This window comes from Falco rusticolus, chromosome 16 (assembly GCF_015220075.1).
Source record: "Falco rusticolus isolate bFalRus1 chromosome 16, bFalRus1.pri, whole genome shotgun sequence".
Taxonomy (NCBI): Eukaryota; Metazoa; Chordata; class Aves; order Falconiformes; family Falconidae; genus Falco; species Falco rusticolus.
In genome coordinates, this window is record NC_051202.1 from 5,901,825 (window position 1) to 6,044,691 (window position 142,867).

The 142,867-nt window shown below is 47.1% G+C and overlaps 2 protein-coding genes across 4 annotated transcripts; one reads left to right on the forward strand and one right to left on the reverse strand.

Moving 5' to 3' along the window:
* The first annotated feature begins 8,154 nt into the window (after nt 1–8,154).
* Nucleotides 8,155–97,250, forward strand: PKNOX2 (PBX/knotted 1 homeobox 2). Its single transcript, XM_037409983.1, has 13 exons — nt 8,155–8,232; nt 61,722–61,873; nt 62,197–62,281; nt 70,897–71,005; nt 76,530–76,669; nt 80,999–81,170; nt 84,438–84,626; nt 90,987–91,119; nt 91,211–91,308; nt 93,323–93,442; nt 95,216–95,292; nt 95,674–95,852; nt 96,611–97,250. The coding sequence occupies exons 4-13, from the start codon at nt 70,922–70,924 to the stop codon at nt 96,856–96,858; spliced, it is 1,440 nt and encodes a 479-aa protein (XP_037265880.1). The 5' UTR covers nt 8,155–8,232; nt 61,722–61,873; nt 62,197–62,281; nt 70,897–70,921; the 3' UTR covers nt 96,859–97,250.
* A 2,546-nt stretch (nt 97,251–99,796) lies between these two features.
* Nucleotides 99,797–114,009, reverse strand: FEZ1 (fasciculation and elongation protein zeta 1). 3 transcript variants are annotated; one of them, XM_037410061.1, is made up of 10 exons: nt 113,898–114,009; nt 110,571–110,870; nt 107,159–107,255; nt 105,679–105,768; nt 104,232–104,439; nt 102,365–102,636; nt 101,916–101,996; nt 101,429–101,504; nt 100,817–100,882; nt 99,797–99,873 (listed from the first exon to the last, which is right to left on the reverse strand). In XM_037410061.1, the coding sequence occupies exons 2-10, from the start codon at nt 110,843–110,845 to the stop codon at nt 99,857–99,859; spliced, it is 1,182 nt and encodes a 393-aa protein (XP_037265958.1). In that variant the 5' UTR covers nt 110,846–110,870; nt 113,898–114,009; the 3' UTR covers nt 99,797–99,856. The 3 variants fall into 3 exon arrangements, with proteins under 3 accessions (XP_037265958.1, XP_037265959.1, XP_037265961.1); XM_037410062.1 differs by having other exon boundaries at nt 110,571–110,902; nt 113,898–113,959; XM_037410064.1 differs by lacking the exon at nt 113,898–114,009 and adding an exon at nt 112,377–112,556.
* Nucleotides 114,010–142,867: the final 28,858 nt, after the last annotated feature.

Sequence of the window (142,867 nt, forward strand, 5' to 3'; positions counted from 1 at the left end):
GCCCTTTTCCAAAGAGAAATCCCTAAGAAAAGAAAGTTAAAATAATAGGAGAGCGTTTGTAATGGCTCCGGTGGGGATACAGCTCTCTCTCGCAGGAACCCACTTCAGATTATCTTTCTCTTGCTGATGGCGGAAATCAATTTTAATCGTCCTGACGGGAAATGAGGATGTAAGACTTCAAACAGAACAAATCCTGCAACATTCAAAAAATAATAAAATGGGATATGAAGTCACTTCTAAAATGAAAAAAAAAAAAAAAAAAATCCCATCTCAGCACGAGGAGATGCCTCTAAAAGCCCTGAATGGCTGTGGTTGGGAGAGCAAAAGCAATTCCCATGGTGGGACAAGTCCGACCCCAACCAAGAAGCACTTGGAGAAGGTGGATGGAGGAAGACGGGGTGTCTCCATCATCATATGTTACGGCTCAGAATGCTCCCAAGTGGGAGGAAGTTGGACGTCTTTTGGTTTTGGTGACTTTTTATACTAAATGCAATTTTAATTCAGTCCAATGAATTTGTACATCAGTACAAATAAGGCTTTTTGATACTTGGCGCTCTGAAGTTCAAGCAACTGCAAAGTGATTTCCCTAAAAGATCCTACAAAAAAGGGTCCTATAGTCATCTCCTGGAGATGCTTAAATGTCATCAGGCTCACATGGAGTGACATTTCCCCATGGGTCAACACCCCTGGGTGATGTTGTGACAAAATCGGATCCAACCAAGGAGAGGAAGGAGGAGAGAAACCACTTGAGGGAGTAAAATTGGGTTGTAGAACCTTCCCTGGGTGCTGCAAGTGATGGAGCAGAGGCAAAGCTAAAGGAAGGAGGCAAAGAACCGATGGAAAATTAATATAAGAAGGCTGAGGGGAAAAAGCAAGGCCAGAACAGGGTCTGGGGAGATGCTAAAAATTAAAATTTGCTTTTATAACGACATTCCCAAAGGTGCTAAAGCCCACGGTGAGATGCTTTTCCAAGAAACTTCTTTTTCCCATACGTTTCTCCAAGAAATGCTATTTCCCGTCAACCTTATTCTGAAGAAGTATCAATATGGGACCTCCTTGTGTCGGTGTTTCTGGAAACCTCTTGCCTTCACCTCAGTCAACTCTTCCTCCTTCCAACCCAAGAGTTTTTAGGCGAGAAACCAAGGAGTCATCAATAACGAAAGCCTCGACACTTCACTTTAAGTGGCTCATCATCATTAGTTCTTTTGGTATTCCTCGTAATGGCATTAATCACCGGCCGCTCATTAGACTTTAATGTGAGCGTAATATGTTCATCCGTAGTAATTCAATCGCAATTGAGTGGTCGATAATGTCTCCTTATTGGAAAGGGTGAGGCGACGGCAACATCCATCCATGGTGGGATGTCGGGTGACCATGAGCAACCAACGTCTGCTGAAACGGCCTGAATTTGTCACTGTGTTCCCCAAGACTTCCAGGGAGGTTGGTTTTTTTTTGGCAGCCAAGCCAGTTTGCAGTTTTAATTACGGTTTTATCCTTGGCTCCTTGCAACACCTTTGCTCTCACCCTGTTTCATTTGATGTATATTGATTTTTCTTCCCCCTGTTCCCCTGGCGGCAGCTTGGAGATGATGCGGCTGTTGTTTTTTGGTTTTGCTTGGTTTGTATTTTTTTTGTTTTTTTTTTTTTAAATGTAATTTCCTTCCTTATTTGTGTGTGGCAGTGGGGAAATTAGTCGTGGTGGGAACTGGCTGGGGCCTGGATATGCAAGGTCAAAGCGCTGTGTGGCTCCTGGGATCTTCCTTCAAAAGTCACAGTGTTGCCCTTCAGCTCTCCTCTCCGTAAGTCCTGAGCACGTGGGTTGTGGCTTTTATAGCCCAAAATTAAATTCTGGATTTTTACGTGCCTCAGGATCGTTGGTAACAGGGATGCTCTCATGTACCTGGCCATCACAGCACTCGATCGACTCATGGCTTCATCCTACCACCTGTGGACAACCCCAGGATGGAGATCCGCCACCCCTCAGGGACTTCCCTGGGCTGCACCAACCTCCCTGGCCAGGTGCTTCTCCTCACCTCCAACCTAATTTTTCAACTGCTGATGGATGGCAAAAAAAAATATGAGATGAGTCCTTTCTGCTGCGGTGTGACTTTGTGGTCCTTCCAAAGCCGTGCACTGGTTGCCCCGTGTTCTCTGAGGGCACCGTTTGATTTCAGCCCTGGGGTTTTGGTCTTGGACCTGGGGAGCTTTGCATCCTAAAGGATATACAACACTTATTTTGTTTTGTTTTAGATATTATGTAGTGCTTTAGATTTCTCAGGTCCAACAGCAAGTCTCTGAGATAACTCCAGCAGCCAAGGATATGAATAATTTAGACAGTATTTAAGACCCTTTTGGGTAACCTGTGAAAAAAAAATAAATTAAAAGGCGGCTAATCAAATGGCTTTGAAGGCTGTAAAAAAGCAGAAATCAATCCCTGCAAACCTTCCTAGATGTAATTTCAGGAGAGATCAAAGATGACACCAACCTAAGGAAGTAAAGCTACTCAAAATTCAAAGTTTATAGTCCATCTGTCTCTTTGCTTCAGGGAGCTGGTATTAAATTTATTGCTAAATAAAACAAATAAGCCCAGGAAAAGTCGGCGTCGAAATCTGCATACTCGTAAGAGAATTAACAGAGCTCTCTTGTTATGATGGCTGCTTCTCAATTTGCATCTTTAAAGAGTTGTGACCATCTCTCCGCTTCCCTCTCTGCTGGCTCCCCTGAAACCGGGCCGGTGCCGTCGCTTGGTGAAGGGATGCTGCGGTTGAAGGTTGAACTCCCAGCGTGGGCTGAACCGAAACGAGGATGGGGAAGGGATGCTGAAGCCCAGCCAAGGTGAAGAAACATCTCAGGTGAAGCCAAAATTTAAAAAGGCAGGATTCAGCATCTCCATGTTGCTTTTGCTGGCTGTCTGGTACCCAACTACTGCAGATATCCAAGTGAAAAATAACTTGGGGGGTTTTATTGCTTTACCTGGCTTATCCCATTAATAATGCCCCCCCCCCCCCTTTTTTTTTTTTATGGTATTTATACAAGCTGTACTTTTATGATTACGTAGATTTTTTATAAACACCACCCCCCCCCCCCATGCATACCCCTCCAGCCCATCCCTATCTCAACCGGCAGATACCGCCTCTGGAAAACAGATTCCAAAGCTTGTCCAAGTGCTGGAGGTAAGTTGCTTTAAACATCCAGATCCTCCTTTTTTTTTTTTTTTTTTTTTTTTCCTTTTTTTGGTGTCCCTGGAAATGCTTGGGAAAGGATCAGTGGATCGGATGCTCACAGTAACTTTGTATGGGAGAACCTGAAGGAGCAGCAAGAACCCTCCGCGGACTTACCTATGCTTTGTATGCTTTCAAATTAAACATTTAAAAGGAGTAAGCTGGCAGCAGGAATTTTCTAAACAAAATATATACAAACCTGCTGTTTATCCAGCATTTTTCCTCTGCGAGGACCCCAAAGTGCTTTCCCACCCCAATGAGCCATCATTAACCCCTGCTCCGCTGGTGCGGGGAGGGGAGAAATCCCATTTTTTTCACATATTTTCCCACTTGATCCCGGCTGCTTGGGAGAGGCAACAATGGAAAAAATCCTTTCTTTTGGTTTTAGCTTTCTTGATTATCGATCCATCAATCCCACACGAGAAATAAACTCTAATCTTATTTAATCTCGTGTGGGGAAACCTCCAGGAATATTGAGTTATCCTGGCATCTATCACTTATTCTTAATACATCCTCATGACTATGGATTATCGATAAGCCTTTAATTGTATTCTCCTGTGTATTTATCTATTAGGAGTTGTCAGATTGGTGTAGCGTTACTTGCTTTTATTTGTGTGTCTGAGACAATTTAAAACGCACGGTGGCTTCACAAATAACGCTGTTGTCTCCGTGCCGTAAATCTTTTGGGGTTTGCTCTCTTATTATTCCCAGGAAAATCACGTGCAGAGGTAAAAAATAAACATATTTAAGAAGAGGAGGTGTCCTGTGGGTATGTGAAGTACCACAAACCAAGGGAAACTGGCTTTAATAGAAATCCTCTGTGAGATAAATAGTTAAGATTTGGGGAATCCCTTAATTTCAGCCTGGATTTGGTACAAGCATCATTCAGATGGACAACGGTCCGTGTGTCCAGTCCCAGCTTAATTGTGTTGCCTTTAAGGTTGTGTTGGATGGCACTGATTTTTTCCCCTCTTTTCTTGAAAACTCCTAACTGGAGAGGTTCTGAAAGATGTGGGAGAATAGCTGTATCCTAAATGTCTTATAAAAAAACAACAAAAATTTTAATGGGTGATTTGTATTAACCATCGTCCCCCCGATTCCAACGCGGTGCCCAAGCTGGAGGGATGAAGGGCTGGTTGGGCACCACTAACATCTGAGCTGGGGCAGTTTGGGGCAGCACCTGATGTGAAACAAATCCTAAATTTTCTTTTAGGATCCCTTTTTAGCATCCTTTAACTCCTGATGGGGTCGGACATCCTCCCAGGGAGCCAGCTGGCAGTCTGGACGGGATATCTTACCCCTCCAACCCATCCCAGCACTTAAGCCAGGCTCAGCCCTGGCTGTGTCCTAAACCCCCTTCTCATTCCTACCATCCATCATTTAATAATTCACTCGGCTTCACTCTTATGTATGTTTCAGAGTATCCCATCACAGTTTTCTTAGAGAAATCTGACACGAGCAATAATGCAATCTTGGAAAGAGAATTGAATTATTTATGGAGGAGCAGTCAAACGACGGAGACTAAACCGCTATATTTTATGTAATTTGTTTTCCTCTGAAGCCCGTTATGTAAAAATGTAAATATTCCTAGTTATATATGTCGCCGCTCTTGCCAAATGTTTAATATTTTAGCAAACTCGCTCTGAGTACTCGTCACTTTTGAGAAGGAACCGTCCGTGTGCTCTTGAATAAGCGCCGATTAGTTTGAGGTAATTATATATTTATGACACTGATTTCAAGTGCACCACAAACCATCCCTCTGAGGTGCCCGCGCCCCAGCTTTAGGGTCCAGCCCTCAAAATCTGGGGCACTCCCGGGTAAAGGGGGTTTAATATCTAGGAGGTTTTCCAGCAGTCTGTGCTCTGGCTCGGGATAGGGATGTGGAACAGGGAGAGGGTTTTGTGGGTTTGTGGGTTTGGACATCTCTTCCAGCTGGGTGCCACCTGCATCCCGTATCCCTGGCTGCGGTCACCAGGTGGTCCAGGGTGGGGAGGAGCGGGTTGGTACCTGCTGGAGCTCCCGTGGGAGCTGGGCTCTGCATCCTAGTAAGGATGCTGCCTGAACATCCCCGGTCCTGCAGATCTGGGAGCTCAGGACTAGTGGGATGACATCGGACCAAAAAGTGATCATCCAGGGGTGAGCTGTTACAGCAGAAAGATGCTTTTCTAGGGGGAAAAAAACAACCCAGGATTTGAGTGCAGGAGACTTTTAATTTACCACCGGAAAAAAGATCAAGCAAGAGCCCATGGCTAGATGTCGGAGTGGAGCTGATTCAGCTGGGAAATCCAGCACCGTTTTTTTTTAACCAGTGGTGATAATTAACCTCTGGAAAAACTCTCCAGGGAAGAAGCGCCTTTTGCATTTGCAAATCCAGGCCTTTTCCAGAAGGATGAGCATGAGTTTCTGAAACCAGCAGAGGAATCGCTTTGGCATTTGGCAACAGAAACTGGGAAGAGGAATGAGGGATGCTCAAGGGCTGGATGTGGGATGGTCAAGGAGCAGACATGGGATGCTGGAGGAGTGAACTCGGGATGCTGAAGGAGCGGGTGTGGGATGCTGGAGGAATGGACTTGGGATGCTCGAGGAGTGAACCTGGGATGCTCGAGGAGTAGACGTGGGATGCTGGAGGAATGAACTTGGGATGCTCAAGGAGTGAACCTGGGATGCTGGAGATGCAGATGTAGGATTCTGGAGGAGTCAACTTGGAATGCTCAAAGAGCAGACATGGGATGCTCGAGGTGTGAACTCGGGATGCTCGAGGAGTGGACATGGGATGCTGGAGGAGTGAACGTGGGATGCTGGAGGAGCAGATGTGGAATGCTGGAGGAATGAACTTGGGATGCTGGAGGAGCGGGTGTGGGATGCTCGCTGGTGCTGGTGCCAGATGAAACAGCCCTGCATCAGGAGAACCCTAAAATATTGAGTACTCATATTTTCGGCAGTGATGGGGTTTAACACATGCCTGGAGCGCACCCGCCCTCTTTCCATCTTTGGTTTTCAAGATGTGATGACGAGCGTGGCCAATCCCTCCGTCCCTTGACACCAAAGCGATGGGGTTCCCATCCGCCTCCCCTCGTCTCTCCCATTCAAATTCTCCAGCTTCTGAAAAACCCCAAATATTTTTCACCCGGCTTCCCGGCTGGCTGAAACAATCGGCGGCAGCTTTATGGCTCCTCATCTTCCCTCGCTCAAGTGGAATAGCAATGATGGGGGGGGGGGGGGGCGACATGCACAGACCATCCCACCGGCTGATTTACAAGGCAAGAAATTCCTGCAAATCTTTGCCCCGCCATCTCCAAAGGATCAAGGGGATGCTCCGGATTCCCTCTGGTTATCCCACTGACCATGCAGTGGGTTGTTTTTTTTTGTTTTGTTTTGTTTTTTTTCAGGAGGGTGGGATGTGCATCCCAACCACCCGCTGCATCCTCTGTTACATTCCCAGTGGAGCCCAAGCATGATCCATTTATTTTTGGATGTTTTGGGCCAACCCAAAGGAGATCACAACATGTTTTAAGAGGCTGCTCTCAAGTAGGAGGTGCAAACGTCGGAGCACGTATTTTCCAGAGGGTATTTTTTGGGATAAGTGGGAAGGAGGGGTTGGAAATGGGGGTTTGCAAGCGGTTGCTTGTCCTGGGATACTCGAAAGGGAAAAACAGGATGATTTGGGTTCGTAGCCTTGAATTTAAGCTGATTTTCCCACCACTGACCCCACGGCCATCCCTCAGTCCTCACTGCCACTGGCTCATCCCACTCTTCAGAGCTGATTTTAACCCATCCTGAAAGAATTCCGGGGCTGTTTCAAGTGATTCCTTCAGATATCCAATATTCCTTAGGAGACTGGCAGAAATTTCAGCATTTTTTAACCAATCCTGCTTCTGATGGCTTTTTTTTTTAATTGGGGAAGTGGATGGAAAATCAGGAGAAATCAAATTGTGATCGAGCGGATCTAGAACAATCCGTCCCTCTGGCTTTTCCAGTAAAATGTGGGAAAAATGTGGTGGTAGTCCTGGGGGAATGACTCCAGGGAATCCCCCTGCCCAGGTCCCTGGGGGGAGGGGGGTAATAGCTCATGCACCCCAAAATTGGGTGTCTGATGGACACCCCCCCTAATTAATAATAATTATTAGATACTTCCAAAATTGGGGCATTTTACCTTGGGGATAATCCCGCAGGAAGGGCCTCATGTGGAAAGGGCCCTGGGACGGGTTTTTTGGGGGGCCCTGAATATAAAAGTCATACAGGATGAGGGGGTTGGGGACCCCTCCCAGGGGGCTGGTGACCATGATGGGGGTGGCACCCTGGGGGGAGCCTGGGGTTGGGGTTAGGTGTGTGGGGGTCATAGGCCGGCAGGGTTGGCTCTGAGTGTGGCCAGGGGGGCAAATGCAGCAGGGAAGGGGCAGGGGGGGGCAAGGGTGTTGTTGGGGGAGAAATATGGTTGGGGGGGCAGATGCTGCTGGGGGGGAAGGTGTTTGGGGGGTAGATGCTGCAGTGGGGCATAGCAATGCCACGGGGAGACCGAGATGGTGGGGGGAAAGGTGTTTGGGGGGGCAGATGCGGGGGGGGGGGCAGGTGTTTGGGGGACAGATGCTGGGGGGCGCAGCGATGCCGTGGGGAGACCCAGAGGCGGGGGTGGGCAGGTGTTTGGGGGGGCAGATGCTGCGGGGAGGGGCCAGCGATGCCGTGTGGAGACCCAGAGGCGGGGGGGGGTCCGTTTGCTGGGGGGGGGGGTGCGCAGCGCGGCGTTGAGGGGGGAGCGGGGCAGGAGCGGGGCGCGCACGCCCGCGGGGTCCGGCCAGCAGGGGGCGCTGTGCCAGGCGGTGCGGGGGGGCGTGGCCGGGGGCGTGTCCTCGGGGCCCGGCGGCGGCGGCGCGGGGGGGCGGGGGGCGTGTCGCGGCGGCGGGGCGGGGCCGGGAGGGGCGGGGCGGCGGCGGCGCGGCGGGGCCGGGCGGGCGGGCGGCGAGCGGCGGCCGCGCTGTCAGGCCGGTGTCGGTGTGATGAAGATTGGCGGGCAGGTAGGCTGTCACTCACCGGCGGGCTGCCGCGCGGGGGCGGGCGGAGCCGTGCCGAGCGCCGCGGACAAAGCGGCCCGGGCGGCGGGGCACGTGTGGCGGCGGCGGCGGTGGGGACACCCCCCTCCCCTATCCCCCCCCACCCCCCCCCCCCACCCCATCCCCTCCGGTGCGGGAAGTAACTTGCCGTTCCGCACCGCCTGCCCGCCCGGTGCGGGGTCGGGGGCAGCGCGGGCCGCGGCTGCAGCGTGTGTCCGTCCCCGGTGTCCGGTTCCCGCCCCCGCCCCCCCCGGGCTGACCTCCAGCCGGCTGCGGGTTGCCCCCGCCGTTGCGGTTCTCTGCGGTGACCTCCCCCACCCCGGGCCGGTTGCGATAGTCCCGGGGGTTGCAGCCCCCCCGCAACCCCCGGCCAGTTGCGGGGATCCCGGCGGGTTGCAGCCCCCGCCGGCCGGTTGCAGTAGCCCCCGGGGGGTTGCCCCCCCACACCGACCGGTTGCAGACCCGCTCCCCCCTCTACCGGTTGCAATGCCCCCCGGAGGGGTTGCAGCCCCCTCGGCCGGCTGCAGTGCCCTCGGACCGGCTGCAACCCCCCCAGCCGGTTGCAGACACCCCCCCCGGCCGGTTGCAATAACCTCTACAGACCCTTCGACCGGTTGCAGTGCCCCCCCCCCCCCCCCCGGGGGGTTGCAGCCCCCCCCCGGCAATTTGCAATCCCTTTAGACTTGCTGCACACCCCCCAACCGGTTGCAGTGCCCCCCGGAGTGTTGCAACCCCCCCTCCGCTTAACCGGCTGCAAGATGCTTTGCAGACCCCCGAGCGGTTGCAGCGCTCCCCAGGTGGTTGCAGTGCCCCCCGGTTGTTTGCAGCCCCCTCCCCCCCGCCCCCCCCGCCGACTGCAATGCCCCCCAGGGGTTGCAGCCCCCCCAGCTGGTTGCAATACCCTTTGCAGACCCCTGACCAGTTGCAGTGCTCCCTGGGCAGTTGCACACCCCCCCCCCCCCCCAACTCATTGCAGTGGCTTATGGGGGGTGGGGGTGGTGTTGCAGCCCCCCAGCCAGTTGCAATGGCCCTCCCACCCCCGGGGGGCTTGTAGTTTCCCCCCCCCCAGGTCATTGCATTTTACAGCTGGAAAGTTGCCCCCTATGCAAACGGGGCTGGGGGGGGACACTTGCAGCAGGGGGGACACTTTGTCCACAGCCCCCCAGCTGTGTAAGGCATCCCTGTATCTTGGGGTGCCCCCTGCCAGCACCCAGAGGGCACCCCCCGGGGGGGGGGGGGGAGGGCACTGTGCCGCCTTGCAGGGCCCCACGCGGGCTTGACGCCAGTGCTGGAACGGCGCTCAGCGGCGTGCTGCGTCTCCTGGGGGCACCCCCCCCCGTGCACCCCCTTCACCCCAGTGCACCCCTTCACCCCAGTGCACCCCACTCCCCTCGGTGCACCCCATTCCCCCCAGGGCAGCTCCACAGGAGCCCCCCCCCCAACATCCCTCCCGTCCATGCACTGGAGAAATACTAAAAAAATCCATTTTAGCAGCTTTGCAGCCATGGACGGGGGGGAGGCTGTTTCAATAATAATTATTATTTTTAATTTATTTTTGAATTTTTTTAGTGCATTTACATCCGCTGGAGGGGTGGCTCTGCCGGCGGCATCATGCAGCTTGGGAAGTTTTCCTAAAGGATCAGGGCAGGGTGGGTGTGTGTGTATCCCCCCCCCCCCACGTCATCCCGGTCCTCACCGGGCGTCGAAGCTCAACTTGGGCTCTGGCTCCGGCTCTTTGTTTGGGCTCTTCCCGGTTTTTCTGGCTCCCAAGGATCTTTTTTCCCACTATCTCGCTGCCCGCCGGGTAACGGGAAACCCTAAACCCGGCAGGATATTTTCAAACTCCCAGCCGGGGAGATTAGATTAAGGGAAAGGCGGGGGGGGGGGGGGATTATTTTTGGCCGGGATGCGGGGGCAGCTGTCTGCTGGGGAGCAGGAGAAGAGAGGAGGGGAAACGGCTTAATTTCGCTTTTTTAGACTTATTTTACCTTTAAATCCGACAAGGTTTTGGAAGCGGAGTGGGGGAAAAAACTGGCGCGCGGCTCAGCGGACCCGGCTTTGGCCAAACTTTTGGGCGTCGCGCCTCCAAAAGTGCTGACTCGGCGTATTTGGCATCTTCCCCTCGTGGAAAAAGGGGGTGCTCCCTGAAAAAAACCACCCCAAAACCTTTGGGGGCTGATGTTTGGAGGGCTGTTTTCAGCCTCAGGCAGACGGGGAGAAGGATTTCAGTCAATTAATTGGGTTTTGGGTGTTTTGGGTTAAAAAACAACACTTTTGGGGAGGTTCAAGCCGGATGGCACAGATGCATGATGGGATCGGGATTCCCCTTATTTTTTCCCCCCTCCTTCCTATTTTATTTAACTCTTCGTGCTGAGATTCCTTTATTAGGGGCAGAAGTTAATTGCTGGAGGCTAATTATGGGAGAGGTTAATGGGGGAGCTGGCGACATCAGGAAGCAATGGAGATGCTGCGCTCCCCATCATCCCCAAACTGGGATTCTAAGGGCACATTGCAGTCCCGGACCCCCAAAACCAGCATCGTGGCTGTCCTGTAACCCCCATATATATATGTAAAACGTGTTACATATATATATATATATATAACATTAAACACTGCCCTGATATCATGGGGTGGGGGGAAAAAAAGGAGAGAAGAGTGATGCTCCGCATCCCCACCAGGCTTGCAGGAACATTTTCCATTCTCCCACCATCATTTCTGGGAGGAGGAGGGAAAGGAAATATTTCTTTTTTTTTTTCAAGGAAATTCTCCTTTTTTTTCCCCAAGGAAATACCCTTTTTTTTTTTTCCAAGGAAATATCCTTTTTTTTCCCTGAAATCTCATTTTTTTACAGGAAATAACTTTTTTAAAGATAAATTTTCTTTTTTTTTTTAAAGGGAATATTTTCTTGAGGAATTCACTTTTTCTTAAGAAAGTTGCCCCCTTTTTTAAAGGAAATTGCCTTTTTCTAAGTAAATGGCAAAAGTTGTGTTGGGAGGAGAAGGTTTTATCCCACTGGAGCGTCAGGCAATAACCTTTTTTCCCCGATTTGTGGATAAAACATGTTCCCGTGCTGGGGCAGCTTTGGATTTTGGGCGATTTTTGCTTCTCCAGGGAACTTTTGAATGACTTCATGGGTTTTTTTTTCGAGTTGACTGACAGCATCCACAAGTCTCTGAGTGATAATAGGGTTTTTTTCTTTTATCTCCCAGGAAAGTTAAAATAGTGGCATGGTCCGTCCGGGAGGAGCATCCTTCACCCATCCATCCTCATCCCCAGGGATGCGGGGGCTGGACCGTGCCTCCGGGTACCATCCTTATCCAAGTCCCAGCACACTGTTGGGTTTGGGATGTGTGATGGATACCCAGGGATGTTTCCTGAGGACATGGAGAAAAATAAGCTGGGGTGCTGGTACACCCCTAGTTTTGCCTAATTAATTTTCCTGGGAGCTGCTTCAGCTTAAAATAATTAGTAAAATTAGTCCCAGCAATAGGATGGGGCAGCTGAGAGTTGATGGGCGGGGATGCCCATCACAAGCGTGGCACGAAAGCAGGCAGGGATAAAATGAGAGGATTTTAAACCCCTGATGAAATAGGAAATATTAATTTAAAATACTAAAATAAGCATTTCATGATGCTGAGCTCCCTTTCCCCTGGCTCTGGACAAAACTCCTTTTCACTGTCTTTCCTTTTTCCTCGCAGAAATACCAAATTTGAACAGCGAGCCGTGGTTTCCCAAAGTCAAGAGGAAACTTTTGCCATGATTAAGGATAAATTAGGGGAGGTTTGGCATCCCTGAGTCCGGTGGGAAACCCGGACCGAGCACCACTATCTTCTTTCTTTGAGGTCGCGGGTACCCCTAGCACATCTCAGCATCCCGGCCCCAGTTATCCTTCGTCCTTATTTTACTCCGAGCTGTGGAAATCCGCTTTTTTGGGGTCTTAGCAGGATAATTTGCTGGACCCAGACAATTCTCGGTCGAATTTAATATCCCACGCACTGCTGAATAACTCAATTCCCAAATAATTTTCGCCGCCACCAAAGAGGGTGTTAACAAATGCCCTCTAATTAGCAAAAAAATAAATTATTTCCTGGCGTCATTAGTCAGATCATTAAGATGCCGGCTCAAAATAATAATCCGGAGGGATGGGAATTAATCCTCGATTAAATTTAGACCTGGGTTTGTCCCCCCCTCCAGCCTTGCATGGACCGAGGTGATGCTCCAGGTAATCCCTATGGGAAAGCCAACCCCTCCGGGGCGGGATGGAGCCACGATCCTGGCGGGATGGAGCCATGATCCCAGCGGGATGAGGTCGCCTTTGCCCAGCTGTGATTTGCAGCTGTATAAATAAGATGAGAATTTGGCCTCGGCTCTTCCCCCCGCCTGATTATATCGTATTTTTTTGGCCTTCCCTCTTGTGAAAGGGAAAATAAACCCTCGTTAGTCAACACCTCAGTTGAAATTAGCTTTTGTTAAATATTTGTGAGCTTCTGCTCGTTTGTTTTCGGGGGTTTGTCTCTTTTCGAGAGGCCAAAAAGGGCTTTTTTTGGTTGTTGTTGTTTGGGGGTTTTTTCCCCCTGGGCAGCACTGCCCTGGTGGGATGCTTGTTGTGACTAACGAGATGCAGATGCTCCAAGGGACCGATGGCGGAGGAGCAAGGGGTGAGACCGGGAAGGAGGGCTTGGGGAGGGGGTGAGGTTTAGCTAAAACTCAGGTTTAAACTGTATTTAAAACTCTTAATTTCAATGAGAGATAATCTTCCGTGACCCTTGAAGTTTTATTTAATTTATTTATTTTTTATTTAATCTATTTATTTTTATTTTATTTTATTATTATTATTATTGGGTTTTATTTTCAGGCGTTTTTTAAATCTTACTTTATTTTTTATTTTTATATAACGTAGAATCATGTAGGTTGGAAGGACCTTTAGGACTGAGTTCAGCTGCCAAGTCAACCACTAAACCATGTGTCCGAGCACCACAGCTGCACGTTTACTTCCATTAATTTTTTATGTTATTTTTCATTCTATTTTTCATTTTTTATGTCATTTATCATTTTTTATGATTTTTTTACTCTCTTTTTATTTTTTTTATCTCAAGTTTCTTGTTCCGTTCCATGCTTCAGCCATCTTTCAGCATCCCGTGTCATGCTACCTGTCCCATCCCACACACACCCGATACAATCCAGGCAGGAAAATCCCAAATAACCAGCACAAGGCCATAAAAAATCAAGTTAGGGATGCAGTACTGCTGATGCTCCACCCCGAAAAACTAGATTATGTAGGTGCAGGTGGAGGAGACTTTTGCAAGCTGCCATGAAATCCTGCTTGGGTGGATGGGGGGAAAAAAAACAAAACCAAAAAAGCCCCAATAATGTTCTATATAAAGCTTTCAACTTTAATAAGGTGTTGCAAAAAAAAAAAGTTATAACCAAAACCACATTTATTTTTTTGCTTGATTCTCCCTTTCCCCGGCCGCGACGGCTGGCTTGCTCCTGTCCATAAATCCCTTAAAGCCAATTAAAAATAATCCCAATTTTGGACTGTTTGGAGAGGTTCCTATTTTATTTCGTCCCGATTTTATATTTTGTCAAGGATGTGTTTGCACGCAGGATGGGGGCTGTGGAAATCCCCTCGCCCCCCATCAGGAAGCCGATTGCGACGGCACCGGGGGGATGCTGGACGCTGCCCTCGCACCCCGGGCTGGGCTCAGGGCTTGAACCCCCCCGGCATTTCTCCTTGATGGGAAAAGCTGCTTTTTATTTTCCTTTTACCCACCTTTCCCCCCTTTTTTCCTTCTTTTTCTGGTTTTTTTTCCCCTTTTCCTTTTTTCCTTCCTTTTCTTCTTCCTATTCCCCTTTGCCCCCTTTTTCCCTTTCTTTTCCTTTTTCCCTTTCTTTTCCTTTTTCCCTTTCTTTTCCTTTTTCCCTTTCTTTTCCTTTTTCCCTTTCTTTTCCTTTTCCTTTTCTTTTCCTTTTTCCCCGTTCCAGTTTTCCTTTTTCCTTATTTCCCCTTCCCCCCTTTTTCTCCTTTTTCTCTTTCCCGCTTGTTTTTGCTTTTTTACCTTTTTTTTTGTTTTCATTCTTTTTTTTTCTTTTTCCTTTTTTGATCTTTTTTTCTTTTTTCGTTTCCATTCTTTTGATTTTCTTTTTTTCTTCTATTTTTTAGCTTTTTCCTTTTTATTCCTTTCTTGCCCTCCTTCCAGCAGCCTGGACCAGGCAGCAAAGCCAGCATGCCCACCAGACCAGGCTCCTCCATGTCCCTGGGGATTATTCCCGATGCTCATCCCCCTCCTGTGCCGCAAGCAATGCCAGAATACCACCACTGATCCAGCAGCGAGTCAAAACTTTTCCAAATAATTCACCAAAAAATTAGAATATTTAATTGTAGTGATTTCATTTCACATGAGCTGCTCAGCGGCGTGTTATTCCTCGGATTATTTGTCGGAGGCAGGACCAGTCTGGTACAGATATATCACTTCTAGGTATGTCGGAAGGCACTTTATAGCTTTATAAAGCCCTTAAAATGTTTTTCTAAACACCACTTGAAGCTTCTAAGGCAAGTTTTAGAATCGCAATTACCAGCTCCCTTATCCCTGAGCAAATTCCCACTGCGATGGTGGATGTAAACCACTTTAGACATTTTTAATGCTCCTGAGCAATAAATTTAAAAGGGAATTTATTGTTCCAAGCTGCTAATTTCTCCATCCAAATGCCGCTGCCTGTTGCCAGTGACAATGCTGGGGATGGCCGGGATGCGGTTTGGGGGTTTTGGTGCCTATCCCAGAAAAAATGACTTTTTACCTGCTTGATTTTTCTGATTCCCCCCCTATTTTCTGTTTCCCTCCATCTTTCCGCTGCCTCTTTCCAATGGGAAGACCCCAGGTGAGTGAGGTCGATGAGCTGAACCCTCTCCAAGTCTTACATTTTTTTGGCTCCTTGATCAGCTTGTAATAAATAATTATAAATAATTGGCTCAGAGGTGGCGGGTGGGGCTCCCCTCTGGAGCATCCTGCATCCCACCTCTCACATCTTGCATCCTCTCCCTGACCTTGCTCCTCTGTATGACTCACCCAATTTAGATAAAATTATTTTTTCTTAAAGAAAACCCAAATCTGGGTTCTAAGTACATTAACTTTGCTGGTGGAGTTAAAAAAAAAAAAAAAAATTATTATTATTTATTATCTCAATCTCAAGAAAATCCCATTTATACAAAGTGCCCGGAAAGGTCTTTTAATGCATTTACATGTAGAAATTGGTTTCTTTATATCTCGGTGCCAGATCCAACATCTCTTAACTCTGGCAATTAATTAATTGCCATAAAAAAAAATTAAGTGGGGTATTTTGTCAGGCGTTGATACACCGCAGCCACCCCTTTGTTTCTGGAGTGCATTTTAACCTTTAAAAATAGCATTTTAAATGCATCTTGAAGTCGTTCACTAAATGGAAATGGTCCTTTTGGCAAATATTTAGCCCTCGGACACTGCTTGGCTTGAAGCAAATCACTCTATAAATTGGGGTAGTTTGTCAGCGTGACAGCAAAGAACAAACGTTCTTCGTAATAATAAAGTGTAAATAATAATAAAAAACAGATAATAATAATTAAGTACACAAAAGGGAGTAAGACAAAATAAGTAATAAATGGTATCAGTGGGTTATTTTTCCTCTAAGGCTCTGGCACATAATAAGATGGGTGAAAAGAAGCCGGGGTGAAGAGACAGACTTCTTGTCAAAAGTCCTAATTGAATTTAATTTGGCTCAAATTTTAGTGCTGAATTTATTTCCTGGGGTCAGGCTGGAGCATCCCCCCTCGCTGGGTTTGAGTGCTGTTGGTGGTTTTTAAAAGCTGATGGTGAATAACGGGACAAGGAGACTGCTTTATTTGCCTTAATTTTAAGGAAAATACTTTTTTTTTTTTTTTTTTAATTTAATATTCCAGAAAATGTGGGACTTCCTTCCCGATCCATCGCTTTTCCTGGAATAGGGGCTAGAAAATCCTTGGATCGTGGATGCCTTCCCTTCTCCCTTCCGATAGTGGGGTTGTTTGCAGCCTGGTCCCACTGGATTTGGGGTTCTGCTTGCTCCCCGGGGCGCAGGAGGGATGCTTGGCTGGATGAAGCTTCATCTGATAACTGTGATGCTCGTAATGAGCCAATAATTAAAACCCCTATCAGCGCAGGCAAGCCGGCCCCACTGCGGCCCCCCTCAGCTTTCCGCCTTGCAGCAGAGATGCTGGTGCAGTTTTTAGGGATGCTGGTGCAGTTTTAGGGATGCTGGTGGAGTTTTTAGGGATGCTGGTGCAGAGTTTAGGGATACTGTTGCAGTTTTAGGGATGCTGGTGCAATTTTTAGGGATGCTGGTCCAGTTTTAGGGATGCTGGTGCCGTTTTAGGGATGCTGGTGGAGTTTTTAGGGATGCTGGTGCCATTTTTAGGGATGCTGGTGCAGTTTTAGGGGTGCTGATGGAGTTTTGTGGATGCTGGTGCAACTTTAGGGGTGCTGATCCAATTTTAGGGACACTCATGCAAATTTAGGGATGCTGGTGCGATTTTAGGGATGCTCATCAGCTTATAGTGATGCTGGTCCAATGTTAGTGATGCTGGTGTGATTGTAGCAATGCTCATCCAATTTTAGGGATGCTGGGGGAGTTTTTGGGGGTGTTCATTCAATTTTATGGATGCTGGTGTGACTTGAGGGATGCTGGTGTACTTTTAGGGGTGCTGGTGCAGGTCTAGGGATGCTTATCCACTTCTAGTGTTGCTCGTGCAATTTTGGGGATGCTGGTGCAACTTAAGGGATGCTGGTGTGATTTTAGGGATGCTGCTGGTGCAGTTTTAGGGATGTTCATGCAATACCACTGGAGGCTCCTGCAGTTCTCGTGATGCTCGTGCAGTTTGAACGGTGCTTGTACATTTTTTCTTACGTATTTTCAGCGGCGCTTCTCCTCACCCCGGACCAGTCCCTATCACAGGCATATTCCCCATTCCCGTTATTTTTCCCCATGCAAACCTGACCCCCCAAATCCTGCTGTTGCACCTGTTGCTTTTTATTGAGTGGCCTTTTGCTCTTTTTGAGCGGTTGAGCATTTTCTCCTCATCCTGGGAGCCACGTCTTACCATCGGGGAGCTTTTCCTTCTCTTGAACGTAACCTTTTCCATTTTAATCCCACCCTACGCTGCGCTAAATCATTCCTCCTTACTTAAACAACCTCCAAAAGCGTCGGGTTTTGGTGGGTTTTTTTCTCCTTCTTCCTCCCCTTTTAAAATTCACATACCAAACAGGGTAGCTGAAGGACCCGGCGAGAGTATTTACGCTAAAAACACCAAATAAAGTGATTTAGTAGCATCTTTAATAGCAGAGCACCTGGAAAGTGGCCAAGGTTATCTCGAGGCGTAGACATCGGGGGGGGGTGGGGGTGGTGGGTTTATTTTCCCTGCAACCGTTGACGTTGGGATTTGGCTCGACAGGGGGAAGCCAGAGAAATTCCCAGTGCTGTTATCCCTGCAGGAATTTCCGGGAGCTTTTTTACCCTGAATTAATTGCGCTCAGAGAGGGGCTCGGTGTGTAAGTGCTCTCGCACTCCTGTGATGAGCTGGGGAGAGCTCAGGGGGTTTAGTGTCGTCTGTTCCCCGCCCCCCCCCCCCAGCCCCCGGCTTCTTTTAACGATTAATTGCCTGGTGACGATGGAGGGCAGCACTGAAAGTACCTGAAACGCACCCGGACCGGCAGCCTGGTCTCCGGGTCGGACACGCTGAGCCTAAATCTGGGGAGCGGTGGGGATCTGCCCCCACGTGGGATCTGCACAGACCCCTTGGCAAAAGCCCCCTTAGCAAGACCCCCTTGGCAAAACCCACCTTGCAAAACCTGCTGTGCAAAACCCCTTTAGAAAGACCCTCTTAGTCGGTCCCCTTTGGAAAAACCCCCTTAGCAAAGCCTGCTTTGCAAAGCCCCCTTAGCAGAGACCCCTTAGCAAAGACCCCCTTAGCAGAGACCCCTTAGCCAGGCCCCTTAGCAAAGCCCCCTTTGCAAAACCCCATTTGCAAAGCCCCCTTAGCAAAACCCCATTATAAAAACCCCCTTTGCAAAGCCCCCTTGGCAGAACCCCCTTAGCAAAACCCCATTATTAAGACCCCCTTAGCAGAGCCCCCTTGGCAAAGCCCCTTTAGCAAAGCCCCCTTGGCAAAACCCCCTTAGCAGAGCCCCCTTGGCAAAGCCCCCTTAGTAAAACCCCATTATTAAAATCTCCTTAGCAAAGCCCCCTTGGCAAAGCCCCCTTAGAAAAACCTTCTTTGCAAAGTCCCCTTTGCAAAAAACCCTTTGCAAAGCCCCCTTAGCAAAACCCCGTTATTAAAACCCCCTAAGCAAAACCCCGTTATTAAAACCCCCTTAGCAAAGCCCCCCTAGTAAAACCCCCTTATCAAAGCCCCCTTTGCCCAACCACATCAGCCCAGTGCCCGGCTTGCCCCATCTACCCCACATCCCAGCATGGCACCGGGGGTGGGGGGGGCTCTTCTCCCATCTGATGGCATCGCTGTGGCCGTGCCAAGGGGGGACCCCTGGCCCCGCTCCAGCGCCCGGCCGGGACACACAGCACCCTTCAGCCAACCAGACAGAATTCAACCCTTTGTTTCCTGTTTGCCGGCTCGACTTCGGGAGGCCGGAGCCCTCAACAAGCCCCTCTTTGTGCTAATTTAATTAATCGCTGGGGCTGAGGGCAGCGCGGATGAGATGCACTGGCTATAAATACCTGCTTTTTTTTTTTGGGGGGGGTGTGCATGATGGTGTTCAGCCTGGTGGCGATTAAACCTAAATCTAATTAAATCCGATTTAATTCGAATTGAGTTACAAGAAAAAAACCCCTATTGATTGATTGATGTAGGATGGAAAACCATGGGTTGATTGATTTATAGGAGGAAATGATTGATTGATTGATTGAGAATAGGAAATTATCGAGCAGGGAAGTGGGGTGAGCGCTGGGCGTGCGTCGTCTCCCCCATCGCAGCTTTTGGGGAGGAAAATTGTTGTTGCCTCCCCCAAACGATGGCGATTTCCAGGGAAAAGCACCGCTTGGATGCACGCGTGCTCCCTGCGCACTTCCCACGAGCGTTCAAGCACGTGAGCTTCGTGGATGCTGGGATTCCTGGAAAAATCCTTGCCCGGGTGCTGCATCTTTTGGTTACAACATGGATTTCAAACTTTACGTCCCGTTTGCAAAGCGAGGAAGGTAAAGAACACGGAGGTGAGTTGCCTAAAGCTGCAGAAATAGAGGGGAAAAGAACTCTTGAGACTTGGTGCCAAACAAGTTTTAGCTGCAAGAAGAGATATTTATCTTCCTCAAGAGATGTAAATGATTTTTCCAGCTGATCAGTGATAGTTTTCACTTGAGAGATTGGGCTGTTTTAGTGTATTTCTTTAAATTTATAATATAATAACATATTATTTTAATGTACAATAATAAGCAGTGATACAGCTGCAAGGATGGGGATAATCTGAAATCGGAGTTTTTTGGCTCCAAACAGCAAAAATCCCCATTGGGCTTGTTACAGGTGGTAATAAGGGGAAAAAAAAAAGAATCGGTGGAACAATAATTTTCCCAAAGGTTTTTGCTATTTTAGCACAAGGAGCATCATGTCTTCACCACTGTTTTGGGTAAGAAAACCCTGAGCATGTGGCTGATGGGGACCAATCCTGCCTGGAGAGTGATGCCATTCATTTATTTTTTTTTATTTCCATGGGAAAACTCCCCCAAATAGGTGGTTAAAATTTCCAATATCCCTCCATGATCCCAGACTCTGTATCTCAGCAGCATCTTTGAGTCCGCTGTTCCTTTAAGTGATGTGATTTCCAAATATTTGCCAAAATCCAAAGCACTTTTCACCCTTGGCGTGCTTTTATTTTCCTTCCTATAAGTAACCTAGAATAAGAAGAACTATTAATATCAATTATTTGGGGGTCTGCATTATCACATTTAACATTTGTTTGTATTCTCTTTAAGACGGGGGAGTGGTCACCTGTTTATTTTAGGGATGCTGGGTTGATGTCACATGAAACCAAGGGAAATTGTTGGGAAAATGATAGCCCCATCTTAAAATAGCTGCTTTACAACAAGGCCCTGCAATCTCTCAGTGAGGCCGGATCCTGCAACACGAGCCTCAGCAGTCGTGTCGCACGGCCGGTCCAGTGCATCCCTTGGTGATATCCTGGGATTATTTAGATGAGTGGTTGCTTTTACATAGTTTTGCTTTGCTGGGGGATGAAAATGGCTTGTGCTTGCGATACTGGGTTGGTTTTCCTTATGAATAGCCTGAGTCCTTGTGGGAAAAATCTGGGGATTGAGTATATCCGCGCTTGGTGCTTATTTTTCCTTCAGTGCACAGGGAGCTGGAGCATCCCTGAACATCCTTGGTCCAGCCTGACATGATCCTTGCTTGGTGCCCTGTGCACAGGGAGCTGGAGCATCCCTGAGCATCCTTGGTCCAGCCTGGCATGATCCTTGCTTGGTGCCCTGTGCACAGGGAGCTGGAGCATCCTTGGTCCAGCCCAGGATGATCCCTATATCCTTGCTCGGTGCCCTGTACACAGGGAGCTGGAGCATCCCAGAGCATCATTGGTCCAGCCCAGGATGATCCATCATCCCTATCCTCTTCCAGCCCCAAGTGGCTTCTCAACAGCAGGAGCATTTGTTAATAATTATCTCTCCCCGGCATTTTTAGGGGAAAAACCATGGGAAAAACCTTTCGAGCCTCTGTGGGGTTTTTTTGGCATCATTGGAGGGGAGCCATCCCATAGCTGGCGATGGGGATCACAGCCTGGGTTGGGGATGCTGTCAGAGACGACGTGTTTGTGTTACCAGTATGATTCGGGGCATTAACAAAACCCACTGGTTTTTTTCTGTTTTTTTGGCTCTGGGGTGGTGTAGCTTGATTGGAAAACACAGATTTTTCCTGTCGCATATTTTAGATTTTTGAAAGTGCTGGTGACGTCCGCTGGGTTGTCGCGTCTGTATTTATACAACTTCATATAAATATTCCACAGCCGCTTTTAATCTTGGTTTTCCTGGAATTAAGGGCTTTGCTCACACTCAAACTTTCCCGGGCAAAAGTTTTTCGCATTGGGTTGTTGTTTTTTTTAATCCAAAGGGAAAATTCGGGATGTGCCCCCTCCCCATCCCTCTCTGCCAGGAACAGGGATAGCTGTACACTTGGGTTTTCATCCCAGAGTGAGCAAAAATGCTGAAATAATTACATTTTTACTGGGATGGAGCAAGGCTGGGGAAAGGATTGGATGGGATATACTGGAAACAGGGATTGGGAATTCCTGGGTGGTGTGGCCGCAGTGCTGCTGCCTTGCGGGGGATGCTGGTGTGGTAGAGGGTTGGGTGGGTTTTTTCCCCACCAGTGTGGCAGGGGAATTGTTTTCCTTTCTCAAAGGGAAAATAAAAAGAAAATAGGGGAAAAAAAGGGAAAAATGGTAAGGAATAAAAAAAAAACTGGGAAAAAGAAGAAAATAAAAATAATTAAAAAACCAAATAAAATTAAAAAAATGGAAAATAGAAAGGAAAAAAGAAAATAAAAAGACAATACCGCCAGTGTTGGGCACAGCCCCAGGCAGGTGTTTTCCAGGTGCTGCCCTCCAGCCCCCTCCGGCTGGGATGCCAGGAAGGTGCCCAGCTCCAGCAGGCGCTGGTAGCTCTTCCCCCCTCACCTCCTCCTGCTTGCCCACCCTTCCCAGGCGGTGGGAGGATGCTCCTGCGCTCTTCACTCCCCTCCCAAAATATTCCTGCTCTGGAGGGTGGTGGGGGCTTGGGCAGAGCGTGCCCTGCTCAGTGGGTGATGGACGGCACTGTAAGCGACCCCTGGATAGAGCACCCCCCCACCCCCCCCACCCCCTGGTATTACATTATTCTATTAGTTTCAAAGCCGGTATTAAGTGGACATGATTTCTTCCCACGGACCATTAATTTTGGTTTATTGCTGGCCTGATGACCATTACCCTTTTTTTTTTTCCCCCCCCGCCAATGCCTTCCCCCATTAGGTTTGTACAATTAGCAAAATACGAGCTGTTACAGCGGCGTGGGGGCTGTGTGGGGGATTTGGGGATGCTCCGATGCCAGCGAGGCATCCCGGGAGCTGCCTGGGTACCCCCGCGAGGATGCACATTGTGTGCTCCTCGCAGGATTTTGGGATGCAAAGCCACTGGCACCCCAAAATGCCTGTGGTCAAGAGATGGATGCAGACGGATGCATCCTGACCTGTGCTGAGCTCACCCGCGGAGGGTTTAGGACCGAGGCAGGAGTGGATGTTGCCTCCGTAGCATCTTTTTGTGTCACCCGCTGCCGAAGGTTTGCAGCACTGCTCGCGACCCAGATGAGCAACGATGCTGGCGGGGCACCCTCATTAGCAAAGAGCCCTGCAGGGCACCCAAATGAAGGACCTCAGCAGGGCGCCCAAATTAGCAAAGACCGCAGGGTGGTACCCAAATTAGCAAAAATCCCCTTGCAGGGCACCCTGATTAGCAAAGATGCTTGCAGGGCACCCAAAATAAAGACCCTGGCAAGGCATCCAAATCATGAAAGACCCTTGCAGGGCATCCTAATTAGCAAAGACCCTAGCATGATGCCCAAATTAGCAAGGATGGCGGGGTGGTACCCAGATCAGTGAAGATGCTCGCAGGGCACCTGATATAGCAAAGATCCTGGCATGGCATCTCAGCTGGCAAAGACCAGGGGATGGTACCCAGACTAGCAAAGCTGCTCACAGGGCACCCAAATTAGAGACCCCAGCCGGGCACCCTAGTTAGCAAAGGTGCTTGTAGGGCACCCAAATTAACAAAGATCCTTGCGGAGCACCCTAATTAGCAAAGACCATGGGATGCTACCCACATCACCAAAGATGCTTGCAGGGCACCCAAATTAGCAAAGAATCTGGCACGGCGCCTTAATTAGCAGACTGTGGGATGGTCCCTAAATCGGCAAAAGATCCTGATGGAGCACCCTAATTAGCAAAGATGCTTGCAGGGCACCCAAATTCAAGACCCGAGCAGCTGCAGTCTCACTTCTAGTGTTAAAATTCCCACGAGCCATCCAAAAGGCTCCTCTCTGCAAGCGAAAAACATCCTGTGCTGCCGAACTGGTCCCTCCCAGCTTCATCCCATAACGAATTTCTTGGCACGTTGGATGCCCAAGATCCATAATTCCCACCCACGCCTGATGCCCATCAATGGTGTTAATTAAAAACAGAGTTTTTCTGCAAAATCTGATTTTCTGATGAAACCGGGTTTTAAATAAAACCATGTTTCCCAATGTTTTTTGGTGTGTCAAGGGTGGGACCTTGCGAGCGTTGTTAAAGGGTAAAACCCTTTTGCCTGCAAAAAATTTTGCTGGAAAATCATAGCAAATTTGGGGCAGAAATTGGACAATAGCAAGTTGAACCCAAGAGGTGGAAAATGAATGGATACTGAAAAAAAAAAATCAAAATAATTGCATTAATTGCAATTACTTGTGGTTTCCACCAAGAGGTGGAAAATGAATGGGTATTGCAAAAATAATCAAATAATTGCATTAATTGCAGCCGCTGAGCTGCTTGTAGGTTAGGGGCAGGGCAAACTGGGGTGGTTGGGTGCCATTTAGTGGGGATGGGGGGGTTTAGCCGGGGGTTTGGGAACGATGGAGGCTGTGGGTGGGTGATGAAGCGTGGGAACCAAACCAAACCAGAAGGGAGAGGATGCTCTGAGCACCGCTGGGAGCATCTTGCTCCGTGGTGGGATGCGGAGCTGGAGCATCACCTCTGGTTCTGGGTACCACCTGGATTATTGCTCCCTCTCCATCATCCCCAGTGCTGCTGTAAAAAAAAAAAAATAATATATATATACCTACTGGGGATGCACCTATTGAGGAGCAAAACTGCTGGAATTCCTCTGGTCAGGTTATTTTTTTTTGCAGTGGGGGAATGGGGAGTCACGATGGGTCTGCCCAAGGCTGTGAATCAGCGAGGGTTAAAAACGAAAATGAAATTTAAAATAAAAGTTTAAAACTCAATTTAAAATATAAAAAAATTAATAAAGCGAAAAAAAAAGGGAATATATATTCCCTGTATATATTGGGCAATATGAAATATATTATATAGATACAAACCCCCAAATAATGTATAATATTGGGGAATATATTGGGCGATATTATATATTCCACTATATCTATAATGTGGAATATTGTATAATATTATATCCCATTACCCCTATATATGTGTGTGTATGTATATATATGGGAATATAATATATATTTTTAATATATTTAATATTGGGGAATATATTGAGGGAATGTATTAAGGATTATAGTATATTGGGGGATATATATCGTATCAGGTCATATATATTTTGAATAATATATAATATGAAAAATATAATAATATATAATAATACATATATGTCGGGGATTATTTTTTTTTATCTATGTGTACGTATATATGTGTATAGGTATGTAATATTGGGGAATATATATTCCCTGAGAGAGATACATATATAGGGGAATGTCACATATATTCCCTGTATATAATGATAATTTGTTCCGCGCTTCGGGGCTCAGCCATTCCCTATAATTCCATCTATTCTGCGATATCTCGGCAGGGTATTTTATCCTGACACTGGGGGCAGAGAGGGATCTCGCTGGGATTTTCAGGGATGCTGTGGGGGATGAGATGCCGTGCTGGGCATCCTGTCAGGGATGCTGCCACCTGCAGCAGCGGGAGGTGCAATCCTGCAGTCCCCGGGGGGGTGCACTGCATGGGTTTTCCCCCCAAAATACAATGTAGGAGGGGAAAAAAAATCCCACCTCCCTCGCCGGTGGAAAACTGGGATTTTTCCTCTTTGCCTTTTTAATCTGGACAGGAAAAGCTGTCAGCAGTGGTTTGTGGAGGAGCTGATGTGTGCCACCCCCTGCAAGGGCTTGCAAGGATTTTGGCCAAAATGGGCTCAGATTTGCCCCAAATTAGAGGATGCTATTGACGAGGTTGTTTGCAAACCCTTTCCTCCGGTTACAGGGCTCTGCCAACCTGGATTTAACTGGGATTTCATTGGGATTTCTCAACTACCTGCTGCTCCTGCCGGCATCAGGTGGGTCATCCATCATCACCCCGCTCCATCGCCTCGTGCCCCCTGGTACCTGACACAGCCCTGGGTTGCTTTCAGCGCGCGTGTCTTCACATCATGCCTGAAACCTCCCAAATTTCCCAAATTTTTGGGCTGGCAACAGCCATACTGTCACTTTCCCGCAGGCATTGCCTGCAAACTGATGGCAGGGCGGGGAAAGCATCGTTTCAGGGGTGCTCAAACTTGGAGACGGAGGATGCAGCTTGGGCGGTGGCAGGGGTGAGGTGCCCAGCGATTCCTCTTAAATAATACATATATATGTAAATAAATACTGATATGTATGTATATAAAATATAAACCCCGAGAGCTGGCTGGGTACCGATTTTCTGAGGTTTTTGCTTCCTCTCCCCGCCCCCCCCCCCCCAATTTTTTACCTCATCCTGGAAGTGGGAAAGCTTCTCTTGCCCTGGATTCATGCTTTTTATAGGTCGCTCCGTAATATACTAATAAAGCGAAAGGTTAAAAGAAGAGTGGCGTTTTCTCTTCTCTTCTCCAGCCGGTTGTTATAACCTCTGCTTTTAAATCACGGGGAATTATTAAGTACAGCAGCTTATGCTATCAGCTATTTTAGCTTTCCCTGTAGTGCTGTGCTGTCTAAACGGACGCTGTTAGCGTTACGACACGTGGATGCCAGGGCGCTCCCAGGCGTCATTAGGGACCAGTGTGAACACGCCTGCAGCCTTAGGGTAAAAAAAACCTCGCGTAAAAGCTAGAAACAATGCCAAAATATCTTAAAAGAACTTAAAAAAAACCCCACTTTTGCATCATTTAGTGCTTAGTGGTATGACGGGGGCGCGTGGTCCCGGTGGGTACCGGTCTGACCCTCCCACCCCGAAATTTAGGGTTTGTTGTGCCCGTGCCTCCAAAATCTGCATTTTTTTTCCTTACTTTGGGGGGAGAGGAAAGTAAAAAATAAGAGTGGGTCAGCATGCGCTGGCTTGCAATTTGCATGATGCAATCAAGGTGCGCTGATGAGACGCTCAAGGGCTTTTTGCCAGCGTGGAGGGGTCTTACAATTAACAGCGCCCCCCCCCTCCCCAAATAAACCCCCCCCCCCCCATCCTCGAGCCAAGATGACTGTTGGAGCGCCTTTCTCAATTAATGGCTTTGTTTAATCATACCCCCTGTCCAGAGGAGTATTGTCTTACGGATAATTTCGTTTGCCTAACGAGATTTTCGCTAATTAAATCTCCTTTTGGTCGGTGTGGTTCTCCCTGCAGGATAGGGGGAAATGTTTGTGAAGCCATCGCGGCTGCCGGCTAAATAAACCTTTCCACTTGGCTACCGAAAAAACCCCCAGGGGGATTGTGGGATGCAAACAGCGCCTTGGCAAATTAATTAATTTTTCCAACCCTAAAAAGGCTTTTCCATCCCCCCAAAATACCAGGGGGTTGCTCCCTGCATGCCCCTTTTCGCTCCGGTGCGTCTGCGCATCAGGATGCACGTGCGTCAAAAAATAGATGTATTTTTGGTTGCCAAGTACCAAATTTAGGAAAGCTTTGGCTTCTCCGGGCTGGATGGGTTGGGAAAAATCCCAGTGGGGTTTTGAGGCTCTAAAATAGGATCAAATTTGCCATTGGGGTGTAGGGGTGTTGGAGCAAAAGGTGGATTTATTTAAGAATAAATTGGATTTTCTCCAAAGCTCCAGGATAGCAAAGTCCTGCAAAATCGTGAAATTCAGGAAAATGAATTCAGTGAATTCAGGAGAACGAATTTGGGAAATCCAGGAGGGAAGTTCTTGAAAATTCAGGAAAGTCTCATTCCATCCGAAGTTGTGCATCTCTTATCACAGCGCTGTTTTTTCTCCTAAAAATCCCTATTTCTGCCAGCCCCCACGGGAATCTCCGAGCAAATTCGCTTTGGATTAAATAGAATAGACTGGAATAGAATAGATCCGTATGAATGAGATATTCTTAAATATCTCAAATATTATTATTTCTCCATATATCTCAATTGAGGTATGGAATTGAGATTATTCTTTCTCAAATATCTCAAATATTACAATAACGTATTTCAATCAAATAAGAAACTATCCCTATAAATGGGTCACATGCCTGATCCCGACCCTGGAAATAAATCTCAGCCCTATCATAAAATGAGTCTAAATAATGCAAATTCGGGGTGGGGTGGGGAATGCGCCGCCGCTCGTGGGTGTCCGGCTGCAGGTAGCAGAGATTTGGGGTCTTCTTGCAGCTTTTTGGGCATCTTCAGGAGCTGAGCCGTGGGTTTTGACTTAAAATTTATATAGTTTATATAAAATATTTGTGCTGAACCCTGTTTTTGCATGAAATATGTATCATGGATATAGTGTATCATAGATAATATATAACATAGGATACTTATAATAGATTTTTAGAATTACATTATATAATTATTGGTATAATTATTAATATCTCATTACATAATAGATAATATATTAGACATTAGATGCTAGATAATATATATATAATAATTAATATATAGAATATATACAATACCTGCAGTTCTGCCTGTATATAAGACATACTTTAATACACATTTGCATATATAGAATATATATCATACCTGCAGTTCTGCCTGTATATAAGACATATTTTAATATACATTTGCATATACAGAATATATATCATACCTGCAGTTCTGCCTGTATATAAGACATATTTTAATATACATTTGCATATACAGAATATATATCATACCTGCAGTTCTGCCTGTATATAAGACATATTTTAATATACATTTCAGTATGTGTGCGCATAGAAATACGTAAAAATGTATTTATGGAGGTTGCATGAAATAAGACCGCTCGCAGCCTTGGTGGCGAAGTGGAGTTGGTGGCGCGTTGCAGGGAGGATTTTGTCCATGAGTTGGGTTTTTTCCATGGGGAGAATAATCCGGAGGGGGATCATCCCACCCCGCCGTGGCCTCCCCCCCGAGCACCCTCCCCTCCCATCACTTCCCGTGGCTGGGCATCCCCCTGGGTACCAATTTTGGGAGCCCCTCGGCATCCCGGCGGATACCTGGCAGGACCCCCCCGGCAGCCCTGGCGCTGACACCCGTTTAGCCCCCGGTTAATCACCGCTCCCTCGCTGGCGTGGGCTGCAGCTATGCTAACAGGGACCCAATTAAGCACCAGTCGTTACGGTAAATCATCTTCTGGAGAAACAGCTCAAGAAAATCACTACCCCTGTAGTTGGAGCTCGGGTGGAAAACAATAAACTATATTATTGCTGTATATTTATTATATAGATTGTATAATTAGACATATAATAAATTATCTACATAGTCTATATCATCTACATAGTCTATATTATATAGTGTGTATATGTGGAATAAACTATATTAACTCTATTCATATGTAATACATAATATATAGATAATATACGTATATGGATACCATATAATCTATATGATCTATGTCTCTATATAATATGTAACATAGTGTATATATTATATAGAATGAACTATATTAACCCTGTGTATTTATTATGTATAGTAGATAGCATAGGTAACGTAATAGAGATAATAGATAATTAGATAGTGTGTATATGTATAAAATAAACTATTAACTCTTACATAATATAATTAACACATGTCATATAGGTAGTATATATAATAAATATACAGTTATGCATTATATATATAAACCATGTAGAACTCAGTATATATATTTTATATATATATATTATTGTATAGCCTTTTCACGTTACACAGGCTCACACGCACCTTGCCTGCAGCAGATAGCCCAGTGTGCCGACAGCAGCGGTGTTGATCAGCCCCACATTTTCACACCCCCATTTCTCCCACATCATGGAAATAACAACAACAACAATAATAATAATAATAATAATAAATAGTATTAGGGGGAGCTGCTCGCTGCCACAGCATTGCCACAGATGCAGAAGTGATGCCAAGCCCTCCGCAGAGCATCCCTGGCTGGTTGGTGGGTGCAGTGACACACTGAGCTCTCCCATGCACATTCCCCTGCACACTCCCGTGCGTGGTCCCTGCACGCTCCCATGCATGCTGTCTGCGCCTCCCTGCATGCTCGCATGCACGCTCCCATGCACACCTCAAGCTCCCACTCATCCTCCTATGCACATTCCCCTGCACGCTCCCTGCACGCTTCCATGCATGTCCCCCTGCACGCCCCCTGCATGCTCCCATGCATGTCCCCCTGCACACTCCCTGCATGCTCCCATGCATGCTCCCATGCACGTTCCTCTGCACGCTCCCTGCACACTCCCATGCACATTCCCCTGCATGCCCCCTGCATGCTTCTGTGCACGTTCCACTGCATGCCCCCTGCATGCTCCCATGCACGTCCCCCTGCACGCTCCCTGCACACTCCCATGCACATTCCCCTGCACACTCCCTGCATGTTCCCCTGCACGCTCCATGCACGCTCCATGCACACTCCCATGCACATTCCCATGCACGCTCCCTGCACACTGCCTGCATGCTCCCACACACATATTCCCACACATGCTCCCAGCAGGCACCACCGCTGCCTCCCTCTTCCCTCCTCCACCGCCAGGGAACTAAGAAGCTCCAGCACAGCCCAGTTTCCCCCAGTTTGCAAGAGCTTTGCCCAGCATCTCCCCCACAGGACCCCGCTGGCTGGTACCCAATGCAGCATCCCAGCCTGGTGGCGGAAGCATTTTGAAGCTCCTAAATATATGTGCATGCAGCTTTGTAGGGCAGTTAATAATATTCAGTCCTAACTAATAATATTTAATGTTAATTAATAAGATTTAATAAGATTTAATATCACTTAATTGCATTTAATAATATTTAGTATTATTTAAACCGGCGGTATTGTGGCGTGAGCATCACCTGTGGGTTACAGGAGGCAGTAAGTCTAAAAAAGTTACTGGGAGAATTGTGATAACCCCTTTGAGAGCACAATAATTGGTGACCAAGGAGAAATATATGGAAAATTAAAATAAAAAATATATTTATATTAACAACAACAAAAAAATTAACGAAACATTAACTCTCAACATGAGTTGACTTCCATGGGAGCTGGGAGGGGGGGATGCGCCACTAAAAAATCCCACCGTAAGGAAAAGAAAAGAGAATAAAAATGTTTTATCTCTGATCTCGTTCTGTGATAATGATCTTAACGGAGATCGGAAATGGCAAGGAAAAAAACGTGTGTGGTTTTTAAATGAAAGTCGCCTTCGCTCCAGAGGGCTGGAGCTGAGATGTGGGGTATTTCACTGTTTTTTGGAGGTGTTTTATTATTTATTTGGGATAATTTATTATTTGGGGGGTGATTTTATTATTGGGGGGGGGGGTATTTTATTATTTGGGGTGTGTGTTTTGTTATTTATTTGGGGTATTTTAGTATTTTTTGTGGATATTTTATTATTTATTTGGGTTACTTTATTACGTATTTGGTGTATTTATTATTGTGGGTGCATTTCATTAATTTTGGGGTTATTTTATTAATTTGGGCGGCTACTTTATTATTTTAGCTATTATTTCATAAATGTGGTGGGGTATTTTATTATGTTAGGGGGTATTTTATGTTGGGGAGCATCCTGGTCAGGGCTTGGGATGCTCCCAGCATCTTTGGCTTATCCCACCCCCCCCAGTGGGATTGCAGAGATTCCAAGTAGGAAAGAAATGATAAGGAATAGAATTCCTGTAGTGGTTTTCCACCTGTATTCGGGACAGTGCGGTGGCTGCGATGGGGCAGGGATTTAACCCAGCTGCCAAATTTAAGCCGAAACGTTGCCAGCGGGAGTTGAATTTTGGGGCAAGTATTGCATGTACAGGGAGTGGGAGTGGAGAGGGAAGGTGCTGGGGGGCTTTTTGCATGCAACCCCCTTTGGGAAGGACTTTTTTTTTTTCTGCAAAACCCTATTTAAAACACTTTTTTTTGGGTGCAAAACCCTGTTGGAAGGACTTTTTTTTGCTGCAGACCCTTTCTCGAAGGACATTGTTTCTGCCGACCCCTGCTTAAAGTGCCTTTTTTGGTGCAAACCCCTATTTGAAGGGCATTTTTTGGTGCAAACCCCTGTTTTGAAGACCTTTTTTTGCTACCAACCCCTGTGTAAAGGACTTTTTTTTTGCTGCAAGCCCCTGCTTGAAGGACTTTTCTGCGTGCAAACCCCTATTTTAAGATTTTTTTTGGGTGCAAGCCCCTGCTTGAATGGCTTTTTTGGCTGCAACCCCCCAATTTAAAGGACTTTTTTTTGCTGCAGACCACTTTGGAGGAGCTGCTAGGGCGACGTCAGGGCAGGGTGAGGATGAGGATGGAGCCTGCACAGGACACGGGGCTTATTTTGGGGTAAGAAGCTGGGATTCTAGGAGTAAGGAAGGAACCCGCCAACAGCCTCCCGAGTGGGGTTTAGAATGCGATTCAACTATTTTTTCCTTCCTTTGCCAAGCAAAATCCCCCCAAATCCCCATCCGTAATGCTTTTTTATTCTTAAGGATAATTAAAATAATACAGGTTTTGCAAAAAGAATTGCATTTTGCATGCAAAAACCCCCACTTCTGTTTCAGAGAAATTCATGTTACCCAGTGATGCTCCTCAGTGCCGTCCCGTGAGCAAAACCATCTCATTTTTAAGCTTTTTTTTTGCTTTAATTTCAGCTTGGAGCAGGTGATAGAGGAGCAAACCCATCCTCGGGCGGGTAGCAGAGGAGCATCACCTGCATCCCTGTGGGCAGCATCCCCCTTTCAGACCATTTTTTGCTCCTGATAGCTTCGTACAGGTGGGAAAATATTTTTTCCTGCTGGTTTTGGGGCAAAAAATGAAGTTTTCTCCACTTTTCCCCCTCTTCTTACTGCCGAGCGCTCGCCACCCTGCTGTCTGTTTTTCCTCACCGAGGTTCAGTTCTAATTATGTTGATTTTCTCCAGCCCACCCCCCTCCTGGCAAGCTTATTAGGGGGAATATTTTTATTTATTATCATTTCGCCCAACTCCCGCCAGCATTTCCAATTACTCTCGCCGCTTCCTTGTAATTGTCTTTCCGTAATGGCTGCGAAACAATTGCGCTAAATGAGGTGGCTCCAGCAAGATGAGGGTTTCACTTCATTAAAGGCTAATGGATTCCCAGCTCCAGCTCTGTGGGCAAAAAAAAAAAAAAAAAAAAAGGGGAAAAAAAGGGAGGGAAAAAAAAAAAGATATTTAAACAACTTCTTTTATTTTACCGGGATAACTTTCCCCAGTGTAAAGGGATTTGGGGGTGTTTTTGGCGTTGGGGACCATAACATTTGCAGCATCGTCAAGGTGTGCGTGGATTTTTTCCCGTACCCAGTCTTGAACCTTTTTGGGTTTTGGGAGATTGGAAAAATTATTTTCCTCTAAATTCTTGCTGGCTTGTAAAATCTGGATTTTCCCCCTTACTTATTGCTATGTATATAGTGATATAGTGTAGTTATCGCTATCAATATAATGCATATACTTTTATATTATAGAAATAGAGGATACATAGCAATATAACATGGCTATATGATATAATGTAAATAATAACTTATTATACTACATGCATCTATTTAGAAATCGTAACAACTACACGACATAATTCTATGTTGTAGAAATATGTAAGATATTGATTGATAGAAGCAATATATTGATACATAATGCTTGACATACAGTGAAATATTGCTAAGAATGATTGTATTTCTGTATATTATATAGCATAGATTCTAATAGCAATAATATAATTATCACAGAATATGTGATAGATTATATATATCATCTATAATAGCAATAAGCATATATATAGCAATATAATCTATTTATTACTATAAAAGACCCATTTTGGCTACAAAGTGTGTTGGCCCAGCTGCCAGGGGTAGAGCCAAAGTTTTTTTTGGTTTTGGTTGAAATTTGGAGTCTCGCTGGGTATAATTTTTGCTCCTCAAGCAGATATTATTTCACTGTTACTTTTATTTCTAAAAACCTTTTTTCTTTTTAAATTTCTCCTGTTTTCCCCATCCTTCCTCTGCATTTTCCCTGCTTTCTGTGGATGTGGTCAAGATGCTGGGATGGGGCTTCCTACTGGTATTGCACAGAGTCAAGTGCCTTGCCTTGGGGATGTTTTTTTTTTAATGGCAGAAAAAACAGTCAAATTCCCACCAGGAGTTTTATTTTTTTTTTGGGGGGGGGGGGGGGGGGGCAAGCAAAAGCAAACCCTTGGTCATAGCACGATGCTTGGGGCCAAAGCACCCTGACACGGATCTTGCTGGCGCAAGCATGAGGCTTCAGAGCAAAGCAGAAAGCAGCTGGAAGCTCCTGGAATGTCCTTCAAAAATGTAAAATTCCAAAATACTCTGAGCCAGACCCACCACTAGGATTATCAGGTGCTTGGGTGGATGTCTGAAAATGGGGAAAATCCGGGCTGAAACGGCCGTGTCGCGGTCCTCAGCATCATGCCTGCTGCATCTGCAAAACACGGCTCATGGGGGGGGGCAAGGGGCACCCCGTGGTGGGGGGGGGGGGGATGCTTTAGTGTGGTGATTGCTCATCCCAGAAAAATGCAAATTATCACCCTTGTGGTGGAGGGGAAAAAGCCAACAACTTGAGAAAAGTTGTTTTTTGCGGGGAAGAGTGCAGAAGTTTGATGAAGGAGATGAAAAAGAGCAGCAAAAAGGGTTAATGCTTATACAGGTTGGGATATATATACACATATATATTAGATATGTATTTGATCTATGATATATATTACATTATATCCATCACTGGATATATTATATTCATCCATTGGATATATTATACCCATATAATACTATATCCATATAATGTATTTATTGGATATATGTAGTATAATATATCCAATAGATATTATACATCTATTTTTTATATTTATCCTCTCTCTATATCCTCTCCCCGCCATACCTCCTTTCTTTCTCTATAGGACAGTTATATATAGATATGTATATAGATGTTACGTATATAGACATTACATATATGTCTTCATCCACATCCAACTACATTCATATGATATATATAATAATCCAATAATATATATAGGATAAATTTAATTGGATAATGAGGATGAAGACATCTAATATGTATCTCTACTGTATGTATAATAAATGATCTATCAATTGGAGGGATATAATTGGATAACATGGATGAAAGCACATATGTATTTTATATAGATAAAAAGAGGCGGTTGCAGATTCATGGGGGGGTCAGTGTCCCAGCGGGAGGGGCATCGCAGGGCCCCCCCCCGGTCCATACGGACAGGGATGCTGCTCTTCTCATATTCATGGTGCTGGAGAGCTTCAACTCTTCTGGGTGTTAAACCACTGGAATACAGATTTTCCCACCAAACCGGGGGAGCGAGTCTTACGGTATCTCTGGAAAATCCCTTTTTTTTATTTAAAATGCCTCTGCACACCGCTTGGCTGGCACCGCATCCTCCGCTGATCATTGCATCCCATGGTTCCCTTCAGCGCTGTCTGGCACACATCAGGTGTCTCCCCCCAAAACTGCCTGTGCCCCATGAAAAAAAAAATAAATTTGGCCATAGGAACAAGGGTTTCTCGTTGTAAAGATATTTATCTTTTGGCATAATAGTGGAAATACTGAGCCGTGCATCCTGCAGGGAGCCGTGAGACGTTCCCACGTGCTATCCCCAGCCCAGAGCCGCTCACCCTTAGTCCCTTCAAGAGGTAAAATACATTTTAAAAAACTCTGCAAAATTTATCTTTTTTCATAAACTAACAGACCTTCAAGTCTTGCCTCCCAGCAAGGTGTGTGCAGTGGGATTGTTCCTGGAAAAATGGCATTTTTTAAGGCGCACAACCTTTTCAAAATGCGTATCGGTGCCGAACGGCTTTGCAAAATCGGGGTGACTCGTGATGGGGGGGAACCTTAGATTTGCTTTAACTGGCTGGAGTTGCAATTTTGAGTGTTGAAAACAGAAAAGCACCTAAAATTGGAATGGCAAAATGTCAGGCAACGGCAGTGGTGGCAGTCTGTACCAGATGATGCTGAAGCATCCGAGATGTGGTGCAAATCCAGCCACCCCCTGCAAAAAGGTGTCCCATAAATAGGTTTTGCAGGGGTTTGTGCACACGGAGGGGGGACAAGCAATGGCCAGCACCTGGCTGCCGTCCTGTGCAACCATTTGCATCCTTGCTTTGCGCCAAAACTGTCTTTTAGCGTCTGATTTGGGGCAAAATCCTGCATTTTCTGCGAAGGCGGCCGCCAGCTGCTGCTGCAGAGCTCCATTAACCCGGCGCTGGGATGACACCAGACCTCCATTTCGTTAACTTGATGGCTCTTGCTAATTTTTGCCCTGTCCTTTCGGGGCTTCTCGCCACCCGGCAGCCGGCCAGGACGGATGCACGCCGTTGCCTTCGTCCTTATTTTGCAAGCACCCTCATCCTCATCCTATTTAGCATCTGGGCTTGGGTTTGCATCCCTCCAAGCTTTCTGCCCTCCTTATTTCCAAGGAATTTAAGAGCGTCCGTGTTTTTCCATGTGTTTTTCCTTCTCTGGGAATGCAAACACCAGCTTGATCAGCAGAATTTGGGATATTATTTGGGATTATTCTGGTGCAGAGCAAAAAGCAGCCCTGATAGTGCAAGGATGGTGCAACCCGATGAGCTGAAATACTTTATTATTGCAGACGTGACCTTGCTGGAATGAGCGACCAGACGGCCAGGGATGCTCACCTCCAAAAAAACCCAGGGCAGACTTGATGCAGGGTCTCCTGACGAAGCCAGTGCTCCCCAACCTTAATTAGGCGCCCCTCATTAAACACAGGGCTTGTATAACCACGTGTCAAAACCTCCCCAGCCCCAGATTGTGATGTTATGGCACTCAGATGCATTAAAAGAAAAAAAAAGAAAAAAAAAAGCTTGGTATATTTGCAAAGCATCGCATCTCGTTGTACCAGAGCCACATCCTTATTAAAATAATTATAAAACCATTTTGCAATTAGTATTTTTTTAGGATACAGCATTGAATGGGGCTTTAGTGACACTGGGGGCTTCATTTATCTTCATCCTGGGGCAGAAAAATGTTGTAAAGTGGCTTTGTTGCCTTCAAAACTCAGCAGAGGAAATATTTTCTGTCCTGTTTGGAAACTGGGTGTAATTTGGGTGTATGGTCGGGGACTGTTTTATTCCTCCAGCTGTTGCATCGCTGTTAGATTTGCAGGGAAAACACCATTTTTGGCAGCTTTCGCTGTCGTGGAGTCACTTCTGGGGGTTAAATCTAGCTTGGGTGTGCTGAGGGAGTGACGAAAAATCCTATTTTGGGGGGGGAAACCACCTTTTTTTTAATATGGAAGAAAAAAACAGTTGATTGCATTTCAAAGCATAAGGATTTTTTTGGGTTTGAGGGTTGGTAAAGGATATGGCTGGACTGAATTATTCTGCACTTGAAACAGCTGATTTGCATGTGCAAACAGGTGTCAAAAAAACCCCAGACCCCCAAATCTTAAGGTTTTCTTATGAGCTTGGGAACTAAATACAGATTTTTGAGGGGGATTTGGTTGATTTGGTGTTGCTGGAAGCCTTTGATAAAAGCTGAATTATCCTTTGAAAAGGAGCATCACTGCGCTTGGAGCAGAAATTATTAGAAGTGTATTTTGCAAGAAATTTGGGATAAAAAGCACCTTTTCACCGAAATCTCGCTGAATTTGTGTGCTGAAGCTGTGTAAGGAGTTAAAAGGCAGCAGCAAATGATTTTCGTAGAAAAAACATGCCACAGTAAGGAATAGCCCATGGGGTTTTGGGGAGTTGAACCGATTTACAGGCATGCCTGTACCACACGGGTGGCGGGATGCAGACAGCCCGAGGCTGCCCTTAGCTCCCAAGCCAGGGGCGGGACAGATCTTTTGGGATCCAAACTGTGCCAGAAAGCATCTCTGGTTTTCCCAACTAGTTCAGTCGGGTTAATAAAAAAACCATCCCCGCCTTGCTGGAGGGGCTGTAGAGCAGTGCTGAGCCTCACCGGGCTGCTGGAAGCCTGGGGAGGTGTAAAAATTGGCATTTTTAAAAAAGTTGGATCAAAATGGAGAGTTGCTGAGCTTTGCTTTTGGGCAGCATCTTTGCGTTGGTCGTTGCCCACATCTCCAGTTTGCTTCTAGCTAGTGGCCTTGGTTCGAGCCTAGCCAGCATCCCTGCTTTGAGTTCAGCTAGCGTTCGTGTTTCGGTCCTAGCCAGCATAGAATCATTGAATATTTTGGGTTGGAAAGGACCTTTGAGGTCATCAAGTCCAACTGTCAACCCAGGACTGCCAAGTCCCTCACTGAGCTGTGTCCCCAAGTGCCACACCTACACATCCTTCAAATCCCTCCAGGGATGCTGACTCCACCACTTCCCTGGGCAGCCTGGTCCAGTGCTTGACCACTGAAGAATTTTTTCCTAGTATCATATAATAATAAATATCATATAATGATAATACCATATAAAAAATAGTAAAGCGTCTTCGGTTTGATTTTAGCTAGGGTCCTTGGTTCAGTCCCAGCCAGCATCCTTGGTTTGATGTTAGGCAGCATCCTCCCTTTGATTTTACCTAGCATCCGTAGTTGAATCCTTAGCCGGCATCGGGGGGTTGATCCTAGCTTACATCAGTCCTAGCCATCATTTTCAGCTTGCTCTTAGGTAGCATCCTTGGTGGGATCTTAGCCAGCATCCTCGCTCTGACCTCGTGAGCGTCCTGGGTTTGTATTTAGCTAGCAGCCTTGGTTTCCTAAGAGCCGGCACCCACGGGTTGCTTCTAGCATCCTTGGCTTAATCCTGCCCACTGTCCTTGCTTTGGTCCTAGCATCCCTGGTTCGATTTGAGCCAGCACCTTTGGGCCAGTTCTGTGGAGCATCTTGTCTTTGGTTTGGGTTTATCACCCATCCTTGCTTCAATCCCGCATCCCTGGTTTGACTTCAGCTGGCATCCCTGGTTTCATCCCAGCTATCCCCATGCTTTGGTTTTAACACCTTGCTTTGCTCCTAGCCAGCAGCCCCGCCAGCATCCTCGGTTTAAATTAACATGATTCCCAGCTTATATAAGTAAAAATATAAATATACACATAAATATATGGTCCTGACTGCTGCGGCAGCCTCTGAGCAGCTCTTGCACAAACCGAGCCCTTGCAAAAGCCAAATGTTCCTTCCCAAATCCGCCATGGTGAGGTATCTTCCTGCTTTTGGTCTGGTTTTGCCTGGATATTTTAGCTTTAGCTGATGCAAAAACGGTGTGCAGGGGCTTCTGCTTTGTAAGAAAATCAGTCTGTATCCGGAGTTCCTGGAACATTGGGTAAAGAGCTGAATCCGGGCATTTTTTCTGCCCATTTCCAGTTTTTCCAGCAATTTTTCGCAGTAGATCATCCCGGTGAGTGATAGGTGGCAAATCCCCGGCAGGTGTTAATGCTGGGGGAGCAGTGGTAGTCACGTGTGCGGTGAGACCTGCCCAAGCTCCAGCCAAGCCTGCATCTTTCTTGCCCTCAAGAGGTAAAACACAGAGCAAAAAAATTACCGCCAAGCTGAGTTTTGCCCAGGTGAGTAAGAAATCAGCAGGTACACCCCCAACAGAGCTGCCACGCTTCATTTCGCTTCGAATTGAAGCAACATGCTTCCAGAAAAAGTCTTTTGGGGGGTAGTTGGGGGATGCTTAGGCTTCAGGGCGGGGATGATGCACGTCTCCGTGCCTGCATCCCTGGAAAGCTGCAGCAGCCGGTTGCGGACTCTGGTTGTAAAGATAATTAAGTTGCATTTGTGCACGTTGCTCTGAATCAACAGTTCCCCAGAGACTTCAGCGCAAGGTTTTTGTTTTGTTTTGTTTTGTTTTTTCATTTTTTTTTTAAACCTCCTTGCAAGCGCATTCTTCATTATGCTTCAGTAACAATTTTAATTTTGCAATTATTAAAGCATCCCAGACGTTGTCTTATTATGTGCCTTGGAGCTGAAATTCCTGAATTGGGGATTGGGGAGGAGGGGGAATGGTTCACATCTGGGCTTGTTCTGCAGATGTTTGCTCCGCTTTATAAAGGAGCAGACAGTCAAGCCCGATGGCGAAATGATTTTGCCCCAGAATGGGTTTGCACAGGTCAGTGTGGGATGGGAATGGCCTTGGCACAAAGAGGAGTCCTGAAATTTATTTCATCCTATGCAGGAACTGGTTGAGAAAAGACCTTGGCTCAGCTCAGCTTTTTTTGGGAAAGGAAAAAAAAAAAAAAAAGGATTTGCCCTGGAAAAAAAGAATAATTAACAAAAAAATTAATAGGAAGGATGAGCATCGGTAACCCGATGAGCCAAAAACCTGAATTTCGGTGCCGTTCCACCATCAAACCCTATTTTGCACTTTTTTTCCTCCTGATGCAGGAGCGAAAAAAATCACCCCAACATCTGGGAGCATCGGTGGGCCTGGGCAGGTTCAGTGTGCGAAAGCCGTCTATATTTTGCTGCGAGGACTCCTGTGGATATGCATGCATTTGCATGTTTGCATGTGCAGATGCATGTTTGTGTGTGCATTTCTGCTTGTGCATGTTTGCACATTTGCCTGTTTGCCCGTTTGCACGTGCATGTTTCAATATGCTTACGTTTGCATGCGCCCATACGTTTACGAGTTTGCATGTGCATTTGCATGTTTGCACGTGCATGCACATGTGTATTTGCATGTGTTCAAGCTCATCCATAGGCATAAAAGGCCTCGTAGCAAAATAGAGACGGTTTTTGCATGCAAAGAGCCATGCATGAGCCTGGTGAGGCAGGGATATGCGCTCCCAGCAAGTGGCACGTGTGGATATAGCCCCCCATATGCAGCTCTCCTGATTTACACACCCTCAATAACTTTCTTTTCTTCCCATTATCTCTAACCCATATACTCCAGGAAGTTTAATTTCTTCTCGCTGGTAATCACCATTAAATAGAAATTGTCTTTTTCTGTGTAAACACGTCATTAGTGAAGCTGGTTTCTGCAGGGTCCAGATTTCATTTTTATTAAAATGAAACATTTTTCGGCTCCTTACTGTGTCCGGAGATGAAGAGGATAATTTTAACCCGTTGGGTTGGCCACAGATAATTGCGCTGGCATTTGATTGGGGCGATTAGGGAAATATCCTCTTTTCATGCAGAAGAATTTGCATTTTTCCCCCTTCCTTCGCCGAAGCGGAGTCATGCTTTCCTACACAGCCAGTTTTAATGAGCGTTATCAATCCTAATGAATGTATTTTCATCTTCACTTTATCGGCTTGTTTTTATTAGGGAAGGGCTGGAAAACAGGGCCAGGTGAAGACTCGGGGTGGGAAAAGGCACCGAATTCCGGCTCCTTTTCACAAGGATGGTGGTTAGTAAGGGAAATATTATTTTTTTTGCCATCGGGAGCATCTGACTGATTTTGGAGTGCCGAAAGCATCCCTGGAAAGGTGCGGTGGGGTTTTTTTGGGGGAAAAAAGTGGGTTTCTGATTTCAGAGTGCCGAAAGCATCCCTGGAATGATGCAGCGGGGATTTTTTTGGGGGGAAAAATAGTGGGTTTGGCGCCAGGGGTTACAAACAGCTTTTGGCATCGTCCTTCCCCTGTTGTGCGAGGCCCGTATTCCCCCCAGAGCCTCTTCCTGCAGGTTTTTCCTGCATCCTGGAATAACCTCGGGGTCCCAGTGTGCTGCCTCTGCCTCTCATCAGGTACCGTGGTCAAAAACCCCTTTTCCCCCCAGATACCCAAGAAAAATAATGAAGCTCACATATATATAAGTACATACACATGATACATGCATTAAAAATATAATGTGTAATATACATTCTCTATTAGCCCTATATATTTTCATATATAGGAATAATACATTATTTATTGCTCCCATATATATAACCTCATCTAATCTAATCTCATCTCTTATATCTCATCTCTCATTTCTCAAATAATATATGAGAGTAATAGATAATATATATTGGCATAATACATATTATTCCCATGTCATATATATTGCTATATATGGGAGTGATAGAGAATAAATAATTCCTCATTCCCATAAATTATAGCATATATGATACGACTGTATATGATATCCAATATGTGTGGGATATGATACACAATGATATATGGGATTAATACATAATATATTAGTGGAATAATAACTAGTATATATTATTCCCATATATTATGACATATAATATACAACATATAACATACAACATGTAATGGAGTGAGGTGACCTTGTGGCCCTTCCCCTCTCACTCTTGGCTAAAATGAGACCTTGAATTTTTAAATTTATTCTGACAAGCCAATTTAATTTGGAATATTCCGGATCCCGTACCCAATCCATTGCCAAGGATTGCTTGTGCTACCCGGAAAATCACGTTTTCAGCCGTGGGGGTGCCGGAGATCCCCCCACTCCAGCTCTCAGCACCCCAATGCTGATGGTGGCTGGGGTGGGACCCCAGGGGCAGCCCCCCCCCCCCCCCCCCCCCCCCCCCCGCCCGCATCCACGGCTCCATTGATGCTCGGCGCGTGGCGGGAGCCTGGCTGCTGGCTGCTGTTTGCACAAGCCCACTGGGGGACACTGGGGTATTATGGGTTGCTGGGAAAGCAGCTCGGCGAAGCTCATTTCAACCTTTTTTTTCCCCAAACTGCTCCAACAAGCTTGCTTTTTCCTTGCCCTTTTTGGGTTTTTTTGCTTTTGCGTGATTTTTTTGCTTTTCCTTGCTTTTTTTCTTTTGCTTTTCATTCCTTTTCCTTGCTTTTTTTCTTTTCCTTCCCTCTTTTTGCCCTTCCTTCCCATTTTTAGCTTTTCCTTCCCATTTTTAGCTTTTCCTCCCTTTCTTTGCTTGCCTTTCCTCAGCTTTTTTTATTTTGCAAAGGCATGCAAGCAGCCAGGCCTCCTCTCCCAGCTAGGAATTTGGCGTGAAAAATGCCCTTTGGGGCACAGAGTTTTGTTTTGCCCCAAATCATGTTTTTTTGGGAATATTGCTGCAAAAGGAAAGCTTCGCCTGGGTAAGTAAATTCCCATGGTTGCTTCTGCGCCCAGTGGAGCATCCATAAATGCCCCAAAACAAATTTTCTCCCTCAAAATGCAGCAGGATTGTGGCCTGGTTGCTCTAGAGAAATTTGATTATGCAGAATCCCTCTATTTTGGGAAAAAAGACAGTGGAAGTCGTTATTTGTGGAAACAACAGGGTGCCGTGTTGTCTGTCACCTGGAGTTTTGCAGCTGGGATTGGGAGGGGGGGAGGTTCAAAAGCATGGGTCTGAATTTTGCAGGAAAGTTAACCTGTGTTGTGGAGATGGTTGAAGTGATTCAGTGCTTCCAGCACAAGTGTCTGGAGCAATGCAAAGTTGCAAAGATCCAGGCAAAGTTGCTTAAAAAAAATAAATGCAAACAGGCATTGCATTGCGAAGCGGAAGAAGAACGCAAATGGGCATTGCATTGCGAAGTTGCAACAAAATGAGCATGCACATTGTGCTGGAAAGCTGCAAAAGTGCAAGCGTGCCGTGTGTGCCAGAGTTGCCACAAGCTGCAAGCACGCTGCATTGCAAAACCTGCAAGCGCGTTGCACTTGGCAAACCTGCGAACGCACCACGTGGCACAGCACTGCGAAGGCTGCAGAGGGATTGTATTGCAAACCGCAAACCCTGCGTGTGCATCATGCTGCAAAACCTACAAACGCGTTGCAATGCCTTGCGTTGCTCAAACGGCTGCTGGCATTGCAAAAACCTGAAGTAAGCATTGCGCTGCTGAGCCTGCTGGCACGTTGCATGGCATTGCATTGCAGCGTGGAACCTTCAGACTTGCACAGTTCCTCAGGTGTCAGTGCAGAGCCAATTTATTGCCGTCGCCAGCAAATTAGTTCCAGTAACTCCGTGTTCTTGTGACAGGAGGAATGAATTCCCTCTTCTGTTTCGCTTTTGGAAACTCGAGTTTAATGATGGGAATCTTCCTTTGCGCAGAGGATTACCCGGGCTCCCTCTTAATTCATAATCCTTTTATTACTGTGTCGTTTTTCTTATGTGACCTGCTGCCTGTCCTCTCACTTGCAATCCCAAATTTGTTGCTCATTCCGAAGTAAAAAATTATTTTGCGTGGTTTTTCCTTGCTTGGACTGAGCACTTTTGCAGACGCCAGCTCCAAAAGTTGCTTTAAGCCTGTTCAAAGCTATTGATGCCGCTGGAAAAGGAGATTCTCTGGCCGAGCATCGTTAGTGCCAGGGCCTTATTATTTTAATTTAATATTTGTTAAGTGATCACAGTGTATTTTGAGCAAATAAAATTAAGTCTCATGAGCAGTTTTGCTGGATGAGATGCAAAAAGCTGTGTGATATCTATTAGCCGTGGATGCTCAGCTCCTCACCCTGGTGCTGGGATGCATCTGTGGGGCCGGTGCAGCATGATGGCTCCCAGCCCAGGTGGTGAGAAGCAATTCCACAAGCTGGGATAAATCCTTATTTTCAATTTTAAAAAATTCTTCATAAATTTATTCCTAGTTTTAAGATGCATCTAATGGGAGAACATCTGTAAGGATGTCAAACTTTGGTTGTGTTGCTTGAAAATTAGATTTTTTGCTCCAGAACCCTCATCCCACCCAAACATGGATGCAAAAACCAGGGGTTTAAGGACTGAAATTAGTGCGAGGTTTAATTCTGGTATTTTCAAACTCTGGAGTTTATGTTCCCATGGCAACCAGTATTTTTATCCTCTTGGTTTGGCACCTTGTGAGATGGAGCCGTTGGGAAATATCTTCCCTCCCAAGACCTGCGAAGGTGTTGGGGTCGGGTCGGAAGAAAAATAAAAATACAACCCTGCCCGCCAATAAAAAAAAATAAATTGTGGAGGAATTTGGATGATGTTCCTCTTGCAACGAGCAAAAAAAACAGGAATTTGAGGGATGCTGCCATCCAGGGGGCCACGGGTCCTTGTGCTGCTCAATAAACCACCCCTGGGACAAATGAAAACAGACAATTTGGGGTGGAAAAATCTCATTTTTCCTTCTCTAATGCTCCGCTTGGGGATGCGGCTTTATGGGCTGAGTTGGAATGGAAGGAACTCCAGAAAGCAAGGGAAAATATCCCAAATTTTCAATGGAATAAGATTGTCCAGACCCAAACCAGCCTTTATCCATGGAAAATTATTTAGAGTGAGCTGCTTTTTGTCCGCTAAATCTCATCACCACCTTATTACCCAGTGTTACTTGCCGGTGTGATGCATATTATTTTTTTAACAGTTTCTCTGAATTTGTCAGAGTTCAGGTCTGCTGTTTATTGTGATTATTATTCTTTTTTTTCATTGGAAACAAACTCCTTGCTGGAATTCTGTAAAAATCAGTGAAAATGCAAAAAAATGGGGATTTTCAGAATTTTACATACTTGGACCTTTCGGTAGGAGCTGATGGCCGCGAGTCATGTTTTGCAGGACAGGATGGGGCAGGAGGTAGAAATGCAGATTTTAAGGTGAAAAGGACTTTAAACCCATAGGATTTTGCTCCTAAATCCCAAAACGAGAGGAATTTCACCCAAAACCAATGCCAGGAATTTAGGCAAATCTAAACTGGGTCGAGGTGACTGCGCTCTCCCCCTAACAGTCAAACCCTATATATAATAATTAATTTTTAATACTAATTTTTGCCTGTGACAGGGGGGTTTCTGGCATTGACTGGCTCCTGGCCGTTGGTGCAAACAGCCAAATAAGCAAAAATTAAAGATTATTCCGCTTTATTTTTTCCTCTCACCTGACTCAAACAATGCTGTTGGCATAGAAACAGCCTTTTGTGGAAAGGTCACCTGCAAGGAGGGTGGTTTAGGTGTAATTCAAGGAGATTACAGGGGATTAGGGCGCATTTATATATATATTTTTTATAGAGAGCGGGTGCATGTGTATCCTAACGCACCCATATATATGCTTATATACTTGGCGCATGCATACCAGTGTATATTTATATGTATTTTTAAAGGAAATATGATAAAGGGGCAATATCCAGGAAGGTTTGCTAAAGTAAAAAGTCTACGAGAAAGGTTTTATTTTTTTTTCCTATTTTTTTTTCACCATCCCCCCCCTCTCGCCGCCGCATGTGGTGGGGCGATATCGGAACTGAGCGCTTCTCCTCTGTGTTTTTCTCTTGGCTTTAATTAAACCTCAGGCAGGGCTGGAAAAATGTGGCGAGACGAGATAATTGCGCTTATTCCCCGCGTGGGGCTGTAGCCCGGGCTCGGGGAAAAAAAAGAGAAAAAGAGAAATTTGGGGGGGAGAGGCAAAGGTGATGGGGGGCGGCCAAGCCGCTCCATTGAGGCTGATGGAGCTTCAAGCTTCGGGATGAAAAACTTGCTTTAGAGCCCAGCGATGGCCCCCAAACCACCAGTTTTCATCCCATTTTTTACACCTTGCTCCTGGAACCAGAAAAATCAGTAAAACTTTTTTTTTTTTTTTTTTAACTGCAAGCAGCCTGGATTGCTTTTCTTTTTTTTTTTTTTTTGGCAATGCATGGCCAAGGCAGGAATTTAAAAGGTGAGATCACTGGAAAATTACGTTTATATTGGATAAAAAAACCCACCCCCCCGTGCACGTGCTCCTCGCAGCCGGCACGAGAGCAGGAAAAAGCTCCCAGTGTTGTTTCGCCACCCAAATCCCCCCAAACTGGTGGGAGTGAGGAGGTGTCATTAATTAAAAATACAGTGAAAATCCCCTCGCAAATCAAATGTTACCTCTTCTGGAGGAGAAAAAACATCTTTTTTCTGGGCTTTTACCCCACTCTCAGGGAAATTCCGTGCGTTGGGAATGGTTCTGGATGGTGGGAGGATTTTCCCGCACCCAGATTTGTATCCTCTTGGATATAATAAGAGAGAAAAGCTGTGGAAATATAAAAATAACTGGGGGGGGAAAAGGGCTCAGAGAGCCTACAATAACAAATATCCCTGTTTCTTTTTTTCTCCCATGTCGCTATAACAGACCGTGGTAGCAAACATTTGGTTCAGATTACTTTTTGGTGATTACAGCTTGTCAGAAAATATTGTTTGTATCCTGGAGGAAATATTATATTTTAACTTTGTTTTCATTCCAAGAAGTCAAAATATTGATTTTTTCTTAAAATATATATATATATATATATAATTATATATTTTTTTCACAGTAAAATTCCAAAAACGTTTTCTGTTTGGGCACATGGAAGCAAAAAACCTATCGGCTCTGTCTGCAGACGTGAAATGTTTTGACATTTTTAAATGTTAGTTTCCAATTGACATTTCAACATAAAACAGCATTAAAATGGCACCGAGGGAAGCTGTTGATTCAAACCAAAATTTCAAAACTGAATGTTTTCCTCCATTCTGAACTAGTGCTGTCGAAAAAGGAGCGTTTATTGCTGGAGAAATCAAAGATTTCCATCCAGTTTTGGTATTAAATAGCCCTGACCCACTTTACCATGGGATGGTGGTCACCACGCTAGACCCATGGAGATGATGGCAAAGGAGGGTGGGTTTTTTTCCATCCAATTGCAATATTGGATAAATCGCTCTGTATTCCTTCCCCCCCAAATATAAAAATCTCCAAATAAAGTCACATCAGCTGAAAAAAACCCACCCCCAAAACTTGCATTTGTTCCCACGTTGGTTGATGGCCAACGGCGCTGGAGGTGGGACGTGCCTATTCAGCGAAGAGCAGCTGCGTAGGAGATCAGCCAACAACATCTCAATGGCAAGCTGAACAGCTACAGCGACCCTCACAATTGCTTTTACTCTTTATTAGAGTAAAATTAGAGTTCTTGCAGCTCAAGGACTCTAATCAGGGTCCTGCAGACTTCATTGAAGTCCCTGCAGCTCCCGTTTCGTGGTAAATACAACAGGGGACAACGTCAACGGCCACGACCAACGCAGGTGCCTGTATGGCAAGTTGATCGTGCGGCGTGTTGGCTTCTGCCAGTTCCCAATTAATTAATTAACTCCGTTTCTCATCTGATTTTGGTGATGTTTTTGGTGGGTCATGTTTTGGGCAAATTTTGGGCATCATGAAGGTTGCCTGGAGGGAGAGCAGCTGTTGGGAGGGGGAACAGCAGGGAGGGATTTGCAGGTCGCAGTGATTTGGATGTTTGTTGCTGATGGTGGGGTTGGGACACGGTGCACCCTTTTCACTCACAGTTGGAAGTGGTGGGGAAGGGTCTTCCCGTGGGTTGACGTGGGTTTGGCTGGAGAAACGGCATTTTGGAATGCCCAAAAGCTGTTGAGCACCTGTAGTTGGAGATGTTGGGAGAAGGTTTTGCTTCTTCTAATGATTCTTCTTCCACTGCTGCAACAAAGACAGAAAATTCCTTCCTTAAGCTTCGGTGTCAGGTCCTCCAGGGGTGCTGGTCAGCATCTCTTGAGTGGAAATTCCCACTCTTTTCCCTGAGAAAGGCGCATTTCTACCTTCTGACTCCTTCTCACAGATGGCTCCTCTTGGAATAGACCTTGCAGCCCATTTCCACAAGTTACAACAAAGAAATACTTAATACAGAGATGATTTAATCTTTGGGAAAATTTCCATATGAAAAATTGCCATTTCCACTGGGTCACTCAACAGCCCTTTAGAAAGATCTTCTTGAGTCTGACCAGAACTTATGGCCAAGGCTACAACTGCAGCTTGCTCTTTTTAGCCCAAATTGCCGAACGAGGTTATAAATAACTACTTTCTGAGGATTTCTTGCAATATCTGAAGTCACTTTACAGCGGCATCTGATTTTTCTGGCAAGCAGTTGGCTTGAGTCCTCCTTCTGCGTAGCGTGATCATCAACGCAGGGCTGGCTTTTCTCTGAAGGGTCAACGCGTTACTCGTTGCTATGGTGGGCATCACGGCAGGGTTGGGTCTTTGAAGGGTTAATGAGTTCCTGGTCATTGTAGTCATCAACGCAAACTTGGCTTGTCTCTGAAGGGTCAAGGCATTACTCATTGCTGTAGGCATCACGGCAGGGTTGGGTCTTTGAAGGGTTAATGAGTTCCTCGTCATGGTAGTCATCTACACAGGGTTGGCTTGTCTCTGAAGGATCAACACGTTACTCGTTGCTGTTGGTGGGCATCACGGCAGGGTTGGGTCTTTGAGGGTTAATGCGTTTCTCGTTATAGTCGTCAACGCAAACTTGGCTTTTCTCTGAAGGGTCAACATGTAGTTCATTGCCATTGTTTAATAACTGCTTAAATAAATCCGTGTCAAGTCAATGCTCCATATCCGTGGTTGGTTGGGGAAGCAGGACACTGGTGTTCAACATCTTTCCAGAATTTGCCTTTTTCTCGCTTGGAATTTGGTTAAAAATAGGGAAATTCACAACTTCCAGGGAAATGAAATTACTGAAAGAATGATGATCTGGGAACATCCTAATGTTGAGTTTCTGGATGTGAACTTTATGGCTTCCATTCATTTTATTTGAACATTAATCAACAGGAATTAACGGGTCAATGGTGCGGGTTAACATCACACCCAATGCTCCACAGGGTAAATGTCACATCCACGCTTACTCTCAAATTGCCAGATTTCATTTTGATGGATAAAATCCTAAAACTATGCATCTTTCCTTGAAAAACACCAGATTTCCTGGAAGTGCATTGTCATGGAAGACCTCCATGAATTTTTTTGCTGCGCACTGAGCGCGGACACGGGTAAGAACACCTTGTAACCGAGGCGTGGCGATCACAGGGAGCAAAAATCTATCACAGCTTTCCTGCAGGCTATTAATAGTTTATTAACTCCATTTAAACTCTGCCTAAATGGTCCCGGTGTGCCAAGTGTCTCTGCATAGAAATTATTAAGAAAAGAGGTTTTTAATCGAATTACGGCACGGTGCCGGGGAGCGTTTCAAGCTGCGCCGTGCCCTGCGTAGCCACAATTCTGCGAGCATTCATGCGTGTCTTGGTGTGAAATACAATATTGGTGGGTTTTTTGGGCGGGGTGATGCCTCTGGGTGTAAAGGTTGAAGCATCACTGGAAAAAAAAAATGCTTCTGGGGGGGTTGTTTCAAGCAGCATCTCTGGCTAAGCCAACCTTGGTTTGGCGTGAGCAACCAAGAGCAGGGTGAAGTTTGCAGGGGTGGCTGAAGCCAGTTGTCTCGGAGTCACTCAGTTAAGGGGAAAGCCCCGAATTTTAGAAATTTATTGCCATAACAAGCAAAGAAGAGGTTTTCCAGCCTATGGGACACCCTAAGTTTGGAGCAGGGCTTATTGACGGGGAAAAAAAGATTTTGTGCCCCAGAGATGGGAACTTCCATTTTATAGTTGCTTTTATTGCTGGTACGCGCCAAGGCGGGTGGGTGGGAATCCCGTTATTTGATCTCAAGCCCTCCTTTCCTGCCAAACACAGGAAAATAATTTTAAAATTCATTTTCTGCCCCTCTTTTCACTTTGCTGTGATGTTTCTTTGTCTCTCGCCGGTCCCCGGGTATTGAGAGTCAAGCCGGGACATTAATATTGATGCGGACCTCGGTTATTAGGAGCTGCGTTTCCGAGCGTGCCAGCAGCATATAAATACTATTACCGGGTAATTAGTGAGCATCAAGCTGAGTTTGGATTCAGCGGTGCTTGGTGTCCTACTTCTGAGGTTGGGGTTGTTGTTTTGCACTGGGTTGTTGGGGTTTTGCCCCGAGTAGCAGCCGGAGAAATGGAAATCCCAGCTCAGGAATGCCAGGATGCTCAAGGAAACAGAAAAAAGCAAAGCAGAGAGGAAAAACGGAAAGAAAAGGATATTCCAGGGTTTTGCCTTTTGGAAAACCTCCAGTATTTGAATGCAAAATCGCATCCGCATTTCTTATTAATTTTTCACCAGGCTTTTTTTGGTTTTTTCTTCTTGCTGGGGTGGGGTTTCGTGGTTTGCAGTTTCTCTGCCCATGCCCCACTTGAGTTTTCCTCCTCGGGCCCTGTAAAAGTTTTGGAAAACTTTTTTTTTTTTTTTTTTTTGCCAAAGGGCAAATGCAATGGGGTTGCTCCAGTTGGATGCGCCTGGAAAGCGGGTGCTGCTCCTTCGGGGTCCTTGCTCTCCAGAGCTTTCTGGATGGGGAAAACCCTTTTCTTTTATCCTCTCCCCCATTCCCTCCTCCCCAGCAAATACAAAAAGGGTTTTTCCACCCAAACAGGGATGAGGAGACGTCCCAGGGTGGTGGCTCTGTCACTGGATCCTTCCCTTCATCCCATAGCAGAGCTTCAATTGAAATGCTGCGTGAATAATTTAGGGGTGTTTTGCATCTTTTATACCCCTGAACTCCCCCTGGAAAGGGTTTGGAGACGCTGTCGCCTGCGAAACAGTGTCTGAAGGTGAAACCCCCTCAATTTTACATGAGCTAAAGGGGACGTGGGTGGGGAGGGGGTCTGTGCCAGGGCAGCCTCTGGGTGTGGGGAGGTTTGATCCATGAATCTCACATGTTGACGCTGGGGAGGGGGCGCCTGCAGCGGGCGCAGCTTGGTGCTGGTGTTTCCCTGCCTGGAAGCCGTAGGAAAGTGGGGGGGGATTGGCAGCCTTGGTGGGTAGCCATCAGGTCAGCCTCAGCGGCTCACTGCACCCCAAGGGAAATCCCTGCGGCTCACTGCATCCAGGCAGTAAATCCTTGCATCCCACCGATTCTGGCAGGGGGAATCCCGGTGGCTCACTGCTTCTGGAGGGGATGCTGCAGGGTCACTGCACTTGGGGCAAATCTCTGCAGCTCACTGTATTTATTTGGAGTGAATCACTGCACCTCACTGCACCCAGGGGTGCAACCCCAACTTCTTGCCCTACCCTGAGCCATCCCCACGTTACTGTCCCCCTCCCCTTTTTTTTTTTTTTTTTTTTTTTAAACTGCAGCTCACTCACCAGCTTTCCCTTGCTGTGGGGATGTTCTGGGTCAAATCTTCCCATTTCCAGACCTCTTTGTTGCTTGAGGCTTGTAAGAGGTTTGCTGGGAGGAGGCACAGCCTCGTTAGCTTTGGAGCACGCCTGCATCCCCCCACCTTGGGATGCTGGTGCTCATGGGAGCACGTCTGCATCCCCCCACCTTGGGGTGCTGGCGCTAACGGGAGCACGTCTGCATCCCTCCACCTTGGGATGCTGGTGCTCATGGGAGCACGTCTGCATCCCTCCACCTTGGGATGCTGGCGCTAACAGGAGCATGTCTGCATCCCTCCACCTTGGGGTGCTGGCGCTAACAGGAGCACGTCTGCATCCCCCCACCTTGGGGTGCTGGCGCTAATGGGAGCACGTCTGCATCCCTCCACCTTGGGATGCTGGCACTAATGGGAGCATGCCGGCATCCCCCTGCTTTGGGATGCTGGTGCTCATGGGAGCACGCCCGCATCTCCCCACCTTGGGATGCTGGCGCTAATGGGAGCACGCCCGCATCCCCCCGCTTTGGGATGCTGGCAGAGGACTTTCCCTTGCGGGGGCTGGCTGCATCCTGGGGCTGCGTACACAGCAACATGTGGGCTTTGGCAGGGCGTCTGCGTCAAGCTGCTGGAAAAGATTTTAAATTCCTAACTAATTTCTTTTCCACGAAACAAATGAATCTTCAGAAGGGCCTTTCCTCACAGCTGCTAAGCCATTTAATTTATCTGAGTCATTTACAATTTGTGATGGGACTGTTAATAGCCTGATGCAGGGATCAACATCACTTAGATGTGGGGGTTGGTTTTTTCCTTTTTTTTTTTTTTTTTTTTTTTCCTTTTGGGTTTTAATTTCTTTCTGGATTTGCCCCCAGCGGCACAAAGCTGTGTTTGGAAAATGTCAGCTCCGTCTCCCCAGCCCCTTTGTCATGCCGGGGCAGCTCGGGCTGAAAGCACAAACCGCAGCCCACCCATGGGGACGTGCTGCCCTGCTACTACTTAACTGCTTCAAAGTACCTGTCTGTGATATGAAACATGCCGTAAAATGAATATATTCCAGATGTCCCTGCAATTCCCCTCAGCTTCGCCATCCACCTGAAGGCGGCCAGCGCGGCTCCTTGGTCGCTGCCGCCTCGCTTGCTGCCCAAAGGAGCGGGGTGGTGGCTCCTGTAGGGATGTAGGTTTGGGTGGTGGCCACCGCTGGAGCAGGGTGATGTCCCCAGGTCCTGCCCAGCGCAGCGTGGGGTGAGGAATCCAGCCATTGAGGTTCCAGGGGGTGATGGCTGTCCTTGGGATTGGGGAAGGTGGGGTCTCCATCCTTGGGTTTTGGGGGGATCTTCGTCCTTGTGGCTGGAGGGGATCTGTCTCCTTGGGAGATCTCCATTTTCGCACTTTGGGGAATCTGCATCCTCAGGTTGTGAGGGTCCTTGGGTTTTGAGGATCTCCATCCTCGAGATTTGTGGGTTTCCATGCTTGGGTTTTGGAGATCTCCACCTGTGGGCTTGGGGGATCCCCATATACGTGATTGGAGGATTCCCATTCTCAGGGTTAGGTGGATCTCCGTCCTTGTGTTTTGTGGAGCTCAGTCCTTGAGGCTTACCTGTCTTCACCTTCAGAGTTGGGGGGTTCTCCATCTTTAGGTTATAGGGATCTTCTTCCTTGGGTCTGGGGAGGAATCTTCATCCTTGGGGCTGACAGATCTCCACCCTTGGGCATGGGGGATCTCCATCCTTGAAGGTTGTCCATCCTCAGGGTTGGAGGATCTCCATCCTTCATCCTGGATGAAACCAGAACCCACAACCTTGTCCATACCACACCACCAACCTTGTGTAGGAGCCACGGGTGGCTCTAGCCAGGCTCATACCCTTGGACAACAGCAGTTTTGGAATGGTGGGCATCTCTGTGAGCAGGTTCCTGTAGAGGAATTACAGAGGAATGAAGCTGGGTTAATTAACATTGATAACTACAGCTGTGGGCTGGCTTCAGGGGCGGTGGGTTGGCTGACGTGGATAAGGTGCAGCTGTGGCTGGTTCCTGCTAAGTAGTTAAATAGCTCTGAGGGGGATGGAAGAGGAGCACTGGATGAGGACTGGGACCAGATGGAGACAGACCCAGAGGAAGCAGGAGGAAGAGAGCACCTTGCATGTAGGAGAGTCAAGGAGAGGCCCCAGGAGAAGCAGGGGGTGAGGTGAGGAGGGGCTGGCTGGAAATGGAGCCTGGAGAAGGAAGAATCCAGATGCAGCAGAAGCAAGGAGCAGGGTGGACTGGCCTGAAGAGGATGAAGAAGCAGCACGGGCAGCAGATGGACTGTCGAAACCTTGTGGGGGATCGGTGGCTGTGCCAGGGCAAGGTGTGGGAACTCCTTATGGAAGTTATGCTGGGATGGGATGGGAAAAGCCTCATTGCAGCCAGCTAGTTTGGATAGTGCTGTGACAGGTTCCCAGCCAGCTCGGCAAACTTGACCTTCATTTATTTGCAACCTCCACAGAAAACACATCGGGGTGTGTGTTTGCTTTTGGATGGGGCATTTCCAGGAGATGCAGGCAACAATTTTTTTGGTGTTAGGTCCTGGCTGGCTGGGAGGACCATGGAAGAGCTGGAATAATGATGGTGTAGAAGGCGATGAAATAGGTACAAAAGCTAAAATTACTATTCATCGCTAATATGTTGCATGACACTAATTAATTTTTAAACAGCCTCACTGGGGACCTCATTGCTAAAACATGATGTTTTCTCCTCTGGCACCATAACTGTTAACTCAAAACAAAGCAGAAGAAAGCCAGGAAGGATGAGGAACCGCAATGTCCATCAGACTGCATCCGAGCCACCTGCTTGGGATTTCTCTGATGGCCAAATCCTGCTGCTGTGCCTGGAGGAGGATGCTCTGTTACACCCCTCCAAGGGGAATTTTTTTTTTGGGGGTGGGGAATCAAATCCAGCTTCCCTGGTGTGCAGAAATGTTGCCTGAGCTGGGAGCAAAGGGAAAAGCTATTCTGGGCTCTGCTCTCACCTGTCTCACTGACCCAAGCGTGGCTTTCCTGAATATTTTTAGCTGTGTTTTATTACTGGTCTTACAAGCCTCAAACTGGAGGGATTATTACCCTTGCACTCGCATATAAATTATTTAATTCAGTCTTTGGCAGTGCTAAGAACAGACTTTCCTCAATGTCTTCATCGTTCTGACATCTGGGTCAACACCCAAATATATTTATTTAACATTTCACATAATGTGGTATGTGGAGTCTTGCTCCTGAAATGGCTGGAGCTGGCAATATCTTCCATTTCTGTTTAATTAGTCTTTAATTATTTGGGGACTTTTCTCATCACCACCACCTTGAGTCCCCCTATGAATTCCAACCTTTTAAGTTTCATCTTCTTCAAAAGAAGGGGAATTTATCAAGCTTCTGCAAAGCTATTTAAAAAAAACAAAACAACACCAAAAGGTCAAGTTCAGCGATGTTGTTTCCACCTTTTTATTCTAAAGTTAGGAAATTTGGTGGCTTGGGGCAAATCTTCTCTGCTGTTCTCTGGGAGTGATGGTACCAGGATCTGGCCTGAACCAGGTCATGTGCAAAAAATGACAATGCACCCCTGAATTTTTTTCTTTTTTTTTTCCCCTGTTGAGGAGAGGCTTTGCTATGTGCTGGTGGGAGCCCTGGGGTCATGGGGGGGCTGTAACCAAGGGGAGCACGTGTGCACCCCCAGACGTTGGGGGGGGGGGGGGCGGATTTCTGTTTCCATATGGAAAAGGGATGTGGCATCTGGTTTCACTCCCAGCAGCTGGCAGCTTGAAGCCTGTGTTTTGCATGGTGCGGAGTAAAGAGAAAATAAAGTGTCGAATTGTTTGGCATTATCAAGGATTTCTGCTCCCCAGGACTCCTGCATAAAGAGATGGAAATTTTAGCTGCTGGAGCCAAGAAACACACAGAAGTATATGAATTTATTACATTTTATCTCATTCCCCTGCAAACAGCGCTGGAAATGTCAAAAGATCATCTATTGTTTCATCGTTTAGAAAGAATTTTTGTTTTCTAGTTGTAATTTCTTTGATGCCTGGCTGTGGGGAAGGAAGAGAAATTGGAGCAGGAGCTGGCAGGGCTGCGGCAGGTTGGATGTGCAGGTTTGTCTGGCCGTGGAGCTACATGCATTTAAATTTCTCACATCCCGGGTTTTTAATTTAACAAATGTAATTAAGGCTGGGGTAGGTACTCGGATTATTCATTTACTCCAGATGGAAAAAAAAAAATTAAATTGAATGCAAATTCCGTAATCAGACATGAAGTTGAGGGTGTCGGACGTGATAGGGAAGTGTCAGCACATTAATCGGACCGCTTTCCCTAAACAGCACCCAAATCTAAGAGCCAGGGATTATTTGAATAATTGAGGTGGCATTTGATAAGATATCTGATTGCTGATATCTCCTTAAGATGGAGCCCTAATTGTAATTCTCCATCAAGAAGGATTAATCTGCCTAACGGTGTGCTGGGAATAGTGCGGTGTCAGGCTGTCTCCCTTGAATTTTGGGCTTTTATCAAGGGCTGCCGTGCTCGGGGAAGGTGCCAACGTGATTTATGGCTTCTCCTGGTACTTTATACGTGAGCCGGGAGGTCACCTGGTTGCGTGGCCAAGTCCTGGGGACCCAGGCTGCCCCACCAGCACCATGGCCCGTGGCCTCCGACATTGGGTCTGTTTTGGAGGTGCCTCCGATCATTGGAGAAGGATCCAACGTTGCATTTCAGTGTCCCTTTGTAGTGTCTTCAGGGCACAGTTAAACACCTTTTTCCCTGTGAAACGGTGACCAGCTGTCCTGGCAGAAGACCTTATTGGAGGACCATGACTCTGTCCACAATGCTGGTCATCTGATGGGATCCAACCTTGATGTCCTTGGAAAGCTGTTGGGAGTTGATGGACATTGACCCCCAACTCAACTGTGGCAGGGGTAGCAAGAGGAGTTTCGACTCGAGTCGAGAGAAGACACTTGGCTGTAACCATAGACAGCTTTTCTTGCATTTCCAAAGCAGTTCTGCATTCCCCCAGGAGAAATAGCATTTCTGTAGAGCCCTTTCCACTGCCAGCACCGTTGGTTCCTCTTGTAACCAGGCATGTAAGGGTGGGGAGGCAGAGGTGGACTTGCCTTCCTGAATCCTGCACCCTGGGTGACATTAGAAAGGATTTGAAGTGGTGAAAATGCCAATTAAAAAAAAATATCTTTCCATGTTGAAGATCCAGACTTGTAAACAAAAAATTGTGGTCTTTCTTTCTCGCTTCCTCTATCTAGCAGCAAATGAAAAAAGAAAACAGAGAAAGAGGTCAGAGGAGGCAAAGGGGTAAAGCTTGAAAGATATTTTTTTTTTGAGTGCATGAATATTTTCAAACTAAATGTAAATGTGATATGAAAAAAAGTGTGTTGGGGAGAAGCTATTCATGAGCTGTCCGTGTCATGAGCTATTGGGCTGTCCAGCAGTGAAGAGGACAAATGATTTTTCTCCTGTCTCTAAAGTAAAGCCAAATGTGGGTAGTTCTTACTACTTTTTTTTTTTTTTTTTTTTTTGGCTCACCACCCCACCTCCTCCTGTGGCTGTGTGCTTGGCTGGTGATAGCTGCTGCTGCTTAAAGGGGTGCGTGCATCGCCTGGGTGATGCGATTTTAGCCAAGCTCTGAGCAGTGTCTTCACCACCAGGAAGGTGAGATTTCCCCTCAAAAAAACAACCAACCAACCAACCAAACTTAAATCACTTGAGATAAGTTGGGCGTTATCTTAAGGTTGCAAATTGCTTGTTTGCTTCTCCAGCTGGAGCTGTTAATTCAGAACAATTAACGCGCTGTTTAAAACCAAGGCGAAGCATATGGAGGCGGTCCCAGGGAAAAGAGCCTCTTTGGGATGGAGAACCCCGGCATCTGCAAAATCCGATGGATAACTCCAGTTTGGCTTTCTTTTGAGATCCAGGCAGGTGTTGTGGGGAATGACATGAATAGTGGGGAGCTGATCCCCCAAAGTCCGCGCTGAATGCTGAGTGATGCTTAAAGCAGGAGCCAGCTGGGTCTCTAGACCCAACTAGATATCAAGTGCCTGGCGTCCGTCACTGGGATGAATTCATCACGAAGAGTGCTGTCACCACCACATCCCTCCCTGAATATTTCTTCTTGATGAAGAAATAATGAATCCTAAAATAATGCCTAGTTTATTTGATGAGCCCCTTTTGCAATGCCACGAAACACCGCTCTGGTTCCATCCTCTAAGCCTTTTCTCAGCATCGTTTTGGATACCTGCCATCTATTTTCTCAGGTGTACACCCCCCCCCCCCTTTTTTTTTTAATGCAGGTGAAGAACAAAAGCCTAAATCTGGAAATAAACCCCAAAGTACACCAGCAGTGGGTGAGCACAACCTGCTTAAAATGTTTCTGGGGCAAAGAAGAAGGAGGTTTGCTCCTTGCTTTTGCACAAGGACTTAAAGCGCTCAATTAGACTTTTATGGGATGCTGTGTAAAGCACTGTAGCGGTGGAAGATGGTGCATTTTTGCAGCCAAGTGGTGCCTTATGGGATGGTCCATCCTTCCTTCCATCCATGCATCTGTGCACCTATGTATCTGTTCTTCCATGCATCCTTGCATTTGTGCATCCATCCATCCGTCATTTTTGGTGGTGCGCCTCTGACCATAGTTTCACACCAATTTTATTAAAAGCATCCAAACCATTCTTACAGGAATCAACCTGGCCCACTGTGCAGCAACTTTTCACACCCCCCTCCCCAAATGATGGGAAGATGTGCTTTCATGCCCCAAAGCTTGCCGTAGGATTTTGGTTTTTGGGACCTCTGCAGCATGAGCCCCCCCCAAAACGTGAGTCCCCCTGAGCTGCAAAAGCCAAGCAGGTCGTCTTTAAGAGCTTTTTCTGCAAACCCTTTCCTGTTACTCCCCCATCCGAGGACGGATGGAGGCAGCATCATCGGCAAATCTGAATAACTAATCAGAGTCCTCATTAACCCCCCACTGAGATGCTCAAACATTCACTTTGCTGTTTGTGAAGCAGGAAAAAAAAAAGAAAAAAAGAAAAAAAAACCCAAACCCCCACAACCCACCCTGCATTAAAATTGATGTGTTATTAATCCCACTGTTCCAGACCTCATGGGTACCGAATTTTCCTCCGTCTCGCCTGAGGCCGAACAGTATGGTGCTGCTTCTGCGGGGCACTTTGACTTTCCATTATTTATCGGCGTGGTGTAGCGAGGCTGCTTTTGTTCCCTGGGCCCGGATGTATGCGTCTGGGTGTGTGTGGGGGGTGTCCGATATTTCCATACGTTCCCCCCTTTGGATAATGCAAATTGCCTATAGCGGCGCTCCACCAATGGACTCATCTCTCCCGGACCGTGTTTTGCAGCTAAACGGTTTTGCTTTTGCAGAAATAGAGAAATATTGGGGGTGTATGGCCATGTCTTGCATCTTTTCACTCTCTCTGAGCAAGGATGGGGTTAGCGCATCACCGGGTTTAACTTGCGGGACTGGGGAGGTGGAAGGATGGAAATCTTGCTCTTTGCACCTTCAAGCATCCCCATCATCCAGCCCCTGCCCTTACCCAGCGGCTGGAAGATGCTACAGAAATTGCACTGTGGGGAGGGAAAAAAAATCAACAAATCAAAGGTTTTTACTGCAGTAGTCCTCATGGCAGGTGGCAGCGGGTGTTGGAGAGTCGCACTCGCCCTTGGAGCTCCTTAAAGAGTTAAACTGAAATTGGAGCTTTGATTTCTGCATTTATACTGGTTTTTTCATGCCTACAGCGTTTCTTCAGTTGTCCCCTAGGTGTGGGGTTTGTACAGCTTGCTCCTGGGTGCAGCATAGGCTATGAAAACACTCCGGCAGAAAACAGCAGTATTATTGGGCATTTCACTATTTGTGGTTTCTGCTGAAGTCAGAGGAGCCAGCATTAAATTTATCCAAAAATTATAGTCACAATGTAAACAGCATTGATACAAGCAGGTTGGAAGCATCGTGGTCTGCTCACATAGGAAGCAAGGTGATGAGCCAGGAAAAGGCTTCTTGCTTTAAAATCCTAGACTTTTTTTTTTTTCAGAAATCCTCAGTTTTGGTTTGCTGAATGTTAGCTTTATTAGCATTCCCTCACACTTAATTAAATCTTTATTAACCGGGATGCTCTTGGCTTTTTGCAACGTGGGTACAGGCTGAGGTCCTGGGATGCTGGGTTCCCGTCTCCGCTGTTGGATGTTACTCAGGTCAAGTAGATCAGGATTTCGGGCTTTTGGGGGGATTGATTCAGGCATTTTGGGGGATTGATGGCTTGTCATAAATGGTGTCTGATTTATGACACTCGGGCACCTGCTCCATGCGACCACGAGTGCCCGGGACACCCTGTATCTTGCTGGTTTGCATTGCCTGCGGTGGAGCATCCTGAAGGAGGCATGTCCTCCATTCCCTTTCGCGTCAGGAAGACTTCAAAGGCCTCCGCTAAACTTCAAAGGATGCCTTTTGAAGTTGCTAAAAGTGTGCACCGGCTCAAAAAGACTTATCTGCCTCAGCAAGGGTGTTCAGGGAGATGTCCCCGGTGGAGTTGGCTCTTGGTGCTCTTCACGATGGAGACAGATATGGCATCTTTTCTGCAGAAGCTGCACAAACCCATATTTTTGTCCTACCTGCACACAGCACCCAAGACCTCGGCCCTGATTGCTTCCAAGGATGGAAATCAGTCTCCTAGAGCTGTTTTAGCACTGGAGAGCCTTATTTAGCTGCTCCTTTTCCTCCAGTCCTATTGTTTTGTTCACATGGGTGAGCCCAGATGACAAAACTCTCTCCCATGTGATGGAAGAAAGTCTTTACAGAGATTAAGGATTGCTGCAAGACGTGAACTTTTTCATCATGTTGTCAGACAAATCCAACGCAAATCAAGTCTCGGGTCCTTGGTGTGTATTTGGCATCAGCCTGTGCATCCCTCTCCAAGGCTCCAGCCCGTAGGGATTTGTGTGTTCTTGATCAAAAATATCCTTAATATTTCAGCTGCTGTTGTGGTGGAAGCGTTTTGGACTCGAGCCCCTTCTAAGCATCCTCGGTAGGACCTACGCTTGCCTAGAAGTCAAGAGACAGATAATCTTCTATCTTGACCTTTCGCCCCTTACTCCAGGTTTTCCACGTTGGGATGGTGCTGCCCCATTTTGCCTTGAAATCCAGCTGCTTCCATAGATCTCCTTGGGCAATGGCCTCAGTGACGTCCAGTTTTCCAGAAATGGCACTTCCTATACAAGCTGCCCTGTATACTTCTGTCTTTTGGAGCCGTCCTTACCCCATACTACTCCATACTTACTGCATACTACTACTTACGTACATACTACTTGGAGCTGCGGTGATGGGTGCAGGCTGTGAGGGCACGGAAATGTGAGCATCGTTATTGCAAGGGGTTGGGGATGGGATTAAATCCAGGGGAAACGGTTCTACTGGATCCCTGGTGCAGCCTCACCACGCAAGGTATAGCTCTCTGCTGGGGACGTATAAGCAGAGAGGAGCTCTCTGGAGATGGTGTGCATTATGGTACGTATCTCAGGTGTATGTTGGGGGTCTGAGGAGCTCTCTAGGGGTGATGTGTATCTAGAGTTGCGTCTATCAGATGTGCATTTGAATCCGAGCAGCTCAGCAGATCAAGCGGTGTGTATCTATACATCTACTAGACATACATCAGCAGTCCGAGGAGCTCTGTACTGGTTATGTATATCAAGGTAGCTATATCGGATGTATATTGAAGATCTGAGGAGCTCTCTAGAGGTGACGTGTATCAAGGGACATACATCAAATATATATCAGAGATCTGAGGAGCTCTCTAGAGGCGATGTACGTCGTGCTAGATGTATCAGATATATAATGGAGATTTGAGGAGCTCCAGCCAGGTGACATATATCAGAGATGTATATGTCAGATGTATATCGGTGAGGAGCTGTCTGGAGGTGATTTGTATCAAGGTAGATATATCAGATGTATACTGAAGATCTGAGGAGCTCAACAGAGATTATGTGTATCAAGGGGCATATATCAGACATATATGGGAGATCTGAGGAGCTCTCTACCAGGTGATATATATCAAGGTAGATATATCAGACATATATCAGAGATCTCAGGTGATGTTTATCACCTAACATAGAGGTAATATCTGGAGGTGATGTATATCAAGGGACATTTATCAGATGTATATTGGAGATCTGAGTGGCTCGCTAGAGGTGATGTATATTCGGAGATCTGGGGAATTTTCTCTCTTTTATTCCTTTTTCTGCAGTCACACCCCACCCCCACCCCCGCGGTCATGCTGATCCTTGCTCAGTCCATCTTTTTTTTTCCCACTGGATCTGCATAGGTGGGTCTAGAAATCCCAGCTTCCATAGAAGCCAAATCCCAGGTAGATGCCACATCACCTCTAACATCTGTGTGGACCTTCCCCTATTCAGTAGCAGCTGGGAGCTCCCCTGTGCTTGAGTTAATGGCTCTTCCCTGGTTCCCGTCATCCGAGCCCGCGTATAAAAGCACATTTACACTCAAGCGAAGATTATAATTAACCAGAGGGATGGCGGCAGCCGGCGCGCAACGGTGGCACGGCCAACAGCAACGCTGTTCCATTGCTTTTTCCCTTTTTTCTCCTTTTCAGACCTGGATTGTACCACTGACCCTCAGTGAGATCTCGTGCCAGGGATTTGCCATCCCCCAGGAGCCGAAAAGGACGGGACGAGACTGCGTCACCCTTCATCCTTGGCGGATAGACCAGCAGCAAGCACGCCTTCGTTTTCTGGACACACCTGGGTTCGACAGCTAAAAATCTGATTTATTTTTTGTCCTTCCATGGAAATGTTCACGCCTGCCCAGGCAAAACACTGGGGGTCTGATCTAGCTCAGCCATCAGCCCTGGTTCTACCTTCAAGAGGATACTCCCACCTAAGTTTTCTTTGATTCCTCCTATTTTCCCCACTGTCCTGCAAAAAAAAAAGTGCATTAAGAGCATGCTTGCCCACCACAGCCTCGCTGACACCACTCAAAGACCTTCCCTAGTGCAGAAAGCTTCACCCTGAGCTTAATATCTCAATTATTCTCTCAATATTCAACCATTTCATCCTTTGCTTTCCCAGGTTGTGATCCCTACCCAGAAAATCTTGGTTTCGGGGCGGCGGGAGGACATTTCAGGGCAGCAGCTCCTTGAGCACCCCCCAAACGGTAAGGCGGCTTTGCTTTGTATTACTTAAGAAATTATATGTATTAACTGTGCAATTATACATATTAATCGAGTAGGATGCGGTGAGTCATGACCTCGGTGCGGCTTTATCTGGGGGAATTTCTGCTCCATATTGTATCACCAAATTATATCACCCATTCCCTAAATCCAGTGAGCATTTAAGGGGGAATTACACCTTTTTGATACGTTTTCTTTTGGTTTTTTTAGAACTCAGGGAGTCTTGATTTAAAACTCAAGTGCTGATAACATGTTGTTAAGAGCCTTACAAGCCGTAGCCAGCCTGGAGGAAAACACAGATATGTTTTTGTAAAAATACCCTGAAATATGGGCTGTTATCACTGCAAAATTTTGGCACGTCAGTAGGATGTGGAGAAATGGTCACCGGCTAAAAATAACTGAAACACGGAGCTTAAAATAAGATGTACGTGAAACCAGGGGTCTCACAGTCCTTTAGTCAACCCTGATCGCTAAAATTAGGGCTTGACAGAGTGACAGATGTGTCGATCTGTGCCAAAACCACGGGCACCCGGCAGGTGACAGAGAAAATAAAATCTCTTGGCAGCAAGTTGCCTCCTAAAGGAGCAAAGGGAAGGTTTTGGTCACTGAAAACGGGGGTGCCGCCTTCAGTCTGTGCAAATATCGTGAAAAAGTGCCTGTTCCCTTCCTAAACTGGTGATATTTAGGGTGGGGGCATCTCAGGGGAAAACCCAAAAGCTTTTTTCAGTCCGTGGCACAGCAGAGCATCTTTTCTTTGAGCTTTTTGAGTCTTGCCTCCTCTGAAAGTCCCTTTTAATAAAGAGCAGCCAATAACGGCAGGATTATTTCCCCCAGGCTGCCCTTTCAGCCCTGATTCTTGCTGGTGACCTTCCCTTGGTCCAAAAAAAACCCCCAGGATTAAGGATGTGATGAAGCAGCTGAATTTCTCATTAGTCTGGTTTTACCCCCCTTCTAACAAAGGTACAGGTTAGGTTTGCTTTGAAATGACTTCTCCGGTGGCTTTGGGGGGGCTTGGGGTCCCCACAAGGTCCTCTTTCTGGGGAGATTCTCCCTGCCTTGATGCTCTCTTTCTAATTAATATTTTGGTGCGAGCTGCCCAGTGCCTGGTGCTCAGCGACGTACTTTGGGCACATTGGGTTGTTCCCCTTGGAATAAACTGAGCCTGTGGAGGACACGAGCACAACCTGTCCTGGAAAGCATCTCCAACGAGAAGACCAAACCCAGCCTAGTCAGCAAATTGTGCCAGCAAGGTCCAGACACCTCCCGCTAGAGGCACAGAATGACGTGGTGATTGGGTGTCCACCTAATGACCTTCTGGAACAGGAGGCTGCCATTGCTCTAAATGGTTAATGGTACAAATTATCTATCCTGAAGACATCTTCCAAGAAATAACTTGGTTCCCCTTGGCCTCCCTTCATTTTCCAGGCACAAAACCATTTCAGCTTTCCTCCTGAAGCCCCAACGTCCCCAGAGATGCATCTCCAAGGCCAGGTCATACGTTTTGTCACTATGGAAAACAAGTTGAAAAAAACCCCACCTTGGAACATCGGTGGCACACTGTAAACACTTCCCAGTCCTTTTTTTGTCCCAAATTTTCTCATTGTCTCAAGTTCAGACCAGGCTGAACATCTCTTAGGGTCTACCATTTGGAGTAAATGGAGAAGATAGTGTCGTTAAGCATAATTAAAGGAGTTTAAAACTATTGGTGACTCCTGTGCTAGCTGGAGCATGTATAAATCACCGTGTTAGGTCTCAAAGCTGTCTTTTGTCATTGAGGTTGGAAATACGGCAGAAAAGTTGCTTTTAAGTGGGCAAATGAAGAATGTTTAAATGGAGGCGATGAATCGTTGCGATCGTCGGTGTCTTGGCTCAGGGCTTGGATGGGGACAACTCTCTGCTGATCCTGGGAAGCCTGACATGCCTCAAGGAAAACCTCCTTTCTCTCTTCTGGTTTGTAGAGCCATTTCTGATGGGGAATTTTGCATTTTAAAAGGAAATTCAGCGGGGAGGTGAAGACCGGGAGGAGCCGGAGAGCTGCAAGAGAGGGATGCGAAGCGGAAACTCAGCAAGTTGGGAGCGCTGATTTATCTGCCATATGGGAAAGAGGAAAACAGCCGGCTCCAGAGGGATTTCTTTCCCTCTCCCAAAGGGAAAATTTGCAAGCATGATGGCAGGATGTAGCAAGAAACGAGGCAGATTTAAGGGAGGAGAGGGTTTTATTAGGTGTGCTGCGGCATTGCTGGGTTTTCCAGGCTTTCCCACGGGTGGGGAATGCTTTGCACGCTCCTGCGCCCCTCTCGCCCGCGCTTCTGCAGGCGGCTGAGGTCCTGCTGCTTTTAGCCCGATTGCCGCAAGCCCACCGAAAAGCAGGTGCCTGTTGGTGTTCACCTGGTGCAATTACTTGTGCGGGTGTTGGGAGATTGGCACGAAGCCCGCAGGCTTTGATTTGCAAAATAAAACACCCCCCAAAGGCGTTGTTAAAAACGGCAGCGTTGCTCACGGGGTGCAACGGCGAGGGTTTATTTTTTTATAAAATAAATATATGGGCTGCGGCCAGGGTTGCAAAATGTCATTGTGCAGGTTGTGGTGGGACCTTGGCCATAACCATCGGCACACTGCTCTGTTGAGTTCTGCGCTGGCGTTGGTCTGATTTGCGCTTTGCAAGACTCACAGCAGCTGAGAAATCGGTGGAGGACTGCAGCTGTCAGTTTGGGATGAAAGAACGTGGCTGATGGTGAAATTTTTGCTGAGCGAGACTGGTTTTGAGCATATTCCTTCTCGGCTGCCCTTCCTCGAAGCAAGAGCTGTGATGTGGCCTTTGCTGGTGGGACAGAAGATGTGTAAAACCCAGTCTCCTGTTTTCCCAGCACCTCGTTAATCTCAGACCCATACTTAAGCCTCTTCTTCCAACCCATCTCTCCAAAACTCATCACATTTATCTACCATCGTCTTCTTTGTCCTTCAAGAAGCACCTCTGAACCCGGCTGGGACCTTTGGGCTGGGACCTTCCCGTTGCAGGACTGGCGTGGGATGGAGATTTGGTGTTTGTGTGATGGGGATGGGTGTGCTCAGCGATTCCTCCTGCACGGGATTAGTGATGGAGAACGAAGAGCGTGAGGCAAGGTTTGAAAGCGTCGGGCAAGATTTTGATCATAAATTATTCACAGTTAATTGCTTGCCATGAAGAACTGTTGGGAGATTGATCTGCTCGCTGTGTTTTGCAAGCGCTGTCAAGGCAATCAGAAACTTCTCCTGGACAATTCGTGTCCGTCAAGAGAAGTTTGTGCGTTTTGGGGGGTTTCTCAGCTACATGTCGCTTCAAAGCTTTTTGATTTGCCCTCTGAAAAAATTCACAGGTTGCTCTTTGGGGAGCTTTCGTTGGGCCAGGGGCTGGATTGCACAAACTGCAAGTATTTCCAGGTTACTTTGAAGATGCTTCTTTGATGTTTCCCTGTGCCAGTTTGTTTTGGAAGGTGCTTTAATGGTCTTTCTTTATAAGAATAACACTTTAAAATCTATGTAGGTATCTCAGCTCTCCACTTAAAAAAAAAAAAAAACACCAAGAACAAAGTTGTTTAATGCTGCCGTTCAAGGTACATTAACCTTGTCTACTAAAACTGTGACTGGCTCTTGCAGGTTTTATTCTCGTGTTTATGTTGCATAGATATCCCTGGAGCCTTTTAGGGATGGGTATCTTTGGAGAGGAGAGAAATATTTAGCGGTAATTGTTGTTCTCATTGGAAATTCGCTGTAGCAGCTCCTCCCTTTCTATGGAGCTGGAGTTGGTAGAAGGATTTGCAAATATTAAATGAGTAAATGCTGTTTCCCCCGTACCCAGGGGAGATGTCCCAGCCACTGATGAACCAAACTGGTGCTTGGCAGGATTTTTTTGGCATTGTCCAACACGGCATTTCCCTCTCCCTTTTACCCTGGTGCTTATGCATTTGCCGAGAGCTTTTTTAGGAGAAAAATTGCCAAACGGTTTGCTCTGGTCTGGGGTTTATCCTGCAGAAATACCCAGCGTCCATCTGCTTTAGCCCATGGTTGTAGCAGAAGTGCGGACTCGCTTCGTCCTTTTTTGTTGGGAAATAACTGGATGCTGGGAAGGGTACGGACATCAGAATTTACGGAATCAGCATCTTGGCTGAAAGCAAAGGATGCTCCCAGTGCAAAAAACTTCCTGGGTTTGGGGAGAGGAAACTTGGCTACCAAATATCCCTAAAAAATTAAAAATACTCGGTGGTATTTCTTGCACAGATGCTCCTGAGAGCCTCGGGTGAGGCATTGTGTGAGCCCCCTTGGAAGCAACTTTGAACATGAGGAATAACCGGGAATGGGTGATGTCGTCTTGAAAAATGGGATTCTTCCACATTTTCAATCATTTAATAGCATTCAGTTTATTTTTCCTGAGTTCAGGGTGGCACAAGGGGGTTCCTCGAATAGCTTGTGAAAAGCTTGTGTTCATCTTTCAGGGTGACGGATGAATTTTGGTAAAAACAAGCAAAAAGGGTGAAGGCTGGTGGGTAGAAAGGAGAAGTTGAAGAGCAGGAGGGTCGCTCTCGATTCACTTTATGGCCGATGAAGAGTCAGCATCACCCGCCGAGGGTGAACCTGTCCTTGCTGGCAGTTCAGAGCGAGATGTATCGTTCTCTGGAGGTGCCTCTCCCTCCCCCCTCAGCTATATTTCTTCATTTTAACCTAGATGAATGCATATATCATAAACTTCAGCACGCACAAGCCCTCTGTGAAGACGGTGACATAAAAAAACTTGCAGCCTGCTGGGGAGGGAGCATGGCTAGCACAGCATCACTGCAAATTCCAAAGTGTCCCCTCTTAAAAAAAAAAAAAAAAAAAAAAAAGCAAACCGTTAGAAGAGGCAGCCTGCTTTTTAATACAGAGAAATACCGTCCCATGGCTGGAAAAAAAGATCCTCAGGTATCTCCAATAAATTTGAAACTTTGGGTAGAGAAGAGGAAACGCCTGAAAAGCTGATTTTCTGATTTCTGACGTGGGATCCTCCGTTATCAATTGCATGTTTGGCTCTGAGGGAGAAGCTGCTGAAGGAGCTAGAAAAAACTGTCCCCATTTTCCCACTGATTTGGAAAGAGGAGTTGCACCTTGCAAAGCTAATATAATATTAGCCATTAAAAATGATAATGTGGAGTCGCAACAATATGATTTTTTATTTTTTTTGCATTCAGTTCTATTTCTAATGTGATTTTGCGGCTGTTTCATTAATCAAGGAGGTCATACTCACCTGGGGGGGTGTGGATGACTGTCTGCAATACTTGGATTTTTTAAATGTTTTAAGGCATCAGTGACCACGCTGAAAAAAACCCACCAGCTTGACTTCTCAACTTAATCTTTAATTATTTTTATCTGAAAGAGGACATAATATATTGCTGGCAAAAAAAAGCAGCCTATAAATCTGAGGCTCTTTTAGGTAGATGCAAGCTCTTTGGGAAATACATTTCCAACTTAATGGCGATATTTCAGCAATAGCTGAAATAATTTTATTTCATAAGGAAATTTAGGATACTTTGATCTCAGGTTGCTGCCAAAACCTAAAGTACTGCTGCTGGCGGAAATGAAGGAGCCTTTATGGGGTTTTATTGCTCACCATTTCGTTCCTCGGTGCAAGCGCCCTGAGAGTTGGCTGCGATTCCTGCCCTCCTCGACCCCCAGCCCCCCCAAAATCTTCTCTTTGCCCAAGATTTGATCATCGCCTTGCCCTGTTCTGCAAGGGGGTTGCTGGGGGGTTGGCGATGCTCTGCTCCTTCCATCATCTGGATGCCTATGGTCAAGAGCTGATGTGGCTGAATTGATTTAAGAGGTGGGGGGAAAAAAAGAGGGGGGGGGGGAAAGGAGCAGATTAATGCGTAAAATAAAAAAAATAGAAAAAAAAAGAAAGGATTAATGCATAAAATAGCAGCTTTCCACCTTTCTCTGCATTTGACTGCCGATAAATCCATGGGGCTGACAGTTTTGTATCGTATCCCGAGATTCATGGCCGGGGGCTCCAGCGTGAAACACCCGTCCAGCTTTTCCCGCGGGCACCAGGCGCTTCCCCAGATATTTATGGCACCCAAGTGCATTTGTTTCCCCCCAGATAAATATACCACTATTGGCAACAGCTGTCTCTCATTTTTATCATTTTTTTTTTTATTTTTTTTTTTTACACAACATTTGGCTCTAAGTCCTATTCTCCAAACAAATCAACACCCATAAGGCCTCGGCGAAAGGCTTGATTTTAGCAGGTTAGATGATATTTGGCAATTAAATTGGGCTCCGGACTGCCATCTTCTGGGAAATTATTCGTCCAGGAAGCTTGCACCCCACCAGAAATTGCCACGCGCTAGAGGTAGGCTCACTCCTGGCATGAACAATAGATGCCAAGCAGGGTTTTTTTTCCCAAAATAGCCATCTCTTTTTTTTTTAATTATTTTTTTTTAGCTTCTTACTGAGATGTCTAGACCATTATAGTGCTAAATTCTGCTTTTCTCCAGCTGCAGCTATTTCTGGTGGGGAGGTTTTCCCCTTGGTATTCCCCTCGAGGATGCGCATGCTTGCGTGCCTGCAGCTGCGAGCTGGGTTTTGACATCGGACACTGAAGATTTTAAGCTGGAGTTCACTCAGGAGCGGATAATTTGGCCTCCCACTAGTTTGCTGTTGGGGAAAACAGATGAAAAGCATCGTTTTAATCCCATAAATGCAATATCCTTCTCGCTGCAAGAGGTCTGTGTCATGCAAGGACGCGGGTCTACCTTCCCAATGCACAGGATTTTGGGTGTGCTCTCTTAATCCTCAATTCATGGGTCACCTGTAGTAGTGCAAAGTGAAAAAACCCAATTAATTTGTAATGCAAAATAATAAGAGTGGTTGATGCATGCAGACATCACTTGGCTTTCCGTTGCATCTCTGCACTTGGTACCTGGTGGTTCCTGTCAAGCCCGAAAATTTGTGGAGAAGACCAGAATGTTGTGAATCTTCTCCCAAACAACTGTGGACCTCGTGGAGGAGACCAAAATATTGTGAATTTTCCCCAAAAAAACAGTGGAGACCTATCTGAAGACCCCAAATGTGCCTTGTTTTTTCTTGAACTCATGGGTGTCCCCGTTCCTCTGCCCCACGCGAGCGCGTTTCATCCTGGGTGCCACCAGTTCACAGCAAAAGTGACGCTGGCGCAATTTTTTGGTAGATTCCCTCACAATATCGGAGGACTTTACACAACTTTTTGCATTTCTTCATGGGATGGAGCTGTGGCTCTTCTCCAGATGAGAAGCTGATGGGGAGCCCAACACATTGATGGGCATCGCAACAGGATGGGGTCATCTCTTACCAAAATGGGTCACTGCAGGGAGAAATGCACTTCTGGAGGCTCTCGGGCTTTTTTGCTAGGTGGCTTTGTGAGTTGGCTCAAAGTAGAGCTCAGAGCCTCACAAAGGACTCAGGACAGGTTTTTTTTTTGAGGATTTAATCAAGGTTATTGGCTTTTCTTCTGAAGCAACCACACAGCTGGAGTGAAATAATCAGAGAGGAGGTGTTTTGGGGTCAAGAGTTGCTTTTTTGGTTACATCTGCTAGTAGGTTTACCCTTGGAGACAGCATCCAGCCAAGAGCTCCTCAACAGTTTTATCCCTTCCTGGTGCCTCTCTTTTTTTCCCCATTTCCTGGCACCTGAAGATACAAAAAAAAAAAAAAAAAAAAAAAAAAAAATCTGTTCCCCCCTCAGATAACTATGAATTTATGGAAAGCAGAGCAAGAGAGGTTGAGGGTGGCACGTCTCAGACTGCCTCCTGGGTTCCAGGATGTCCATATGGGACGTGCAAAAGCAGAGTTTGGTCCCCAGTTCAGATCAAGTGAGGGTTTGAACCCTCTTTCCTCACTTCTGTGTATTCAGTCGCCACAGAGTTGGTCAGCTCAACGCCGGAGTCAACTGTGTTGGTCAACTCAACGTAGGAGTTAACTGTGTTGGTCAACCCAACAGTGGATATTCAATGTCCCTTTGGAATGAGCATGCTGTGCTTGAGGATGTGACTCCATGGTGGCCAAAAGCAGAGAGACACAATTTCTGGGTTTTTTTTTTAGTGTATATTTTCAGAAAACGGAAAGTTTTGCATTTATGACTTGTCTTCCTGCTTCCAAAAAAGGAGGAATAACTGGAAAGGGGATGGAAATCCTCTTTTAGGTGCTGTGGTTAGAGGCATGAGGAGCGGAAAGAAAATGCCCTGGATGCACCAAGGTTCCCAAGGGGGGAAATACAGTGAGGGTCGCCAGTGGCAGCCATCATCTTCAAGAGCTCTGCCCTGGTCTGGCTGCTCTCCAGTGGAAGATCTTCTGGCCCGTGACCCTCTTCTCTTCACCCCGATGCACTCCTTACCCCAAATCACAAATCTCACATAGTCCTCAAAATCACCTTGGGTTTCTTCCAGAAAGTGGAAGCACTTTCTTCCAGAAGTGGAGCACTGTGCCAGGGGGCTCATGCGAGAAATGTCAGCTCTCCTTTTTCCCCCCACCCCCCATTTTTTTTTTTCTTCTTTCTGCAAGATTTTTCCTGGGGGAGATCCCCCTTAATCCTATGGCATCTCTCCCGCCCGCAGGTTCTCGATGTGACTCCCACCCAGGATGCACCATGTCTCCCCGGCACCGGCTCTGACGATGATGGCCACCCAGACGGTGCCCCCTCCTCCCTACCAAGACACCCCGCAGGTGAGTGTCCCCCAGCACCCCTGAGCTCCTCCAGACCCCCTGTGACACCCAGCTCCTGCGTTAATTATCCTGCCTTCCAAAATAATGACCGTTACGAAGTATTTCACCCCAAAACGTTCTCTTCAGAGACTGGCAGAAATTTAAACCCTTCTTGACACCATCTCCAGGATTGAAGGGTCCAACAATTTGGGGTTTTTTCCTCTTCCTGGCTTATTTTGGGGTCATGGGGTCGTCTTGGAGAGGTGACACACCAGCGTGTTTGCAGCCAGTGGGTTAGTAAGATGGAAAGGGGAAACATCTGGCTGAACCCATCCTGGTTTAGCCATAGGAATGGCCTTTTGGTTTATTTTTACGGCGTTTTTTGGCAACCTGGTGGTGGAGAGGGGGAAGACTTGACCTCCAGTGTTGCTCTAAGGGGTTGAATAACTTTTCTGAGCATCTTTATGGAGTTAAGTTATTAAAAGAAGGGCTTGTCCAAGAGAAGCTCTACTGGAGCACCCCAGTGGGCTGGATGTGGGGTTGGGGTTGGATTTTGGAGGCAGTTCCATGCCTTGCAGACCATCCCGAGATTTTTCGGAGGGGCAAATTCACAAATTCCATCTTTCCTGGCTACAGTGACTGAATGGGGATGATTTGGATTGAGCACTGAACCGGCTCCGTGTTCAAAGCAGCTTTTTTGGGGGGTTCATATGGGAAATTTTGAGGGTTTCCCCCATTTGCTGGCTGCATAAGCACAAAAATCTCCCTTCCCAGGAAAAAAAAAAAAAATCAGCCTTGTTCTCTGCAAGCTAAAATAAATAAATCGACTTTAACACCACCCCCCCCCCAAGCCACCCGGGTCTCCTTTCCGCTCATCTCCTTCGGTGGGAAAAGGTCACTTCTCACAAATGACACCTCGGTGGGGTTTTTATGGCTCCTCCAACTTCTGTGTCATCATTTGCTCGCTTCACTGCTCTGCTCCGAGAAGGTGGGGGGTTTTTTTCCAATTTTTTTTTCCTTTTTTTTTTTTTTTCCTTCCCCCCCACCTTGAAATACGCCCCCTTTCTCGCTTACGCGGCGGGGAGCCGCAACGCCGTTTTAGTCCTAATGGGCAATTTAAGGGAATTCTGAAATAGCTGAGATTTTCTGCAGGCATCCTATGGAGACGTCCCCTCTACCTTCCCCATTCGTGGCCCTTACCTGCCCCTCACCGCAATACGTTCAATTCTGGGGACCCTCAGGAGCGGTTTTGGCCAAATCCTTCCTTTTTCCCTCTATCGAGGGGGTTGCTCAAGCATTTTTCCTGCGGTTTAGTGGGTTTGGAGAAAAAGCTGCAGCCAAGAGTTGCTTTTTTAAATTTTTTTCTTTGACTCAACGCTGTGACTGCTGTGAGCTTTTCACCGGGAAATTTGGGATTTCTAAGGGTTGGAACAGTAAATTGCACAAATTTCCTAAAGATGGGGGATTTTTCCTAGATGGGAGGGTGGGTGAGAAATAAAAAAAAATCATTTATCAGAGCTACAACCAGCTCTTCCTCCTCAAGCGGACTGTTTCGGTGAGAAAAGTACTAAAATAGGGGTTTGGAGGATTTTTGCATTAATATTTTACTGCAGAGGCTATGCAAGCTATCACCCTCACTGTCAGCATTTGGCTAAAAGGGAGCAGAAATGGTGGGAAAAGCAGCATTTTGGAGGAAAAAAAAAAGATCTAATAATCACCTGGTTCTGCTAAAGGGGGTAATAAGGAGCATCATTTATACCGAGCGTGATCACACTGGCCAGGCAACTCTACCTGTTGAAAATTAAAGAGTCTGCATAAAAATCTGCATGTTTTCCGTAATAAATTAAAAGAAAAAGCTAAGAGAAAGGCTTCAGCCATTTCATTGTTAGCAGAAAGAGCTTGCTTTAAAAATAGGTATGGAAAATGATGAAAGCAACTTTGCCTCCCCTAAAAGTGCTTTCTAGGCGGTTACATCATGGACAACTGAAAAAAATAATAATATTCATTTACTTGCTATATAACTATATTTTTTAAAAGTATTAAAAATGGGGTGGCGATGTTGACTTTTCAGAATTTTCCACACATAAAGGGATAAAAGCAGCTTTACCACCCCCACCCCAAAAAAAGTGCTTTTTAGGTGATTATATCAGGAACAACGATGGAAAAATATAAAAATACAAGTTTTTTTTTTAAAAAGGATAAAAAATATTTTTGAAGACAATCACAGATTAAAAATTGCCTGATGCCATTGATTTTTTCAGTAGGATCAATGAAAACCCCCAACTCCTGGTGTCCTGGGCACATTTTTGGGCTCAGACCCCCAGATTTCAGCACGGGTGATGGCCCAAGAGAAATTTCCCAGTGCAATGCTCAGGACCAGGGGAAATATCGCTGATTTAGGAGATTTTCTTGCCCTGAAGACCTCGTCCCTGTGGTCGCTCTCTAGAGTTGATGTATCTGGCCATAGCCTTCAAAAAAACCCGAAAGCAAGGGGGATTATCGCGTTTAAACCTGTGGGAAGCCCCCGCGGTGCCTGGTGAGCAGCCGCTCGCTCCAGCAAAGGATTTTCTTCCTAAAGAAGCAAAAATCCCAGAAATCCCGTCTGCAAAGGGACGGGGAGGTGATGCACATCACGGAGCGATGCGCGCCTCGAAAATCTTAGCTTCAACCGGGAGTCTTGCACAAAAGCATGGGGGGGGGGTTTGCCTTTTTTCCACCACCCCAATTTTATTTTTACCTTCTTTTTTCCTTTCCTTTAAAAAGATTTGAAACCATATTTTTAATCGTATTTTTTAACATTTTATTTTACATTTTTACATATTTTAACGTAATTATTTTGCATGGGTTTTAACCTTTTTAACTTTTTTTTAGCATACTCACTGTACCTGATTTTTTGTACATTTTTTCACCCCTTTTTGGTTGTTGGTTTTTTTTTTTTAATTTTATTATTTTTTCCCCATCTGCAAATAATTTTGGCCATTTTGGGTGGGGCAGGGAATAAATCCCCACCTGCATTTTTTTTCAACACCTGCAACTTTCATACCCAAATCCAGCCCCTTTCCCCCCAAATTCCCCCGTTTTCCACCTGCTGAGATGCTCGTGTTCCCGAGCCAGGATCCTGCTGCCTTTTTCCTCCTTTCCCATCCCCACCTGCTACCTGTAAAGCCATTTTTGGCTGCATTTTTGCCTTCCTCCCTGTCCAGCATCCCTATCTGAGCATCCTCTCACCTCTTTTTTTTCCGCTGACTTGAGCTTATTTATTTTTTTTTTTTTTGTATTTTCTTTAGTACAAGGTGAGGTAATGGCTTTGACGGAGCCGCAGAGGAGGCTTTTTTTTTCTTTTTCTTTTTTTTTAGGGGGTAATAGCCCAATTAGTTGCAGACTTGGCTTGAAACAGCCAACTTGGCAGGATTTCGGGGCAGGATGCGAAAAAGGCTTCAGCATCCTGGTAAATGACGTGACGAGGGGAAAAAATTAAAAAGGAAAAACGAGCGAGAATAAAAAGCCATTTCCCCCTTAAAAAAAGTAATTTTCACGGGAGATAACAGTGAGAAAAAAGGGGGAAAAGAGAAAGGGGATGGGGGGATATTCGATGGCATGGCTGGAGCATCCCAAAATCCACTTGCCTTTTGGGCTTAGAAAATAGGGGGGAAAAAGAGAAATCCAAACGGGAGACAGGAACGGGGAGGGAACCCCAAATTTTCGCTTATTTTATTTAGCAGCAGGGAAGGGAAAAGGGGTGGAAATCCTCTTCTAGGCTGGGAGAGTGAGAAATTAAATAGCACTGGGTGAATTTACAGGTGCCAGAGCCAAACTTTGGAGTTATGAACAATAAAGGAGATTAAAAAAAAAAATAAAGGCGCTGTATTGGCAGCAAAAGGTCAGGCAGGATATATTAAAGTCAAACATTTTAAAAGCAAAGGTGTCATGGGTTTGGCCCAGCTTGGCTTTATGCAGCTTTTAAGGGAAGCGAGAAATCTGCTTTTTTCGTGGCAAAAACCTGGGTATAAGGGTGGGTTTGGCTGGTGAAGACTGTGGGCATCCACATGTATAATATATACGTATTTTTATATATATGTATGTGTGTGTGTTTATATATACATACATATATATAATTTTTTGTTTATATATAAATGACCACAGAAAGGATTACAGAAGGATATTAAATAAATAAATAAATAGATAAAATATACTAAATAATATTTTATTTCTGTGTACATAAGCACAGAAGTAAATATATAAGTAGTTAGGCAAATAAATAAATCATATAAAAATACTTTCTTACTATATAAAGCCAGAAATAAATATATACGTATAAACCAAAAAAAATAATTAATATCTGTTTTTTTAATTATATATAGCTAAACAGAAATGAATGTATAAGTATATTATAAAATAAATAAATTACATTTAGCAAGAGCAGAGGCTTCCTTTCCCTACCCAGCTCAAGGGGGGGTATGTCAAAAATTTACCAGTGAAAACAGGCAAATGGTAATTTTTTTACACCATTTTGACACCAAAGCAGGTGAGACACCCACTTTGCGTTAATTTTCCACTGAGATTTTGGGATAAATGCACCACATTCAGGGGGTTGCTGATGCGTTTGAACCCCAATCGATCCAAATTCTCCCGGAATTTCTCTTTTTTTAACCCAATCTTTCAAAGGTAAAGCTACGTGTTGCACAGCAGATCTTGGACCTGTCTGCAGATAATTCAGATTTGAGTGCAATTAATTTTAAGTGGTGATTGCCCCCTACATAGATGCAGTCCTGTACACAGGGGGGTGGGGGTTTGGGGGTGATGCTGGAAGGATGCCCAGTGATTTGCACAGGCAGGGGCACGCGCGCGTTTCACATTGTAAATCCATATATATCTAACTAAATCACAACTTTTTGTAAAAAAAAAACCAAAACGTGAGTTAGTGGAATGATTTCTGACATAGCCGATGTGATTTGGCTCAGCGTTGGGATCTGGGGCAGCATCGGGGTTGAAGGTGGGTGATCAGGGCATAGGGGGGGGGAATAAAAAAAGGTTGGATTTTTTTTCTGGCTGGCTTCTCAGCGGGCAAAAATGACTCATTCCTGGGCTTGGCGAGTTGGAAGAGGCTCATGTAATTTTGGAAGGAAGTTTCAAATGCCTGTGTGTCTAGACAATAATACCTGCTTTGAAAAAAATCTTGGCGAGCAGCAGCGTTGCAGCTGATTTAATCTGGGGCTTCTGCAAAGCATCCCTTAATAAATTACCCCCCGCCTTTGCTTTGCTGCTGGTGCAATAAGCATGTTGGAATTTTTTCCTGTATTTTCCCCAAGTAAAAAAAAGTGGGAAAAACCTGCTGTTTCCAGGCTTAGAAAAAATTCAAATATATTTTTACTTCCCCCCAAACCATCCTGCTCAGAGCCCCACCACGGGGCTGCCTCCTCCTCAGTTTTAAAAACCCGACGCAAAGGCTGCACAACTCAGTGGAAAAGTGCGACAAACCCCAGCGTTGTTTTGTTTTCTTCCTTTTTTTATTCCCTCTCCTTTATTTTCTCCTTCCCCCCCTCAGATGACGGCCACAGCCCAGCAGCCCACCAAGGCACAGCCCGTGCATCTCGCTGCGCCGGCGGTGGCCACCAACCCCCCGGTACCCACCACGGCCGGCGACCCCCAGGCGCAGCTGGAGGCCGACAAGCGAGCCGTCTACAGGTGATGGATGCAGGCTACTGTCAGCATGCATTAATTAATTAATGCATTCATTAATGCATTATTTCGTTAATGCGTCAGTTATTGTAATGCCTTACTAATGCATCGATTCAGCGATGCGTTAACTAAATGCGTTGGTTAATGCATCGGATCATTGATGAAGTCATTATTATAATGCATTATTAATTCATTATTATTCTAATGCATTAATTAACATACAGGAACGGGATGATTAGCGGTTAGATCCTTTCTAGCAAGAAGAACTATCGGTAAGAACGGGGTGGAGCTCCTTCCTGGACCTGGTGTTGCAGCATCTCCCCAACTACAAAACAGTCGCTCCCCCAAACCCCAAAATTACCCTTTTTTTTTTTTTTTTTTTTTTTTTTTTCAAAACCATGTGATTTGGGGCCAAAAAAGAACCCAGAAGGAGTAAGTCATGTATTGACCTGGAATATGAAGTTCATGCATCCATACGGGGTGCGGGCAGCTGCAGGTGCAGGATAGATGAGCCCCTTCAGTCCCCTTTTTTTGATACTTTGGACATAATAATATATAATGTAATATATGCAGTAATGTTACTGTCTAATTGCAATAAGTAACATTATAATTATGTAAATAGTATAATTGTATAAGTGATCTGTAATTATATAAGTGATAAGTAATTATTTACAATATTATAATGTATACAGTAGTGATGTAAAACAGCAATGTATAATATTATAATATAATTAGGATTAAGGTTTAAGGTTAAGGATTAACCCCCTGTTAATGGCTAGGGCTGCGGGGGCTCGTGAACCAAAAAAACGCAGCTTGGAAATGAAGGAATTAAAATATTTTGACTCCAAATAATCAAATATTACGAGTTTGAAAGGTCTGGCAAGGCGGATGAAGGCATGGAATAAACCCGCCGGTTTCCCAGGAAATGCAAAGGATTATTCGCAGTGGGTCTCAAGACTTTTTTCCAATGGTGGAAATAATTTTCTCCAGGCAAAAAGGGTCATTCAAGAACACCACCACCCCCCCCTTTCCTTTGCACTGCGGTGAGGGGTTTGCAGCGTTCCTGGGATAACAGAAACCAAAAAGCCCTTTGGACTTTCCACAGCTTTTATTTGAAGGTCAAAAAAATGCCAGAAACACCTATTTGCAGCTATTTCCCACCCTGAAAAGTGGGGAAAAAATTGTTGGTTGGTCCGACGCGTGGACTTGGTTGCCCAAACCTGGATGCTTATTTTTGTGTCCCAGCCGAAACTATCTCCCAGATACATTTTTATCTCTAAACCCACACCAACGAGCCTTTTTTTGCTGTGTGCAAAATTGGAATATTCCCCTCTACAGCAGATAATATGGACTGTGTATGTCTCAGGGGTTTTTTTAGCCCCTCCACTAGAAACGATGGATATTTGTTAATTTTCAGTAGTTGCACCAAGGCAGAAGGCATCGGTTGTAAGCGTCAGTTGATGATCCAGGAGGGAAATCGCTGGGAAAACGCGATGGGAAATATGAAAAATGCTGGACGAGTCACCCCACTGGGTTTTATGCTCTAGTGGGAGGTTTATCATCCATTAAAAAAAAAGAGAAAAAGAGAAAAAAAAAATAATCCTCTCCCTCCCTGCCTGGCGTGAGAGCATCTTCGCAGGGGCTGCTCCAGCAGCATCCCTGGTTTTTCCCAGCTGATGGATTTTCCTGACTTTATGCAACAGCGGGGCTGGGACTTCCCGACGGATTTTGGACCAGTGAAGAAGATGCTCCTGCAGGAACTGACACTTAAACCCCCCAGCACCACAAACTGGATTTTTCCAAGTGGGAAATGGCTGAAATTTTTTTGCATTAAGTTTTGTTTGGTTTTGGTTTTTGGGATGATTTTATTTTTTTAGGGGGAAAGGGGTATACTGGAGCTGGGTAAAAAAAAAATCCATGTTGTGGCGTGCCCAGGATGCCACCAGCTCGCGGGCAGAGCCCTGCTGAAGGTGCGAAATTAGGCCATTAGAGGAATTCATTTCTCTTTATTAGCCCGTGTCGAATCCTTTTTATTAGTGGCTGCAAACGACCTCTCTCCTGCAGGAAAATGTCAGGGCCGGTTCAGCCCTTTTATTAGGAGGATTCCCTGAAAAAAAAAAAAATAAAAGGAGGGGGGGGGGGGGGATTTTGCAAAACCGTATTGGGCAAAAGCAGATTTTTCCACCCCAAAACCCTTCCTTGTGCTGTAGGGGTGATTCTCTACCTCTGTAACACCTGCAGTGTGGAAAATCCTCTTGTTTATCCTGGATATCTATCTTTCCCCCCCCCCCCCCCCAAATGTCAGAGCAAGGATGGGATTCAGCTCTCAATTTTCACATCACGACCTCCACCTACAAACCCCCGTGGTGGCCCGTCCCTTCCTCTGCCTGCCATGGCCACAGGAAGGCTGGCGATGGAGAAAACTGCGATGATTTTTTGCATGCAAGAAGTTAAAAAAAAAAAAAAAAAAAAAGATTGCAACACCAATCCAGCTGGTGGCAGAAACCCCGCTTGCACCGCTCCTGGACACTGCGCTGGGCTGGGGGCTCAGTGCTCTCCCTTAACACACCCCTGCGGGTTTTCCGCCTCCCCCTTGTTTTGTTTTATGTTATTAGTTGTTTTTATGTTAGTTGATTGCATTTTGGTTTGGGTTTTGGGGTTTTTTTGTTTGTTTTATTATATTTTATTCTTTATTTTATTTTCATTTCTTTTTTATTTGCTTTGATTGGATCGGTTTAGTTTTATTATTTTATTTTAGGTTATTATGTTATTTTAGTTAATTATTTTATTTTGGATTATTTTAGTTCATATTTTTTTTCCAACTGAAAATGTGCCATGTGCCCCCCCCTTCTCCCCCCAGCACTCCCAGACACTGGGGGTCGATAGCAGCGCTGCCCCAATTATTAACACCGACGAGTGCGGGGCGATGCTGGCAGCGCCTTTAATCCCCCCTTGGTTGATGCAACCCCCTCAAAGCAAAGGGGCTACAAATTGCTCAGAGGATGCAATATCCCCCCCCCCCCCAAAAAAAAAACCCAAACAGCCAACCCCCCCTTCCCCAGCCCATCCTTGGGGTAATTCCGTGCCTTTGCTCCTAATTGATGGAGCGGCTCTGGAAATGGCAGCGGGCACCTGCCACTGAGCTGCCGGTTGATAAGCCCCAATAATTCTGCCCGCTGCCTGGAATTTGCCTTTCATATCCCTCAGCTAAGCCCCGGCGGGGCTGCCGAAATTATGAAATTATTCCCCCCGCCCCCCACCTCCCCGTTCTCTGCTCCAGCCTCAGCGAATCTTGCATTAAACCGGGATCAGGACAGATTAAACTATAATATGCTGCAGTATTAGCGGCTGCAAATGAAGACTTAGCCGAGGGGTTTAACCCCTTCGCCTGGCTCCGGCTTAGAAAAGACTGGCGGGAAGTGGTTCGTAATCATCTTTTGGACCATCTTTTGGAGATAAAACGGTGGAGCAAATCCCATTGCGCTGGGATAATGGGGGTGCTGGGGGGGACCATCCCTGGAGCAGAATTTTGCATGCCTCCCCTGAAAGACTCCATAAATTCTTTTTTTTTTTTAAATTTGCACAGCTGGAGAGGCTCAGTGAGGGTTGCAGTGCCTCGTGGCCTTCATCCCCTTCTTCTCCACGTGCTTTGGTGTTGTGTGTATATTGGCATTTTATATTGCATCAATTTAGCATCATCAGAGCAAATTGTGGATTTGCAAGAATCACGAGCCTGTTTTTGAATCCGTAGAGTGAACTGTGGATTTGCAAGAATTGCAAATCTTTGTTTTCCAAGAATCATCCTGTGTAAGAAAGAAGTGGGGTTTGACCCGTCTTCATGGACAGACATGGATGTGCTTGATGGGACCTCTCAGTGGAGGAGAAACCCACAGCAAGATCCGTCCATAGGATGCTGCGGGCACGCAGAAATACCAGCTCACCTCCTTCTGGCATCTCCAACCAAGAGAGATGAGTGGGTGCTGGAGTCGATCCCCAACATGCAAAGCCACCAGGATAGCAGATGCCTCCAAGACAGCCGCCCCAAAGCCCATGGCAAAACATTTGGGAATGCCGGCTTTGGTGCAAGGGTGGAAAGCACCAAGATGTTGGGAGAGGTCATTGCCTGGGGGAGAAGATGGTGAATTTTGCAATTTTTAACCTTTTTTTGTTGTTGGGGAAGGTCTGGAGGGAGCGCTTCCAGCATTGGCTTGGAAGTGAGGTTTGCACCACCAGGCTCTTGCAAGCTGGGAGGGAATGGATGGATGGTGTGGGGTGGAAATGGACATGGGACCTAAACCAGTGTGCGTGATGGGGGGTCTCCTTTGTCCTCTGCAGACACCCGCTGTTCCCGCTGCTGACTCTGCTCTTTGAGAAGTGCGAGCAGGCGACGCAGGGCTCTGAGTGCATCACCTCGGCCAGCTTTGACGTCGACATAGAGAACTTTGTTCACCAGCAGGAGCAGGAGCACAAGCCCTTCTTCAGCGATGACCCTGAGCTGGACAACCTGGTAGAGGCAGCTGGGGCTTGGCAGATGGTTTTTGGGGGACAGGGAGAAGGTAGGGGGTGAGGAACAAACTATGAAGATCTACCACCCTGGGCAACCTCTTTGGGCTCCATTTGTAGTGTTGGCCATCTTGGCAATGTTCTCTGTAGACCTTGTGAGACCTTCTCTGGGACCTTTTCCATAGATCCCCTGGGAGAACAGACCCCTGCCCATTTTTTTGCTTCGTTTCCCACACAAATGCCCTGGGGTCAGCGTGTTTGCTGGAAGCAGTGGAGCCCAGTGGCTGGTTTGTGCACCAGAACTTGCAGTCTCTGCAGGAATTACTGCTCTTCGGTGCAACATGCAATAGCATCTGTGTCCTTGGCTGGCACCATCTTGTTCCAAGTGTGATGGCCAGCTCTTGTCCTAGAAACAAGACAAAATAAGAGCTTTTTCCAAAAACGGTGATGCATAGCAATGATTTAGGACACTTTGGATTGTTTTTGGTGGCTTCCCTGTCATAGAAACCCAAGTTTCCTACTGTACCCATTGCTGCTGCAAGGTGCTTGGGATGGAGCTTTTCTCTTGTGGGGACCTCAGGAAACATCCCCAAATCCCATTATTTTGTCCAGAAAGACTCCACAGGTGGTCTCCATGGCAAACATGTGGGTAGACAGGTCATTGGCACCATCCTGGCATGCCCACAAAGCAAATCTTTAGGGTCAAAAGAAGTAATTGGCAATTTTGCCCACCTCTGATGATGCAAAGTGCAAAACACCTTCCCCACTGGTTGGCATGTCCCCTGGGATGTGTAGCAGAGGGATTTCCATCCCAGAAATGAAGCAGCACCAGGCAGTTCACAGGCAGCTTTCTCCAAGTATGACAGATCTCAAGGTGGTCACGTTCGATGACCTATCACGAAGGGAAGAAGCACAAGCAATGCACGTCCACGTGCAAAAGCTACCGCTTCCCTAGAAAAGCAAGAGACAGTTTCAAGATGGAGTAAAATCCTGCGGGTTTTTTGTGCCTGATATCAGCTCGTGGAAGAGAGTTTCGCAACATCTCTAAATCAAGAGTGGCTTGGCAGTCTGTGGAGAGCCCTGCAAAAAAAATTCCAGGCTGTGCAAAGCCCTGTTTGGAGATTTCTAAACCCGTTTTGCAGTGTAGCCAGAAACAGCCATCGCTCCGGGATGAGCAACCACGAAAAGCAATGTTTTGGGTTATTTCAGTTTGGGGACTGAACATGCATCCAATGTTGAGGTGCACCAAAAAAAAACCCCATCGCATTAAATTACCTAAAAATGGGCGCAGTGATGTAGCAAGAAGAGAGAGATGGAACCAGCCGAAGCTGGTTTATTTAAAAATAAAAAGATATAAAATTTTGAGGGAGGAGAACCTATCCCTACATGTATCAAGGTGAAACATCTCCAGGAAATGGTCAGTGTAGGACGTGTGTCCACAGAGGCTATTTTAAACTCAGTTTTTTGTTGGTTTCTTAAAAAAACCCACACCAATAATGTTTTAGGGGCATGTTTTGGAGCAACTTGTGCTGCCAAGGTGAGATTTGACCACGGGCAGTTGTATTGACCCCATGTATGACCTTGCAGCACTGGATATATTCATCTTCATACATATATCTATGTGTGTGTGTGTATTTTTGCCCTATTTCTAAGACATATCTGCATGTATATATTCCATCCAATTCCCAGACCTTCTCCAAAAGCCATCCAAATCACTCGATGTGGTTGGTTTCCATCAAGACAGAGGAGATGGTTAACGTGATGATGAAGGAGGACTCTTCCTATTGGTGGGAAGCGCCAACCAGAGGGAATTTTGGATGAAAAACTCTTGCAGTGCTCAAAACTCAGCACTTATTTCAACCTGTTCCCGAGCTGACACTTTTTCCCTGTTGACATTGTCCCTTTTTTTTTTTTTTTTTTATTATTTTTTTGCATGTTTTCTTTTTGTAACGCCGTCAGTTCCCTGGAAATCAGTGATGGCAAAGCAGGGATGAAAAGGCCAGCGGCATTAGCTATCATTAGAATAAGAGTCATGTATTCCTCACCGCCGAGATGCACATAATTAGAAATTAGAAAAAGGTCAGATCTCACCATTATCAACTCAATCAGCTGCCGAGTGCCACACAGTCAATTAATTCAGCATCTGTATTTTTTACAACCCCGCGCACGTACGCCGTCCGACTGTAACTCTTTATCCGGACAGATATACGACGCAGCGGAGCAGGGACATAAAATGAGACCCTAAGCAAATGAGCTGAGATAATTGAGAGATTTATTTTTTATACATATATGTGTCAGGTCTTCTTGCCTTTGCCCTTGAATATTGACTTTCATGGCCGTTGAGCCCTGGGAGGATGCGGAGAGCCAGGGCGCGATGCCTCTACCTTGCACTTTGCCTGTGCCAACTGGGAAGGAGGACAAGAAAGTGGGGAAAAAAAGCCCAAAAAGGCCAAAAAAATTTTTTTCAAAAGGATTTTTCCAGCCACAACCCCTCATCGCCGTCGTTTGCCAACCAAAAATTCACTTTCTCTGTCGTGGAGCCACCACCTGAGTTTGGCCCTGGATTTTTCGGGATGCTTCCCAACCGTGACGACTCGCAGTTTGTAAAGATGACCACTAAAATTTGCAAGTTAAAAACACCCTTTGAAATGCAAAGACGCTTTGTTACATAAAACCAGATTTATTGCCCCAGAGTGAATAGCTGAAATTTTATATATTATGCAAGATTTCAAACAGCGGCTGTAAAACTTAAGGTTTCAGCTTGGCGAGAGGAATGTTTTATGTGTAAATTTTTTAACGTTTATGGGGTACGTTTTAATGAGGCCCAGGCTTTGCACTGGCAACAGCTCACGGCAGAGCTGCAGCCCTGTAATCTTGTTAGAAGAAGTGGTCTCCAGAGAATAACCAAACACTTCTCGACATCCAGGGCTTTGGCTCGGAATTTTTTTTTGGGCACGGGGAGCAATTCCCTTGAAGGCGATGGGGAATTTTGTGATTTTTTTACCTCTTGGTGTTTCAGAGGAATGATTGATGGGGAGGGAAAAGAAATGCAGAGGTGCAGAGGGATGGGTTCTGGGATGGGGTTGGGGCAAGAATATTGATTTTTTTTGGCTTTTGTTGGTGTGTTGAGCAAGGAAATGCATTGAATTCTACCGCAGGGATCGTTTCCAGGTTAGATTTTGGGTAAGAATATTGATTTTTGGGTGGTTTTTTTTCGGATGAGTCGAGGAAAAAGAGTATTTTAACTTTGCCATTGTGTGCTCTTGCACAGATGGTGAAGGCGATCCAGGTGCTGCGCATCCACCTTCTGGAGCTGGAGAAGGTCAACGAGTTGTGCAAGGACTTTTGCAACCGCTACATCACCTGCCTCAAAACCAAGATGCACAGTGACAACCTACTCAGGAACGACCTGGGGGGGCCCTACTCCCCCAACCCCTCCTCCATTAGCCTCCACCCCCAGGTAACACCTTAAAAATGCCTTAAAACTCACCACTGTTGCATGTTGGCCAATGGATGAGTTGGGTCAACAAGGCTTGAGGGTCTGTAACTCTTGTGGAAATTCATCAAAAGCCTCCCCAGTTGAGGAAAATAACTTTAAAACAACCTGTATCTTGTTCGTGCGGTGCAGTAAGTGGTGCTGCAACAATCGTTTGGCTTTTTTTAAAATTTTTTTTCATGGGTTTGGCAGAGCTACAGCCCCAATGTTTTGTGTCTCTCCAAAAGGGAGAGGTGAGGAATTCTCCCAAAGTCTTACGTTGCAGCAGTGAAATGTGGGGGGGAGGAATTTCAGAAGCCATGCAAGTGCGTGGGAAAATGGGCAGGAAATTTGCATTTTTTTCATGAAAAAAATACTATTTGTTGGCAGGAGGGACAGAAACACCGTGATTTTCTTTACTACTTCCTCTCTCCCCGTTCTTTTCTTCATTTCAAAGCGGCTCAACAGATTTTTGGGTCTCGGATAACCCTTTTTGGCTTCACAGCACCTTTTTTTGCCCTGACACATCTTGCAGTTCTTCCCCAGCATGATCGACATTCCCACCTTGGTTTATTTTTTTTTCATGATTTGGATTTTAGCTAGGAGAAGACGACATTTGGTGCCTCAAGCATAGTGGGAAAGTACAAGGAGATGCCCAAGAATTGTAGAAATACCAGCTGGAGTGGCCAACCCAAGCTGCATCTTGGTGGCTTTTGGGGCAGATTTAATAATATTTGGGAAAAAAGTTGCCCATGGGTTGGAGTTTTCCTGTGCATTTACAGTGCAGGGAATAAATGTTGGCTGGTTGCATCCCAGAAAACTTCCTTGATGCAATATTGTGTGTCCCTTGGGGATTTCTCTCTCTCTCAGATGCTCTGGTTTTTTGGTGGGGGGAAATGAAATTTGGGGTTGCACGATCCCACCAGAAATAACTCCAGCCAACCTGAAATAACCCAAGGAGCTCTTGGGGTTCCCTCGCAAAAGGATGCAGGTGGTGGTGGCTTTTTAGGGCTATTCAGGGCAGTTTTAGAGTGGTGGAAGGGAAAAGAATTGTCATTTTTGGCAGCTTGGCTCCAAGTGTTGCAGAGTTTGAAGCTCCCAACATGATGCTTGTGGCATAGGGAGGGAAAAGCCACCCCCCCCAAGTTTTATTTCTTGTTTGGGTTTCCTGAAAGCACCAAACCACTTAATAATTGATCTAAAACCCCCCATCCTCTCTCTATTTTCTAATAATCTCTAGAAATGGACTTATTATCCCTTCGCTGCTTTATGGTAGCATTCCTTATGATCAAAATTAGCAAGACACTTGCATAAAAGAGAACAATAATTGCTCAACGAGCATCTCGTTTGTAATTTATTAGTTTCTATTATTGTGCGTCACCATGGCAACAGCTCGCATCCCGGGTGATGAGAGAGATGTTAGATATGAGCCGACGAAGCTCCCGGTCCCAGCAAATGGAGATGCATGGTTTTTATCAGTAATTTTCATGAAAATAATAAGTGAGGGAGTTAATGAGATGGAAAGCCGTCCTGTGGCTATTGTGATTTTTTTCCCCCTCTTTTCCTTTTTTTTTTTTTTTTTTTTTTTTTTTTAAAGTGTTGATCTAATTAGAATGCATCGGTCAGGAAAAGTAATGAGGATTTAGTGCCTCACAAAGAGGTGGGGATCGTATCAGAAAATTAGCACAAGTCTTTGGAAAATAATCAAGCCCATGGAGAGGCTCCGAGTGCCTCTGATTCCTGCAAACCCGGAGCTGCCGATGTTTCCCTTCCGGGCAAGACTTGAAAGTTGAATAATTCAAGTGAGGATTTGGAGGCAGTTGCTACATGAATGGGAACGTGCCCAGGAAAGACCCAACTGGAGGGGAAACGCTTCCTCGACAACGAGGGGATTTCAGCAGGCAATGGGAGCCAAACTGCTCATGGTGATAGACCAGGAGCCACCATCTCATCTGGCCTTTGGATGCCAATGACACACCAGGGACGACACAATGTCAAATTTTTGTCTAATTATCCAACTAAGCAATGTCAAGTGCCCGAGTGCTTCAACTTACTGAGTATACTTGAGTTTTTCATGGATGAAGCTTGAAAAAAAAAAGGGTGGAAATACTCTGTATCCATCAGCTTGAGTTTTAAGGGCTGGTGATGCTCTGGAGAACTGAAGAATCACGGGATCGCTGTTTAAAAACTGGCAAGTGGGAAGATTTTGCTGATTATTGTCCTGTTAAACTCATGCTGAGAGCAGGTAAAACAGCAAAGGAGCCACTAATTTCAGATTTTATTTTTTTTTATATCTACGTCATGGAAATGTGATTAATACCAGTGAACAAGATTTCTCAGAAAATAGGTTTTCTCAGGGTATGAGAGGGGAGTCAATCGTTTTGCAAGGAGATACACCAGCTTGGTCATGCAAGTAAAATATTTATTTTTTTTGCCAAATATTTCCCCGTGGGACAGCCTACTCAAAAAATTATGGATACACAATAACAAGGACGTCGACCAAAACAGAGAAAACAATGCCTGGACCTGTCAAAATATCACTGTGGGAGAAGCGTGGTTGGATTTCCCTGTTGTTTCTAAAAAGGATGGCCTGTGGCTTGGCGTTATTTGTGCCTTGTAAGATGAGAAATGCAAGAATTTCTGGAAATGCAAAAATGCCTGGAGGTGATGGAAAGATGAGAGAGCACCCAAACAGATGTTTTGACTGTTGCTGAAATCTTCCCACGTCGCTAAGTCTAGAGATGACTCCTGGTGTTGGCCAAGTTTGGGTGAAATGTTGGGTTTTATCCTGTGCGATGAGCCGGTCCCGAACCTTCATTGCCTCGTTGACATCTTTCTGCCCCGCTTTCTCCATCGCTTTCTCATTTTGGGTTTCGTCTGGTTTTGTGGAGAAGTTTTAGCCTCTTTGGCCAGCTCATCCACTGAGCGATTCCCCTTCTTCCATTTTTCTTGGTGTTTTTTCACTTGGCTTCATTCCTCTCCCTTGAGTCCTCGTTGGACCCTTGTTAACTCCCTTTAATGAATATTTTCCAGTTTTTTCAGGCAGGGATGGGAGAGTGGCAGTGCTTGTTGCATGGCGGGGGAAGCCAATTTAAACCAGTGTTTAAAGTGGATCAGTTCAACTTTCCCTTGACATCAACGTGGTCCTCACTGCTCTCTGGTTGACTTGCAAGACAAAGCCCATTGCAAAGCCGGTCACACTGGGAACCACAGCACTGCCAGGGACCTTTAAATTGGATTAAATCTTGCATTTTTCAGCTCTCATTTCAAGGGAGAACTGCAGCAGATGGGCAGTGGGCATTTTCAAACTGAGCGTTTTCAGGACAGAGTTTCATCTTCTTGAATTCCTTCAGTCTTGCTGGTGGTTGGAAACTCATGGTTGGGTTGGCCTGACTTGATGCAGTACTGGTCTGTGTAGATTTTAATGTGTCCAAGTTTGCCCTGGGGACAAGCTTGCACTTCTCTGTTACTGAAAGCCAACTTTTTTCTTATCTCCATCCATCCACCCACCCCCGAAGGAGCCTTTTGATTCTTCTCACATGAGTTTGAGTTTGGCCAGCTCTTCCTCGGCCACCTAACGCGTTTCCTTTTTCTCCAGCTAACCCTCATTTTCCCCAGCTTTACTTGAGCGCAAAGAAATTTCACCAAGTTAGGATGAGATGGAAATTTTTGTGCCTGTATGCCACTCAAAAATAAATTGCTGTTTCATAAAACCCAAGGGGACGAACATCAGCTGGATTAGCGGCTGAATTTTAGCACTTATTTACACTTGGGCACATGGTCTTTGACACTTGCTTTATTGTAAGAAGGGTTTTGTTGTGCAACACAATATGTACCAGGTCTGGTCTTTTTCTTCATTAAAGTGACTTTTAATTCAGAGAAATCGCCTTTTGCCATAGAGCTGTGGGAGGTCAGTGCTGAGATGTGGATCTGCAGAGACACCTAGTGATGCAGTTTTTTACACTCAGGTTTCAGAATTGCCAGAAACATTTCGATTTCTTTGAAGTCCTAAAATATAAAATATTTTCCACTGCAGCAAAATCACGAGCGTAATATAATTTGGCTGACATTTGCGATCCAAGGCAATTAGTATGTAAAATATATTTTTAAAATCTTCTTGGAGACACCTATATTTATTTTAAGGCAGAACCATCACGTCCATTGGGTACCCTTGGTTTCACAGTGCTGTTGCCGAAGCAGCAGCAATTTCTTTCATATTTTTTTCTAATAATTACTAATAATCTGGCTTTTTGGACACCACTTAACTGGTGTTTCAGGACAGTTTTCCTCTAATTTCCAAAAAAATGTGGATTTTGCCACCAAAAAATGCTGTTGAAAATGGCTTTGACTGGTATATATTGGGGAAACGGCAGTTTCTTGTCCCATATTCCAATACCCCACATTCCTTCTTCCCAATGCACTTCCAAAAGTGGTCTCCTGGATGCCCTTCTTTTGGAGGAATCATGGAAAAACAAGGCAGGAGAGAGAAGCTGGAGGTCTTCAGGCTGGTCCAAATCTCTGGTTGCCCCTGGCTGTATCTGGCTGCTTTTTGAGGTTCTCCAAGGACCACGTTTGGGTTTATATGAATATTTCCACCGTGTTTGTTAGCCAGATGTTTAGCAAAAGCCAAGTCCAAGTGCATGCAAAAGCAACTTGATTTTTTTGCTTTCTGTCTGCTAAGAAATCCTCATTTTTCAAAATGAAAACCATTTCCCCCAAAAGGCTGGAGATAGGGAAGGGATATAAAAAAAAAAAAGTATGAGTATTTTACAGTCATATTCACTTTTTTTTTTAACGTAGCTATGAAAAGAAATGTCTGGGAGGCGAAGCAAAAATTCACAGCAATTATAGCAAAATTTCCAGATAAATAATATTCAGATCACCAGTGGAGAGGACAAAAATAACACGTGGCAGAGGCGTCAGCTGCAACGTTTTGTGCTCAGCATCGCGGGTGGGAAAAATTCAACGAGGAATTTTAATAGCAAAAGCACGCAGGGAAATCAGAGTTTATTCAGAACCAGGCACAGGCAAATCGGTGGTGGCTGATAGTTAAAAAAAAAAAAAAAAGGAAAAGGAAAAAAAAAAAAGACCAAAAATTACATTTGCCCCCCCCAGCAATGAGAAATGCATTGATATGGACACAAGGGTTCCCTGACTCCCCGCTGAACAATGCATCCACGTCATCTCTTGATATATAAATGATTGATTTCTATGTTCAAATTACTCTCTCTGTAGTTTTATTGCAAGGAAAAGAGGAGCTATGGCTTTCTCCACCCTGACCCCCTTGCAGGGTCACCCTTTCCAGTGTTGTTGCATGGTGATAGTCCACAGAAATTCTCTTTTCTTAAACCAAGTAAGAGCTTTTTTGAGGAAATGCATCAAAATTAAGAGAAATCTAATTGAGAGGTGAAAAAAGCCCCTTGTTGACATTTTGTTCAACAGTTGAGAACCAGCTGGATACCAGGGAAGTGACGCAGAATGGGAAGATGGAGAGAAAAGGGGGGAAAATATTTTTTATTGCAAGAAACAAGTGCAGGTTTATTTCCATTACAGCTGGGCGAATTAGAGATGCATCGTTATCTTGGGCTTATTTTGAAATGACAATTTTATAAATATTATTTGCAAAATCCTGCCCATCTGGGAGGTTGCGGTACATCGCCCTGTATTCCCCCATATCCTCAGTTGTGGCACCCTTCCCTTCCCAAAATGTTGCATTAATACTCAAATAATCCTTCAATCTGAGCTTTTTCCAATTCCAATTGCGTGCAAGAGCTGCTTCGGAGCCGGGGGTGATAATAAGATTACAGCTTTTGGCTAAAAAAGTGCCCAGTTTTGCAAGAAGTTAGCATCAAACTGCAAGGAATGATATCAAATGGGGTGATATTATTATTAATTTCATCATTTTACTATTATTCTAGTAAGACGAAACCGTGGTGCTTGCTGTGGCTTTTAGCAAATGCTGCATCATCCAGTTCCAGTAGAAGCACCAAAAAAATAGAAATTTATGGAAAGAAGAAGAAGACTGAAGAAATTCTGTCTTGTCTGTTGTGCTCTTTTTCCCCCACCTTTTTTCCTGATGGGAAATAGTGGCTGCACAGAGAGGATGAGTTTGGGGAAGATGCTAAGTGGGAACTTTGCAAAGCGCAAATCCTTATTTTTCCATCTTTTATTTTTTTTGCCATTGTGATGAACTGAAAAATCCCTTTTTCTGCATTTTTGCCTGTTGAACCACCTAGGGGGAAAAAAAAGGGTGAATTTATCGGAGGGGGAAAATCACACCCTTGCACGTCCCCTCTGCGTGCGAAATTTCAAGGGGGTAATTTTTTTATTTTTTTTTTCTCTCAGGAGATGCTGCAGAGCTCCCCCGCGGCGCTGCCGCCCGCCTCCAACCCACCGCCGGGCATCGTCGTGCCGGCGGCCGCGCTGCCACCAGGCAACTTGGCCATGAGCGCCAGCAGCGGCTCGCCCGCCGTGCCAGGTAGGGACCGCAGCGGGGCCGGCGCAGGAGCGGTGTGGGAATCGGGGGGGGGGGGGAGGTTGCCACCCCCCATGAGCATCTTTTTCCATAGGTGGAGCCTTGTACCAGCCCGTGACCATGGTCACGTCGCAAGGGCAGGTCCTCGCCCAAGCCATCGCCCCCGGCGCCCTACAGATCCCCAATGCCCAGGTGAGACCGTCCCGCCTCACGCTGCCGTTTGTCGCGATGTTTTGCGCGGCTGCAGCCAGCAAAACCTGTCATTTCGCCATAAATTCAACCCTTGGAGTATCCTAAATTTTTAATTAGCAAGAAAAGTTGATTAAATCCATCTGCCAGGTGCCTTTGGGGTACCTAGCGAATTATAGCAACAACCTAAGAAATTGCAGCAATGCTTGTATTATCGATATCTTACGTGGTATTATAATATATACATTATACACAGCGTATAATTATTGTATTATATTATTTATAGTATATTATACCATAATGTATTATATTATGCCATATTACATTCTATTCTGTTCTGTTCTATTCCATTCCATTCCATTCCATTCCATTCTATTCTATTCTATTCTATTCTATTCTATTCTGTTCTATTCTTATTCTATTCTATGCTATTCTAATTCTATTCTAATTCTAATTCTAATTCTAATTCTAATTCTAATTCTAATTCTAATTCTATTCTTATTCAATTCTATTCTAATTCTAATTCTATTCTAATTCTAATTCTATTCTATTCTAACTCTAATTCCATTCTATTCTAATTCTAATTCTATTCTATTCTAACTCTAATTCCATTCTATTCTAATTCTATTCCAATGCTATTCTAATTCTATTCTATATATTATTGCTGTTATATTATGGGTCTGGGATCACTGGCGTTCCCGGTCCAGTATAGCAATCACAGTGCTCAGGGGAAAGGCTCATTTTTTTTCATTGCTTTATGGATTTTGGGGTATTTTTTAGCCTTTTGCTCCTTTTTTCATTCCTTTATTTTGTCATTGCAGTTGACTATGAGGGGTTTCCCTGCGTGGCTGCATTTTTGCAATAAGGAGACAATTTGGGGTAGAAATGGATTTATAAGCACAACTTGCTACCCCTGTTGAGTGCGTTGCCTGTGGTCTCTTACAAACCCCCATTTGCCCAGAATTTGGGCAAAAAAACACTGATTTCTGCTTACGCTGCATATCAGCAAAAATCCTCCCATGCAAATTTTTTTCTGAAATGCCCCAATTTAATTGCAGAAGCATCTTAAACAAAACAAAAACTTAAAATGGCATTTTGGAAATGCGTGGCACCTCCCTAGCAATTTTATTGCCTGTGTGATGCTTTTTAAAATTTCTTTCTTTAATATCTCTTTGTCACGGGCTTAAATCTCTTGCAGCAAAACCCTGCGTGGTGGGAAAAACACGCTCGCAGGGAATATCAGGGCAGGGAGAGAGCCCTGGACAAGCACCTCCGGATGCTCTTCCCGTGCCGCCGGCATGATTTATTCAGCCGGAGCCCAGGGGAATCACAGGGACCTGCTGGCCTGATGTTTAATTCATCCAGAAGTGTTTTGATGAAGAGCTGGGGAAAAAAAAATATTAAAAAAAATCCCTTTTTAACTCAAGCGCTGAGATTTCTGCTCAGCTCCTGCATCCTCATTAAAACTTCTCTTGCAGCAAGATACTTATTTTGGGGGGGGAGGGAAATTTTCGCTCAATGGGCATGTTTCTCCTGGTGGTGGGAATCAGCTGGGTGAGGAATGCAGGTTTGCAAGGGGTTAATGAGTGGGGGCTTTTAACCTCAGGTTGAAAAAGTCATCTTGTTTGGGGGGGGGGGGGGGTTGTTAAGTTGTTTTTTTAACGTGGAAGTGTTTTTAACTGCACATGGAGAAGGGTCTGGCTTCGTCACCACGGTCCCCAACCGTGTCAGTACCATCACAGGGAGAAAAAAGTGCCAGTGCCTTTCACAAAGCAACAAAATGGAGCTATTAAATAGAGATCCTGGGGAGAAATGTGGATTTAATGCAAATTTTTTTGGAAAAATGAGTTTTGGATGCTCCCTACCAGTGTATAGTTTTTGCACCTGCCCCACACCCGTTTAGGGTTGGTTTTGCTCATTTTTGGGGGTGGTTTTGCTCATTTTGGTTTCCTTGTTGGGTTGGTTTTGCCCATCGCTGTTTTCAGCTCATTCCCCCCCTGTTCCTCCACCCTGGCAGGTGAACCTGGATCTCACCTCCCTCCTTGATGGTGAGGACAAGAAGTCCAAGAACAAGCGGGGCGTCCTGCCCAAACATGCCACCAACATCATGCGCTCATGGCTCTTCCAGCATCTCATGGTGAGCATCGCCAGAAAGCTGGGGGGAAAAAAAAGGCAAAAACCCCAGAAACTTAACAAATCAAGGTGGTGGTTTGTCTGAATCTATATTCAGAGGCACCAAGTGGCTTTGCTTTTATTTTGGGAGTATTTTGGGCAGGACCGTTTTCACTGCAGGTGGTAAAAATATTCCTTTAATGCATGAAGAAGCCAAGAAAACTAGAGGGGGACTTCCACAAATTTTTTGCAGATGGATCATAGAGCGTTTTTTTACAGTTAACAGCTCCTAAATACCCTTTTCTAGCAAGCTGGAGGGTGAAAGCTGCCCTGCAGGTATGGTTGTGGTGCATCAGCCATCAGGTGAAATGCAGAAGCGCAAAATCGCCCCGTTTTTGGGGATGGAGATGTAGGCAGGCAGCGGGAGCGGGGAGGACACGACCGGGATATTTCCATGCAAGGAGACTCCTCTCCCATCAGCAGGGCTGAAAGAAGGGCAGAAAGCTAAAACCCCCTCTCTTTTCCCTGCATAATTTGGCCAAGAAATCACTTTGATCATGGGTTGCAGAGAGTTGCCTGAGGGTCTCCAAGAAGGTGGGAGAACCCCCAAGGTAGCAGCAAGATGGAAAAACACAGCTTCAAGGAGCAACTTGGAAAAAAACATGAGCCAGGACATGGAGCAGCCCCTGGCTGGGAACTTCCCAGCCTTTTTTTTATGGGAAATTTTGGATTTATTGCATTGAGGACAAGAGCATTGCTGTGCTGGGCCATCATCCCAAGGCACATCATGCATCTCCCGTGCTTTTGGAGGGCTGAACTGCAGAGCTGCAAGCAGAAAAAGGATTTAGCAGACCAGAAACCGAGAAGCAATTTTCTGCTGTCTGCCAGGAGAACCCCATGGTCTAAGATTTCCAAAACTCGATCAAAAAACTACCAGAAATTGTTCTTCTACTGGATGGTTGGTTGGACCTCTGCTCTCAGCCTGGTCCTCATGGGCAGCAGATGCTTGGGCTTCCCCATGAGATTTCTCCCTCTGGCATCATACGTGATGTGGTTTTTAACTTAATAGCATTGATGCTCATCATTTTATTGGGTTTGGGGTTTGTAGCACTAGCAGGAGGAAGGAACGCTGGAAATAATATGCCAAAAATGGGGGATATTTTTGCCCAAAAAGTTATTTTTACCACTTTGGCATCCCTGAGGCCCCTGTGGGATGGGACTCTCCGGCGTGCCGTGACTTTGGGGGGTTTCATTAAGGAGATCACACTATTTTGTGGGCACAGCTGGAAAAAAAAAGTCATGTGAATCAACACTGGCGCTGGCTTGGGGCTCAGAAAAATGACACGTGGGGCTGGTTTGATAATAATTTCATTTTTGGGGTTGGACCGAGTGTTGTGGTGCGGTTGGGAGGAGGTTGTTGAGACTTTGAGTGCTGATAGTCTCGCAGGGCAGATGTTTCAGGGTGTTTATTGATGCATCTGACCAGGAGCGTTGCGGGTCACAGCGGGTTTTGAAACCCAAATGCAACCTTTACCAACAACCATTATTAGAAAATCACTGAATAAAAAAAAATAATATATATTTTCCTTCAAGGAAAAGCCTTTGGAAAGCCCTAAAGACACAGGAGAAACCATGACGCTCTCAGATGCTACCCTTCAGCCTTGCATCTTGTAAATGCAAGAAGCCACCAAATTATAAATTAAAAAAGGGAGGAGTTAATTTATTTTTTTTCACCTGGGGCTGCCGTTTTGCACACAGATGTCACTTTGCTGCCCAGTCTCTCTTTTTTTTTTCCTAGCATCCCTACCCCACAGAGGATGAGAAGAGGCAAATTGCGGCTCAAACCAACCTGACCCTCTTGCAAGTCAACAACTGGTGAGCGCATCGGCAGCCCGTGCAGTCGCCTTGCTGGTTTTAGAAATTTTTTCATGCTCCTTCGGTGATATATAATGCTTTTTTGGGAGTGACCCGAGCAGTTAGGGATGATTTCTGGGAGATGGGCTCATGCATTATTTGACGGCGCTCGTGTGCAATGTCTCAGTGCCCTCTCCTGGCAAATCCAATATGCAGCAGCCTCCAACTCGGCTGGAAAAATTAATGCAATGGTGTAACAGACAAATAGGGTAAAAAACCAGCTTTTTGGACCGTGTAGCCGCTTTCGAAAGGGTTTTAGATAGCAGCTCATTGAATTGTTATAATATCTGTTGCTTTAACTCCAACTGGGTGTAATGAATGGTCTCTCTTTTCCCTGGAAAGGTTCATAAACGCCCGGCGGCGCATCTTGCAGCCAATGCTCGACGCCAGCAACCCAGACCCAGCCCCCAAAGCCAAGAAAATCAAATCTCAGCACCGGCCCACCCAGCGGTTCTGGCCCAACTCCATCGCCGCCGGAGTCCTGCAGCAGCAGGGTGGCAATTCGGGGACAAATCCTGACGGTAAGGAAAAACCCCAACAGCCTCTGCCCTTCCTGGATGGGGAGGCGATGCATTAATTCATGGCCTTAATTGATAATTAAGTATTTCTAGAGCCCTTTATACCCCTGTGGGGAAAAAAAACATGCTGAAGAGGCGGCTCATGCAAGAAGGTCCTCCCAGTTGGCCATCACAAGGGTGCTGGTGCTGGGGCACTGGCAGCTTCGTGGCATAGGGACAGCCCTCAAGGATCACCCACTGCGGGGTATCCCGTGGGACATCTCCTGAGGGGGGGGAAGGGGGGCGATGGGGAGAGGAGACAACGTGAAAAAAAGACGGAAGGATGGAGATGAGAGGATAGATGAGACAAGGTGGGAAGAGAGAAGATGAAGGGAGGATGAACAGAGAACAGATGATGGAAAGGAGTGGAGAAGATGAAGGGTTGAAGACAGTAGACATGAGCATGGCCTAGACAAGATCAAAAGAGAGAAGGCTGAGAAAAGAAGGTGGAATTAGAAAGAAGATGAAGAGAAGATCTGCCCAACCGATTTGGGCATCTACCTGATCAAAAATGAAGGGGTCCTGTTATTTAATGAAGATACATTAGCTAAAAAAATTAATGCTTGCACCTTGGGGAGCAGTTGGGGCAGGTGGGACACCCTACAGGGTGCTCTGTCTAGGTGCAGCGTTCCACCTGGGTTACTCTGGGTTTATGCACTTTTTTGTCCTTCTCACATTAGCTGGGCAATCCTCATTTCTCTGTATTTTTTTTTTAATTTCAGGCTCACTCAGCATGGACAACCTGCAGCCCCTCTCATCAGCCACAGCCACCATGGCCATGCAGCAGGCCATGCTGGCAGCCCACGACGACTCCCTCGATGGCACTGAGGAAGAGGAGGAGGATGAGGAGGACGAGGACGAGATGGAGGAGGAGGAAGAAGAGGAGGAAGAGCTGGAGGAAGAGCCTGGTGGCCTCCCAGCAGCACCCGGCACTGACCTCGGCTTGGACCACAGTGACTCGCTGGAATAACTCCTCCTGCACCTCCCCAAATCACTGACAGCACCGGAATCAAAATTCCCCCCAAAATGCCAAAAAAATTGGCAAGAACAGCAACAAAATTGGTGAAAAAGAAGCAAATTGGAGGCATTGGCGGATGCCCCGGCTGCCCACAGGAGCGCGGGGACCACCATGTCGGCACGTGGCAGTGAAGGACACATGTTTACAAGGCACATATTGTGGCCAGATTAATTTTTTTTCAGGTTTTCTTCTTAATTTTCCCTTTTCCCCTTCATTTTTGGTAAGAAAAAGGATTTTTAGGGGAAGCCGTTTTCCCCACGCGATGCTGGGATGCTGTTGGGCGACAGTGGGTTTTCACCGTGGGCCACCACGTCAATCACTTGGATTTCTTGGTGCAAAAAAAACCCAACAAAAAACCAAACTAACAACCAACTGCAACTCCAGGACCTATGCTTTTTGGGGTTTTCCCCCAAAAAGAAAAATATTGGCACGTGGGGGAAAAAAACCCCAACATATCGGCGAGTGCAAATTCTGCTTCAGGTTGGATCTGAGGAGGGTTTGGTGCTCTTGGCCCACCGGATTGCCCAGACCTCCCCGGTGCTGCTGCCGTTTGGTGACTGCGGATGCAACTATCTGGAAAAGGGAGGAAATTCCCCCAAATCCTTTTTAATTTATGTGCTAAAAACCCAATGAATCTGGGAAAAAAAAAAAAAAACAACCCACCCCATCCTTGTCCTTAAGGACTGAGACTGGATGCAGCATTGGGGCAGAAGCTGCTGGGAGCGAGAATTTTCTGCAGTGTTTTGGCAACGGGTCAGGCAAAAATGGGGAAAAAATGGGTTTAAAAAAAAAAAAAAAAAGCAGATTTTTCACCCAACATTGAATGGTGACCCCCCCAAGATTCAACCAGGTGGAAGGAAATTCAATAATGTTTCTGGAACGATGGTGTCTCCCTGATGCCGTCCACCCTGGTGGGAAAATGTTGGAGTTTTACCCCAAACAAGCCATGGGGAAGGGCAGCTTTGCCAAAAAAACCCAATGTATTTTGGTTTTTTTTTTTAAATGCTAGCAAAAGGGCAAATCTCACCTTCAAACGTGGTGTGGGGGGAAAGGCAAAAGCAAACCCAGGCGACACAGGGCGAAAATAATAAAGGAATTTTCTTCTGCAGGTTCCACCTGTAAATGCAGGTTTCTGTAAGAAGGATTTTTTTCCCCCCCTTTTTTTTTTTTTTTTTTTGGCGGCTTTTTGCTGGTTTTGTCCTTTTGGTTTTTTGGCTCTTGAAGAGTTGAGACAAAAACAAAACAAAACAAAAACAAACCACAAAAAGCAGCTGGGGGCAAAAAAACCACCCGAGTGATGCAATGGGCAGAAAAGCCTATTTTTCAATACTGATCTGGCGTGAATGTAATCTGTAATTTCATAAAGGATTCATTGTAATTTAGTATTAATTCATGGCCATTTATTATAAAGTGCTACGAGATGAGGTTTCGCAGCTGTATTTTATTAGCAGCTTCTTCCTGTGAGTGGAGAAGCCCCAAAATGGGCAAAATTCCCCTCAAATAGGAGAATCGGCCCCCAAAATGAGCGAATTGACCCAAATCTGCACTTGAGTGATGGGGCACAAATAGGATTTAAACTTCCAAAAGTTATGGTCCCCCAAAAATGACTAATACCCCCCCAACATGAGCTCCAATTTGGTTTTACCCCAGAATGAGCGGTGCGCCCCCCAAATGATACACCCCCAAAATGTTACACCACCCCTCAAATCAATGATGCTCCCTTAAAATGAGTTATATTCTCAATAAATGAGTGATTCTCCCCCAAAAGGAATTATGTTACCCAAGAGGCCCCCCCCCCAAAGGTGTGATTCTCCCCCAAAATGAGTGATGCTCACCCCAAAATATAGCCCACGCTCCCTAAAATGAGTGATGCTCACTCCAAAATTAATTATATTCTGCGCAAATGAGTGATTCTCCCCCAGAATGTCCCACTCCCCTCAAATTAGTGATGCTCCCCCCAGAATGAGTTACATTCACCCCAAATGAGTGATGCTCCCCCAATCCCCCCTGCCCCTAAATGAGTGAATCTCCCCTGAAACATGTCACGCTCCCCCAAAATAAGGGATGCTCCCTGAAATTAATTCATTTTTTGGGAGTGGTACCCCAAAAATGATTTGATCTTCTCAAACCCACGCTGCTCCCCAGAATGTTCCCCCCAAATGAGTCATTCTTCCCCAAAATGAGCAGTAACACCCCAAATGAGTGATGGTCCCCGCAATGATGCTCTCCCAAACCAGCGATCCCCCCAAAAATGAGTGGTTGTCCCCAAAGGGGATGCTCCCCAAAACAAGTACAGCTCCCCAAAATCCGTGACTTCCCCCAAAATGACTGAATTTGCCCCAGAATGGAAGACACTCCAAAAATGAGCAATGACCCCCAAATTAGGGGCTGTCCCCCCAGATGAGAGACAAACCCCAAACCCGAGCAATTCTCCCCAAAATGGAAGGCCCCCTGCATTCCCCAATCAATCCACTGGTAATTAATGGGCTGATTTTCTGTGTAGGGGGGGAGGAAAAAAAAAAGGTTATTTTTGCATAATTTTTAGCAGAAAATGGGGCTGCAGAAAAGTTCAAAATGAGAAAAATCAAAATGGAATTTGCAGCCAAAATTTTGCCCCTCACCTTGCGGCGGCTGCCTGCAGCGCCAACCCAGCAGCTCGTTAGCCAGAAATTTGAATTATTTTGAAGATTTCTGAATATCCATGAGCACCGGAAGTCCTTGTCGGTATTTTCCGCCAGAAAAGTTGCAAACCAGTATCATGAGGGGGCGGGGGGGATGAAGACACTGGAGGCCAGTTGCTTAATTAATTAAACGAATTATTTATTTCCCAGCTGTGCAAAGGTGGGGGGAGTGCGGGGGGAGGGGGGGGGGCCGCAGGCGACCCATTTTCCTTGGGTTTGGCCCCGTTTTTGGGGGGCGCCGGGGTGGGGGGCACGAGGGCAGCGCCACATCAGGTTGGGCAGAGCACTGCAAAGAGAGAGGTCGTGGGTGTGCACCAGTGTGCACCAGGGATGTATGCGCTTGTGCACGGGTGCACAGTGATATGTGAGCGTGCACAGGGATGTAGGAGGATGCACAAGTGTGCACGGGGATGCACGAGCATGCAGAGATGCACTGGGATGCGTGAGCACAGTGATGCACAAGGGTGCACAAGAGTGCAAGAAGCACGTGCTGGGACACACAAGGGTGTGCAAGAGGGCGCAGCAATGCATGAGGGTGCACAGGGGTGCATGGGGGTTGCATGAGGATACATGAGCGTGCACAAGGATTCCCGAGCAGGCAGAAAGGTGTGTGAGTGTGCATGAGGGCATGTGGGTGCACAAGGATGCACAAGCACGCAGGAGCACCACAGGAGGCTGCCCAGTGGCTGCAAATGGGATGCAGAGAGGATGCAGAAGAAACGCAGAAGGCATGCGCGAGGAATGCGTGATGGTGCATGAAGGGTGCACAAAGTGCACAAGGATGCAGGATGCTGCCCGAGAGATGGGAAGAGCTCTGTGGGGAAGGCGCGGGGATGCACGAGAGGTGCACAGGAGGGATGCGCATGACAGTGCGTGAGGGGTGAAAGGGGGTGCACAGGGGTTCACGAGGCTGCACGAAGCAAACAGATGGGCCACGTAACAGTGCGAGGGAGGTGCAGGGAGGATGCACAAGGAATGTACTTGGGATTCACAGAGGATGCACGGAAGATGCACTGGAGATGTGTAAGGGATGCACCATGTGTGAGGAATGGGCAGGGGATGCACAGAAGATACAATGAAGATGCTCATGGATGCACGGGAGGTGCATGAAGGATTCAAGGGAGATGCACAAGGATGCAGAAGGGATCCACGGCGGATACACAGAGGCACAAGGGCTGCACAGGAACCACGCGAAGGGTGCACAGGGGATGCATGAGGTGAGCAGGTACCTTTGAGGATGTAGTCTGTGAGCAGTGTGGGCACCTTCTCGTTTCCCTCCTTCATGGCGAACAGGACTGAGGGGGGACAGAGCAGTAAGCCCAGCTCCATTGCCCCCCAAATGTCCCTTTTCCCCCTAAAACCAGCCCCACAGTTACCACAGGGACACTGCCAGAGTTTCCCACAATGCACCAGGCCTGAGAGCATCCCCCAAAAAGCACTTTCACCCCAATCAGCTGATCTGGGGCAATGCAGAACAAGTGTTTTACCCCCAAATCAGCACTGGTGTAGGGTGCAAAAACCAGGGGGTGGCTGCAAATCAGCTCTGCTGCAGTGATGCAGAATGGGTGATCGCCCCCCAAGCTGGCTGTGCTGCCACGCTGCAAAACAGGTCCTTCTCCCCTCCCCCAAGCTGGGCGTTGCTGCAATGATGCAACATGTCTGGTGCAGCACACTGCCTGTGCTGCAACAATGCAAAAGGGGCCTGCACCCCAAACTGCCTGCGTTGCAACAATGCACCCAAACCACAGCTGCTGCAGCAATGCAAAATGTGCATTTGTGTCCCAAATCTATTGAAAAATGTCCGATTCAGCCCCCAAAAGGCAGCTTGAATGAATACTCACTGTTGGTGAGCATCTGCAGGTCCTCAACGGAGGGGGGTGACCCCTTCTTCTCATAGGGAATCACCGTGTTCAGATACTGCAAAAAACCCCAAACAAACCAACAAAAAAACCCCCAGATGGTACAAAACTGCCTGTTTTTTGCACCACCCTGAGACAAATCACCCCGAATTGGTGCAAAAGCAGAACATGTCTGCAATGTTCCTGTGACTGCACGTCACCTGCAGGTATTCTGGGGGGTACTGGATTAATTGCATGTGCAAAACCCACCCAAACATGAACCCCTGCTTCGGGAGCGTTTTTTTGGGTGACAAATGGTGATTTTTGAAGGATGGATTAGGGGGTGTGGGGGATGGAGTGGGGTGGTGAAATTGAAAAATATTTTAAAAGATGTTTGGGGGATGCAGGGGAATGGGGTATGTGGGGAGGGCGTGTGTATGAAGGGACAGATTTGGGTCATTTTGGGGGGAAAAAAAGGGCAAAAGGGCACCTGCTTCTCATTGGCGGCGGGGCTGAAGGTCTGCCGCAGGCCGGAGTGCAGGATGCTGGAGATGCCCTCCATGCTAAAGCGCTGGGGACACACGTGTCACCCTGTCACCTCCCAAGGACAAAGACCACCCGTGGCACCAACCTCCTCCCCACTCCCCAACACCCACCCACATCCCTCCCGTTCCCGTCCCGCATCCCCCCTCCCTCTGTCCCCTTTCCCACCCACCCAAACCCATGTCCCCCCATCCTCCTGCCCCCACGTCCCCTTGTCCCCTTGCCTCAACCCCTCTCCTGCCCCCCATCCCCTTGTCCCATGCTGTGCCTTCCCATCCCCCCATCCCTCACCCTCCCGCCACGTGTCCCTGGTCCTGTCCCCCACTCCCCTGTCCCTGCTGCCACATCCACATGCCCTTCCCAAATCCCCCACCCCACGGCCACTGTGTCCCCCACCTTCCGGGGCATGTGGTTCCCACGCTCGGGGCGCCCCCCTTGCAGGCTCAGCCCCCTGTCACGACGGCGGCGCCGGGCAGCCTCCCGCTGCTCCCGCTGCTCGCCCTGCACCGCCAGCAGCGCCCCGATGAACGCCGTCTTCACCTCCTTCTCGAAGGCCAGCTCGTCCCGCCGTGCCAACTGGGCCACCAGCTCCGCCGAGAGCGCCCGGCTCGCCGCCTCCGCACGCCCCGCCGCCGCTGCCAGCTCCCGCGCCGACAGCCGCCCCAGCCCTGCCAGCACCGCCAGAGGTGGGCACATGCCCACAGCGAGGGCACCGTGCCCTCAGCCACGGGCGCGGCGCCACCATTAACATGCAGGGGGCGATTAACAGGCTGCCCAGTGCAACTGGTGAAACGCCCGGTGCAGCGCCGGCCATGCCCAATGCAACAAATGCAGTGCCCAGTGCAATGTGTGCTATGCCTGGTGCAATAAATGAAATGCCCGGTGCATTGCATGCCATGCCCAGTGCAATATACGAAATGCCCGGTGCAACAAATGAAATGCCCGGTGCATTGCGTGCCATGCCCAGTGCAATAAATGAAATGCCAGTGCAATAAGTGCAATGCCCAGTGCAACAAATGAAGTGCCCGGTGTAGTAAGTGCAATGCCCAGTGCAGTAAGTGACATGCTCAGTGCAATAAATGAAATGCTGGTGCAATAAATGAAACGCCCGGTGCAATAAATTAAATGCCCGGTGCAATAAATTAAATGCCCGGTGCAGTGTGTGCCATGCTCAGTACAATAAATGAAATATCCAGTGCAGTAAGTGCAATGCCCGAAGCAATAAATGAAATGCCCAGTGCAATAAGTGCAATGCCTGGTGCAATAAATGAAATGCCCAGTGCAATAAGTGCAATGCCTGGTGCAACAAATGAAATGCCTGATGCAGTGTGTGCCAAGCTCAGTGCAATAAATAAATGCCTGGTGCAATAAGTGCAATGCCCGGTGCAATAAATGAAATGCCCAGTGCAGTGCGTGCCATGCTCAGTGCAATAAATGAAATGCCTGGTGCAATAAGTGCAATGCCTGGTGCGATAAATGAAATGCATAGTGCACCTGGAGCAGTTACTGAAATGCCCGTTGCAACCAGTCACATGCCCAGTGCAATCCCTGATGTGCATGGTGCAATTAGGGAAAGGCACCCTAATGTTTGCAAAATGCTTCATGCACTTAATGAGACACACGGTGCAATAATTAAGATGCATGGGGTTATTAGTGGGCTGCCTGGTGCAACTGGTGAAACACCCAGTGCAGTAAGTGCGATGCACGGTGCAATAAATAAAATGTCGTAGTCAGGAAGATGCACTGCACGGCTCAGTGAACTGCCCAGCACGTTTCGTCACAGGCACGGTGCTGTCAAGTGCATTTCCCGAAACGCAGGCTGCAAACCGCAAAATGCAAAGCACGGCCAGGCATTTCTGCAAAATGCTGGGCAAGCGCAGCAAAGAGCTCAGTGCACACAGAGAAAGGACGGTGCACGACACCGCTGGCGCAAGGGACAGTACATTTGATGACTGACACAGCACATTTTGCAAAGTGCCGAGTGCTTTAGGGAAAGGCACAAAACACATTTAGCAAAATGCATTTGGTGCAGCGTATGAGACATTCTGCAAAATGCACGGTGCTCTTGGTGAAACTCAGGGTGCATTTAAAGCAATACGAAAAGCAAGATCCACGTGGGCTTAATTTTTTGGCCAATAGTCCTCTCCTGGCCGAACTCCGCAAAGGCTGGAGCAAGCCAGCCCTGAACCTGCAGAGACTCAGTTGCCCAATTTGGTTGGAATTGCCCCCAAAAAGTGTCTGGACCGGGTTTTGCTGGCTGTACCTTCGTGGGAGCAGTTGTTGTTGAAGGCAGGGGAGAAAGCACGCAGCTCACGCAGAAGGATGGGCTCCGTGCCCCCCCCCCCCCCTTCGCCTTCAGCATCGGCCTCGGGTTCCTCCTCCTCCTCCTCCTCCTCCTCCTCCTCCCCCACCTCAGGGTCGGCCTCGGGGTCAGGCGAACTCTGCATCAGCTCCTCCAGCTCCTCGATGACCTGCAGGGCACCAGCGTCCTCCGTGTGCACCTGCATCCTACCTCCACCTCGCACCTCCACCCTGCAGCCCACAGCTACATCATGCCTTTGCATCTGCATGCTGCATCTGTACCCTGTGCCCACATCTGCACCCTGCTCCCTTCATCCTGCACCTGCATCCTCCATCGGCATCAGCATTCCCCATCCTCCACCTGCATCCGTCATCCTCCACCTGCATCCTCCACCTGCATCCTCTATCTGCATCCTGCTCCCCTCATCCTGCATCTGCACTTGCATTTGCATCCATCTGTGCCCCGCGCCCTCCATTTGCATCACGCAACCGCATCCCGTATTCCCATCTGCATCCAAATCCCACATTCACACCCCGCCAGGGTACTCACACCCCAGACCTGCATCTACATCTAAATCTGCATCCCACACCTACGTCTGCATCCTGCTCCCTTCACCCTGCACCCTGGATCCTGCATCTGCGCCCTCTATTCAGCATCCACACCCTGCATCTGTATCCACATCCCCTTCCCACATCTGCACCCTGCATCTGGCACTTGCATCCTACATCTGCATCCCGCATCTGGCATTGCATCCTGCATCTGGCACTTGCATCCCGCATCTGCACCCTGCATCTGGCACTTGCATCCTACATCTGCATCCCGCATCTGGCATTGCATCCTGCATCTGGCACTTGCATCCCGCATCTGCACCCTGCATCTGGCACTTGCATCCTACATCTGCATCCCGCATCTGGCATTGCATCCTGCATCTGGCACTTGCATCCCGCATCTGCACCCTGCATCTGGCACTTGCATCCTAGATCTGCATCCCGCATCTGGCACTTGCATCCCGCATCTGCACCCTGCATCTGGCACCTGCATCCCGCATCTGCACCCTGCATCTGGCACTTGCATCCCACACCTGCATCCTGCCTCTGCACCGGCATCCCGCAGCTGCATTCCGCCTCTGCCCCCATGTTCTCATCCTTCACCCCATGCCACCTATTTGCATCCAGCACCTGCACCCCACATTCCCACCTGCACCCAAATCCCATGTCAGCACCCACAACTTGCACCAAACCTGCACTCCATGCCCCGCATCCCACCTTCCCATGACAGGATTTGGCCTTTTTTTACGCTTCCAGCACACGACCATGGGGCTGGGGTGGGCTGAGGCCACGCAGCAGGAGCTAACAGCGGGATTTTGGGGGACATGCAGGTGCTGCGGTGCCCACGGGGGCCAGGGTACCTGCTCAGCTGTCAGCAGCGGCTCCTCGTTGATGCCCGAGTCTTGCTCACTCCTCTCAGTGAGCTCCTCCTCCTCCTCCTTCTCGCAGAACTGCAGGAGACACAGGCTGGGTGGCCTTGGTGGCACCGCAGGCACGGCCCGGCACAGGCATGGCCCCAGCATGGCCCCAGGCATGGCCCTGGCCCTGGCACAGGGAGAGCCACCAGGGAACCACAGCTCAGGGGACATGTGGCATGGGGTGGGTCATGTGGAGAGATACTGGATGGAGACATCCGATGGGGATATTGGACAGGGAGATGCTGGAGGGGGAGATGTTGGATAAGGGAGCTGGATGGAGATGTTGGATGAGAGGACTGGATGGAGATGTTGGATGGAGACACCGGATGGGAACATCCAACCAACGTCCATGGGAGGATGTTGGATGGGGACACTGGACAGAGGTGGATGGAGACACTGGATGGAAACATCCAACATCCATGGGAGGGTGTTGGACAGGGACACTGGATAGAGGTGGATGGAGATGCTAGATGGGGAAATGCTGGACAGGGATGCTGGATGGGATGTTGGACAAGGATATTGGATGGGGATGCTGGATGGAGACATGGGAGAGGGAGACGATGAGGAGGGAAGCATTGGATGGGGAGGTGTTGCAAAGAGTTGGATAGAGACGTCGGATGGGGAGACACCGGACGGAGAGTTGTTGGATGCAGACACTGGACTGAGAAGTTGGACAGCGAGAAGTACAGGTATGTCCGATGGAGATGCTGGATGAAGATGTCGGATGTAGAGATGTTTTAATATATTGGATGGGGAGGTGCTGGAGATGCTGGATGGAGATGCGGGAGATGGTGGGATGGGGAGACGATGGATGGTGAAGCTGAACAGGGAAGAGGTCAGATGGAGATATGGGATGGGGACATTAGATGGGGAGACGACAGAGGGGAATGTGGGATGGGGAGATGATGGATGGAGATGTTGGACAGGGAGGCACCTTCCTTTTTACCACCTTTCAGAGTCTATTTCACCTTTTTAGCAGAAAATAACCCAAGAAATTTCTCTCCCCCATTTCGCTGCCTAACATCCACATGGGTTACACCCAGTGGATTTGGGGGTGTATTTGCAGCCCTCCCACCACCCCAACCACAGCTCTTCGCAGCATGAACTCATTACAATGAAGAAAACACTTTATTTTCTACCCCTAAAACCACACCACCTCACCCCTGGCTTGGGGGCCAACTGGCAAAGACCAGCTTGCCAAACCAAACCCTTCACTTTGCCTGGTCCAGGGTGATTTCAGCCTAAAATGTGGACACCCACAGCACGGGTGCTGTGGCACCCCAAAAATACAGTTTCTGGGGGGTCTGCAGTGCCCTGATGGTCGCTGAGCCTTGGGGCTGACTGACAGCTGTCAGGCATCGCCAAGGGGTCATGTGGGGACAGGGGGGGTTGGGGGGAGCCAAGCTGGTGGCTGCAGCCATACCTGGGGGTCGGTGCTGTCGGGGGCCTCAGCCTCAGGGAGCAGCCAGGGCCGGGGGGAGCCCCGGGGGGCGAAGCCATCGGTGAGAGCATCCCAGACCCTGCAGGGAGGCGGGTGGTGAGTGGCGATCCCAAAATGTCACCTCCCAGAAAGCTGTGCCAAAATGCTTCCAAACACCCCAAAACGCAGCCCCAGAAACACCCTGAAATGCACCCCCCCAAAAATCCCAGAGCGTCCCAAACGATGTCCCAGAAGAGCTCAAACGCTGCCCTAGAAGACCCCAAAGCTTCTCAAAAAACCATCATGAAATCCTGCCCTGAAATACCCCAAAAGTACCCCAAAATGCTGCCCCCACCACTTGAGATGCCCCCAAATTAATTTTGAAACGTTGCCATCAAAATATCCCCAAAGGCCACCGCAACGTCCCAAAATGTCTCCAGGTGCCCCAAAAAAGCCACCCCAAAGCATCACCATGATGTCCCAAAATACCTTGAAACACCCACAAAACCAGCTGTGATGCCCTGAAAGTCCCCCACACCCACCCAAACCCAGCCCTGAAACACGTGGGACTACCCCAAAACTGCTCAAAATTACCCCAAAACTGCTCCAAACTACGCCAAACCATGGCCCCGAGCCCCCAAAATGCACCAAAGCACCCCAAAGCTGCCCTGACCCCCCAACCTCCCCTCCCCCGCGCTGCTGTGGGGGTGCCGCATTCTCCCCCCCCCTAGAGCTGAATGAATTTTGCCCAATTTCACCCCAAAAATGGTGCATGAGGGAGGGGAGAGGGAACAGAGGGGAAAAAAGAGGAGAAAAGGGGAGGAAAGGGGGGGGGGAAGGGGGGGTGAAAAAGAGAATAAATGTTTAAAAAGGTGAAAATAAGGAAAAAAGGAGGAAAGGGGGGGAAAGTGAAAAAAGGTGAAATAAAGGGGGGAAAGGTGAAATAAAGGGGGGAAAGGTGAAATAAAGGGGAAAAAAGGGGGGAAGGGGGAAGGGAGGAAAGAAAAAAGCGGTAAAAAGGGGAAAGAGGGGAAGGGGAAAAGTGGGGGAAGATGGAAAAAGGTGAAAAAGGGGGAAAGGGGGGGGGGAAAGGGGGAAACAGAGAGGAGAAAAGAGGAAAAAAGGAGAGTAAAAAAAGAAGAGGGTGGAAAAAGGGCCAAAAGGGGTAAAATGAGGCAAAGTGGGGGAAGGGAAAATGGAGTAAAAGAGTGGAAATGGGAAAAAAATGAGAAAGGGAGTAAAGAAGGAAAAAGGGAGGAAAGTGGGAAAGAAAAGAAAAAGGGGGAGAAAAGAAAGACGGGAAAAGGGAGAGCAGGGGGAGAGAAACGGCCAAGCGAGGGAAAAAGGAAAAAATGGGGGGAAAAGGGGAAATGGGGAAAAAGGGAAAATGTAATAAGAAAGGGGGAATGAAGGGGAAAATGGGGATAAAGGGAGAAAAAGTGGAGAAAAAATGGGGAAAATGGGAGGAAAGAGCTAAAAAGTGGCAACATCAGAAAAAAGGTCAAAAAAGGGGGGAAAGGTCAAAAATGGGGGAAAAAGCACACAAAGAAATTAGAAAATTCCACCCCAGTGAAGGGAATCCCATTTTCCCACCAGAAATGGCATGTTCGCTCCCACACCGTGCCACATCCAAGCACAGCTCGATTCCCTCAAAATCACCCCAAAACCATCTGCCCCTCCCCCCCAACCTGCTTATTATCCCATCTCCCTCCTCACTTGAGCTTCATTCCCTCCTAAATGACGTATTTCACAATTTAATGCACAAAAATATGTATATTAAAAAAACAACAACTATATTCCTATTTTTAACAAAACCGCAGCAAATTAAGCATCCCCCAAAATTTGGGGTTTTTTCTCTGCTCTTAAAGGGTCAGCAGCCCTCAGGGTCAGGCAAGCAGCAGCTTTTTGGCTTAATTATGCCAAGAAATGGTTAATAATTAGGGAAATCCACGCCTTTACGGTCCCAGCCCATCCCCCACCCATGCACACAGGGCTCATTCAAGAGGGAGAAAAAAGAAAAAGCCCTGTTTTGCCCATACTGACCCAAAAAGACACAATAAGCAGCACAAAGCGGCGCCGCGAACCGGCTGCCGGCGACAGCGCGGCGCTCCTGGCATGGGGCCAAAATGCGTTTTTTGCTGAAAACCCATCAATTCAGCCAATTATGAAAATCAATTCGGCCTCAGCAGGTTTCGGTAAAAAGAAAAAAAAAAAAAAAAGGCAAAAAAGAAAAAAAACACCAAACCCCATCCCAACATAAACAGATTTGGGGGCTTTTGGGTTGAAAAGAACCAATTTGAATGGTGAAAAATGAGTATTAGGCATTGCAACCTGGGGAATAATCTCAATTAAAAGCAAAAAAAATCCATCAGAAAAGAGTTAACATAGCAACGTTGCTGAAAAAACCCAAATTTGGCCCAAAAATGGCATTTTGCAACAATGAAAAAGTTTTAATGAAAATCTAATTTTTAATACAAATGCCACTACACTGGGGCAGGTTTTGCCCCAGAGTGGCTGCCTGCTGCCTTGGTGCAGAGCTTTCACGTTGCAAGCAGGAGGCTAAGTTCTACTCACACCTTACTCAAGATTTACACTCAACCCCCCCAGGGCCTGTCCTCACAGAATACTAAAACTTCCACGATCCTCTACAATGCAACATGGGGCACCCCACTGTGCCTGCCTTGTAGGATGCTACACAGCTACTCCAAGGATCCTACACCGCTACCCCACCGATGCCATGCAGCTACTCCAAGGTGCAGCACGACCACGCCACAGTGCAGGGGGCTGGTCTGCACGTGGTGGAGATCCTGCAAGCATGCAAGGAGGTGCAACAGGCCCCAGAGGGGCATCACTCATAGGATACTACACTGTTACTCTGATGTGCTACACAACTGTGCTGCAATGGGGTTGGCTGGTCTGCATGCCATGGGAGAGGGTGCATTTCATGACCATGCAAGGAGGTATGCAGGCCCAAAGGTGGCCTACTCATAAGATACTACACAGGTATTCTAAGGATCCTACACAGCCACTCATAGGATATTACACAGCTACTACTCCATGCTGCTGTACGACTACACCATGATGCAGGGGGCTGAGTTGCATGTGGAGTGTACCTTGCTAGCATGCAAGGCAGCATGCAGACCCTGAGGGAGTCCTTACTCATAGGATACTACAGTGCTATTCCTAACACGTTGCACAACACGCTACAATGCAGGCAGCAGGTCAGAGAAGTCTCGCAAGGGTGCAAGGAGGCACACAAGCTGTGAGGGGGCTTACTCACAGATTACTACCCCATTGCTTTAGTGTGTTGCACATCCACACTGCAATGCAGGGTGCCAGTTCGCATTGTGGGGGGGTGGATTTTGCAGGTGTGCGAGGAGGCGCATGCCCCCAGGAGTAGGGGGGCCTTACTCACTCCTCATCCTGGAGGCGCTCCTCCTCCTCCTGCGCCTGGAGACGGCCCCGCACAGGGGCCAGACCCTCGGTGGCAGCGTCGTAGTTGCGGAAGCAGACGGTGAGCTTCTCGTCGAATTCCTGCACCAGGTCCTCCATCGACTTGAAACTCATCATCTCGGCCGAGAAGCTCTCCAGCTCGGCCAGCGCCGGGTCCGCAGCGCGTTGCGGGGTCCCCCCATCATCCCCGGGCCCCTCCTCGAACTCCTCCTCCAGGCTTACCAGGGGTGCCTCCATCCTCAACACTGGAGCGCCGCCTTAGCTGCAGGGAGAGGGTGCCCATGAGGCACCGGGCTACTCACAGGTTACCACACCAGGGCTCCCCATTCCCTTTGCTGCTGCCGTGCTGCCTGAAATCCTACTGCCAGGGCTATTACACAACCAGCGGTATCTCTGTAGTATCCTACTAGTATCCCAACAGCGTCTTAGTACTGTCTTCATAGAAATATGCTGATATCCTCACACTACACTAGTAGTACTTTACTAGTAGCAACAAAGCATTGATAGTGCCCCCTGTAGCTTAGTGCTACCCTGATGGTATGTAAAAAATACCATAACACTACCCTTCTTCCTGAACTGGTAGCATCTCAGTGGTATATTTATACTATATCACTACTATCTTAGTAGTGGCTTCAAAGTATCACACTAGTACCTGTAATACACTGACAGTATCCCAAAATCTGAGTGTTGGCCTGATAATATCCCAGACGTATCTTACCACTATCTTTTCTAGTGTCCTCGTAGTATTTTGGAAGTATCCCACAGATATTCTACTAGCATCCTTATCGCATCTTTCTAAAAAATTAATATTGTCCTGACAGCATCATAGCAGCATTGTGATAATATCCTGATACTATCATAGTAGTACCCTGATAGTATCTTAGTAGCATCCTAGTAATGGCCTTGCAGTATCTTAGTAGTGACTCAATAGCATTGTCAAAGTATCTCAGCTGTAGTATCCAGGCAGTGCCCTAATAACACCTTAATAGTGTCCTGATAGTACCTTTGTGCTACATTCAGAGTATCCTAGTAGCAGCCATTGAATGGCACAGCATTGTCCTGATGTTGTATTAGCACAGGTGGGTGCATCCCGATAGTATGTCAAGAGCATTCCGATAGTATCCTAGTTACATGCTATTAGTGCCCTGACAGTATCATGGTAGTATATGAGCAGTGTTCTGATAGGATTCTAATAGTGGTGTGTAATGTTATATAGCTATTATTGTAGTAGTGTACTGAGAGTATCTTGATAGTGCACTGTAATATCCAGATATTATCTTAGTGCCATGTTACTATGGTGAAAGCAACTTAACTCTATCTGTTGTAGTATCCTGAGAGTACACTGATGGTGTGTCAGCACTGTTCCAGTGGTACCTTCATAGTAGTATCACCGTTATCAGTTCTGGAAAGATGCTGAAAATACCTTAGTATGTCCTGATAGCATCCTGGTAGTGCCCTGATAGTACCTTAGTAGCCTTCCCGCAGTACCACAGCAGCATACACATAGTATCCTGACAGTATCTTTGTGACACCCTGCGAGTGCCTTAGTACTGTCAGCAGAGTATCCTGTCAGTATTTAGTAAACTTTAGTAAAATCTTAGTAGCATCACAGCAGTATCCTCAGAGTATTCCAGCTGTGTCTTTATAGCGTCTCACTACTCCCTCGAAAGGTTAGAGTATCCCAGTAGTATCTTAGCAGTAGCCTCGCAGGAAGCAAATAGTAACCCAGTAGTAACCAGTAAAGGTGCCACTACCGCAACCCACTCACCCTCTCCTGGTCACACGTCCCCTGGGCAGGGGGAGGGAGAGCATAAACATCCCACATCTTTTGGGGGAAAACTCGGCCAGATTGGGGCTTTGAGTAGTCTGTGTACATGTGCACCTGCACCCATGTGCAGCATGTGTGCATGCACGAACCCCACACGCATGCAGCATGCACCCTGTGCACGCCCGCACCCCTGAGCGTGCATGCACCCCCCCACATGCACAGGGTGGGTGCGTGTGCAACCCTCCCTGCGAGCACCTGTGGGTGAATGCATGCAGGGTGCACACATACGCTGCACGCACGTCACGGTGCATGTGTGCAAAGGGTGCGTGCACACGCAGAACACTGCATGTACATACACCGTGCACAATGCACCCCGGGAATACGCATGCTGCAGGTACGTACCTCGTGACTGCTTGCAACTCTGCACATGCCCTGCCCTATGCATGCATGCAGAACGCACACACTCCATGGTGCACGCATGCGGGTGAGCACGTGTGCAACGGGTGCACACAGATGAAGGTGCACACATGCATGTGTGCTCGGGCAGTGCATTCATACATGGTGCACACGCTGCATGCGTGCTCAGGCGGTGCATTCACACTAGGGGGGTGCATGCACAGGGATGCAAGCGCACATGGTGTGCAAGTATGCACCTAGCACACGCATACACCTCTGGGCATGCATGCATCCCCTGCATGCACCACGGACCCTGACATGCCTGCACCATTCCCGGGCACCTGCAAACAGGAGCACGAACAGACCTGCACATGCATGAACTGCACATGCATGAGCTGTGCAGGCTGCACCCCCTGCTTGCACGCACCCCCATATATGCAGCGCTGTGCATCCACACACCCAAGCACCCCCACCCCTCAAACACCCCAAAATGTCCCCGTCCCCCCCACCTCGCAGCGCGTGCGCATCCCACAATGCACCACCCTTGCACGGCTGCTGATGCGCAGCGGAGCATCCCCGGGGCAGGCAGTGCCCGGCTGCCCCCCCCCCCCCCCCCCGACCCCAGGCATCCCCCCAATGCACCCGCACCCCAACGCCCCTCCGTGCTGCACCCCAAAAATGCACCCCCCCATCAACGCAACGGCCGCCGCACTCCCCAATGCGGGCACCCCCCACCCCATGCACCCACCCCCCCCCGACGTACCCCGGCCCTTGCAGCACGATGCACGCCCAAACCCCCTGCCCCGCGCGTGCACGCCAGCGCACCCCCCCGCCGCTGCCCCCCGAAAAGCATGCATTACCCACAATGCACCACGGCGCCGCGCCCCCGATGCGCCCCCTCCTCCGTGCACGCGCCCGCATCACCGTGTAGCCCCCCCCGCCCCGCTGCACCCCAGCAGCCCCCTCCCTTCTGCACCTCAGCAGCCCTCCGCATACATCACCCCCCCCACACACACACGCCTGCACCCCGAAATCCCGCCTCCCGCGCGTGCACCCCCCCGCCCCCCGCACTGCACACCCCCCCCAGCACCCGGACCCCCCCCCCCCGCCCAGCCCCGCACCCACCTGCGGCCCCGCATCCTCCGCACCGCCTTTGGGGGGGGGTGGGGGGATGGGGGGGGTGGGGGGGGGCGGCGCCCTGCGCACGCGCGGGGGAGGAGGAGTGACGTCACCGGGAAGGTGGGTGCAAGTCGTGGTCAAGGGAGCCCTGACGTCACCCACCCCCCCAGCCCAGGGGGTTCCGACCCTAAAATATTGCTGAGCTCCCCACCCCCCCCCCCCCGCGTATCGATTTATTAATTATTTCGACGCTTGCACATCTGTGCGGTATAAATAGAAAGTTAAACCCCATGAAATAATACCTAAAAATAGAAATAATTGTATTTATTAACGGTTCAAAAAAGAAATTTTGAAAAAATTTTGGAAAAAAATATTTGTCTCGAAACGAAAGGCTTCCTTTTAAGAGTCAAAATGGAAATTAAAAATTTAAATCGAATTTTTAAAACAAAAACGATATTTTAGAGCAATGGGGTCATGAATGCTTTTTTTTTTTTTTTTGAAATCTCAGCCTCACAAGCGACTCGAAGCGCCAGGTTCGAATCCAGCGCGCCCCCCCCCCCCCCCCCCCCCCAATAGCCGGGTTCCAGTTCAGCATCCCCCATAGCCGGGTTCCAGTTCAGCCCCCCCCCATAGCCGGGTTCCAGTCCGGCCCCCCCCCCCCCCATAGCCGGGTTCCAGTCCAGCGCCCCCTCCCCATAGCCGGGTTTGCGGCGGCCGTGGGGATGCAGAGGGAGGACGAGCATCCCCAGCTCCCTGCGCTGATTCCCCCCGCCCAGCACCTGGGTTTTTGTGGGCCGAAATAAACAAGAAACTTCAACATTTTGGGTGAAGTTTAGTGGAATATCGGCAGGTCCCAGCTGGGGCCTGGCATGCCTTGACCTGGCGCTGAAGAACTGGGGGGTTTTGTGTTCCTGCTCTGAATGCTTCGTTCTGACACGTCAAATTCTCCCGGCGGGTGCCAAGAGCGAGCGCTGCGGTGAGCCCCGCATCCCTGGGGCCATGGCCCCCCTCTTGTGCATACCCACCCCCCCTGCCCCTCCTCTGCCCCCCTCTCTTTCCTGTGCTGCTGGGGATTTTTTGGTGTGGTGGGTTGCCCCCGGCTGGACCAAAGCTGCTTTTATCGCTCCCCCTCCTCAGCTGGACCGCGGAGGGGAAATAGAAGGAGCAGCTCACGCGTCGAGGTAAGGATGGGGAGGTCTCTCAGCAGTTACAGTCACGGGCAACGCAGACCCAGCTCAGGGAGATCAGCTCAGCTGGTTAGCAGTCAGATCAGGGCAGGAGAATGAGAAGTAAAACCACATCTTCAAAACTCCTTCTCCCCAGCCTCACTTCTGTCAGGCTTAATTAGACTCCTGATTTCCCCGTCTCCTTCCCCCCGGGGGACAGGGAATGGCAGCTGCGGTCACTTCATCACATCGTTTCTTCTTCTTCCTGAGGGGGAAGGCGTCCTGCTCCCTGTCCCTCAGCTGTTTTTCTATTGCTCTGTCCTTCCTGCCTGTCCTTGTCCCTCTGGCCAGCCACCCATCACTGGTTTTCTTTCTTTCTTTCTTTCTCCATTTCTTTCAATCCTTCAGAGGCAAGGCTGGGGGACAGAGTCAGAGGCATCCAGGTGAGCGACTGTAAACCAACGTGTCATCCTACATAAATCACTCTCATATTCTTACTCTAAATATACACAGCACTTAAATATTGCAAATCCCTGACAATCCTTCAATTTTATAAACTCTGTGGATTGATACCCACCCCCACCCCCCGCAATGAAACCCTCCCATTGCAACCATTGCAAGATCCAGGTTCATTTATATGAGTTATATAGTGATTTATTTAATGACCTACTCTAAGTGCTATAACTTCCACAACGTCCATGCAATTTATTATTTAAATGCCATATAAATCATGCAGGACAAAGAAAGGGGAGAATGTGTGTGGAAGGGATAGCTGGCGTGATGCCTGACCAGGAGGAAAACAAGGCATGGAGTCAAAGTGGCGCATGTGCGATGCAGTGCTCTGGGGTTTGTATAAACCTGGCTGGTCCTGCTCACGCTTGTCAGTTGGCCATCTGGGCTGAAATGGAGATCATACTCATCACACGTAACGCAGCTCCAGGCTACTCGCTCCTCCTTCTTTAGGGGTTTTCATTATCATCTCCTTATCCTATTTGTATGCCATCTTCTTCCTCAAAAAACCTCTTAATTTTCAAGACACTCAGTTTGCTCATCCGTTCCATTTCTCCTGCCATGCTCCCCCATCTATTGTCCATATCGCTCTCCGTATCATGCAGATGATTTCTCCTACCTATATACTGTCCTGGACTAGCTGCTAAGTTTACTCAGGATGTGGCGTAGCTCCTGTTCCTTGCAATGCTTGGAAGACTCCTCCTCACGCTGTTTGGCAAGGACAGACACTGAGTTTACCTAAGGTTTCTAGGACACGCTTCCTCCTCTCGAGTCCTGTGCAAGTGCAGTGACTCCTTCCTCCACACTTTTTGCCCATCCAAGCAGGCTGAGAGCAGAGGGAGGCTCCTGCCAGGTGCTCTGCCTATGAGATACCACTGCAGATTCAATGCCGAGTGGAGTATTTTCGGGAGCTACCAGAGGAGCTTTTCCTGTGTGCAGAAGGCCAGGATGAAAGCATAAAACTGTTGATAGCCTCTTTGTAGTGAGTGCAGAAGAGGAAGAGTATGAGGAGAGCTTGTGCATGGAGGGTCTATGCACAGAGGAAGATGCTGCTTGAATGTAACTATTTTTTTTACTGGCTCAGGACTCTTTCCTGGTGCAGGAAAGGGCTGAAATCGTCATGTTTCTGCACTTGTACCGAGGTGTGAGTCACCCCACGTTCCCATCAAACAGCCTGGCTTACCTCGTGTTTCTTGAAAGAGCTTCCAGAGGAATTCTTTGGGAGATTTCTTCAGCTAAAGACATTGCAAAGGCATCGGTTTACTCCAAAAGAGCCTTCATAGTCAGTCAGAGAGCATGGAGCACCACAGAAAATCATCACAAGGCAGTGTATGTGTAGAGGAATGAAGCTGGGTTAATTAGCATTGATAATATACAACTGTGGGTTGGCTTCAGGGGTGGCGGGTTGGCCCATGTAGATAAGGTGCAGCTGTGGCTGGTTAAGTTAGGTGGTTGAGAGCCAATGAAGAGAGAGCAGCCGAGGAAGAGAAGGTGAGAGAGGAAAAAGCAGAGAGAGAACACGTGCCCTGGATGAGATGAGGAGAAGGCAGCAGAGGGACTGGTGTGAAGAGTATGCTGGTATGAGATGGTAAAAGACCTTGTTGCAGCTTGATAGTTTGGAGAGTGCTGTGACATGTATGGTCTTACCTTACCTGTCTCTGAGCCTGTTTGCCACCTTTCTTCTTCCTCTTCCAAACCGTGAAGGTGGGAACGCATGTGTGTAAGTCCAGTGAGAAAGCTGCTTTCAGAGGCATCTCACCTTAGCAGTTGTGTGCTGGAGGAATGACCTCCATCTAAAGATGCTCTAACACAAACAAAGGCTTTAACGCTGTTAATTAGTTAATTGTTGCAAAGAGCTCTGCAAATGCAAAGACCCCTCTCAATCATAATTACTATTGTTGTTGTTATCAGGTCTACAGCAGTGAAGCACATACATTTGGTGGTTAAGCTCCCCAGACAAAGGCTAATCCAAAGGGACAACACTGCTCCTGCCACCGAGTGGTGTCATCAGGATCAGTTCATCAGCTGTGGGAACGGTGGGAAGCTTGAAGCACTGGGATGTCAAAACACTGATGCTTTATTAGTTCCCTTTGGTACCTGGGGCCAGACCTCATGCACTTGTGTGGCACCACCTTCTTCCTTCGGAAATACTAACTCTACTGTTATTACCTAAGGTACCACCTTTTCTGTAGCAGGTCAAGAAAAGCATCAGCTTGGTTTTGGGTTTTATTTTGTTTGTTTTTTTAAATTCAGGCATAAGCTGGTCTTAAGAGGAATTTTACATCCTAGAGACCTTGCAGTCTCCGTGGAAACAATGGGTGGAAGAGGACTCAAATCCAATCATGAAGAACAGCCTGAACATAGCCTCCTAGTGACAAAGCCAGGAGCAAACATCCTGTGAGTCCAGTGGATGCTTTCGGACTATCCAAAAACTCCATCTTGAGTCAGCTCTCCGTGCATCTATTAACGAGCCTATCTGCCTTTTTTGCTTGTGCTGTGGTGATGAGTTTCCCTTCGTGGCAGTGGGCTGCGAGTGCCTCAGTCCAGGGATGCTCGGCTGCTTTTGTTGGGGGGGGCTGGTAAAGCGTGCTTCAGCTGCTGGAAATTACCAGGCATTTGTCATTGAAATAAATTACATCATTTAAAAATGAGTACATAGCTGGTAACCACTGTCCCTATTGAGCTGTGCAGCCCCATTCATCTGCCCAGATGCAGCTTGAAGCAGCGTCTGTCTGAGAACCTGAGGGAGTGGATGCTGGCAACCCCCCTGTTTCATTAGAGACCTCGTATTTAGTCCTGTCTCAACAAGCTTTTGTGCTGCTCCTTGGCATGCATTTCTTTCTTATCAGGCCACAAAGGACTTAATGGCACTGGGAACAATCTTTGGCGTTGCTGACTAATTGTGTGCCTTGTCATCCTGCCAAGCGCAAGGCACAGTCTGTGTGTTCATATATTACCGTGATGTGAAGACACATTTACCCTGGTCTCAGGTAAGTAGGTTGCTGATAAATGTTTTCATCACATCTGTCAGAGGTACCTCTTTTTGTTCTACAGACAAAATGAACATCCTTTCTTCAATCAAGTCTCCTCTGTGGTAACTTTATTGTTCATCATGAGATCTGGGAGACAGGAAGACCTGTGCTTAAAAAGCCCAGAAAGGAGCCAGAAGCATTTAGGGATTTTTCAGCCTGAATTGTTTTGGCTGTTTTTTTGTTGTTTTTTTTTTTTTTTTTTTTTCCTTTGGTAAATATCAATTTGTTGTGGTAGAAGCTTTTCCTCGAAAAGCTATCTATTGTAATAACATCCATCAAGAGGCTTTCTCAAGTCTGCTATGGAAAATTAGCAAATGGTTGTGTGCACGCACCCAAGTTCAGCATCTGGGCTGTCTTATGCTCCATTCTCGGTGGGTCTGTGGCTTATTCTTGAGTACATGTGTTGCAGTGGTTTCTGTCCTGGACCAGCAGTTGTACAAGTGATTGTATCATCTGCGATGCTGCTCTTCACTGACCAGGGATTTTTAGGAAAATGGTTAATGAATTGGATAAACAACAAGAAATATAAAGTCAGTAACTGTCCAACTGTGATGCACAGCTCTGTGTAGTAAACCCAAGGACTCTTACAAGGTCATATTGTGCTATGGTCCCTGGGATGCTAGAGGGGTCTTCACCTGAAGCTGAGTGACCTGACAGACTGACACTGAGACACAGGTCCTGGCCCGTACCAGTCAGGATGAATTAGATTTTAAGACGCTGGGCAGGGATTCTTTAAGGGCACCTCATGGAAAGCATGTGTGGTGCAGAGGTGGGGAAAGGGGAAATACAAAGAGAAGACCCTACAAATGAGAGGATACATCTGCACTGTTTTCCATGTACCTGCAGTGCAGAAAAGCGTGTCCTTCAGAAATTATTGATGTGTGGGAGTCACATCTGAACTGACCTCTCTGTGCAAGATGCAGCTTAACTGCACTGTGTTGCTCGGGTGGCAGGCAATTATTTTTGACAATGAAGGGGAAATCGCTTTCCTAAATGGAACATGATAAGAAGTTCTTTTGTGATTCTCTTTTCCATCTGCATAGTCTCATAATGGAGCAGCAAAGTCTGTTGCAGCCCAGGGTCAGTTCTTGCTGAACAAAACGCCTCTGGATGCCTGTTTGCTGTGATGAGGAGCCACGTGGGCTGGCAGGAGATAGGGCTGGTACATAGGCAGATGAGATGACATCACATGGAACTTTCCCTCGGGATCTTCTAGCTAAAGGGAAGTTTCTTTTACTTCTCTTAAGCCGTGGAGAAGGAGTTGCAGTGTGGAGATTAACGTACTTCAGGGATTATCTGTGACCAGCAGTGAGAGGTGTTTTCTGACGCTGTGGCTGCTCCTGCCTGCAGCCTGGAAGAGACAGCCAGCCTTGCCAAAACCCTGTGTGATGAAACTTGCCACCTCCCTACCCCCCAGCCCTTCCCAGAGTGTCTGATGTTAGCCTGAGAGAGGTCACTAAGGGATGGGCACGGCCACATGCATTCTCTTTTTCTTGCTGCTCATCTCTTACACGAAACACGTCAAGTTTCAGGCTATAGGTTTAATAATTGATCCAGGAGTTTTGGAAGCTAAACTGTCGGATGCCCTGTGGCTAGGGCAGTGCCCAGTGCTCTGAAGTTTGGCTTCACTATACTCAATAGACAACGTTTAACTTGAAGCGATCATTGCAACTCAGAGGTCAGAAGCTGCTCAGAATCGGTATTCTGTGTGTAGCCGGTGTTACCTTCCACAGACAACAGTAACAAATAGAGTTGCTGTGTCTCCTGGCATGGCCCACAGCCTGGTTAATAGGATTATAAAGAGTCTTGTCAATGACAACAGGAATAAGCCACCTGATCAACCCAGGGCAGGGGCTGCCTGCAACCCGGGCCTCAGCTGAGGTTCTGAAAGGAGGGAGTAATTTTGTAGAGATGGAGGAAGTGGTAAGGAATTGTTTTAAGAAAATAAAAGCAAAGCAAGCATTAGCTATTTTTGGGGGGTGTTGTTGCTGTTGTTGTTTTTTTCCCAACTAACTGTATGCCTCTTGCCAGAAGAATTTGATTTTTGCGACTTCTCTTCCTGCTGTAAAAAAAGGGGAGATTCTGGTATTCATCCAAATCTCAGGTTCTTTCTTTCTACTTGCCAGTGGACGTTTTCACCCCCAAGCTCCCCTGAGAAACTGCCCTCCCCTTTTTACAGTAGAACTAATTTAGGATTTTTCAACCTGCTTCTTTTGGGACGAGAGAGTTGCTGCCAACCACAGGCTTTCAGTGCCCTGTGACTTACGGCTTGCTCGTATGATACCAATCAGAAACGCAGCTCCTTGGCCTCTCGCTAGTCTCAGGGTGTTTCATCTCCATTAACTGCATTAGTACATCGCTGCTTTGAAGTACGTGCTGCTGCTGAAATATTGTTTGGCTGTCAGAGGCAGAGCATGGGGCCATCACAGGCAAGGCCAGTCCTCATTTTTTCATGCTTTTCACTAATTTAATCTCCTTCTTACAGCTCTTTCCATTTTTGGTAACATCTTTGGAGTGAGGAGAGGGAACTAGTCCTGCTTTAAATGGGAATAAACACTCCATCCCCTCTGGTAAAGCTGCACCTCTCCTCCTTCAGGAGAAAATACTGACCAAGTGGAAGTACGCAGTTATGAATCCCAAGGGATGTGCATAGCTGGCTTCTCATTTTTTAAAAGCACTTGTCAGTCGATGCAGGACTCGGACTAGTTCGTGCCTCTGTAATGCTACGGGCTGATCAAACATCACAGAAGAAATAGTATCTGTCTCGAACGTACAGGCAAGCTGAATGCTGGAACCTGAAAGCTGGCTAGAAACTGCTGCCTCCTTCCCGCACAGCTCTGCCTAGGTATTTCTAGTTATTTATACCAGCTCTCCGAAAGGGCAGCCTCTGGAAGCCCATATTCATTATGAATAGTGCTCCACAAAGGCTGTACTGAGACCAGCAGAACTTGTTTGGGACACAGCGGTTCATGCTGCAGTGTGAGGTTATGGGAACCAGGCTGAAATTCTGGCTCGTTGGAGTCGATGGGACTTTTGCCATCGATTTAATTGGAGCCAGAATTTCCTGTCACTAGCAGTGTTAAAAGCAGGCACTAATCCAAGGGCATGAATGCAGGGATTTGCTAAAGCATTTATTTGAGCAGCATGGCCCGGGATTGCTGCTGCAGGAGGGTGCCTGGTGTGGTGTAACTTCCCAGGGACTGATGGGGCGGCAGTGGCGTGAGCCAGTGCTCCTTGCCCACAGAGGACAGATGGCAGCTCTGTTTGCAAAGTTCTCTTCAGACCTGGATTTTCAGCTGGAGACTGTTGGGTTGCGGTGGAGCTTTCTGCCGTGCCTGGGGAGCGAGAACAACAGCGTGTGTAGTGTGCTCCTGACACCCTTTACAGAGAAATCGTAACATATTAGCTACAAATATGCCCGCACTATGTTTGTTCAAGGTAATAAATTATACTGAAGAATAAATAGATGCTAAATTACATCCTGGCCTGGCCAGAACTTTTATCTTGCCTGTCAGGACTGTGTAATATTAATTATAGCCTGCCTCAGATGCCCTTAGGGAGAGCTGGCAAATGGCTGCAGCAGTCATCTGTGACTCTCCTAGATCTTATTTGATTTTTCATTTAATCAATGCCCAATAAATCTGTAATCTCCTGACTCTGGACATCTGTGTTTAATGTATCCAGGCAGTGACCTAATTAAATTCCAGTTTACACCACCCCCTGACGAGGCTGGACACTTAGATTTCTGCTTTTGCGGCAGCATAGTAGTGGGGAAATATCCCTGTGCTTGCCAGAGACCTTTGTGAAGCCCAGGGAGGCCTCAAGAAGAGGCTTTGGGGAATAAAGCAAGACGAGCCATTTTCAAAAGTGTTGCAGAGGTTGTTTGTTGCCCGCTGCCCATTGAAGGCTCTTTGCTTGCTAGGAACAGCTGCAAAAACATGTCCACTGGAAAGCCTTCCAAAGAAGCGCTGCTATTCAGCTAAGCACATCCTATAACGCAGTGTAAAGTACAGCCCTTTCCTGCAAAATGCCTATCCGTCTGGCTTGTCAAGGGCTGTGGATTTTATAGCCGTGGCATTTGTGTAGCACGATGAAGATGAGCCATTCCAGCTCTGGTTTTGGGTTGAAGCATTGTGCTTGGTTTGATGGTCACGTAATGATCCCTGCAGAGCAGGTCTGGCTGCTGGACCTTCTCTTTGTGCGGATCAATAGCACGTTTAAGCAGGAGCCGTTCCAAGTGCTTGCAGCATGAGGAGGCTGTTAATCACTTTGAGGTGACCCACTAAAAGTGAGCATGACACACACTTCGTTATCACTGCTTATGCAAAGAAATGATGCTGTTAAACCCAGCATAAAGACAGGGGGATGGATAGAGGTGCTTAGAATTACTGTGCTGGGTCTCACACCCTGGTTTTGGCGACAGCAGTAGTGAATATTTAGAGATGAATGCAAAAGTATAGAGCATATATAGTGCTGCTGTCAGGCTGTTAGTGTCTTAAGGACTTCCTGTGCTGGAGGGCACTTCTAGACCATTGCCTTTAATAGTTACTGGTGACTGATAGAGTGACAGATGGGTTTCCTGCTCTTTGGAAAGGCTTTATCAATCCTGACCACAGTGATCTTTGCTTATGGCCATGAACCAAGGCACTTTATCTGCAACTAACTTACTCCTTTCAACCTCTTAATCTTCAGAAATGCTCATTCTGGAGGCAATGGATTAACAGGCCATAGTTTTCATTTCAGATGAACAGGCGATAAACTGTTATGCTGAGGAATGAGATTTGCTGTTTGTGTATGGTTGATTATTATCACCATTTTTCCTTCCTGTGGACTATTTACTCCACTGAGCATTATCTGCATCAGAACAGATTTAATCATTTTACGGGTTAAGAATCTGATTTGTTTGCTTTGTGCTTCTTTCAATAAACTTTGTTTAATAAACATTAATTGTTCTTAATGCCTTAAATTCATTTTTCGCTGCCCCTCTGTGTCTATGACACATCGCCAAAGGCAACTTGCTCACCAGCGTGAACGTGCACATTCAGCGTTTGCTGCTTGCTAACTTACAAGACCAGGAACTTAAAACATTATTGCAGTTTTAAAATTCAAGTAATATTTGTCTTATTATTGTATTAATTTATTCTGAACTTTTCAGGAAATTATGACAATGGACCCGTAGCCATAAATCCTTTGTGCCTAAAAAAACTTGGACATAGCAGATCCAAGATTCTAACATTACCCAAACTGCTGATCTATATGGTTTTACTTTCCAAAAATGAAAACATATCGTAATAATGAACTTTCAGATAGGAAGGGTCACTCTTCACTAAATCATTTTGGGTTTAATCTGAGGTAACCGCCACCAGGCACAACCCTCCTGGGCAAAACAAAACGAACTAAAAGGCCCCAAATGGGTAAACAAGTAAGCAAACAGCCCAAAGCAATGACTCAATGGAACAAGGATCCATGGGGAAGGATCCTGGAGCAAGGGAATCGCCCTGGAAGCGGCCTTGGGAGAGTTTCCGTGCCGTAGGCCTGGCGGCGCGGTGGGCCTTGGGCCTTCCCCTCGGCTGCCGGCAGATGGCGGCCCCTGACCGCGCAGCGGCCGGGCCTGCGGGCCGGGGGGGCCGGGGGGCCGGGGCCTGCAGCTCCCCGGCGGGCAGGGGAGGCGGAGGGGACGCCGTGTGGTGGTGGCAGCCAAGATGGGGACATGCTCCGCATCGAGGGCAGCCCAGCAAACGGCGCCTTTCGGCAGCCTCACCGCCATGGCTGAGGCGAGCGCCCTGGGTGCGCTGTTCAGGGTGTGAGGGGAAGGCCTGCGTCTCCCTGCGCCCAGGGGAACGCCACCCTTCTCCTGCCACCCTCATCCCTGCACAGCTGAGGGCCCATGAGGATGAGGGACACGTTCCTCAAGTTCCATCCATAAACCCATCCTACCCACCCCCCACCCCACCCCCCGCCAGCCAACAGCCCCCATCCCGAGCTCCCAAGCAAAGAATTCGGCCCACCCCAAGGAGCCATCAGGAACTTGGAAAGAGGCCCTTTTCCCACTTTCTGAGAGAACATGGGATATTTTCTTCGTGGGATGGCACCTTGCGGCAGCAAGCAGGCAGGCAGGCCTAGGAGCAGTGGTGGGAAAGCCATGCTCCCCCACCTCCCCCTGCTCCGGTGGGCTGCGATGCATAATTTACGGCTTTGCTGCAGTGATTCTGAGTCGGTTGGCTTTGAAACATTAATAGGAAGGGAAGAAACGCTGTTGTTTTTTGCTCTTCTCGTGTGCTTCAGGCACGAGCCTTGAAGGGACAGAACTGAGAGTAATAATTTGGAAGGAAGGAAGGTAAAGTGACAGGCTGTCTGCAGATGTTTGAGCAGACTTTCTGCATATAATGCACAACTGGGAAAAGGAACAGCCTCCATAAAGGCAGTGAAGAAAGGGGGGATGGCTGGCATGATGGGGAACGTGCAAATTTGGGACCGTTATTTCAGTACCTTGCTCTGACACAGATGTGCTGCAGGACTTGGTCAAATCCCTTATTTTTTGTCCTTGGTGTGACACAGATGTTCTGTAGGACTTGGTCGTATCCCTTATCCTGTGTCCTTGCTCTGACACAGATGTGCTGCAGGACTTGGTCAAATCCCTTATTTTTTGTCCTTGGTGTGACACAGATGTTCTGCAGGACTTGGTCGTATCCCTTATCCTGTGTCCTTGCTCTGACACAGATGTGCTGCAGGACTTCACCATACCCCTTATCCTCTGTCTGCCTCCATTCCCTGGCTGCAGGGCGGAGGCTCAGCCCCTGCCCGTTTGGTGCTGAGGAGCGCTGGCTGGGTCTGTGCGGGTCCTGTATGAACGGCGGCTGTGGCCACAAGCAGGAGTGCTTTTGAAGGGGGCATTTTAGGTGGGATACGAAGAGGCAAGGACGGGGCTGGTGACACTGGTAATTAGGCCATATCTGCTCTTATGCCGTCCCTCGTTTACCTTCCACAGCTTGAGTTTTGCAGTTCAGTAGTTCCACTGGCTGGGGGAATATTCTGCTTCTTTCCCTTGCTGTTTGGGATTTCCTCACGGGCCAGCGCCTCTGATATTCAGTGCTGCTGTTGTTGGGCAAGCTAAACAAAAACACAGGGCAACAAATCAAGGAGCAATTGCTTCAGTGACTTTTGATGAACTCTCTGCAGCTGAGCATGACTTTTTCCAATGACTAGCATGCACATGCATTTTGCCATTCATTTGTTGCAAGAGGTACAAAGTCCTAAGTCTTGGAATTCTTTTGTCTCTAAAAACCTTACTGGAAGCGGAGCGGGTCTTCCTTCTCCCGAGGGCCTCTCCATTTGCTGCTGCACAGGAGAGCCCAGCTGTCCACACGCACAGCCTTGGTGTTCCAAGGAGATCCAGAACGTGGCCAGTGCATCGTGTCCACCACTGCTCCTCAGGAATATGTCCCCAAAGGCAGGCTCTGCCGCTTTTCTGCCAGGGACACTCGCTCATCCAAGAGCCCCGATGCTCTTCCAGCGGCATGCAGGAGAGTCCAGTTTCTTAAAACAAATTTTGTGTTGGTGGTGTGTGCTCAGCAGGAGCTGGAGATGGCTGGATGTTACCCCTCAGCTGCAAGAGAAGCAGAACTAACTGCTTTTGAAATCAGTGTTTGTGCGGACAGAAACATGGCCCAGAAATCTAATGGGGTCTAATGTTCTGTGTTTTCTTACCTTCAGAAGAGAGGTGAATTCCAATATGAGCATTTTCAGTTCTGGCTTATCTGGGTTTCTACGATCCTCTTTAAAATGGCTTTCACAGAGAGTCTTCACTGGAGATCCCACAACAGGAACTATTTTCTTGCCATGAAAATCAGTATATTTTTAAATTGACTTAAAAGCCATTGGCCTCTTCTGTTTTTGCTCAGCCTGTGCCTCAAAAATACTCATGAATTTTACAATAACATCTTGAAACGTCTCTTGTCTTGTTAGATTAAAAACATTTTCCAGAGAACATACAGGCTGTAGACCAACCATTTCTGGTACCATTATAATTTAAAAGCAATTAGGTATCGCATAATTGCAAATGTCTTAGATAACTTCCTTCTGACAAGAATCCTCTAAGGGCTTGTCTGTCCAGGTTTGGATTAGTGGGATGGGATTTTTCTTTTGCCAGATTTCTCTTACAAACATTTTCAGTAGCATTTTGCATGTTGGTCTTTCTCATTTTAGTACTGCGGATAAAATCTCCTGGGGTATTATTATGACTTGTGTGCCAGGCATTTGAGTCAGACTTTGATCACTCTACATGGAAGAGTTGAAGAAGTGGGATCTTTTTTTAAAGAAGTGGCAGAAGAATAGCAAAGGCACTAAGCTCTCATACTCCGGAAGAAGAGTGTGCAGGCAAGTGTCTACAGAAGGAACCAGTAGTAGCAAAAAGGGAAAAGTAGGGAATCTACAATGCTGCAGGTGATTCAGCAACAGGTCTGACTTTAGGTCCTTAGGAGTAAAGACACATCTCAGCAGTTGGGAGAAAAGTCAGCTCTAGCAGGTCACCGGCTCCCAGCATTGGATGTGCAATCCTCCAGCTCAGCAGCATGCAAAGCTCTCTCATTATATGTCTGCATTTCAAAATATGTGTATAGCTTGGCCTCCTAAGACCTGACTTAGTGTGATGTCTGAAAAAAACATCCCAACCTTCCTTTGTTTCTTCCTGGTGAAACAAGCTTGGGAAGGTAGTTTGTTTTTTTTGTTTTTGTTTTTGTTTTTTTTTTAAATTACTGTCTAAGGCTGACCTCAAAACAGCTGAAATCCTTCATCATCACACACAACCCTTGCCTCAGCGGAAGTAATTAGCATCTGCATTTATTGCTAGGGAGGCACTGCCCTGGTTCTGCTTGTGAAACCTGCTGTTGGATCTGAGAGTGCCTGGATCACCCCTTGTATGCAGCACAGACATGGGTGGAAGGTATAGGGGGTTTATGTTGTCTGTAAGGCTTCAGTAATCAGTCAGGGCATCAAACAGGTTAGTACTATTTTATCAGCATATAATTCTAGGCAAATAAAATCACAGAATCAAAAAGCTCAAAAATGAGCACACCGAAGAGATAAGAAGTGCTTGATTGCATCCTGTAAAGCTGCATTTGCCTTGCTGCGAGGGACACGGTTCACAGGGCTGTTCAGAGCTACTTGTCCTTTGAATCAGCCCAGGAAGAAACTGGTGCCATGACTGACCTGTGCTTTGAGGAGACACTGTCAGTCCCACAGACCCCGTCTCTGTGCCTTTTCTTATCCGTCAATAGTTGAGATGGACTCCTGTCATTAATGTATATGCTCTGGTGATGTCAGTAATCCTCCATTACAATTTGCCTACAGTAACCGGCTGTGAGTTTGATTATGTAAATTTCTTGTAAGTAACCAGTGCAATTAAAGCCACAAACTGCATCAGAATTTGCATTAAAAATATCCTAGTCATTAAAGTTGCTTGCAGCTTCCTCCATGATTCATGGATTTAGCAAACTTTTTTACCCTCTCAGTTCTACCAATTAAAAACAGCATTTGCTGTCCTGGAGCCGGAGAAATGATTAGCAGAAAGGAATTGTTACTTTTAAGAGCCTTATTGCTTATTAATGGAGCTAATTAAATGGATCTAACTAAGCAGAGGATAGCATGAAGCCTAAGAGTGCATGTTCCCTGGTCTGAATACTATACTCACATTAATAAAAGAATTGATGTAGGCGGTAGCTAATGTCTGGGAATTGCTCTTGAGACTGTAATGAAGGCCGTTGCCTCCTTTAAGCTTTCTTTTGCTATAATATAGCTAAAAATAGCCCCGGTTGACACTTGCAGTAGAGCAGCTGCAATGCAACCACATTAGATGCCACAGAAATACCCAAAATAGATTCAGGGGTGGAGGACTTGGGCTGGTGTCCTGCTCCTGACTTCGGTAAGGAAAGCAGATCGCTGGAGCAGAGCAGGGAGCTGTGAGCTCTGCAGTGGTGCAAAGGAGGAGTTAACTGCATGGTGGGGTTAAACACCGTATGAGGCTGTGTCCACAGCACCTTGGATGGTGAGCTGCTCCGGGATGCTGTAGTCACCAAGTGGGGTTTTGGGAATTCTGGGATGAACTATGTCCCCTGCCCTCCTGCCAGGGTAACGTGGGTGCTTGTTAGGCTTGGGAATGTGAGGCTGGGAGTGTGTGCAGGAGCAAATCAAGCAAACGCAGTGAGTAGTGTTTTCTCTGTCATCCCTGTTAGACTTGGACGAAGCCCAGCTCCCCTAGGTCTGAAGAGCAGGAAAGGATTTGAAACAGAAATATGAAGCGGTTTGCTTGAATGACACCTCTGTGTAAATAACAAGAATATGAAGCATAAATGTCACATCAGTGCCATTTCTAATGAGAGTCTCCAGGGTTTCCAACTTGTTACAGAACAAAATGGCTTGGTGTTTGCAGAGCAGTCCCGGGCTGCATGCCTCCCTCCTGCAGCATGTGGGCAGAGCTGTGCCGCTCCTGTGGCTGCTGCATCCTGGAAAATGGAGCTCGCTGGCCTTTCTCCCCAGGAGGGGCTCCTGAGGTGGGTGCGGAGGGTTAAAAGAGGTACGGAAGGTCAACACTTGGTCAGCAAAAAGCTAAGATGGCCCCGAAACCTGGTTTCTTTCTGTGTTACTGAACTTCTGCAAGGCAAATGGGGACTGTTTTAATGGTGTGGTGAATTATAAATTCATTTGAGTCAATCAGTTGTGAATAAACAACCTGAAAGGACTAAGTCCTTGTTATTGTAACGTGTTCTGAAAAGCCTCGTTTGCTGAAGTCACAGCAGGACTACTAGTGGCACTGCAGGTATACCCAGAGCCATGCCTGAGATGATCAGGGGTTTGTGGTGTTATTGTGTGGACATCTAATGAAGAACCATCCCTGCTCAGTGGCAGGTATAGACTAAATGCACTAGGCGTACAGGGGCTGGGAGAAGGGAACAGTGTTATGATCTCTGAGAAACTGTATAGAGTGAAATGGAGGAAGCCTGTAGCAAAAGTTAGAAATTAAGCAAGATGTCTTGAGTACCACTGGATTATTTTCGTGGATTAGTCACAAGACAATCATTTCTTGTTTAAAATGCACCCTGTGTTAGCTGAGTGTTAGGCTGAAGCTGAAAATGCAGCCGTGGCTGACCTAAAGCACAGTACAGTGTTTCACAGCTACACAGCAGTGCCTCCTTGTTGGCACTCCACAGTGGCGAGTGAAGGGTGAAAGCAAATGAAACTGTTGACATATTTACGCTGCACAGCCTTTATGCTGAGAAGCTGCTGTGCTGCTTAACACTATGTGCTGATGTATTAATATTTAACTCCTAGACAATCACAGGAAATCTAGTTGAAATTTAGGCTGCAAAATGCAACTGCAAATCAGAGTTGCAGTGGTTTGTGCCTGTGTTAATCTCATCAAAGTTGCAATGGTCCTGAGACTGGGGTAGAAGAAAACCAGAACCAAATGATCCATTTCTCTTCTGAATAGTGTGCCCTCTGCTCAGGGATGCTGTGTTAGGTCTTTAAGCTTGCTGAGCTGTTGGAACACTTTGCTTAAAATGAGGTAAGACACAAGCAGGAACTTAGCTGTAAAATGTGGATAGACGTATACAGAATATTTTAGCTTTCTGCTGTTACATGGAATTTAAGTTTTGGGTTCTGGGTATGTGCATTGAATATGCTCCAAAGTTAGCTGTACTCCAATAGTTTAAGTCTTTGTAACATTGACTTGAGTCTGCTGCCTAGTAATAGTCATAGAAATGAGAAATCAATGATCTACTGAGCTTGCACAGCTTCACTGTCTGGGGTTTTGTGCCTACTAGATGCAAAGAATAGTTAACAAAATCCATTGAGGCTGGAGGAGAATAAGTAAGTACGTGGGAAAAGCACGCGATGAGATGGAGTATTAAAGGGTGTTTCCATGAGGGTAAACCCCGGCAAGAGCTTTTGAAGGGAAGAGAAACTGCTGTTGGTGAAAATGAAAGAATTAGCCAAGTGCTCCAGTAATCCCCAAGACATTTATGTAGCAGTAATTTGTTTTAGTCCAACCTGATTAATCAATTTTCTTGTGTTGCAACATTGCCCAGTAGTGGAACCTGTCACTTTATTGCTTTGCTATTCACCACCAGTAATAGGCAATGGAAACGAACCAACCCCAAACTTGCACAATATCCTAATAATGTGATAAAGTGAGCAGCTGTAAGAATTAAAACGTTTTTGGTTGTGATAGATAGCATTCAGTGACAGCTTGTTACTAGAAGGTACTACATGCAGGCTAAGAAATAAGGGCAAGCTTTTCTTTGTCAGCAATTACATAGTTTCCCTCCGGAAATCCTGCTTTGCTCCAGAATAAGGTTCACTACAAAATATAAAGGTTTTCCAGTCATGCACACACTGGCTTGCCTGCATTTTCATTTCCTTTCCTACTTGCTGGCAAAAAGTAGGACCTCTGCTCTTAGCTGGTCCTTCCTTGTAGCTGCCTTAAGTTTTGCTGCCTTATGTTGAAGACAGTAGTAGAAAAGTTTCTCGTTAAAATCCTGAGTTCAGCTACACTTGAGCTAAAGGAGCCAATCCCATTTTAACCAGGGGCTCCCAGCATTGTTTGGAATCTTGTCCTGCATTGCTGAAATCAAGGAGACCTTTGCGGGTGGATTAATAATAGCAGCAAGGCCAAAACAGGCTGGAGATGTGCATTGTAAAGCTCCTTCATTTGGGAATACTTTTCAATAGGTATATGGGAATGTTTACAACATGTTTTATCGTTCACTCTTTCTGCAGCCGCTGGATGGGAGGGAGATCAGAACAATAATCCTGTGGTGGGTTTAGTGCTGCTCTCCAATACTTCATGAAAGGCAAACACTCCGTCCTGCTGCTTGTATGTATGCTTTAGGGCCCAGGCTGTGTTAATGCACTGATGTCAGGAACAGCACCAGGTAAAACACCTTGTGGTACCAGCCAGCAAGTCGGTGGGCAATCCTCTGAGCAAAGCTTCTGATTTCCAAGAAAGGGAGAGGTGAGGGCTGCAGGAAACGGAGCTTTTACCACTGCTTGGGATGAAGTGTCCTTAGAGGTCCTGCCTTGGAGGATGCTGTACCTGCAAGGAGGTGCTGCAGGGGAGGAAGCTGTGTGCTGCTCCTATGTCCTACCACCAAAATCAGAGCAAACTAGCCCAGCTGAAAGACAATGAGTGATACCAGAGACCTGGGCTTCTGCCCTACGTGTCTGATGGGGAGATATTGGAGAGATGACTGTAGGCATGTGTCACACCTCAGTATAATTTTGTCTTTTTCTGCAAAGCAATGTGAGTATGTGTGTCAGAGCTGGGTGTTCGCTCTGATGGGAGGAGGCTGAGAAAAGCTGTCTTTAATTTACCCCAGAGGAAGAAGGAACAGGGATTAAAAATAGAAAAGAGAAACCAACCAGCGCAGTGATGTTAGGGAGGGGGGAATCTCTGGTTATGAGCATCCATCACTGGTGCGTGCATCTGTTTGCTTCATTATCTGAATTCAAGTGACAACAGGCCCTTTTTTTTTCTCCCCGGAGGACCCACTGGATCATCAGGCCTAGAAGGACCATAAGCCAAATAAGCCTGGATAGTGTTTTTATCATAGAATCATTTAGGTTGGAAAAGACCTTTAAGGTCATCGGGTCCTACCGTTAACCCAGCCCTGCCAAGCCCACCACTAACCCGTGTCCCTAAGCGCCGCATCTCCGGGTTATTTAAACACCTCCAGGGATGGTGATTCCACCGCTGCCCTGGGCAGCCTGTTCCAGTGCTCGACCACCCTTTCAGTGAGTAAATTTTTCCTAATATCCAAGCTAAACCTAAATGTCGCATTCTTCATTTGTTGATATGATGATGCAGGAGAAAGACACTGCTGATGCAGGCTGCTGATACCCAGGTGTGCAATTACACCCTGTTGAATTTGCCTCTTGGTGGGTAGCCTTAAGTACAGTAAAATGCTGATCTCCAGTGTGCAGAAGGAAGTGGAAAATCCAGCCGTGACGACTGTTGTGTAGTGCTGAGAGTGAAGATCAAGGGTCTGAGTTTTGTTTTGTTTCTCTGTTGCTTAATCCAGAGGCAGTAGTGCTAGGCTGGTCTGAAAACCTGTTTCAGACTCCTGGTGTAACGGGGGGGGGTGGCTTGCTCAGGGGGATGAGGTACAAAAGGATTCACCCCTTGGTTGGACTCAGCTTGGCTACACACACGCCCCTCAGATATATGCATCTGCTCAGGAGATAATTTTGCCAGCCAGGGACTTTGCAGCATGTTGCATTTCAGGCAGGGTGGATATGAGGGAGAGGGATTCTTGGGGAGGGTGTTCAAACCCAGCCTTCTGCAGAGGCTTGGGTAGAATGGTGGCGTGGAAGGAAGCTTTGCAGAAGACATCAGGGGCTGGATACACGGAAGCGTGGAGATCGGGGCAAACAAAGCCTCTCTGGTTTGGCTATGTGTTCTGTGTTGTTAAAAAAGACTGCAGTTAAGAAATCTGACCCCTCTGCCCATTCCTTTCCCCCCCCGGAATACCATAAGCAACTCCAAATTTAGGCTAGCCACTGAGGTGACTTAAATTTGAACTTAATTGCAATCTGTACACAATGGGGAGATTCTCACCTTCCTTCTTTGTAGTTTCTTCTGACCTTGAAGAATGTGAGAAGGTGCCTTGTGCTCCCTTTGCCTTCTCCTTTTGAACTTGCAGGAAATTGGAGAGAACATTCAAGTTGAATTTGATAAAAAAAGATGATTTTCATTTAAAAACCAAACAACCACCACAAAACCCCCAAACCACCCTGAGCAGTTTCTCTGCAAAAAACTGTCCTTATTGAAGTAGATAACCAAGAATTATGTGGGGAATGTAAGACAGTTCCTGGCTCCTTTAACTGTTTCTGATTTAGCTGGATATTAGACTCCTGATTTTTTATTTATTTATTTTATTTCCCCCCCCTCTCCAAAGCCCCTAATGCTCCTAAAGCTGTGAGATGAGGATGCATCTTAATAGCAGAGCCACACGTGTGCCAGAAATCAGACAGAAGATCAAATGGCTTCTTCCCCCTGGCCCCTAGCGATGATTGCTGTCTTGATGCTCTGCTACTGGAAGAAGGCTGCTGTGAGCTGATTTTTTATTATTTTTTTTTTTAAATGAGGACAGGATTGCTCAGAAACCACAGCTGAGATGTGGGTCATCCCTGTGTGAGGCAGTGTAAATATGCATATGAATGTGTGAGCTCAGTGGAGTTTTAAGTGCTGGCTGAGCCCACAAGGCAGAGCAAAGCTGGAAGGGGTGGCGGGCTGGGGGTGTTAGGATGTTCGTGGCTTACTTTAGGTCATGTGGGAGGCCCAGGACAGAGGTAGGAGGTGAATCCAGTGCTGCCCACTCAGATCTGTGTGTGGTGGGCATAAGTGTTGGGCCCCACTTGAGCATCCTTGCACCTTACTGTAGTCTGTGTGCTTGTGTGAAGCTGCACCCACTGCCCTCCAAGAGCAGAGGCAGGGAAAAGGAGCTGAATTTCAGTTTGCAGGAGGGAAAGAGAAGCTGGGATGTCCGAGTAGCTGAAATGGGAAGAGTCTGAATTCACCTGGGGGCAGGTGGAGCACCCAAGTACAGTCCTGGGAAGGTCTGCAAGACAGCAGTCCTCCAGGACGCTCCCCATGGAGGTGGGGAAATCATAAAGCAGAAGACACTCCAGTTCATGAGAAAATTGTTTAGGGAAGGACTTACGAATGGCTCATCCTCATGTGTCAGTTACTGTTGGTTTGCTCTAGTGTGTATTAATTAAAGGCACACTTTCTGTGCAGCTAGTACCTTATTAAGAGCGGGAGCATGTGAATTTGCAAGAAAACGTCACCAGCTCTTTTGCGTCTGTTTACTTCATTGCATCTTGGCTCTCAGATCCTGCTGAAGGCTTTGTCACTCGCTACCTGTATCAGTCCCTCCTTATGGCACAGTGGGAACCCTGAGTGATGATGTGAACGAGGGCAGGAGAGCATGGTCTCCGGCAAGCACAACACCCTGTTTGCTGAAAACAACCACCTCTCTCTTCTCTCTCTGAGCCCTGGGTCTCTGAGCTCTAACTTAGCCACGCCTTTGTCTGAAGTGTTTATAGCCCTATACACAAGGCAGTGAAAATTGTGCCAATTTCTGGATCAGCACCGTCTATTAACGTGTGGAACAGAACAGAAACATCGCTCTTGTTGAGACCGAGCACTCGCATCTTTCTCTTCTCATAATTTTGTACCATGATCCAGGAATGACTTTTGAGCCTCTCGGAGCGCTGTAGTCTGTCTCTGGCGCAGTAACTGATGAGACATCTGCCTGGTGACGTGTTCTATAACAAACAATTCATTACTGCAAAATGGACTTGCAATCGTTGGCCCAGGAGCTTTGAGTTTTAATGTGGCATTCTGCAGCCTCTCAAAGCCCGCTTGGCTCTTGGGGTTTCGCATCGTGCTTTTTATCAGTTGTGAAACCTGAACTTAAAAAGACAAAGGATATTTCAGATGTCTAGCTATTTAGCTGACATATTTACTTTTCCTGAATTAGTCCATTTTGCAGACAAACACTAAAGCACTATAGGCTTATTATTAGAGAACGACGTGGGGAGCTGCATTGCCCAAGGAAATAAGCTTTTTCCTGGATGCCTCTGCTCTCACATTCTCGTTTGAAATGTCACCACCGCTGTGTGGGACATGGGAAGGGGGTGGCTTTGGCAGACCTGGTGCCAAGAGGTCACCTTTGGTTGGACCATAGATGTTATCAAAAGAGACGTGAGGGAAATGGTTGTCCCTGGATAGGACTCGCTGGGAAGGAGGTGAGCAGGCAGGGGTGAATCTTGCTTTCTCCTCCCTCTCCCACCTTCCCCAGCCCCATTTTTTGCAAGAAGGTGACATGACGGCTCCCAAATTGAGGCTCATTTCCACCACTTCCTCAGGGCAGGCTTCCTCTATCTCACTCAGGTTAGATATGCGCTCCCCTGCTCTAAGCATCCAAGGAGTCCCTTGGAAATGAACTCTGAACATTTCCCCAGAGTCCCGCTAATTGTGACTTCAGCAATTATTGTGCTGGGCTATTCAGACTGGAGTTTTACCACAGCCCTCAGAAAAAGACAGCTTGGTTTTTGCTCTTTTTTTTTTTGCTTGCCCTTTTCTGCTGCTTGTGCAATCTGCTCTAACTGAATCGCATGGTGGTTTGTTTGCTTTGCTCAAGTGGCTCTGCTTGGCTGGAGCTTTGTGATAGCCCACTGAATCCAAGCACATCCAAGGGCTTTGATATAATCACAGGGCTTTGTGCATTGCTCAAAATCTCAACTAATCTGTGTCATCATGAGAGATAGGCACTACTGATTTCTAGAGGCTGTGATTTAATGTGAAGATGGGGGACTGGAAGCACTAAACAATAGCTGTAGTTTGGTCTTAATGCAGCTCACTCCCTGTGAGAATGGAAAATTACAGATGAACTCCTTAAATTGGCAAGAATAGCCCTAACCCCAGGAGATTTACTTAGTTACAAATAAGTATTTTATGCAAGCTGATCCCTTGCCACCAGTTTTGTGGCTTGTAACAATTTGTTTGTCTTTTTTTTTTTTTTTTAAATACTGAAAAGGATCTGTCAGAGGAAGCACAATGCAAACATTGCTGTCTCGGGTGCTGCGTTATGGCTCGAAGTTTGGGGTGGTTCTGTCTGACCAGGAATGGAGGTGCCGCCGGCACAGCAAAGAGGTTGGTGCTTTGGGTGATCCTTGCACAGAGCCCCAGGTCTGTCAGAAACCGCTGCCAGAAGCAACTGAATTCCCTCACTAAGAATGGAATTTAGGATATCAAAGCCTCACCTGCCAAGGAGAGGGTCAGCTTTAAGTATTTTTGTCCATGTGGCTTTGAACATGTTGGAATTGTTATCACTGGTGAGTCTTTGTTATTGTTTAAATGAACCCCCAATCAAGGTTATTGCTCGCTAAATACTCAGGTGTTTTCCTTCCACCCTTGATGAATTCCTACGTCCTTTCAGTGCTTAAAATTGAACAGCATCATTCAAAACCAGGTAACGCCTCCACTGCTAGGAGAGGAGGCACTGGCACAGCTGAGGGCTCACACTCTGCAGCAAGGATTGCATTGTGAAATTCTCCTGAGCCTCGTTTTTCTGGTTAGGACCTGTACTTCAGCAGGAGCAGTTTGTATCAGCTTTTGGAGATGATGCAGAAAAACCTGCTCGGTTCAGGTATGCATCCCAATTCTCCACGAAGATTTCTGACCCCATCTATTCCTGGTGCAAATGGGCCAGTTTGGGACATTTTGTGTTTGCTTGTAATGGGGCTGCATCCTGGCTTGGTGTAAGAATAGGTCCCTTTCTGGGAGGTGCCTGTTCTCAGGCTCCATGCCAAAATGTGGTGGGATACAGCTGAGGTACCGTGTGGCCTGCTTTCTGGAGTTGGGATGGGGTGGCTGGGAGTCACATCCAAAAAAACAGATTTGCGATGCCAAAACAGGGGCGCTTGGGAAATTCTCAGCTCCAGTAATTAGAAAACCACTTGTTTCTAGCCTCAGTGGTCATGGCTTCTCAGCTAATGTAACAGGATTTCCTGGGGTCTTCATCCAGCTGCAGCAAAGGCAAAGTCAAGGGATGGAGGATGCCAGGGGATGGTGTGACACCACGGGCACACTGTTCCATGAGATGGGCAGAGAGCCTGATGTGCCAGTCATCCAGCCATCAGGGCCACAAAAAAGCCACTGGGCTCCCTAGGGGCTAGCAGGTAGCTGGCTTTACTCGTGAGAGGCAAGTTAAGTGCCGACTCTACTACAACAGCTCCCAGATGGTGACAAAATGATCTCTTAGCCTCTGATGGTGGAACAATTGAGTGGCAGCTGCAGACATGGGAAGTGTACTGTGCAGGTACAGATGTTGTTGATGCTGCCCTACGTTATTAAACTCCCCTGACATGCTCCATTTCTCCATGGAAAGCATTCCAACATGCCGGTGACACCGCACTGAAACAGAGGGGGAGCGCATGCTCCGGCTGGTGCTGGCTCATCCCCTAACAGAGCCAAAGCCTGGTGACCATATTCATCAAGCTGTTCCTCCAGCCACCTTCCAGCAACGTGCGATTCCTTCCCTGTCTGCTAGGTCAGTGCAAAAGAAACCAGATCTGTCAGGAGCTGTCACGCAACAAAAGCAAGCAGAGTGAATACGTGTTAAAAATAACACCAGGAGCAATGAATGTTGGGTCCGGTACGGCCATACCTGCTGCATTAGCACAACTCATACTGCAATAATTTTATTCACTGCTCAGACAGCAGGTTACACTGCCGAGGATCCCCCTTCAGCTTTGCAAAGAAAATCAGGCTGGATTTTCCAAATTACCTGTCCCCCACTGCAGAAACGCTAGTGAAATACATGCACAGGCTTGCAGTCGCAGCTCGCTTTGCTGTTTGTAATTGCTTTAGTGTCACCCAGGATGCCCTTCCATGGGGATTCTTGTTTGGCCGTGTGCTTGTACAGCATCTCCTACAGAGTTCCCGATTTCCAAGGCACACTAGTCACAGCAGCAGGGAAATAAATGAGAAATAACCCAGCTCATCCGAGTATTTGAATCATTCTGGGCACAGAGAAACTGGTGACAGCAGCCGCGGCTGGTGTTCATGGGCTGGCGAGCAGCCTGCCTGGGTTTGCAGCAGTGCATGGACAAAGGTGGTGGTGTGGATGTTCACCGTTGCGGAAATGCGATTGACTCTTTGGTGGTGCTTGGTCCGTTTCCTGACATTTGGTTTTAAAGGCAGGGGTGTCCTGTTTGAAGGTGAAACACTTTATCTCACACCAGACCCGAATCTTTCAATTCTAAAGCCGTGAGTGCTTATCAAACCCAAGCATGCACCTTCCGCCCACTCTGTGGGATCCCTCAGCCCTCCTGCTTTGTTTTACCTTGTTCCTTTTTGATGCTTTCCCTCTCTCAAAACCTCCGTTGTCCTTTTTGGTCAGCTGAACCCGAGGTGTGCTGCAGCAGCCTTTCTGGTGTTTGTCTTTGCAGCGCAGACCAGGAGCCTTGGACCAGTGTGCCAAGTGCCCTGAGAACTCCCATCTTCATAGATGAGCTTCCTTCGGAGATCCGGAGAGGAGTGTGAGCTATCAGAAGTCACAGGCTCCTGTAAGGACTTCTAGCCAGCCTGCTTTCTGCCTTAGTTCTGTGTTTGATAAGAAAAGAAAGAGGGGGAAAAAAAAAGTTTCTGCTCTGCAGCTGAAGATAAATCTGCAAGGGGACTTTTCTTTCTTGAATGACTTTGTGGGGTCGTTTGGTTGGTTTTTTTTTCCTTGTGTCTGACTGTTCAGGGACCCGGTGAAGTCAGGCAGGTTAGTGCTGACAGTCCTTCAGTACCATGCATGGCTGCACAGTTCTGTGCAGCCCTGGCCGTCTGCCTCCCAGGAAGGGTGAGCTTTCTAGCTGGACATGAACCATGTGAAGAACAGGACTTCAGCCCCTACATGGCCCCCTCACACCAACAGCACATGAAGAAAAACAGCTAATTCCTCATGGAAGGCTTTTAGAAGAAAACCTTATCCTCTTTTTTGTTGGTTTTTTTTTCTTTTTCTTTTCTTTTCTTTTTTTTCTGGCAAACAGAAGGCAGATGGAAAGAGTCAATATAGGAAATGGGCAATACGGGGAAACTGGAGCTTAAGGGTAGAGGGCTGGAGATCGAGGTGAGCTCTTGGATGGGAAAGGAAATCATCTCTATAAATGCTAGACTCAACTATTCTTGAATAGTCTCTGATTAGACAGCCCCTCACAAAAGTGGTAATAACAGGAGAATGGAATAAAACTCTCCCTCACAGTAGCTTCTTGACCAAGATAACAAAGTGCCTGAGCTGGGGTGCCCCTCTGTAGTGTACTTCCAAAGTGTTTGTGTCATCCTGGGAATGGCAGGGAGTTGTACCTGACGGCAGCCTTGCAATGAAAGGCTACAGGAGGTGTGTACACAGACGGATAAATGTTAGCAGGAATGCCTATGTGCTCATGCATGTGGTTGCAGCGGTGCAAATGTGCATACCATTACACTGATGGGTGTACTGGGAGTGTTTGGGGACAGATGAAGTAGCAAGGATGCATGGAGCTGGGTAGTGCTCAGGTGTGCAGGGGCTTGAACGTGTGTGGATGTGTATGGATGTCAGAGCAAGCAGCAGTGTCAGCACAAGCTTTAGTGAGAAAACAAATTTCTCCCCTGGCACAGTGAAGTCTGAACTGCGTTGCTGAATGTTGGCCACACTTGCCAGTTACCTCCTGGACCAGAAGGAGAACGGATGTCTCCTTTGCCAGAAACGGTAATGCTGAAAAACTCTGCAGCCTGAAAGGCGTAAGAAAAAAATAATTCTGGGTTTGAAGGAAAGCGCTTTGGAGGTGTTGGATGCCTTTTTGTGCTGGGGCTATTAGCATTGCACAGTGTGCCCCCTCCGCAGACCCTGGGGTCAGAGCAGCCTGCTGAACCTGGGCAAGCCCCTGAGCACGGCAAGGACGAGCTCCAGTTTGCTTGGAGGCGTCAGCGTGGTTCTTCAGCTGGGACCTGGCTCTGTTACAGCCTGGCGTTGCATGCAGCATCTCCAATCTGTATTTGCAGAAGTGTCACCATCCCTATGAAATTACGCTGAGGCTGTGCCAGCTTCTGCCCCCTGCCCTCGTGTGCTGCACTGGGGCAGGGGCACTTTTCCTGGTGCCTGGAGCACCTACCTCCTCCCATCACGCTGCTCATAGGGATGGTCTTACTACAAAAATCAATAGGTAGATGTTCCCTGCTGCGTGTTTATGCTGGGGCTGGAGATAAATCTAACTCACTTGGATGAATACACAAGGGGAAGGAATTTAGAATGGAAAAATGCCGTGGTGCTGTTCAGCTTAGCTTGTTGCTATGCAACATCGTGCTGTAACCATAGCAACTCCCAGAGAAGCACCTTGGGTAGACCTTTTCTTCTGATACGGGCTGGGAAAAATAAATGCAATAGAGATGCTGGGTGCTTCTTCACACTAGGGCAAGTATGGGCTCTATAGCCCAAATCTGTTCCAGTTCCCTGCGGGTTCAGTTTTGCAGCTTGTGTTCCTAAGACTAGTTATTTTCTGCAGTTACTGCTTCACAAAAGGCTTGGGTTTCACTGCTTTTCACACTGGAAGCCTTTGCATTAAGGGGCCCTGGACAGAACAGCAATAAAACTGCCTGGAACCCAACCAGGCAGTAGCTACATGGAGCTGTGTTGTCCTGTAAGCAAAATAGGATATTTGTTCTGTGTTACTATTCCTGGTAAAGAGCCGCGTATCCTTGCCTGAGACTGTAGCTGTTCCTGCAGGGTCAGAGCAATTGAAACTGTCAGAGCTAAATACCCGCGAGTCTTACCGGTATCAGATCCTTATTGCTTCTCCTGGGGAAATGGCCCTAAAGACAAACTTGAAAGCAAGGAAAACAGTGGAAAATCAGAGATGGAATGAGGTCAAAATAAGGTCTTCCTGAACCAGCACAGAATCTGAAGCCATGGCGGGCAGCAGATCTTCCTTTTCCTGGTCTCTGGTCTGCAGACTTGGCTGGGTGGAAGGCGGGTTGCTAAGTCACAGAACCGTTTAAGTTGGAAAAGACCTTTAAGATCATCAAAGCCAACCACTAACCCATGTCCCCAGGCGCCGCATCTCCAGGTTATTTAAACACCTCCAGGGATGGTGATTCCACCGCCACCCTGGGCAGCCTGTTCCAGTGCTTGACCATCCTTTCAGTGAATATTTTTTTTTTTAATATCCAATCTAAACTTCCCCTGGTGCAACTTGAGGCCAATGGAATTGAAGTCAGCCCTTGGCATGATAGCTCCCTTGCATACTCGGAATAGACACGTCTCCTTTACAACTTTTTGAAATGTGGTACCTGCCAGAATGCAGGTTGTGTGTTATAGGATGTCATAATTATCCTTTCTCACTGTGCCAGGAAGGGGAGACTTCTTGCTCCAGAGGTCTAATGCTTTTACTTGGAGGAATGCACAATCCACAGGATAACGTAACAGAAGGTACCAGCTGGAGATGCTACTGCAGAAGAGATAATTAAAGAGATTTTAAAGAAAAAGCAGCTTTTGGGAAGAATGAACATGCACAGAAGTAGGAGACTTGGAGTAGAATAAGATAAATGTTTGGGATTAAGCATTAAACCCAGAAGGGGCGGGGGGTAATCTGGATCATTCCTGAGGAGTAGGAGTGACTGACTATCCATCTGGAGCATTTCATGGGTGTGTGGGTAAAGTGAGCATGTTCCTGTCGGTAGTGCAGATGTGCTGATAGCATGTTGATACAAGGATGTGCATCCTCCAGCCATAGCCTCCAAGGGCATCTCAAAACCTGTTGGAAGATAGCAAGTGGTCAATAGGGCTAGTTTAGCCAGCCAGATTTTCTGGCTTGGGTTATAATAGCTCCTAGATTTTATTCTGCTTTCCTTTAAAAGTCATTGTGGGAAGTTAGCTCTGTAGTTGGGAGCAGTAATAGCCCTCCAGGGAAAATAAAAAGCCTGAAGTGGTTCTCCAGATGTGGAGCTGAATGGGAGGCAGTGGCGAACACCTTGGCTGCTCCTGATCCGTAGGGGCTTTGCTTCTGTGAGCTCAGCTTTGGGCAGCGGAGCTGAGTGCGGGTCCCGCGCTGCTTCGCCTTGGACTGTGGAGCCTAAAGCCGATGGGGTAGAGCTGGTGCCCGACGAAGGCCGCTGCACCGTCCCTCCCTGCCAACAGAAGCCCTTTCAAGCTCAACCTCATCAGAGGCTCAGAAGCATCCTAATTAAATAAACTGCAGGTGCAGAGGTTGCTAAGCAACGCCATTAGCATGCAGCAGCCACCCCTGTTCTCACCTGCTGGAGCTGCTTCCCTCTCTCCCCAGGCCAAGTTCTATGCCCCTGCTCGATATTCACAGGGAAGGTTTGGAGCAGCAGCTGTCACTTGTGGAGGGGCGGCTGAGCCCTGTTGGATTCGGTCTCCTTGGGAAGCCCCAAGCAGGGAAGCTGCTCTGGGGGCTGGGCTGGGTTGGAGATGCTCAAGAGCTAAGCAGGCAAGCGCAGCGTTGGGCTGGGAGGTGAGCGAAAGTGGCTGCGGTGCAATAAGGTAGGTGCTGTGAGCTTGGGTACAAGATGCTGGCTAGAGGTCAGCCTGGGAAACGCACCCGTCGATTTTCCTGGGCAAAGGCTAGAACAAATTCAGACAGCATTGGGAAAGCAGTCCCCTTTGTCTTTCTCAATGAACTGTGCTCATAGTTGATTAAATGCCTTCTAATCCATAAAACC

Excerpts from the sequence above, each read along its gene's own strand:
- PKNOX2 (XM_037409983.1), top strand. The coding sequence starts at position 70,922 with ATGCACCATGTCTCCCCGGCACCGGCTCTGACGATGATGGCCACCCAG. Across the intron at positions 81,171-84,437 it reads ACCCTGAGCTGGACAACCTG|ATGGTGAAGGCGATCCAGGT; the intron begins GTAGAGGCAGCT and ends GCTCTTGCACAG. Across the intron at positions 84,627-90,986 it reads CCATTAGCCTCCACCCCCAG|GAGATGCTGCAGAGCTCCCC; the intron begins GTAACACCTTAA and ends TTTTTCTCTCAG.
- FEZ1 (XM_037410061.1), bottom strand. The coding sequence starts at position 110,845 with ATGGAGGCACCCCTGGTAAGCCTGGAGGAGGAGTTCGAGGAGGGGCCC. Across the intron at positions 107,256-110,570 it reads GAGCGCCTCCAGGATGAGGA|GGTCTGGGATGCTCTCACCG; the intron begins GTGAGTAAGGCC and ends GCCTCCCTGCAG. Across the intron at positions 101,997-102,364 it reads GGAACCACATGCCCCGGAAG|CGCTTTAGCATGGAGGGCAT; the intron begins GTGGGGGACACA and ends GTGTGTCCCCAG.